The sequence below is a fragment of the Mesoplodon bidens genome (genome assembly GCF_964165515.1).
Source record: "Mesoplodon bidens genome assembly, chromosome: 15".
Lineage (NCBI taxonomy): Eukaryota > Metazoa > Chordata > Mammalia > Artiodactyla > Ziphiidae > Mesoplodon > Mesoplodon bidens.
In genome coordinates this window covers 66,682,536-66,798,190 of record NC_138171.1, presented here as the reverse complement: position 1 = coordinate 66,798,190, position 115,655 = coordinate 66,682,536, and the positions used below count along the sequence as shown (strand labels likewise).

Sequence of the window (115,655 nt, the reverse complement as noted above, 5' to 3'; positions counted from 1 at the left end):
ATCACGGACCTAAATGTAAGAGCTGACCCTGTTAAACTCTTAGGAGAAAACACGGGGGTTAAGTCCTCGTGACCTGGGGCTAGGCAGAGGTTTCTTAAATACGACACCAAGTGCACGAGCGACCAAAGAAGTTAATTGGCCTGAATAGAGTTGCGAACTTTTGTGCTTCAGAGGACAAGACCAACAAAGTTAAAAGAGCGCTCACGAACCGTGAGAAAATGTTTGCAAGTCATATATCTGATGAGGGAATTGTATCCAGAGTATATATTTCTTATTTTATTTTTTATTTATTATTATTATTTTTAATATTTATTTATTTATAGCTGTGTTGGGTCTTCGTTTCCGTGCGAGGGCTTTCTCTAGTTGCGGCAAGCGGGGGCCACTCTTCATCGCGGTGCGCGGGCCTCTCACTATCGTGGCCTCGTTGCGGAGCACATGCTTCAGACACGCAGGCTCAGTAGTTGTCGCTCACGGGCCTAGTTGCTCCACAGCATGTGGGATCTTCCCAGACCAGGGCTCGAACCTGTGTCCCCTGCATCGGCAGGCAAACAGAATATATATATTTTAAACTCTTACAACTCTACAAGAAAAAGACAAGTAGCCAACTGAGAAGTGGGCAAAAGACATGAATAGATATTTCCCCAAGGAATCTAGACAAGTAGCCTGGAAGTACGTGAAAAGATGCTCAAACATCATTCCTCGTTAGAGAAATGCAAATCAAAACCAGAAAGAGAACACATCACACCCACTAGGATGGCTATAATCCAAAAGAAAAATGACAAGTGTTGGTGAAATTGGTATCTTGAGACACTGCTGGTGGGAATGTAAAATGGTGCAGCTACTGTGGAAGACAGCCTAGCAGTTCCTCAAAAGGTTAAACATAGAGTTCCAATATGACCCAGCAATTCCATTCCTTAGTATATACCCAATAAAATGAAAACATACATCCACTCAAAAACTTGTACTGTGTTCATAGCACCACTATTCATAATAGCCAAAAAGTGCAAATAACCCAACTGTCCTCCAACTGATGAATAGGTGAATCCAATAAGGTATAATCTATGCAATGGAATAGTATTCAGTTATAAAAAGGAACAAAGTACCGATACATGAGTGAACCTTGAAAAAATAGATACTGTATGATTCCATTTATATAAATGTCCAGAATAGGCAAATCCTTAGAGACAGAAAGTATATTAGGTTGTCTGGGGCTGGGGTAGTTGGGGTGGGGGGTGACTGCTAATGGGGATGGGGTTTCTTTTGGGTGATGAAAATGTTCTAAAATTGTGGTGATGGTCACATAACTCTCTGAATATACTAAAACCCGCTGAACTGCACACTTTGAATGGGTGGAATGTATGATGTGTGAATTCTATCTCACAATACAGCTGTTTTTAAAAAGTAAAAAAAAAAAATCACCCCACCCACCCCATCCCAGTCTTCCCCCAGAGATTACTGTAGTGAAGAGTCTACTGCAACTGTTTCCAAATCTTTTCAAGCACATCAGATGCATGAGAAAGTAACCAATGGGCTAAGAAATGATATTTTCATTGCCAAAGTAACCTCTTGCACTGAAGATGACACAAACATGTATTTTGCAGGACAGATTCATGGGTTGAATCTGCCAGGATAACGGGTACATGCATTTGAAATGTCTCAGACGTTGCCCACCAACATATTGCCCTGCCCAGGGCTGCATAGCATGGACTTTATTTTTTCCCAAAATTTCAAAAAAAAGGAAATAGTGTCTTATGTTGCATTTTTTTATTACTGAGGAGCAGAACTAACTGTATCACTTGATTATTTGCCAGAGCCTAAGAACTGCTTTCATGTTGCCTTTTGGGTTGTTTGTCCTTCTTTGATGTATTTTTATTTTGTGAGGGTTAGTTACCCTCTGTTACAGATTCTGCAAGCCTTTTTCCCAGTCTAGAATGTATTGATTTTATGTATCATCAAACGTTTCCTGAGTTCTCCCCCAGTTCCCATGAATGTCCCCAGAATGGAAACAAGGGCACAGGAGCAGGATGTGAGGCTGGGAGAGCTGGGTAGATGGGCTAGCTGTGGTAATGGGGGCCTCCCCACAGCGGGGTTGGGAATCTGTGGGTGCCCGGTCATAAGAACCAGGACTCTGACTCAGGCCTCCTTCCTCCGACTTCCCTGGACATGCTGCTGCCCATTGGATGGTCCTATGGCCCCAGAACCTGGCTGTCCTTGGGCTGGGGGAAGGCCCAGACATGGAGAAACCACCATTCCTCAATTACCCCCTCAGGGCCCGCTCCCTGGTAGCAACCTTCACAAAAGCATCCATTGTTTATTTCTCTGGCTGTGTGGCTAATGTCTTTTTATTGTAACAAGCACTGGAATCCATGAATGGTGATGGGAGCTCACCAGGATCCCCACTTCCAGAGGTCCCGGATACAACCCTTCCCAAGGCCCAGGTGCAGGGCTGTCGGAGGGCTGGACTGGAGAAAACCCTGGGGTCCAAATCCCACATCACCTTCACTGGCAGCATCTCAGTCCATGTCTGTCTGTCTGTCTGCCTCACTGGGCTGTTAGGGAAACCAGGGCTCATGGTCACTCCCTGGCCAATCCAGCCTGGTGCCGGCAGCCAGAGGGACCGAGGGTAGGCTGGCCCTACTTTGAGCCTCAGGTTCCCCACCAGTAACAGCAGGGGGAACAAATGGTCTCCTGAACAATGACATGCCCAGGCCCAGCCTCTGCTCACTGCAGGGTATGTCCTCAGACTCTTCCCTGCCAGCACCCCACACCTCTAAGTCCTCATTTTAAATTTAAATAACTCTCTTTAGTAACCTGCTTTTTGGAAGGTAAGTGGATTCTTGGAAACAGAAACTCTTGACCTTTCCTCCCAGCCTGGGTTCTCCCCCCACTCCCCGGGGCAGGGCCAGAAGGCTCCTTGGAGGCCAGGCCTTATCAGTCCTGCCACTTGGTCTGGGCCTGATAGAGCCACCACCGACTGCCAGAGGGCCAGGCGGGGCTCACAGACCCTATTCTCAGACCCACCTTGACATCTCCACCATCTCTGCCCAGAAAGAATCATTCACCTACAATAGGAACAATAATCTTGAATTCATGCTGCTGTGTCCCAAGGTCACATGGCGACAGCTCATCCCTCTTAGAATGTGGTGGAGGCTATTCTAACCCCCACCCAAGGTTAAACCAGGGAAACTGGTGCTCACAAGCTACGTGACCCTGCCCAGGGTCACCCGGGGCTGCTTTCGGGTGAAGGCATGCAGATCCCTCCTCCATCTTCTGCTGAGACCAGGGCCCTCTGAACTCAGCCCCAGCTACAGAAGCTCAGAACAAGCCTGGGGCTTGGAATTCGGCCCAGAGGCCAGCAGGTTTCAGCACCCTGAAGTCCTGCACAGGCTCAGGCCCCTCTTGTTTCAGGTGGGGAATGCAAGGCCCAGAGACAGAAGACCTTGCCCACAACAAACCTTGGTCTCCTCTGCCCAATGGGGCTGGTCCCCCTCCACTGAAGCTGAACGTGTTTCGTAAACTTCCCGAGCCTCTGTTTCCTTATCTTAAAACATGTCATGATAATAAAATAAAACTTCTCTCACAGAGCTGTGAGGGTCAAATACCCAAAATGAAGAGTATCGGTCTATGCCCAGGACTTAGAAAGCACTTGGTAAATGTTAGTTAGGGCCGCACAACAGACCTCACCTCACACCACACAAAATCAGTCCAAGGTGGACTGTTGCCCAGCTCAAAGGACCAAACAGTAAAGTTCTTAGAAATGTAATACAGAAGGTTCACTTCACTGAAGGCTTCAGTCCAACGCTTATTCCACTTTCTTAAAAAATTGAGGTAAAATTTGCACAACGCAAAATTAACCATTTGAAAGTGAACAGTTAATTCAGTGACATTTCGTATATTCGTAATGGATGCAACCATCATCACTAACTAGTTCCAGAATATTTTCATCATTCCCCATGCTCCCCACTGCCCTCCCCCCAGACCCTGGCACCCACTCATCCACTTCCTGTCTCTTTGGATTTGCCTGTTCTGGATGCTTCATATAAGTAGAATCACACAATATGTGGCCTTTCACATCTGGTCTCTTTCACTTAGTATAATGTTCTCAAGGTTCATCCATGTCAGGGTGTGTTGGTGCTTCATTTTTATGGCTGAATAATATCTCATTGTATGGAAATATCATGATTTGTTGATCCATTCCTCCACTGATGGACATTTGGGTTGTTTCCACCTTTTGGCTGTTGTGTATAGAAAGGTACAACATTTTTAAACATTTTTATTGCATTAAAATTATAAACTTCTATTCAAAAACAGTGCTAAGAGAGTGCAGGCAAGGTACAGACCTGGGGGATATAAGTTACATGAAACTGACAAAGAACTTATATCCAGAATATTTTTTAAATTCCTATAAATCAATAAGACTGGCAACACAGTAGAAAAACGGCCATGACTTGGAAACTTCAAAAAAGAGGAAATCCGAAGGACAGCAAATATGTGAACAGGGGCCCAAGCTCATCAGTGTTAGCAAAGTGCAAATTAAGACCACGTGAGAAACTAATACACACCCACCAGAATAGCTAAAATTTGAGACCAGGAGACCTACCACAGCAAACGTTTGTAAGGATGTGGAGAAAGAGGAACTCAACCATCACTAAGGGAATGCAAGGTGGTACAGCTGCTCCAGAAAGTGGTCTGGCATTAACTACTGAAGCCCATGCCCTAGACCCAGCAGCCCCGCTCCTAGGAATATATCTGACAGAATGTTCACTGCAGCATCATTCACAACAACCAAGAACTAAACAACCCAAATGTCCATTCCCCAGTACCCTGCATAACTTTGTGATATATTCCTACAAGGAAATACAACACAGAGATAACAATGAACACCCACAGCATCGCTGGCATGTCACAAAGATGGGTGACAGAAGACACTGTACTGTGTCATGTACCTGAAGGCCAAAATCAGGCAAAACCAACTAAAGTGCCTAAGGACACATATTTGGGTAGTAAAAAGTTATTGAGGGACTTCCCTGGTGGTGCAGTGGTTAAGAATCTGCCTGGGCTTCCCTGTTGGCACAGTGGTTAAGAATCCACCTGCCAATGCAGGGGACACGGGTTCGAGCTCTGGTCCGGGAAGATCCCACATGCCGCGGAGCAACTAAGCCCGTGTGCCACAACTACTGAGCCTGCACTCTTGAGCCCGTGAACCACAACTACTGAAGCCCATGTGCCACAACTACTGAAGCCCGCGTGCCTAGAGCCTGTGCTCCACAACAATAGAAGCCACTGCAATGAAAAACCCTCGCACTGCAACGAAGAGTAGCGCCCGCTCGCTGCAACTAGAGAAAGCCAGGGCACAGCAACGGAAGACCTAACGCAGCCAATAAAATAAATAAATAAATAAGTAAATAAAATAAATCTTAAGAAAAAAAGAAAGTACTTTAAAAAAAAAAAAAAAGAATCTGCCTGCCAATGCAGGGGACCCAGGTTCGAGCCCTGGTCCAGGAAGATCTCACATGTCGCTGAGCAACTAAGCCCATGCGCCACAACTACTGCGCCTGCGCTCTAGAGCCCATGAGCCACAACTACTGAAGCTCGTGAGCCTAGAGTCTGTACTCCTCAATAAGAGAAGCCACCGCAGTGAGAAGCCCACACACTGCAACAAAGACCCAACGCAGCCAAAACTAAATAAATAAGAAAATAAATTTTTTTAAAAGTTATTGAAAAGCAAGAAGGTAAGCCAGGGTAGGGGTCACCTTTGGGGAGGATTGGGGTGCTGAGTATGTGCCTTATAATAATTCATTAGGCTATGACATAATTCATTAGGCTATGATGTAATCTTGTGCTATATTTTACAATGAAAAAAGTAAAAAAAGAAAAGAGCTCCTGCCCACACCTATGCTTTGCAGGGCTTGGTAGTTTCAGAAACAAAGTGGCTTCCTGTGGCTCCCTCTCCTATGGACGCCAAGGATGGGGGGAGGTGCTGCCAGGAGAGAAACAGGAGGCCCTGAGGCCAGAGAGGAGGGGAGGACCGGCCCCATAGTGGGAGGCCTAGAGTCCACACTCATTACCTCCCACACTGGCTCCTGGCCACAGACCCCAGATCCTGCAGCTGGGAGGCTTCTCCCAGACACATCCCTCACTGAGAACCTACTGTGCCTCCCCCTCTGGCAGACTTAATACCTTCGCCTGGCAGGCCAGCTCCAGCCTCACCCAGGACCTCCAGGCTCCCTCCCTCTGCATGACCTTCCACCTGGCGCTCAGCCTCCTCTGTCTCCCTCGCTCAGTCTGTTTTCTCTGCCAGTCTGTCCATCTGTCTCTGTCTGTCTCCCTGCTGACACCTCTCCTTTCTAGGAGCTGAAGCCTCAGGATCAGCCTTACATACCCTTATGGGCCCATATGCTGGTGGTGGCCCTGCAGTTTCCTTCTGAACCAAGCAACAGCCTGGGGTGACTGGGGAGGGCCGGGCTCATCCCATTCTGGAACGAACCCAGAGAGGCAAAGCCACACTCCCTGTGAACACCTGGGGCCCTGGAGTCAGCACTGCCGGGAGAGGTAGCAAAAAGCCTAAGGCCAGTGGAGGGTGGGCACCTCCCTGGGAGAGGGTGACCCTGTTACAGGAGAAGAGGGGGACAGCTGTGAAATGTAAGTAGGGAGAGACCTGGAAGGGGCTTCCATGAAGGCAGACTCGACCTTCAGGCCACAGACAGGCACCAACAGCCCGGGTGAGATCCCCGCCCTGTCTGCTCAGCAGTGGGGAGGTATCCATTGGACTCAGCTCCTGCACTCAAACCTCACACTCCCATCAAGCCCGGCTTGGGCGTAGAAGAGACCAGCATCATGGTACAATAACGTGCCAAGCACAGTGTCTGGCATACAGAAGGTGCTCGATTCTTGCTTATTCTTGTACACATTTTCCAATCAGAGGGCTTGTCTGAGCCTCACAATTTTCTCTAAGAATAGTTCAGCAAAATATCTGTGGTCAGAACTCTCCACGCGAGAAACGTTTACCCATTCTGTAAAAAGTCTAATAGGCTTTTGTGCAGATAACTCTTTGACTAACTCCAAAATTCATATGGAAAGGCAAAGGAACCAGAATCGCCAAAACCATTTTGGAAAAGAATAATGAGGGAGGAATGACATCACCCAGTCTTTTAACACCTTTATCGAGATAAAATTCATATACCATATATTCCACCCATTTAAAGTGTGCAGTTCAGCGGGTTTTAGTATATTCAGAGAGTTATGCAGCCATCAGCACAATTTTAGAACGTTTTCATCACCCCAGAAGGAAACCCATCCACATTAGCAGTCACCCCCCCCAACTACCCTGGCCCCAGACAACCTAATCTGCTTTCTGTCTCTAAGGATTTGCCTGTCCTTGACATATATATAAATGGAATCATACAATATGTATTTTTAATTTTTTTTTTTTGTCTGTGGTGGGTCTTTGTTGCCACATTCAGGCTTTCTCTAGTTGCAGCAAGTAGGGGCTACTTTTTGGGGGGTTTTTTGGGGAGTTTTTTTGGCAGTACACGGGCCTCTCACTGCTGCAGCCTCTCCTGTTGCAGAGCACAGGCTCCGGACGCGCAGGTCCAGCGGCCATGGCTCACGGGCCCAGCCGCTCCGCGGCATGTGGGATCCTCCCAGACCGGGGCATGAACCCGCGTCCCCTGCATTGGCAGGCGGACTCTCAACCACTGTGCCACCAGGGAAGCCCGGGGCTACTGTTTGTTGTGGTGTGCGGGCTTCTCATTGTGGTGGCTTCTCTTGTTGTGGAGCACGGGCTCTAGGCCTGCGGGCTTCAGTAGTTGCAGCACTCAGGCTCAGTAGTTGCAGTCCATGGGCCCTAGAGAACGTGGGCTTCAGTAGTTGTGGCATGTGTGCTCAGCAGTTGTGGCATGTGGGCTTTAGGGTGTGCGGGCTTCAGTAGTTGTGGCTCGTGGGCTCTAGAGCACAGGCTCAAGAGTTGTAGCACATGGGTTTAGCTCCACGGCATGTGGGATCTTCCCAGACCAGGGATCAAACCCGTGTCCCCTGCATTGGCAGGTGGATTCTTAACCACTGTGCCACCAGGGAAGTCCCACAATATGTATTTTTTCAAAGTTCATTCATGTATCAGTACTTTGCTCCTTTTTATGACGGAATACTATTCCATTGCATAGATTATACCATGTTTGATTCACCCATTCATCAGTTGAAGGACATTTGGGTTTTTTGCAGTTTTTGGCTATTATAAATAGTGGTGCTACGAATACAGTACAAGTTTTTGAGTGGATGTATGTTTTCATTTTATTGGGTATATACCAAGGAATGGAATTGCTGGGTCATATGGGAACGCTATGTTTAACCTTTTGAGGAACTGCTAGGCTGTCTTCCACAGTAGCTGCACCATTTTACATTCCCACCAGCAGTGTCTAAAGATTCCAATTTCACCACCTCCTCACCAATACTTGTCATTTGTCTTTTAAATATAGCCATTCTAATAGGTGTAGGTAAGGTTAGGGTTAGAGTTCAGGGTTAGGGGTTTTGATTATAGCCATCTTAGTGAGTGTGCTCTTTTTGGTTTTGACTTGCATTTCCCTAATGAGTAACGATGCTGAGCATCTCTTCATGTGCTTATTGGACATCTGTATGTCTTCTTTAGAGTAATGTCTATTAAAGTCCTTTGCCCAGTTTTCAATTACTTTTTGTCTCTATTTTTTTTTTTTTCCAGTATGTGGGCCTCACACTGTTGTGGTCTCTCCCGTTGCGGAGCACAGGCTCCGGACGCACAGGCTCAGCGGCCATGGCTCACGGGCCCAGCCGCTCCACGGCATGTGGGATCTTCCCAGACCAGGGCACGAACCCATGTCCCCTGCATCGGCAGGTGGACTCTCAACCACTGCGCCACCAGGGAAGCCCTGTTTTTTGTCTCTATTTCTGAGTTGTAAGTTTTTTTATATTGTGGATCAGTCCCTTATCAGATGTATGATTTGCAAATGTTTTCTCCCATTCTTGGGACAGGATCTAATTTTAAGACCGAACATAAAGTTTACAGTAATAAACACAGTATGATTTTGGTGAAGGATAGACACATAAATCAATGGAACAAAATAGAGAGTACAGAAATAGACCTGCAGAAATATGTCGAATTAATCTTTTACAAATGAATTAGAGAAGGCAATTCAATAGAGAAAGTACAGTGTTTTCAACAAAAGGTGTTGGAAAAATTGAACACTCATAGGCGAAGAAAAAAAAACCGGACATAAACCTCACACTTCATACAAAAATTATCTCAAAATGGATCATGGATCTAAGTGTAAAATATAAACTATGAAACATTTAGAAGAAACCATAGATAAAAGTCTCTGTGACCTGGGATTAGGCAAAGAATTCTCAGGCATGACTCTAAAAACATGAATCTTAAGAGAAAAATTTGATAAATTAGACTTCATCAAAAATAAAACTTTGGGGCTTCCCTGGTGGCGCAGTGGTTGAGAGTCCGCCTGCCGATGCAGAGGACATGGGTTCGTGCCCCAGTCCGGGAAGATCCCACATGCCGCGGAGCGGCTGGGCCCATGAGCCATGGCCACTGAGCCTGCGCGTCCGGAGCCTGTGCTCCACAACGGGAGAGGCCACAACAGTGAGAGGCCCGCGTACCGCCAAAATAAATAAATAAATAAATAAATAAATAAATAATAAAACTTTGGCTCCGCAAATGACACTATTAAGAGGATGAAGTGACAAGCTACAAACTAGGAGAAAATGTTTGCAAATTGCATATCTGACAAAGGATTGCATCCAGAATATACACAGAACTCTCAAAATTCAAAAATAAGAAAACAACCCAATTTAAAAATGGTCAAAAGACCAGAAGAGATATTTCACCAAAGAGAATATATGGGACTTCCCTGGTGGTGCATTGGTTAAGAATCCGCCTGCCAATGCAGGGGACACAGGTTCGAGCCCTGGTCCGGGAAGATCCCACATGCAGTGGAGCAACTAAGCCCATGCACCACAACTACTGAGCCTGCGCTCTAGAGCTTGCGAGCCACAACTACTGAAGCCTGCGTGCCTAGAGCCCGTGCTCCACAACAAGAGAAGCCACCGCAATGAGAAGCCCATGCACCGCAATGAAGAGTAGCCTCCGCTCACCACAACTAGAGAAAGCCTGTGCACAGCAGCGAAGACCCAACGCAGCCAAAAATAAATAAGTAAATTAATTAATTAATTAATTAATTAAAAAGAGAATACATGGATGGCAAATAAGCACACGAAAAGACGCTCCACATCACTGGCCATCAGGGAAACGCAAACTGAAGCCACAATGATATATTGTCTCACAACCGTCAGAACGACTAACATGTAAAGATTCTGACAAAGATGCATGGAAACTAGGACCTTCCTTCGTTGCTGAGTGGAATGCAAAACGGTAAAGCCACTCTGGAAAACAGTTTAGTGGTTTCTTACAAAGTTAAACATACACTTAGCGCATGAACCAACAATCCTACTCCTAGATATGGTATCATCCCAGAGAAATAAAAACTTATGTTCACATAAAGACCTACACAAGAATGTTCGTAGCAGCTTTATTTGTAATAGCCCCAAACTGGAAAAAGCCCACTTTTGAGTGGGAGAATGAATGAACATTAGTACCGTGGAGTACTACTCTGCAATAAAAGGAAGCCAACTACTGATACAGGCAATAACATGCACGGATCTCTTTTACTCTAAGTAAAAGAAGCCAGTCCTACAAGATGACATGCCGTATGGTTCCATTTATAGGATATTCTTGAAAAAAGACAGAATTATAGTGGTTGTCAGGGTTTAGGGGACAGAGGAGGGTGAGACTGCAAAGGGGCAGCCTGTGGGAGTTTTGGGGCTGATAGAGCTGTTGTGTGTCCTGACTGTGGTGGGGTTACACAAATCTACACACATGTCAAAATTCACAGAGCAGTACATTAAAAAAATCAACTGTATTGTATGTTGAAATATAATTAGGGCATATTTGCCTCATTATGTTGAAATTATAACACGGTGAGCAACAGAGCAGTCCCCAAAAGCACATGACATTAGGATTCTCTTATTGACCGGCCACCTCCTCCAGCTTTTCAGGAACAGAACCTGTCAGTACCTCCCTCCTCAGGGCCCACTTGGCAAAACCATTGCTTTCTTGGAGGAAACCCAGGGATCCTAGAGCCAGTGTCTGGGGGGGAGGGGGGTGCGGGGGGGATGCTGGCATGTGGGTCCAGCCACAGGACCCACCGAGGAGCAATGCAGGCAGCACGGGCACAGGCCAGCTGAGGAGGGTGTGTGGGCACTGCTCCTCTGGCTTCTCCCATTTTGTGATTCTGAAATGGACAAGGGCAGTGCGGCACTGGGCTGCCTGGGCCCCTATCTCCCCTGGAGTCTGGTCAGGCTGCGGCCAACGCCCCCTCTAAGGCCCAGCAAGGGCAGCCGGAGTGACAGCCCCTCACCCCACCAGGTCCACCGGGCCCTGACTGCCCACTGTCACTGGATCTGATAAGAGACCCACCCCCCCATGGCCCCCTCCCCTCTCCCAGCGATGACCACAGCCTGGCCCCCACCCTGGCTCCACGTATATAAGGGGACCCTGGGGGCTGAGCACCACGGACGCCAGTTCTCAGTACGCCCAGCTCCCACTCAGCCGCCACCATGTCTCTGACCAGGGCTGAGAGGACCATCATCGTGTCCATGTGGGGCAAGATCTCCACACAGGCAGACATCATCGGCACCGAGGCCCTGGAGAGGTGAGCACCAGGTGGGCTGGGATGGAGCCTGGTAGGGGACAGTGTGGGTCAGTGAGGACGGGGGTCAGTAGGAGGGGTCAGTGAGGATAGGTCAGTGAGGAGCGTCAGTGAGGAGGGTCAGTGAGGAGGGGACAGTGAGGAGGGTCAGTGAGGAAGGGTCGGTGAGGAGGGGGCAGTGAGGAGGGGACAGTGAGGAGGGGACAGTGAGGAGGGTCAGTGAGGAAAGGTCGGTGAGGAGGGGACAGTGAGGAGGGTCAGTGAGGAGGGGACAGTGAGGAGGGTCAGTGAGGAGGGGACAGTGAGGAGGGTCAGTGAGGAAAGGTCGGTGAGGAGGGGACAGTGAGGAGGGTCAGTGAGGAGTGGACAGTGAGGAGGAGACAGTGAGGAGGGTCAGTGAGGAGGGGAAACTGAGGAGGGGACAGTGAGGAGGGTCAGTGAGGAGGGGACAGTGAGGAGGGTCAGTGAGGAGGGGACAATGAGGAGGGTCAGTGAGGAGGGTCAGTGAGGAGGGGACAGTGAGGAGGGTCAGTGAGGAGGGGACAATGAGGAGGGTCAGTGAGGAGGGTCAGTGAGGAGGGGACAGTGAGGAGGGGACAGTGAGGAGGGTCAGTGAGGAGGGTCAGTGAGGAGGGGACAGTGAGGAGGGGACAGTGAGGAGGGTCAGTGAGGAGGGGACAGTGAGGAGGGGACAATGAGGAGGGTCAGTGAGGAGGGCCAGTGAGGAGGGTCAGTGAGGAGGGGACAGTGAGGAGGGGAAAGTGAGGAGGGGACATACGCAGGTTCAGTGAGCATGAGCAGCGGTGAGGCGGGTGCTCGGTGGTCAGCGGGCAGGAAGAGGAGGGGCATGGGGAGGGTGACGAGGGTCAGTTGTGTCCCTCCCTTCGCGCCCAGCACCCAGGTCTCTACAATCATTGTTGATTGAATGAGTGAGCGAAGGAAGGAACGAATGACTGGAGGACGGGGCGGTGAGGGTGAGGTGGGCCGGGCTATACTGGAGCCGGGGCAACAGCTGAAGTCCGCAATACCGATCCTGTCCGTCTTTAAAATGTTCATATTGGGGTCAAGTTGCATTTTTTGCCCTAATATTTACGTTTTAACTCCCGCGTGCAAACGTGACGTGTCCCGGCCCGGCCCGCCCCGCCCGCAGGCTATTCTCCAGCTACCCCCAGACCAAGACCTACTTCCCGCACTTCGACCTGCACGCGGGCTCCGCGCAGCTGCGCGCGCACGGCTCCAAGGTGGTGGCCGCCGTGGGCGACGCGGTCAAGAGCATCGACAACGTGGCGGGCGCCCTCTCCAAGCTGAGCGAGCTGCACGCCTACGTGCTGCGCGTAGACCCGGTCAACTTCAAGGTGGGCGCGGGGCGGGGCCCGGGGCGGGGCGGGGGTCCGGGGGCGGGGCGGGGTGCCCGCCGCTCGCGCCGCGCCCGCCCTGAGCCGCCCTGTCGCCCCAGCTGCTGTCCCACTGCCTGCTGGTCACGGTGGCCTCGCACTTCCCCGCCGACTTCACGGCCGACGCGCACGCCGCCTGGGACAAGTTCCTGTCCATCGTGTCCCGCGTCCTGACCGAGAAGTACCGCTGAGGATGCCTCCCGACCCACAGGGCAGGCTTCGAGCCCTCCCCTTCCCCTGCACCCTCTTACGATTCCACCCGGGACCCCCAATAAATGAATGAGGATGGAGGGAGCCTGGTCGTGCGTCTCAGTATTGGGGGAAGCGGAGGAGAATGAAGGGAGGGAATGGGGGCTTCGCAGGAACACGGCCGACCCTAGTGTCACCCCCGGCCTGGAGGTCACTCCAAGGGTGATTTGGGGGCGGTCCTTAGCCCTGAGGACCCCAAAGTCGCGACCGGAGGGAGCAGAACAGCCCAGGACCGCCCACGCCGTTTTCTCGGGTCAGACCTGAGTTTGTGCCTCTGTCCCCCCTCCCAAATCACCCAGTCTGTCGCTTCAGTCAGCGTATTGTGTGTATGTGTAGGGTATGTGTAGGGACTCAGGGGCCTTTCCTCAAAGCCTGTTGTCACAGCTCAGGCACTGAGAGGACCCTTGATACCTCCTGGCCCTCCGCGCTCTTTCTCTCAATCCCTCCATCAGCTCCCTGTGGAATAATTGTAGATCCCCCTAAAGTCTGCAGCCAAGGCACACACACGGCGTGATTCAGTTCCTCTGCGGTGACAGGGACCTGGGTTGGCAACCAGGGTCCCCAGGTTCCCGCCGCGCTCCTGAAGATAAGGGCGGGCAGGGCGCCGGGGGGCAGGGCCGCTATAAGGAGGCCGGGACTGCGGGCGCGCCACCCAGAGCACGCCACGCCAACGCCATGCTCAGCGCCCAAGAGCGCGCCCACGTAGCACAGGTCTGGGACCTGATCGCCGGCCACGAGGCGCCCTTCGGGGCGGAGCTTCTGCTCAGGTGGGTTGGGGCTGGGTCTCCAGAATTGCAGCGAGGCGGAGACTGAGGTGTTGGGCCTGAGTTGGGAGGGGGGCGGGCCTGACCGGGGTTTCGCGGGGTCTGGGCGGCGCAGACGCTGGAGAGACCGCCCTCCCTCCTCACCCTTGCTCCCGCAGGCTCTTCACGGTGTACCCCAGCACCAAGACCTACTTTAAGCACCTGGGCGACCGCCCTGACGAGGTGCAGCTGCTGAGCCACGGACAACGCGTGCTCGAGGCGGTGGGAGTGGCCGTCCGGCACATGGACAACCTGCGCGCGGCCCTGAGCCCTCTTGCCGACCTGCACGCACATGTGCTGCGCGTGGACCCCACCAACTTCCCAGTGAGCCACCCCGGGACGTAGCAGGGTTCGCGCGTGCAGCCGAGGTGGGGAGGCATTCGGCAAGGAATTGGCGAGGACAGAGCTCTTACCGGCCTTTTCTCCCGCAGCTGCTGATCCAGTGTTTCCAGGTGGTGCTGGCCTCCCACCTGCAGGGCGAGTTCACGGTGGAGATGCAGGCGGTGTGGGATAAGTTCCTGACGGGCCTGGCGGTAGTGCTGACAGAGAAGTACCGCTGAGTTCTGTGCCCCGGGTCTAGGTCTGCTCATGTCAATAAACAAGCCTCAAAAGCCTGGACCCCGCGTAGGTGTGGTCTTTGGGGAGCAGGCGGACTGACGTCACAGTTGCCGGGCAGAGAAGCTCCGGGTCCTGAGGGGAGCCTCGCGGAATCTTAGGGCAGGATCCCCAACCTTTGCTGACAATGGAACCAGGGGCACAGGAACGGGACCTTGGGCACTCAACAAACCCTGAATGAGGACAGTTCCCGGTCTGACAGTCTGGGGGTCCAGGCCGGGTGTGTACACCCAGAGGCTTGTACAGAACAGTTGCCTTCCCGGGGCAGGGGAATGTGGTGGGGCCGAGCGCGTGCTCGGATGGAGGAAGGGTCTTCAGCTTCACCTCGCATCTGGCACCCGTGCGGTGCCATACCATTCGCAAAGCACGTCCTCATTCACACACTCATTCATCTCCATCCCTACCTCGCTCCGGGAACTGCAAGCCTCAATCTTCGCCTCTTTAACAGACAGGCGAGGCACCGAGGCCTAGGGGGCAAGTTTCTGGCCTGAGGTCAAACAGACTTCGTGGCCCAGGGCTCCACGGACCCTCATCTCTGTTCTCTCCCATCTTCTCCCCTACTTCCAGCGCTCATTCTGTAGTTGCCTTGCCCTGGTCCAAGTTAGTCCCTTCCTCTGAATCTCCTGGGGCAGGGAGTGGGGGTAGGAAGGAAGACCTCTACGGCCACAACCTGTGTCACGTCAACATGAGGTGCGATACTAGGCTTGTCCCTAAGCGAGCTGAGCCTAATGCATCTGATGGAAAATCCCCAACCTCGCTGGGTCTTTGAAATAATTTAGAAGATCCTAATGCAGGGTGGGTGCCTGGCAGGCCCACGGCCACCCAAACCCCACCCCAGCTCCAGCCGCCCCGCTCAGTCTCTGGGGTCCCTGGGCCATGGCGCCCCACCTTACACACACACACACACACACACGTGCCCTGTCAATCTCTCTTCCCGCTGCAGCACTGGTGCAGGGATCTTATTGCTCCATTTAGAGCCTTTGCGAATGCAGGAGCCTAACCCTGGCAGCTCTCCAAACTCTGAATGAGAATGGTTCCCTGGCTGACAATCTCACATCTGTGCAGGGCTGGGAAGTGGGTGACCAAGTCCAAAACAGGGGGTGGGGAGAGGCTGCTGGATGCTAAGCCCTGACCCTGGCTGAGTGGAATGCCCCCGCGGTCCACGACAACACCTGCTAACCCGCACTGTGCCAGGGCCTGCCCACCATTGTGGGTACGATGCTTAAAGGACTCCCCCCCCGTTACATCCTGCACCCACATTATTTACATAGGCAGTTTACAGCTCTTCATCCTGGGGAAAAGTTTAGTGGAAAGCAGCTTGTATCACTTCGGAAAAGATTGTGCTCCTCTCCAAGACTGGCAAATAGACACCTCGAGGCTACCCCAGCTGGGGACGAACTCGGGTGCCAGTGGGTTTGGGTGGCTCGGAAACGTGTGTGACCTCCCAGACCCACAGGAGCAGGAAAAGAGTGGGACCTAGAGAGCTGGATCTAGGCAGCTGTAGGCAGGACTGGGAGGGGCCCGCTTGGGACTCCAGCACTCCCGCACCCTCTTGAGACCGAGCTTTCCAGGCTGGCACCTCCTGGCCCCGTGCCAGCCAATGAGCACAGCACGATCGGGCGTGCCTCTCGCGCCCCAGGCATAAAGGCTCGCGCAATCCCAGCCCTGCATGTTTCTGGTGCCGACCCAGACTCAGAGAGAACCCACCATGGTGCTGTCTCCCGCCGACAAGACCAACGTCAAAGCCGTCTGGGGCAAGGTTGGCGGCCATGCTGCAGAATTTGGCGCAGAGGCCCTGGAGAGGTGAGCAGCCCACCTGCCCGGCTGGGACTGGGGCCGGTCGCCCCGTCGCATCCTGGTCCTGGGCCAACCGGCCTAAGTCCGGATCTCCCACCTCTTCTCCACTCAGGATGTTCATGAACTTCCCAAGCACCAAGACCTACTTCTCCCACTTCGACCTGGGACACGGCTCCGCCCAGATCAAGGGCCACGGCAAGAAGGTGGCCGACGCGCTGACCAAAGCCGTGGGCCACATGGACACCCTGCCCGATGCCTTGTCTGATCTGAGCGACCTGCACGCCCACAAGCTGCGTGTGGACCCGGTCAACTTCAAGGTGAGCTCGCGGGCCAGACCTGGAGAGATCTGAGCTAGCAAGGCAGAGAGTGTGGTGGGGTTCCAGAGGTGGAGCACGGCGGCGACCCCCAACCCCGCGGCCCCTGACACCTCCTCTCTCCGCAGCTCCTGGGCCACTGCCTGCTGGTGACCCTGGCTGTCCACCTCCCCGGCGACTTCACGCCCTCGGTCCATGCCTCCCTGGACAAGTTCTTGGCCAGTGTGAGCACCGTGCTGACCTCCAAATACCGTTAAGCTGGAGCCTCCGCGATCCCTACCCTGGCCTGGGGCCCTCTGGCGCTCTGGGCACCCTCACTTCCCGATCTTTGAATAAAGTCTGAGTGGGCTGCAGCCTCTGTAGCCTCGGTTCTCTGTGTCCACAAACCGTGCTGGGGTCGGGGTGGTTCCCAGCAGCGAGAAATGGGAGGGCGGAGGAGGGACGGGAGCTAAGGCTGAGGCCTCCCAGAATCTGCTGAACCAAGCTCTGACTTGCTAGGGCTCTCCCCGAGGTGGGGAGTCCTAAAATGGTCACCCTGTTTTGCAGTTTCTCTGCTTCCCCTTAAAGATAGTTAGATCCAAACAAACAAACCACACAAATAGGCTTTTCCTGGTGCAAATGTAGGAGGTGGACAACCTCCCTGAGTTTCCACTTCCTTCCTACCAGAGGGAAGGTGAGTTGGAACAGGGGTCGAAGGCCCAGGCACCCTTCCTGGGTCACAGTAACTCCCTGCGGTGGTGGTGGAGGGAGGCAGGAAGTCAGGGAAGAAGAGGGGCCTTGAGCTGTCTGCGGCCTTGAGCAGAGTTCCTCTCTCCCTTGTCCGTGCAGTCCCAGAGACTGCATCGCTGAATAGCTGACTGTGCACCCAGCCCTGTGATCCCAGCTCGTCATGCACCCCACCCCCAACCTCTAGCCCCAGGCTCCTGGGGTCTCCCGCCAGTTCTGCCTTGGTGCTGTGAGCAACCTTCACAAAGGCCCCCGTCCCACGCGCCAGTGCCCTGGACTCCACACTGGAACCCTGCACACCCCACCCACCCTGTAGCCCTTAGGGACCTTATCAGCACTTCCAGCCCAGCCCCCATCTTCAGGGCAACACCCAGCGCTGGATAAAAGTTTGGGGAGGGTGGTGGGGCCCCTGCTCACCACTTTCTTTCTGGACAAGGACCTCTTCGAACAGCTGGGGAGTGGCTTCCCCCTCTCCACCACGCGCTCTTCCTCTGCCCCACAGCCCAATTCGCTTTCATTTCAATATAGAAAAACGCTGAAGAATTAAGTTAAAATCCACCCATGTTTTTTTTCACACACACGCGCACACCCTTTTTGTGTGATTCAAAGGAGGGAGAGAATCCCTCTGTCCTGTCCACCTAACCCCCGCAGAATGAGCCAAGGCTCACAGTTTGGCACTGACCCCACTGGCTCCTATCCTGCGCTGAGGGGACACAGTTACATCTACAACTGTACTTTTTTTTTTTTGGTCAAAAATACCATTCTACCGTAGGCACGTTTTTCTTCACCTGCTCTTCTCACTGAACTGTGTCTCCTCGACCTGTCTTCTGGCCAATTCATTCACCTCTGTCTCACTTCATATATTTGTTGGTCATTTTGATATTTCCATTAATTTCCTGTTAAAATCCACTGTCAACTGTTCTCATAAGTCATCTGTCTTTTCCTTATATCTTTGTGGGAGGTCTTCCCATATTGTGAATGTAAGACATCAGCTGAGAAATGTTCCTCAAATCTTGCCTGAAAAGGGCCGGGGTGGGGATTTCCCAGGCGGTTCAGTGGTTAAGACGCCACACTTCCAGTGCAGGATGCACGGATTCGATCCCTGGTCGAGGGACTAAGATCCCGCATGCCCCGCGGCTCGCCCCCCCCCCGCGCAAATAGGCTGAGGTGCAGCAACTACCACCCTGGAAGAAGAAACTTGAACCCGGAGCCCCCCAGCCGGAGTGATTCCAGGAGAGATTTGTTGAGGACGTGTGAGCAATGCGCACACGTCTTGTGTGCATCCCTCTCTGGCCTGAACTAGACGCACTGAATCGCCCATTCATTCACTGATTCTGCCCAAATTTAAAATGCCTAGCGTGTGCCAAGCCTAGGTCCAGGGTGGGTGGGACGGGCTGACCTACTCCCTTCTTCCATCTCTCGGGGATTCTAAAGGGTGGAAGGGCGGGCACTACCCCGCTCCACAAACCGGCCCCCGCCAGCTGGGACCAGGATAGCACTTCCGGGGAAGGTGGACGCAGCGGGCGGGAAGCAGCCGGTAGGAGGGAGAACACCCTGGCCAGAGTCTCCAGGTGCCTCCACAAACTGGGAGCGAAGCACCCACCGCCCAGCCAGGCGCAGACATTGCGCCGCGCGCCCCCTGCTGTCCAGGTCCATAGGCGCATCCCGGCCCCGCGCCAGCCAATGAGCGCGGCGCGATCGGGCGTGCCCCTCGCGCCCCAGGCATAAAGGCTCGCGCAATCCCAGCCCTGCACGCTTCTGGTCCCGACCCAGACTCAGAGAGAACCCACCATGGTGCTGTCTCCCGCCGACAAGACCAACGTCAAGGCCATCTGGGGTAAGATTGGCGGCCATGCTGCAGAATATGGCGCAGAGGCCCTGGAGAGGTGAGCAGCCCACCTGCCCGGCTGGGACTGGGGCCGGTCGCCCCGTCGCATCCTGGTCCTGGGCCAACCGGCCTAAGTCCGGATCTCCCACCTCTTCTCCACTCAGGATGTTCATGAACTTCCCAAGCACCAAGACCTACTTCTCCCACTTCGACCTGGGACACGGCTCCGCCCAGATCAAGGGCCACGGCAAGAAGGTGGCCGACGCGCTGACCAAAGCCGTGGGCCACATGGACACCCTGCCCGATGCCTTGTCTGATCTGAGCGACCTGCACGCCCACAAGCTGCGTGTGGACCCGGTCAACTTCAAGGTGAGCTCGTGGGCCAGACCTGGAGAGATCTGAGCTAGCAAGGCAGAGAGTGCGGTGGGGTTCCAGAGGTGGAGCACGGCGGCGACCCCCAACCCCGCGGCCCCTGACACCCCCTCTCTCCGCAGCTCCTGGGCCACTGCCTGCTGGTGACCCTGGCTGTCCACCTCCCCGGCGACTTCACGCCCCCGGTCCATGCCTCCCTGGACAAGTTCTTGGCCAGTGTGAGCACCGTGCTGACCTCCAAATACCGTTAAGCTGGAGCCTCCGCGATCCCTACCCTGGCCTGGGGCCCTCTGGCGCTCTGGGCACCCTCACTTCCCGATCTTTGAATAAAGTCTGAGTGGGCTGCAGCCTCTGTAGCCTCGGTTCTCTGTGTCCACAAACCGTGCTGGGGTCGGGGTGGTTCCCAGCAGCGAGAAATGGGAGGGCGGAGGAGGGACGGGAGCTAAGGCTGAGGCCTCCCAGAATCTGCTGAACCAAGCTCTGACTTGCTAGGGCTCTCCCCGAGGTGGGGAGTCCTAAAATGGTCACCCTGTTTTGCTGTTTCTCTGATCCCCCTTAAAGATACAGTTAGATCCAAACAAGCAAACCACACAAATAGGCTTTTTCTGGGGTCTCCCGGCAGTTCTGCCTTGGTGCTGTGAGCAACCTTCACAAAGGCCCCCGTCCCGCCCTGGACTCCACGCTGGAACCCTGCACACCCCACCCACCCTGTAGCCCTTAGGGACCTTATCAGCACTTCCAGCCCAGCCCCCATCTTCAGGGCAACACCCAGCGCTGGATAAAAGTTTGGGGAGGGTGGTGGGGCCCCTGCTCACCACTTTCTTTCTGGACAAGGACCTCTTCGAACAGCTGGGGAGTGGCTTCCCCCTCTCCACCACGCGCTCTTCCCCTGCCCCACAGCCCAATTCGCTTTCATTTCAATATAGAAAAACGCTGAAGAATTAAGTTAAAATCCACCCATGTTTTTTTTCACACACACGCACACACCCTTTTTGTGTGATTCAAAGGAGGGAGAGAATCCCTCTGTCCTGTCCACCTAACCCCCGCAGAATGAGCCAAGGCTCACAGTTTGGCACTGACCCCACTGGCTCCTATCCTGCGCTGAGGGGACACAGTTACATCTACAACTGTACTTTTTTTTTTTGGTCAAAAATACCATTCTTCCTTAGGCATTTTTTTCTTCAACCTGCTCTTCTCACTGAACTGTGTCTCCTCGACCTGTCTTCTGGCCAATTCATTCACCTCTGTCTCACTTCATATATTTGTTGGTCATTTTGATATTTCCATTAATTTCCTGTTAAAATCCACTGTCAACTGTTCTCATACGTCATTTGCCTTTTCCTTATATCTTTGTGGGAGGTCTTCCCATATTGTGAATGTAAGACATCAGCTGAGAAATGTTCCTCAAATCTTGCCTGAAAAGGGCCGGGGTGGGGATTTCCCGGGCGGTTCAGTGGTTAAGACGCCACACTTCCAGTGCAGGATGCACGGATTCGATCCCTGGTCGAGGGACTAAGATCCCGCATGCCCCGCGGCTCGCCCCCCCCCCGCGCAAATAGGCTGGGGTGCAGCAACTACCACCCTGGAAGAAGAAACTTGAACCCGGAGCCCCCCAGCCGGAGTGATTCCAGGAGAGATTTGTTGAGGACGTGTGAGCAATGCGCACACGTCTTGTGTGCATCCCTCTCTGGCCTGAACTAGACGCACTGAATCGCCCATTCATTCACTGATTCTGCCCAAATTTAAAATGCCTAGCGTGTGCCAAGCCTAGGTCCAGGGTGGGTGGGACGGGCTGACCTACTCCCTTCTTCCATCTCTCGGGGATTCTAAAGGGTGGAAGGGCGGGCATCTACCCCGCTCCACAAACCGGCCCCCGCCAGCTGGGACCAGGATAGCACTTCCGGGGAAGGTGGACGCAGCGGGCGGGAAGCAGCCGGTAGGAGGGAGAACACCCTGGCCAGAGTCTCCAGGTGCCTCCACAAACTGGGAGCGAAGCACCCACCGCCCAGCCAGGCGCAGACATTGCGCCGCGCGCCCCCTGCTGTCCAGGTCCATAGGCGCATCCCGGACCCGCTCCAGCCAATGAGCGCGGCGCGATCGGGCGTGCCCCTCGCGCCCCAGGTATAAAGGCTCGCGCAATCCCAGCCCTGCACGCTTCTGGTCCTGACCCAGACTCAGAGAGAACCCACCATGGTGCTGTCTCCCGCCGACAAGACCAACGTCAAGGCCATCTGGGGTAAGATTGGCAACCATGCTGCAGAATTTGGCGCAGAGGCCCTGGAGAGGTGAGCAGCCCACCTGCCCGGCTGGGACTGGGGCCGGTCGCCCCGTCGCATCCTGGTCCTGGGCCAACCGGCCTAAGTCCGGATCTCCCACCTCTTCTCCACTCAGGATGTTCATGAACTTCCCAAGCACCAAGACCTACTTCTCCCACTTCGACCTGGGACACGGCTCTGCCCAGATCAAGGGCCACGGCAAGAAGGTGGCCGACGCGCTGACCAAAGCCGTGGGCCACATGGACACCCTGCCCGATGCCTTGTCTGATCTGAGCGACCTGCACGCCCACAAGCTGCGTGTGGACCCGGTCAACTTCAAGGTGAGCTCGTGGGCCAGACCTGGAGAGATCTGAGCTAGCAAGGCAGAGAGTGCAGAGGGGTTCCAGAGGTGGATGGAGTACGGCAACGCCCCCCAACCCCGCGGCCTCTGACACCCCCTCTCTCCGCAGCTCCTGGGCCACTGCCTGCTGGTGACCTTGGCTGTCCACCTCCCTGGCGACTTCACGCCCTCGGTCCATGCCTCCCTTGACAAGTTCTTGGCCAGTGTGAGCACCGTGCTGACCTCCAAATACCGTTAAGCTGGAGCCTCCGCGATCCCTACCCTGGCCTGGGGCCCTCTGGCGCTCTGGGCACCCTCACTTCCCGATTTTTGAATAAAGTCTGAGTGGGCTGCAGCCTCTGTAGCCTCGGTTCTCTGTGTCCACGAACCGTGCCAGGGGTCGGGGTGGCTCTTTTTGCCTTGGACAAAGCAACTCTCCGAGGCAGGTGAAGAGAGGGAAGGGGAAAACAGTACAGAAGAGTGGGGTGGAGCCGGTCCCAATGCCACTGCCTGGGATTCTCTGGGCAGCCCTCACCCTCACCCTGGAGTGACTTGCTGAGTACATCTGCCCTTTACCGAATTAATTCCAGAGACTTGCATATTCATCGCGGGTTTGTTCAAATAATGGGTTTGTTTCCTGTCTTTACATTTTATGGCACACACACTTGTGCTGAGAGTTGGTGGACCTCCAGCCTAGGACCTTGGAGCTCTCCCAGGGCTCTTCCCAGAGTTGGGTGGTGGGGAGAACACAGAGATCACACTTCTTCAGAGGCTCACTGAGTACCCCCTCCCCATCAAGTGCTTCCCAAGTACATGCACAGTCTAGAGGAAATTGGGGTGAGCAGTGCCATTGCAGAGCCAGGCAATTTCCTGGATATGCCCCTTTCACCTGGTACACCCCCCAGGACACTCACAGGGTCTAAAGGACTGACTTGGGGGGCCCAGCTCAGGATCCACTGCATCACCCTGAGGTCCACTGACTCCCCCCAGTGCAGCAGTGAAGAGAGCCTGTTGGGGGGCGGGGGGCGGGCGCCTGCACTCCGATGTGCTTCCTTCCCATGGAGAATGCCCCTAGTGCCCCTAGTGTCCAGTCCTGGTAGTCATCCAGCCCTGAGCCCCCGACTGAGAGCAGTGTCCTTTCTTCCCTGGGCCCAAGTGTCATCCTCAGAAAATGTGATGGCAGATTCCTTGACTCAGTGTGTCATGCTTTTAGCACAGCTGGTGGCACAGTATGAGCTCTGTAAGAGGCAGTCTTCCTTATTTTATTATTAGGAAAAATGAGGGCCTGGGCTAAAAGTGGAAACAACCCAGATGTCCATCAACAGATGAGTGGACAAACAAAATGTGATCTATCTATCCATAAAATGGAATGCTATCCATCCATAAAAAGTAACGAAGTGTCAATACATGCTACAACACGGATAAACCTCGGAAACATGTTAAGTGAAAGAAACCAGACACAAAAGACCATATATTGCATGATTCTATTCACATGAAATGTCCAGAAAACGTAAATGCACAGAGACAGAAAGACTGGTAATGGCCAGGGGCTGGAGGGCAGGGGTTATGGACTGACGGCTAATGGGGACAGAGTTTCTATTTGGGACGATGAAAACGTTCTGGAACTGGACAGTGGTGATGGTTGCACACACTCTGAATGTAATTAAAGACACTGAATTGTACACCTTAAAATAGCTAAGACAGTAAATTTTATGTTACATGAATTTCAACGCAATTTTTTTAAAAAAAGGATGTATAGTGATGCCTGGCACAGCATGACTGCTGCATAGGTATTAGCTATTATTTTGGGATATATCCTAGGCACCCAATATAAATGCTCATTGTCAGAAAGAGGCGTCTGTTATGAACCAGGCACAACCTTGGAAAGAAGAAATTGTTACCTTCCTTATATACCATAAATGAGAAAATAGACTCAGAAAGGTGTCATAATAGACTCGGGAGGGAGGCAGAATAAGCTGACGTTCAATGCCAAAATCCATGCTTAAATTCAGGGCAACCTAAAATTAATGATACATACTAAATATTAGTTTCCATAGAGTAAACCTTCAAAAATACGGGCCTCAGGGTCCAGGGCGATTAGGCCCCAGGTCGGAGCAGACGCTCCGTGGAGCGCTCCGGGCCCCTGGAGCCAGATTCTGCGACCAGAGGCGCGGCGAACCCCGGAGGCCAAGGGGACCGCGGGACGATACGCGCAGGCGCAACCCGGGCTTCATCAAGGCGCCGAGCGCGCGGCCGGGCGGGCTCCAAGATGGTGCTGGAGGCGGCGGACCGGGCTGCGGTGCGCGCGCTGTGGCTGAAGCTGGGTAGTAACGTCGGCGTCTACACGACCGAGGCCCTGGAGAGGTGCGCACAGGCCCCGGGCTCCCCGGCCTTCAGCCCGCTCGGGAAAGCGTCCTCCTTCCTCCCCAGCCTGACCCGCCGTTCCTCCCGCAGGACTTTCCTGGCCTTCCCTTCCACCAAGATCTACTTCCTCCACCTGGACCTGAGCCCCGGCTCCGCCCAGGTCAGAGCGCACGGCCAGAAAGTGGCCGACGCGCTGACCCTCGCCGTGGACCACCTGGACGACCTGCCCAGCGCCCTGTCGGCTCTGCGCGAGCTGCATGCGCACAAGCTGCGCGTGGACCCCGTCAAGTTCAAGGTGAGCTCGCCGGCGGGGCCTGACCCCTGTCGCCGGGGGAGGGGGCTCCCGTCAGGGAAGGGGGTTGCACCCGAGTGGGAACGACTCCCTCTCCGCAGCTGCTGGTCCACTGCCTGCTGGTGACCCTCGCCCGGCACTACCCCGGAGACTTCAGCCCCTCCCTGCAGGCCTCGCTCGACAAGTTTCTGAGCCACGTGATCTCGGCGCTGAACCCCAACTGTCACTAAATTGGGAGGGTGGTCGCGTGGGGCTCGTATTTGAGTAAAGTCCGCGGACAAAGCCTCAGGTGAGCGAGTGTTCTCTCTAGGGGAGCGCGCCCTGGGCCTGACAGGGGGCGGGGGCGCCCCTCCTAAATGAAGTAGGGGTCTGAGGAAGCCCGAGTCTCACACTCCCAGTTAGATCCCAGCACGGACGCCCCCCGAACCCCGGCAGCCTGAGGCAAGCCTGGACAGCGGGTCCCAAATCCCAAGTGGTAAGCCCCGACTCGCCATGCCCTTGGGCCCGACCACTTATCGGTGCAGACCCGCGGCTTCGGCCGCTCGGGAAGGGGTGGCAGGTGGCGGTCATGGTCGCAAGCTGGCGAGGTCGGACCCTCCTCCGGGCTGCCCACTTTGGACACCTCAGATCCACCTAGAAGCGCGCAACACAGCCTGGGAGAAAATTAGGGACCGGCGCCCCTGCCGGCGCAGACCAGAACTGCGCCTCCGGAACGTGCTGGGGACTTTGGGTAACCGGTAGGCTTGGGGTCAAAGGCGCCTTTGCAGGCTTCCCTGGTGGCGCAGTGGTTGAGAGTCCGCCTGCCGATACAGGGGACACGGGTTCGTGACCCGGTCCGGGAAGATCCCACATGCCGCGGAGCGGCTGGGCCCGTGAGCCATGGCCGCTGAGTCTGCGTGTCCGGAGCCTGTGCTCCGCAACAGGAGAGGCCACAACAGGGAGAGGCACGCTTACAGGAAAAAAAAAAAAAAAAAAAAAAAAGGCGCCTTTGCCAGACTCTGGACCTGGTGGAAGGAGGTGGCTCCTGCAGTGGACAGGGCGGACCAGGGAGCCGGCAGAGAGCCCTGCCTACATGCCACGCTTCTCAGGAGGCAGACCTCAGAGCGTCTTCCTTTAAAAAATTCGGAGAACTACTCCACCTGCCTGTGTTTCCCAGTGGGCTCAGCACATCCATTATTCCTTCACTCCCCACTTGACACGTGGGGAAACTGTGTGAACAATGGAGGGCATGGGAGTCCCATCCAAGAGTACATGTGTGACATGCACAGACAGAAGTCCCCTCTTATCCTGAGGGATATATTCCAAGACTTCCAGTGGAAGCCTGAAACCTCAGTACCGAACCCGAAGCATGCTGTTTTTTCCCATATGTACACACCTATATAGTAAATTTAATTTATAATTAGGTACAGTAAGAGAGTAACAGCAATAACTAATAAGATGATAACAATGTACTGTAATAAAAGCTATGTGAGTGTGGTCTCTTTCAAAATATCTTGCTGTGCAAATTTGATACCTTTTCCACCTCAATACCAGAGCAGTTACCACACACTGTGGCTGTAACTTTTGCAGTTTGAAGTGCGACAGCAAAACAGCATGAATTCTTTTCCTTCTTCACAATTTCACAGATAGAAGATTCGTTCTTACCATAGATCTTAGCAACCTCAGCATACAATTTTTTTCTTTCCTTATTAAGTCTGGAACTTTTAGCTTTTTTAAAAAAAATTAATTTTTGGCTGTGTTGGCTCTTCGTTGCTGTGTGCGGGCTTTCTCTAGTTGCAGAGAGCGGGGACTACTCTTCGTTGCATTACACAGGCTTCTCATTGCGGTGGCTTCTCTTGTTGTGGAGCACAGGCTCTAGGCATGCGGGCTTCAGTAGTTGTGGCTCGCCGGCTCTAGAGCGCAGGCTCAGTAGTTGTAGCGTGCACAGGCTTAGCTGCTCTGTGGCATGTGGGATCTTCCCCGCCCAGGGCTAGAACCCGAGTCCCCAGCATTGGCAGGCAGATTCTTAACCACTGCGACACCAGGGAAGCCCTAGCTTTTCATTTAAAGGAAGCACTTGAGGTCTTCTCTTTGGCACATCACTCGTCTTGTGCTTTGAGGCCATTATTAAGTAAAATAAGGGTCACTTTGAACACAAGCACTGAGATACTGGGACAGTGCATCTGGTAACACAGACGGCTATTCAGTGACAAATGGGTGGTACACACCGGACAAAGGGATGGTTCACATCCCAGACGAGATGTAGTGCGACGCCCGGAGATTTCATCATAACACTAGAATGCACATTTTAAAACTTATGAATTGTTTATTTCTGGAATTTTCCATTTAACATTTTTGGACTTGGGTGGACTGTGGATAACTGAAAGCATGGAAAGCATGAAAAGTGAAAGCATGGAAAATGAAACAGTGGATAAGAAGGGAATAGAGGGCTTCCCTGGCAGCAAAGTGGTTAAGAATCCACCTGCCAATGCAGGGGACACGGGTTGTTCGAGCCCTGGTCTGGGAAGATCCCACATGCCTCGGAGCAACTAAGCCCGTGCGCCACAACTACTGAGCCTGCGCTCTAGAGCCTGCGAACCACAACTACTGAGTCCATGTGCCACAACTACTGAAGCACTGCAACGAAGAGTAGCCCCTGCTCACTGCAACTAGAGAAAGCCCGTGTGCAGCAACGAAGACCCAACACAGCAAAAAATTAATTAAAAAAATAAAAAGGGAAGACATCACACACACACACACACACACACACACACACACACACAGGTGCAAACACCCACAGGCAGAACAGCCCCACAGAGACATGTGACAAGGTAGCATGTAATGTAAGTCTTCCAGGTCCTTCTAGGCACATTTGCAGAGATCTTCTTTTTTTTCTTTTGGCCGTGCAATGCAGCATGGGGGATCTTAGTTCCCCAACCAGGGATCGAACTCATGCTTCCTGCAGTGGAAGAACAGAGTCTTAACCACTGGACCACCAGGGAAGTTCCTTGGAGAGATTTTCTTAAGAAATGGTATCCTCAAAGTGTCACTGGATAAAATGGACACATTGGATGATATAAAGAGCAAAAACTTGGTATGGGAGGAAAAGACACCATAAACAGAGTTAAAAGAGGAACTGGGAGAAAAATATTTGCCACAAATAGCAAAGGGTTATTATCTTTTTCTTTACAAGATCCAAATTCTCTTTCCCACCCCCTCTACTTTTTTTTTTTTTAAACACCAGTCAACCCAATAGAAAAATAAGCCAAAGGACAAACAGGCAACTCATAGTATACCAATGACCAAGAGACATTTGCAAAGATGCATAAAGACATGCAAATTAAAATGCTCATTAACAAGACACCTGTCATGGAAATATTTAAAAAGGCAAGATCCAATACACTCCTGGTAGAAGTTTTAGTATAACCTTTTGGGAGGGTAATTCAGTTGTATACAGTTGTGGGCTGGTAAATATTTAAATAACTGGCACTCAGGAAGAACGGAATGGGAACTGATTTGTAGCATTTGCCAATTTCCGTGGTGTAACTACTGCCATCATGGTTGATTCAGGCTATCAAACAGGTTATCACTGAATGGGAAATTAGGAAGAGATATATAGGGACTTCCCTGGCGGACCAGTGCTTAAGACTCTGTGCTTCCACTGCAGCGGGGTGCTGGTTCAATCCCTGGTCGAGGAACTAAGATCCCGCGTGCTGCATGGCTCGGCAAAAAAAAAAAAAAGAGTGATTCGGTTTCACCTTTAAAAAAAAAAAAAAAAAAAGGAAGAGATGTATAGTAGCTGCCATTGTGTCGTATTTCCACTGTCCAGATACAAGAGATGTAAGCATAGATGATAGTAAACTGTAGTAACGTAATTAGGAAGTAATTGGCTTTCAGTATTTATTACCTATTTTTCACATGACCTATTTAGTTGTAAATTACTGTAACTTAATTTTTCATAGTGGTTGTGTTTAACAACAAGCTCTCAAAATTCCTACAACTTAACCTGAGCCAATACAAGCAGGTTCCAGCACACCGCTGGCTGTATCCTTTATTTTTTTTAAATATTAAATTGGGCTTCCCTGGTGGCGCAGTGGTTGAGAGTCCGCCTGCCGATACAGGGGACATGGGTTCGAGCCCTGGTCCGGGAAGATCGCACATCCTGCAGAGCAACTAAGCCCATGCGCCACAACTACTGAGCCTCCGCTCTAGAGCCTGCGAGCCATAACTGTTGAACCCATGTGCCGCTACTGAAGGCCATGCGCCTAGAGTTCATGCCCCACAAAAAGAGAAGCCACCACAATGAGAAGCCCGCACGCTGCAACAGAGAGTAGCCCCCACTCACCACAACTAGAGAAAGCCTGCACGCAACAAGGATCCAACACGGCCAAAAATAAAATTAAAAAAAATAATAAATTTATAAAAAATATATATATTAAATTTTTTATTTCTTTACCTAGGAATAATTCTACATCAAATATCAGTATATAGGGACTTCCCTGGTGGTTCAGTGGTAAAGAATCCACCTTCCAATGCAGGGGACGTGGGTTTGATCCCTGGGCGGGGAATTAAGATCCCACATGCCATGGGGCAACTAAGCCCACACGCTGCAACTACCGAGCTCGTGCGCACCTCAATTAGAGAAGAGAAAACCCTCACAGCACTAGAGAGAAGCCTGCGCGGTACAATGAAAGATCCCGCATGCCTCAATGAAGATCCTGTGTGCCGCAACAAAGACCTGACACAGAAAAAAAAAATCAGTATATAATTTATCATTATCACAAAAAGTTATTCTGGAATAAGAGGGAAAGACAATCTCAAAATTCACCCATCATCAGGATGTTCCAATGACTAAATCAACCTCGTGTTCACCTTGTTCATCTACAGAACTCATTAATATAACCAAATTTGCCTCACAACTACATATATATATATATATTTGGTAGGCCCTTCTTGGTTCTCTCTCTATATTTATTTATTTTTGGCTGTACTGGGTTTTTGCTGCTGTGCACAGGCTTTCTCTAGTTGTGGCAAGCAGGGGCTACTCTTCGCTGCGGTGTGCGGGCTTCTCATTGTGGTGGCTTCTCCTGTTGTGGAGCACGGGCTCTAGGTGTGCAGGCTTCAGTATTTGTGGCACTCGGGCTCTGGAGCCCGAGTAGGCTCAGTAGTTGCAGCGCGAGGGCTTAGTTGCTCCATGGCATGTGGGATCTTCCTGGACCAGGGATCAAAGCCGTGTCCCCTGCAATGGCAGGTGGATCCTTTTTTTTTTTTTTTTTAATGTGGACCATTTTTTTTTAGTCTTTATTGAATTTGTTATAATATTGCAGGTTTTATGTTTTGGTTTTTTGGCCACGAGGCATGTGGGATCTTAGCTCCCTGACCAGATATCGAATCTGCACCCCCAGCATCGGAAGGCAAAGTCTTAACCACTGCACCACCAGGGAAGTCCCGGTTATCTATTTTAAATATAGCAGTGTGTACATGTCAATCCCAAACTCCCAATCTATCCCCCCACCACCAACCTTACCACTGGTAACCATGTTCTCTAAGTCTGTGAGTCTGCTTCTGTTTTGTAAGTTTATTTGTATCATTTTTTTTAAAGATTCCGCACATAAGCGATATCATATGACATTTGTCTTTCTCTGTCTGATTTACTTCACTTAGTATGATAATCTCCAGGTCCATCCATGTTGTTGCTAATGGCATTATTTCATTCTTTTTAATGGCTGAGTAATATTCCATTGTATATAGGTACCACATCTTCTTTAACCGTTCATCTTTTGATGGACATTTAGGTTGCTTCCATGTCTTGGCTATTGTGAATTGTGCTGCTATGAACACTGAAGTACATGTATACTTTCGAACCAAGTGTTTCTCCAGATATATGCCCAGGAGTGGGACTGCTGGATCATATGGTAGCTCTATTTTTAGTTTTGCAAGGAACCTCCATAGCGGCTGCACCATCTTACATTCTCACCAACAGTGTAAAGTTCCCTTCTCTCCACACCCTCTCCGGGATTTACTGTTTGTACATTTTTTGGTGATGGCCATTCTGACTGGTATGAAGTGATATCTCATTGTAGTTTTCATTTGCATTTCTACAATAATTAGAGATTTTGAACACCTTTTCATGTGCCTCCTGGCCATCTGTATGGCCAAGAGAAATGTCTATTTAAGTCTTCTGTCCATTTTTTGATTGGGTTGTTTGTTTTTATGGTATTGAACCACATGAGCTGTTTGTAAATTAGAAGACTAATCCTTTGTCGGTCTAATTACTCCCCAACTCATTCTATGAGGCCACCATCATCCTAATATGAAAACCAGACAAAGATACCACAAAAAGAGAAAATTACAGGCCAACACCACTGATGAACATAGACGCAAAAATCCTCAACAAAATATTCGCAATCCAAATCCAACAATACACTGAAAGGATCATACACCACAATCAAGTGGCATTTATCCTAGGGATGCAAGGATTTTTCAGTATCCACAAATCAATCAGTATAATACACCACATCAACAAACTGAAGAATAAAACCCATATGATCATCTCACTAGATGCAGAAAAAGCTTTTGATAAAATTCAACACCCATTTATGAAAAAACTCTCCAGAAAGTGGGCAAAGAAGGAACACACCTCAACATAATAAAGGCCATTTATGACAAACCCACAGCTAACGTCATACTCAACAGTGAAAAGCTGAAAGCATTTCCTCTAAGATCAGGAACAAGACAGGAAGGATGTCCACTCTCACCACTTTTATTCAACATAGTTTTGGAAGTCCTAGCCACAGCACCCAGAGAAGAAAAAGAAATAAAAGGAATCCCAACTGGAAGAGAAGAAGTAAAATTGGTATTGTTTGCAGGCAACATGATACTATACATAGAAAATCCTAAAGATGCCACCAGAAAACTACTAGAGCTCATTGATGAATTCGGTAAAGTGGCAGGACACAAAATTAATACACAGAAATCTGTTGCATTTCTATACACTAACAACAAAAGATCAGAAAGAGAATTAAAGAAACAATCCATTTATCATTGCATCAAAAAGAATAAAATACCTAGGAATAAACCCTACCTAAGGAGACAAGACCTGTACTCTGGAAACTATAGGACACTGATGAAAGAAATCGAAGACTACGCAAACAGATGGAAAGATATATCATGTTCTTGGACTGGAAGAATACTGTCAAAATGAATATACTACCCAAGGTAATCTACTATCAAATTACCAATGGCATTTTTTACAGAACTAGAACAAAGAAATCTTAAAATTTGTATGGAGACACTAAAGACCCCAAATAGCCAAAGCAATCTTGAGAAAGAAAAACAGAGCTGGAGGAATCAGGCTCCCTGACTTTAGACTATCCTACAAAGCTACAGTCATCAAAACAGTATGGTACCAGCACAAAAAGAAATATAGATCAATGGAACAAGACAGAAAGCCCAAGATAAACCCACCCACCTATGGGCACCTAATCTATGAAAAAGGAGGCAAGAATATACAATGGAGAAAAGACAGTCTCTTCAGTCAGTGGTGCTGGGAAAACTGGACAGCTACATGTCAAAGAATGAAGTTAGAACACTCTCTAACACTATATGCAAAAATGAACTCAAAATGGATTAAAGACCTAAACGTAAGGCTAGGTACTACAAAACTATTAGAGAAAAACATAGGCAGGACACTCTGACATAAATTGCAGCAATATCTTTTTCGATCCATCTCCCAGAGTAATGGAAATTAAAACAAAAATAAACAAATGGGACCTAATTAAACTCAAAAGATTTCGCAAAGAAAACCATAAATAAAATGAAAAGACAACCCACGGAATGGGAGAAAATATCTGCAAATGATGGTTGTATCCTTTAAATCCAAAAAGTGCAAATTCTCTAGACCTGCAGTCCTGATTCTGGGATTTATCCTGCAGAAAGCAGGCACACACATGAAGATGTATGCACAGTGACGTTCTTTGCAGATCTGTTTATCAGAGCAGAGAAATAAAAAGAAAATAAGAAAAAAATATGGTGTACAACCAACAAACACATTCATCAATAGGAGAAAAGTTAAAAAATTATGGTAGGGCTTCCCTGGTGGCGCAGTGGTTGAGAGTCTGCCTGCCAATGCAGGGGACATGGGTTCGCGCCCCGGTCCGGGAAGATCCCACATGCCGCGGAGCAGCTAGGCCCGTGAGCCATGGCCGCTGAGCCTGCGCGTCCGGAGCCTGTGTTCCACAACGGGAGATGCCACAACAGTGAGAGGCCCACGTACCGCAAAAAAAAAAAAAAAAAAAAAAAAAAAATTATGGTAGATGAGACCATAAAACTCCTAGAAGAGAACAAAGGCAAAACATTCTCTGACCTAAATCATGTCAATGTTTTCTTAGGTCAGTCCCCCAAGGCAATAGAAATAAAGGGAAAAATAAACAAATGAGACCTAATCAAACTTACAAGCTTTTGTACAGCAAAGGAAACCATAAATAAAACGAAAAGACAACCTACGGACCAGGAAAAAATATTTGCAAATGATGTGACTAACAACAGCTTAATTTCCAAAATGTACAAACAGCTCATACAACTCAATAACAAAAAAACTAACAATCCAATGAAAAAATAGGCAAAAGACCTAAAAAGACATTTCTCCAAAGAAGACATACAGATGGCCAACAGGTACATGAAAAGATACTCAAAATCTCTAATTAGAGAAATGCAAATCAAAACTACAGTGAGGGCCTCCCTGGTGGCGCAGTGGTTGAGAGTCCGCCTGCCGATGCAGGGGATACGGGTTCGTGCCCCGGTCTGGGAGGATCCCATATGCCGCGGAGCGGCTGGGCCCGTGAGCCATGGCCTCTGGGCCTGCGCGTCCGGAGCCTGTGCTCCGCAACGGGAGAGGCCACAACAGTGAGAGGCCCGCATACCGCAAAAAGAAAAAAAAAAAAAAAAAAAAAAAAAAAACTACAGTGAGGAATTACCTCACACCAGTTAGAATGGCCATCATAAAAAAGTCTACAAATAACATGGGAATTCCCTGGCGGTGAGGTGGTTAGTACTCGGTGCGTTCACTGCTGTGGCCCGGGTTCAATCCCTGGTCGGGGATCATCCCAAGAGCGGCGTGGTGCAGAGAAAAAAAAAGAAAAAAACCTATAAATAACAAATGCTGGAGAGGATGTGGAGAAAAGGAAACACTCTTACACTGTTGGTGGGAATGTAAATTGGTGCAGCCACTGTGGAAAACAGTCTAGAGGTTCCTAAAAAAACTAAAAATAGAGTTTCCATATGAACCAGCAATCCCACTCCTGGGCATATATCTGGACAATACTATAATTCAAAAAGATAAATGAACCCCAATGTTCATAGCAGCACTATTTACAACAGCCGAGACACGGAAACAACCTAGATGTCCATCAACAGAGGAATGGATAAAGAAGATGTGGTACATATATACAATGGAATATTATTAGTCAACTATATAAAAAAAAAGAATGAAATAATGCCATTTGCAGCAACCTGGATGGACCTAGAGATTATACTAAGTGAAGTAAGTCAGAAAGAGAAAGACAAATACCATATAATATCACTTACATGTGGATTCAAAAATATGACACAAATAACTTATCTGTGAAAGAAAAACAGATGCACAGACATAGAAAACAAACTTATAGTTACCAAGGGGGAAAGCACGGATGGGGGAGGGATGGATTGGGAGTTTGGGGTTAGTAGATACAGACTATTATATATAGGATGGATAAACAATAAGGACCTACTGCATAACAGAGGGAATTACATTCAATATCCTGTTAAACCATAATGGAAAAGAATATGAAAAAAATGTCTATGTACACATAACTAAGTCACTTTGTCATATAGTAGAAATTAACATGTAAGTCAACTATACTTCAATAAAGTAAAATTTTAAAAAAATTATGGTAGAGGCACACAGGGAAGTCAGCCTCTGGGCACAGACAGTGAACAATGCCAAGACGTTCATGGAACAAAATACACAGCAGGTCACTAGAGAATAAATCCAGGTTCATACTGACATAATCACAAGGAAACTGACACACACACTAAGTGAGGGCAGCAGTTCGTGGGCGCGGGACGAGGGAGGCAGAGAAGACAGCTGTCAGTATACCTGATCTAACCCCAGAAAGGGAAAGTGGTGGTGGTGTGACTGATCATTCATTTATGTGTGTGTTTCACCCTTTCACAATTAATTTGCAGAAAACCTTGCCCTGAGCATTTGTAGCAAAAATTCTATGCACAAACATAATTCTTTCCTTGGGGGATTTTTATAGAAGTGGAATTTCTGGTATGCCCATTGCTATGGCTTTTTGATAAAAGTTCCAAAACCGCCCTCCTGAGTTTCGTGAGCAGGAGGCGAGAGCCTGCACGCCCCCCCACCACAGCCCTCATTTAGCTCATTACTTGTGAAGGTGAACGCTGCTTGCTCCATCCTGACTTCTCTGTAGAATCACCCACTTTCCCAGGGTGGTGTTTGTTCTTTGTCACGTCTGTGGACCTGACACCTTTGCCCACTTTTTTCTGTCTTTCTTGGGGGGAGTCTCTCCTCGAAATATACCCAACCCTTCCTTCAGGCCCCTGGGCCCTGTCATGCTTCAAGGCTTTGCCTGCTCTGTGCTGCCATTTCCAACCTGGCAAGAAAAGAGGCTACAGCTTCATTGATGACAATTCAAAATGCTGGATAAGATGCCTTCCATCTTCTCAATAGCACAAAGGGCAAGCAAGATGATAAGAAATTTTCAGACCAAAAACCAAGTAAATGTGAGAACTCAGAGATGTCACAGCACCTATACCACCTGGGTTCTGATGTACTTGCCGAAACTAGCAAACTTGAGCTGGGATTTTTTTTCCTTACAGGCTCATAGGTTAAAAGGGCCAGTATAAGGTGACGTACCCAAAAGGTGACTCTTCCCCATAAACCTGGGGCCCTAAAAGGATACCCCACTGGGTATCCTTTCCCCAAACACAGGGACTAGGAAAAACGAGCAAAGAAAGAAAAACAAAAACAAAAACAAAAAAACCTTATGTTCAGCAGAAAAGGGAAAACAATTCCCTGATAAATTGAAATCACATGCCAATACCTGTGGCTTTGCAGACCAAGTTCATATTACCAGAAGGGTCCTCCCCTTACCAAAATCTCCAGGCTGTGGATTTTGTGTAAAATAATCCTGGACTCCCTCATAGACCCCTGGCAAATAAATCCTCTCTAGAAGAAATCACTTCATCATAGGCCACAAAGGGCCAGGACTAGCAAACTCACCAGGCACAGGGGGAAAGAAGACACCGTGCGTGAAAGCCAGCAGATACATGAGTCAGCAGAATGGACCCGCCGAAGTGTCAGATTCAATTACAACTTTGCTTGTTCAGAAGATTAAAGACAAGATTTCAAATATCTGCAGGGAGCCATAAAATATAATAAGTCACACAGCATATGTGAAAAAGAACTTTTAGAAATGAAAAATATAACCATCAAAAATAAAAATGGGGCTTCCCTGGTGGCGCAGTGGTTGAGAGTCCGCCTGCCAATGCAGAGGACACGGGTTCGTGCCCCGGTCCAGGAAGATCCCACATGCCGCGGAGCGGCTAGGCCCGTGAGCCATGGCCGCTGAGCCTGCGCGTCCAGAGCCTGTGCTCCGCAACAGGAGAGGCCACAACAGTGAGAGGCCTGCGTACCGCAAAAAAAAAAAAAAAAAAGCAATGGATAACCTTAACAAAACAGTCATAGAATTAGTGAACTTAAAAATTAAGTCAGAATCAATTATCAAGGCTGTAAGACCCTGCACAACACCAAGTAGGGGCTCTTCCTTTTTAAAAATTTTTAATATTTATTTGGCTGAACCGGGTCTTCATTGCAGCATGCAGGCTCTTAGTTGTGGCATGCAGGATCTAGTTCCCTGACCAAGGATAGAACCCATGGCCCCTGCACTAGGAGCTCAGAGTCTTAACCGCTGGACCACCAGGGAAGTAGCTTCCCAGCTCTTCCCTGAATGTCGTGCCCTTGGTGCCTCACTTGCCCCACCCTGTCCTGACTCTACTGAAGGATATATTTCAGAAGTCTGAGCTGTAAGAAGAGTGAACAACAAAAACACTGGTAAATACAAACACTGATTGTATGTAAAGTTAGTCTATGCAGTTAAGAAAACAAAAAAAACACCAAAAAGCCCTACACAGACACGAAACACCCGCTGATACTCAGCAAGAAGGGGTTCAGAGCCCTCAAATCCTCTTAAGTCCTTGTACCATCTGTCATGCAAACAATGTCTTCATTAACTTTAGACTCAGTTTCCTGTTGCTGGTATAACAAAAACTCAGTGACTTAAAACAACGCAAGTTTATTCTCTTACAGTTCTAGAGAGCAGACACCCAAAATCAGTTTCTCTACGCTGAAATCAAGATGTCCACAGGCCACGCCCCTCGGGAAGCTTTAGGGGAAAATCCTCTCATCTTTTCAGCTTCTAGAATTGCATTCCTTGGTTCTTGGACACTTCTTCTAGCTTTAAAGCCGTTCTTTGGTGGCCAAATCTCCGTCTCCCATTTGTAATTGCATTAGGCCCACCTGGATAATCCAGAATCATCTCCACCTCAAAATCTTTCACTTAATCACATCTTCAAAATCCCCTTGCCATATAAAGGAATATTCACAGGACCCAGGGATTAGGACCTCTATATATTTGGAGGCTATCATTCAGCCAACCACAACACATCCAGTATGCGTGTTGTAAATTCTAGGGGAAGAATAGAAATAGAGCATGACTTCCAATCTAAGAGAGTGAAAAACACTGTTAAAATAAAACAATCCCCCCAAAAAGGGGCAAAAATGGGGAGAAAGAGAATGGGTATGACAAATGGAAAGCCCCCCACAAAAGACAGTGTCAACAAAACAAAGAACATTGTTAATTACACCGACTACGTGACTTAACTGATCCAAAGGATAAAGATCCGACACAGGACTTTCAGACAAAAGGCACAAATAGAGTAAAAAGAAGTGTCACTAACAACAACGGTGGGGACAGACTCTAGAGTGGAGCCCGTAACCCCACCTCTTGGTGTTCTCCCCCTGTGTCGTCACCTCCCTTTGAGTGTGGCTTTGCTTTTAGTTTATTTAAGATTTATTTTATTGGAGTATGGTTGATTTACAACGTTGTGTTAGTTTCTGGTGTACAGCAGTGACTCAGTTATACATACATATAATAGTTTGCATTTACTAACCCCAAACTCCCAATCCATCCCTCCCCCAAGCTTTTTCTTTTTAATATGGTGAAATACACATAACATTTACCATTTCAACCATTTTAAAGTGTACAATTCAGTGGTGCTTAGTACATTCACAATGGTGTGCAATCATCACCTCTATCTAGTTCCAGAACTTTCTCATCCTCTGAAAGAAAACCCTGTGTCCATTACCAGTCACCCTCTATGCCTCTCCCCCCTCGGCCCCTGAAAGTCACTCACCTACTGTCTGTCTGTGTGGATTTACTGACCCTGGACTTTTCATGGAAACGGATACAGTACATGGTCTTTTGTGTCCAGCTTGTTACCCAGCATAAGGTTTTCAAGGCTCATTCATGTTAGACAGGCATCAGAATTCCAGTCCCTTTTAGGCCAAGCAATATCTCATTGTAGGAACAGACATTTTGGGTTTTGTTTGCCCCTGTACCTGTTACATTTGGGTTGTTTCCATCTTCTGGCTACTGTGAATACCATAAACACGCTTGTACGAGGATTTCTGAGTCTCTTTCAGCTCTCCCAAGTGTGTCACAAGGAGTGGACCTCTGCTGGGCTCTGTGGTAACTGTTCCCCACACTCTCTCCAGCACTTGCTGTCTCCATGTCTCTCTCGCCCGTGCTCCCCCACCCCCACCCCCCGACCACTTGTCTTGTTTTTAACCCACAGGATTTGGGGCGGGAATGGGAAGGCACCCCCAGGACTGAGGTGCTGCCTGTCTTGCTAGGAGACCCTCTCCCTCACCCGCTGCCCGGAGGCACCCTGTGGAGGGCTTCCTGCCAAGGCTGGAAAGCCATTGACTGCTGCCACGACCAGGTGAGCTGGGGAGGACCCTTCCCCAGTACAGCCTCAGATAAGACCCCTTGACTGCAGCTCCGGGAACCCTGATGCTCAGAAGCGGTGGGACAATAAATGTGTGTTGTTCGTGGTAAGTGATTTTCAAAGAGAGCAGAGACCTCTGACAGGGATTGTGGGGGAAGATGGGGGATCCCAGGAGCTGGAGATGTCCTATCTCTGGACCCGGGTGCACATGCAGGGCCTGCTCCTCGTTCTTTAAACAAAGTGTTTTGTGCTTTCTTCTGTACAGAGCCTGGGCCTGACTGGCCTGGATTCCCAGGCAGGCTGGACTTCGGTGGGGCTCCAAAGGAGGCACCAGCAGCTTCAGAAGGAGGCCCAGGACAATACAATACTGTATTGTAATATATCACATTATTATGTAATTATAAGCATCATACTATATATACAAGGATACTGTGTTATATGTTTGAAGTTGCTGAGTAGAGGTTAAAAGTTCTCACCACAAGAAAAAAATCATGTCGCAATATATACATATATCAAATCATTACACCTGAAACAACATTTGTCAATTACATCTCAATAAAAATTAAAAAATGAAGGTGGCTGGATCCAGGTGGGGGAAGTCCCTTTGGCTGGCCACTCGCGACTTCTCTCCTGGACAGTGACGACAGTGCTCCTCGCACAACCTCCTTGGGAGGGTACCCCCAGCCCCACAGGCACTGGGCAAGGAGGTCAGGCAGGCCAGGCTGCGGGGATGACACGGGGAAGGGAGCCAGCCATGGCGGGTGGGGATCAGGTGCCCCAGGGAGGGAAAGACGGAAGAGCAGAAGAGGCCGGAAAGCGCCAGAGAGCTGGGGGTGCTCAGGACACGCAGGGACCCCAGGGATCCCTCGGGCTTTCCCAGTGGACTCCCAGGTGCCCCGGGGCAGGGGGTGGAGGGTTGCCTCCGACCAGGGATCACTGGCACTTGGTGGCAGACATGTAGGTCCTCAAGCAGCCATCAGCTTTGTTGCCTGTGACCCCGCACCCAGGGCCACGTGGCACCAAAGCCTCCTGTGCTGGAGCGTGCCCAGGGGTGTGGGAGGAGGAGGAAGGGTTGTCTGAGGGTCGGGCTTAGGGCCTGTGCAGTGGACATAAAGGAATACAATGCGCCAGCAACTGTGAACAGGACTCAACCCTCTTTTCCTCAGGTCCAAACAGAACAAGTGTTATCTTCCGCATGTGCCCTGGTGGCAAGAGCTTGAAGCCCTGCTCTAAGAAGTTGGACAGCAGCTCAGTTCACATCCCAGGAGAGATGCCACTGAGGGTTTGCAGCTGGTGGCCCAGCTGTCGGGGACCCCTCCTGCTGCCCCCAGTCCAGCTCTCAGTGTGTTCCGGACTAGCAGCACCAGCAGCCCAAGGAAACTGTTACATTCTTGGTACCAATACAGGCTACAGGGTGGATGAACCCTCCAACACCATGCTCAGTAGTAAGAGGTGCTAGTCATAGGTCACATCGTGTGATTCCAGAGACAGAAAGTAGATTAGTGGTTGTTCAGGGCTGGGGCCAGAGGGAAGAGGGAGTAACTGCTAATGGGTACAGGGTTTGGGGTGATAAAAATGTTCTTCAGCTACACAGTAATAAACTAGATAGCACAACATTGTGAATATACAAAAACCACTATACCATACACTTTAAGTGGTTAAAATGTTGAACTTCATGGCAAGAGAGTTTATCTCAATCAAAAAAATCTACCTGCAAAATAATAAAAGAGGTCTACATTCTTGGACCCCTCCCTAGACCAAGAGAAAGTCTGCTGGCGGGGCGGGGGGGCAAGCCACCTGTTTTAACAAGTCCTCCAGATGACAATGACATGCAATAAAGTCCAAAAACCACTTAGCTGACCCAGTCTCCCCAGAGCAGGACCACGTGTGGGTTCTAAGCCCCACTGTGGCCCCCATCCCATTCCCAGGCAGGGGGCCCACCAGAGGCACTGCTTGTACACACCTCCTCCCCAAATCACACAAACCATGGCTGGACACGGCTCCCCAGCCCCCAGGCCCAACCAAGAGCACCCAGCTACATCCTGGGAGGATATCCCTGTATCCACATGATGCAGCAAGGGCCTGGGAGCTGCCTTGGATGCAATGGGCTCCCACGCAGCAGCAGGGCCAGCACAGATCCTCCAGCCCTCCCTTCCCTAGATTGTAGCTCTGGGCCTGGCTAGAGACCCCCAGAAAGAGAGGGGAGAGCAGCCGAAACACACCTGCCCCCCCGACAGCCTGGGGCCTCTGTGCACTTAGGAGACTCTACAACCTACACAAGGTGCTGCGACCATGCCACACCCCACCCCCGCCAGTAGCCAGAAGCATGGTGTGTGGGGGGAGTCCCTGAGAACCTGGTGACACGGAGGGTCTGAAGGCACCACAGAGCCCTGGGGTTGACCCCAGGGGCCTAGGGCCCACCACCACCATGGGCCCCGGAAGCATCTGCACCTACTGGCTGGGCCGACCCAACTCTCTGCTAGGACTGAAATCGCCTCCCTACCTGCATCCCTGCTCTTCCCTGTTAAATAAGTGATTCCCCACATCAGTATTTTAACAAGGAGTGAGGGGGCTCAGGTAGGTGGCCCCCTCCAGCCCCAATCCCATCCTCTCAGCACCCTCCGGGTCCTCCACCCACCTACCAGGCCCTCTGCTGGGACCCACCCAGGGTGCGCTGTGGCATCCTTAGAGCAGGCCCAGTGTCCTGAGTTGTGCACTGTCCCCACCAGTCTGACCTCTTCCTCTGCCCATCCAGAGCAGAGGGCCACGGCTGGTCTGCTGCACTCCTCCGCCCAGGAGTTGAGCCAACACGGAGAACCCAAGGCTCAGGGGTCGGGGGAACCGGGCTCTCAGGCCCTGTGATGTGCCAGGGGCAGGCGGGTGCCTCCAACACTGAGGCTGGAAAAGCCAGGTAGCAAGGGCTCCCACTGCCTGGTCCTGGACTGACTGGTGAGCGTCCAGGTGTAAGGGGAGCAGAAGCCGCCCTCCAGGCCCTCCTGGGCGTCTTGACCCCAGCGCCACCTGCTTTCTGGCTGGGACCCCAGGCCTCCTAAGTCCAGGGACACCATCTGCCCTCTGCCTCTTCAAAACCACCCTTCTATGGACAGTGGCCACCACAGTGATTGCTACTCAACTGTAGACTCACAAATGGTTACAGTGGTAAATGTATGTGCACTGCACGACAATAAAAACAGGACAAAACCCCAAAACATCCCTTCCGGAGGTGACGAATGGAGGTGTGAGGAGCTGTGCAGCCCTGCCCCTGGCTTCCCGCTCAGTCCAGCCCCCGCCGTCACAGGCCAGGCTGCACCGTTGAGTCGGGAACCCATGACCATAGCCCTCACCCCCTTTGCCTCCCCCCTCCCAGGAGACCTTTACACACACACACACACACCCCCGACCCAGGCTTTCTGCCAACTTGTATCCACTTCCCACCTGGGAGGGCACACCTCCACCCACCTACCAGACAGATACTCACCCCTGGCTTCCCGGTGGTCTCCCACTGTGAGCAGGGTTATGTTCCAGCATGTTCTGGCCCAGCCAGAAGCTCCCTCCAAAAATACCCCCACAAAAGTGAAAACAAGAAAAGAGCTCCCAGTTATACTTTTCCGAAGGGCTCACTTTAGCAATACGTGCAAAAGGGCTGAGGGAGAGTGGCTAACACCACCAGGCCCCCCAAAGGTGAGTCACACCACACCTGACCCCAAAGTCAGCACGCCCTCCTCTGAGGACCTCGTGGCTGTCATGCAGATACTATCCACGGGTCTTTCTTGGCCCTAAGTAACTCCAAGAGGGGTAACTGCAGTTCATCTGAGCTCGAGTGCCAGGCTGAGGCTGCTTACCACAAACCAGACTGCCAGTCCTTGGTAAGAGGGCAACTCAGACTTCAGAAAGACATGTGGAGCCCACAGAGCAGACGGCCGGGCACATCCGGCCCCAGCCAGTCTGGGTGTTGGAGGTGCACAGCACATCATATGCCAAAAGTCAAAGGGGAGTCCAACGGTAAGTCACATTTCTAGGCTCAACTCAGACGACCCCTGGTGTGTCCCCCAACCTGTGGAAGCCACGGCAAAGTCTAGCGCACCGGGGACAGGAGAGACTGCACCACGGCCGTCAGGAGGCAGTCTGTCAGGCTATTTATTCCCACTTGACATAACCCAGAACACAGGAGCAACTCTGTACATCTCGAGAAACTCACAGCTAGCTCCAAAACAATAGAAGTGGTAAACTACAAAAGATGAGTTGTATTCAGCAAATATAAAGGGTAACGTTAGGCTGTGTCAAACACGTATCAGACTATTTACAGCGCCTGGACGTGGGTTCAGATCTCGCCGGCCTCCTTTTCCTCCGACCTCCGTGACGCGGTCTTCCCATTGGTGCTCTCGAGCCTCCAGTCGGTGGCCCCCCGCTCACTCCGCCCGCGCTCCCAGGACTCCTCCCTTGAGGCCCGCTCTCTGGAGAACCTGGGAAACAGGAACCAGAGGCTCAGCAAGGGCTGGCCCCCCCTCCTGGCTGCTCCTCAGGCACTGACACCTTGGACCCTCAGCACCAGGCCAGGTAAGGGTAGGACCCACCACGGGTGGAAGGGCCCTAGTAGACCAGAGGGTGCCAGGCCTGCCATCTCGTGCCCAACCCACTGCCCAGGGAGGGCTGGGTAGCCACTAGAAAGTGACATCTACAAAGGTTTCTAGTAATAGGAAAAGCTTCCACTATAATGTAAACACTGCAAAGGAAAATACAAGAGTCCACACATGGAATACGATCCATTATGTAAAAACACAATGGAAAAAAAGATATTTAAAATCCATCGTACCAAAGCTAACAGTGGTCGTCTCTGAATATGATCATTAGTGGTGTTTTCTGTTGTTGCTGTTTTTCCTTTAAAAAACCACAGCAGAGGTAAGCAGGGCCTAGTCGGGGGCTGTGCGTACCAAAATGACAGTGAGTGTGCAGCCCCTGAGTGTGGCCATGCCCACGTGCGACCACCTCCTCAGCCTCTCAACCGTCCCAGCCCTGAAGCCATCTGCTGCCCTCGGCTTAGGGCTCTCAGTGCCCTGAGCCCCATTCAGGACTCCTCAAGGCCCTAACACTCTGTCCCACAGATGACAGACCCCCAGACCCTGGCACACAAAGAAAGGGTGCACTCCTGGACACAGCTACTGAAGGAGTCAGAGTAGTTACTTGTATTTCGAACTCCGGTCCCTGGATGCCCGGCGGTGGCCCCGGCTGTGGCTCCGGGAACGGCTTCGGTGGCGCCGGTGTCTGTCTCGGGACCGGGACCGGGATGACTTCCGCCGCTCTCTGGAGGTAGATCTTGACCGCCTCCGACGCCGGTCCCGGGAGCGTGACCTGCAGCAGATGTTCTGCTGATGCTTTACTGTTATCTCCCCTCCTCCCACAAACTTACAACTTGGGTTCACAATAATCCCACCAACTCCTCTCTGGTAACTACGGCCAGACCCTTCCCGCTGACGCTTCCTGTACATTGGCCAGGAAAGTCCCGGCTGCCCAGCAGGCCCCAGCAGCACCCTGACTGTCCCTCTCATTGACAGTGGGTCCCCACTCCCACGCTGCACTAAGCCCCAGCCAACGCCAGTTACAAACAGGACTGGAGTCTCACCCACGTCCTGTGCCCTTCATGAGCCAGACCTGACCACCAGATAATAACTGTGAAGCTATAAAGGTTAAGTATTAAGTGCACATAGAAAAGAACATCTCACTGAGAACACATAAATGGAAAACCTACCTCCTGCGATCTCTGGTTCTTGATCCAGACCTAAAATGGAAAAAAAGATGAACAATTTCCCAAAAACAGCTTCATCCCTTACAGCTGAGGGGAGGTGCCTCAAGTTCACTTGGTGAAGGAGGGCCGACTTCCCAGAGGACCTGCTATAAGGCCTGCCTCCAGCCCCAGCTGCTTGGAGGCAGAACGCAGAGACCAGCACCCAGGGGTCCATGCTGCACTGAGCTGAACCAGTGGCTCTGCAAACTCTTCACAGTGGACGCCACCTCAGCTACATAGATAGTCACATGGCAGGTGCAGGGCTGGGCAGGACACCCAAGTTGCAAACACAGGTTCACTGCCAGTGAGTGTCACATGAGCTCCCTGGGAAACATTATACAACCAACAACTAAGAAATGCACTTTACAACGAGGTCTCATTTCACACCGTTCCAAGCAGAAATTTACAAGATCACCACCAACGTGTGCTCAAGGAGGAAGTGACAAAAGATGCTCACACATCATGTGGCTGGAGGGTGATCTGACAAAGCCTCTTGAAAAGCAATTTTTGTAACACCTACCAATATTTATATATTATATTCCTTTATCCCAGGAATTCTAAGGAATTTTATAAACCCTCAAACTCATACAAAGATGGTCACTAGATTACTCGTTCAAAAATAGTTTCATAAAAACTTAATCAAAAAATTTTTTAAAAAAGCAAAGGCTTCTAAAAAAAATAAAATGCAAAGGCAACAAAAGCAAAAGTCAACAAGTGGGACTACATCAGACTAACAAGCTTCTGCACAGTGAAGGGAACCATCAACAAAATGAAAAGGCGACCTACTGAAAAGGAGAAAATATCTGCAAATCATGTATCTGATAATAGGCTAATATCCAAAACACAAAAAGAACTCTAAACAGAAGGGGGAAAAAAAAAAAAAAAGTAAAAACATGGGCAGAGGACCTGAATAGACATTTTGTCAAAGAAGACATACAGATGGCCAACAGGCACATAAAAAATTGCTCGACGTCACTATTCAGCAGGGAAAAGCAAATCAGAACCATAATGAGATACCACCTCACACCTGTCAGAATGGGTGTCATCAAAAAGACAAGAAATACACGTGTTTGTGAGGATGCAGAGAAACGGGAATCTTTGTGCACTGTTGGTGGGAATGTAAATTGGTGCAGCCACTATGGAAAACAGAAAGGAGGTTCCTCAAAAAATTAAAATGGAACTACAATATGATCCAGCAATTCCAATTCCGGGTATTTTTACCTGAAGGAAATGAAATCACAATCTTGAAAAGATAGCTGCACCCCCATGTTCACCGCAGCATTATTTATAGTAGCCTAAACATGGTAACAACCTAAGTGTCCACTGACAGATGAATGGATAAAGATGATATGGTTGTACGTATACAGTGGGATGTTACTCAGCCACAAAAAAGATGGAATCCTGCCATGTGTAACAATATGGATGGACCTTGACAGCATTATGGTAAGTGAAATAAGTCAGACAGAAAAAGATAAATACTGTATGATCTCAGTTAACGTGAAATCGAAAAAAAACCCAAACCCATAGACACAGAGAACAGACTGGTGGTTGCCAGAGGTAGGGAAATGGGGGTGGACAAAAGGGGTGAATGAAGGTGGGAGAATAAAAGGATATAGTTAATTACAGCATCATAGTAGGGACTCTGTGTAGCCTTCAAGAGCACGGCTGCTATGGGAAGGGCTCACATGTGGAGGGTCCCACATATACCCCTGTGCACACAACATGTTCAGCGACTGTCGTCACCTCTGTGTCTTTTTGCTTAATATATTTTCACACTGTTTTGAGTCTATTTATAATCAGAATCTGTTAGATAGTTAAAATAATGAAAAGAAACACAAAAGATACAATAAAGGATTATTTGTCCTGAGTTATTCACTAAGGAAACTGGAAAGCCCAGTTTCTGTGCCCAATATGAGAGCGTGGTTACTCGGCGCTCCAGCCTCTTCCTTGAACTCTGACCAGACCCGCTGTCTCCACCTGCATGTCTCTTAGGCTGAAGGGATGTCTCTTAGGCCCAAATACGGCCACAGCCAAATTCTCCTCCCCACCTCCTCCTCATCCCAACACACCATTCCCAGTCTCCCCACCGCCGTAAGCGGCCACTCCTGGTCAGAAACCCTGAGCCAGCTCCACTCCCCCTTGGCACAACTTGCTCTGTCCACTAGCAAATCCTATCAGCTCCAACCCCCAGAAAACATAATTCCATCCTGGCCCTCACAGGGTTCGAACTGCCACCTCCTTGGCCTGGACCCTCCCAGCTAGCTCACGTTCTCTCTGCTTCCACCCTACCACCCACGAGCCTGGGCCCACACCGGAGCCCGTCCCTGGTGGGTCCTGCCCACAGCAGGCATGGCAGCGTGAGAGCATGTTCCTCTCTGGTGTCCCAGCTCCTGCCTGTCCTGCTGGTCAAGGGCTGCTCCACAGGAGGTGCTGTGACAGGTCCCCCTCCACCCCTGCCAGGGAGTCCACATCTTTCTAGGTAAGAATCAGGTGGCCACAGCTGCTCGAGCAGCTTGGGTGTCCTGTCCACACCGCACAGCTGTGCACACAGGTCCTCCTGGACCAGCCAGAACCTCGCTTGACTGAACATGCTATATGTTTGCTTATTCTTCTTTTAAGAGCCACCCAGGTAACTGGCAGACCTCAACTGTCAAGGGCAGTAAGTCTGCAGTGCTGCCAGGAAGTGGGGCGTCCTCAGGTCGCACGTGCTCACCTCCTGCTCAGGCGTTCTTCCCGCTCCCTCTCCTCTCTCCTCCTCAGCCGATCCTGATTTCTCTTCTCCTGCTTTTCAGCCACAGTTTTCTAAATAAACAAAAAATTGGAAGATGGGGGAGGAGCAAGTCACACACTAGAGTGAACATTATTGAACAAAGCACCTTTACGTGACCTCAATACTGGCAATTTAAGAACCTAAGAGAAACTCAGGGAACAGGAACACATTCTTCATAAAACCTCTTAAACAATGGAAAATACATGGGGGAAAAAAACGCTTTATCGTTTTATAAGTTCAGTGACAAACTATATATTCTAAGTGCTGTACACCTAAATCACAGAAATTTTATCATATTGCTCAAATCAATCCATAAATTTAGTTTTTTTACCCCAAGGAGACTCCACAAACTTCACGTAAAAGAGAAAACATGTATCTGACCGAATCCATCTTGCTGCAGGAGCCAAGCTGCCCTGCCAAGCCCTGCCCTATCCCGGGGTGCTGGCGGGGCTTCCTGGGGACAGCAGGCTCCACACGTCCCATCAGGCTGGGTCATGGTGAGCACAGTGGACAAGGAAGGCCGACAGGCAGGAGGTGGCCTAGCAACTCCCCTGCCAGAGCACCATCCAGTGGCTAGCTCAGAGCACCCCAAAATCAACTCAGAGCCTTTCAATGCCCCCCCTCGTGCTGCCGAGGGGAAGGCCCTGAGGGGGAGGAACTTAGAGCCAGGAGACAAAGGCCCAAGAGGGCATAAAGGGTGACCTTAAATCTCAGTTCAGATGGGAGCCAGGCCCGAGGAAGAGAAGGCGTGGCCAGGACAAGGAGAGGCCGAGAACCAGCCTGTGGGCTGGCATCACCTCCTTCCCAAACCCTCCCCACTCCCTAAAACACTACGTTCTCCCACCTGAGGGAAGTCCTCACTCTTCTCACCCTGCATCCACCTTGGAGCATGGCCCAGGGGGTGCACAGCCCAGGGGGGTGCACACCTCTGGTACCACTGGGAGTGAAGCCATCTCTGATTAGGGCACACAACTCCCACCTTCCTTATCGTTAAGAGGTGCACTTCCAAATACATTTTCTGTTGTTAGTTTAACAGCTATTTATCAAAATCTGTAACTTAGTTGGGTTGTTCTATCAACTATATACTGCTCATAACTGCAATGACAATACATGACTTCTAGATCAGGTGAATACTTAAATTCTAAAGGTTTCAGTGTATTCTGAAGCAAAGGTACATCTTAAGAAAAAAACAAAAGGCTTTCAGATATAAGAAACATTAGGACAAAATTCTGAGGTGTTATGGAATGGGAAGACAATTTAAAGGAAATTCCCTAAGGAGCAGATTTTTAATGGGGATGGTAGTTGACACCAAATTGTTATTTACATTCTACTGACTACACATAAAATATTTTTACATGTTTTATACCCATAAACTTATAAGAAAAAAATTCCAACTTAAAAATGTGTGACAGGGCTTCCGTGGTGGCGCAGTGGTTGAGAGTCCGCCTGCCGATGCAGGGGACATGGGTTCGTGCCCCAGTCTGGGAAGATCCCACATGCCGCGGAGCGGCTGGGCCCGTGAGCCATGGCCACTGAGCCTGCGCGTCCGGAGCCTGTGCTCCGCAATGGGAGAGGCCACAACAGTGAGAGGCCCGCATACCGCAAAAAAAAAAAAAAAAAAAAAAAAAATGTGTGACAAAGAATATCATTTTTCAAAATTCTACTGGGAGCACAGGAGCAAATGCTTCAAGACCAGTGCTGAGACTGCCACCCAGCTCCCTCTCCCAGGGCCGAGCACATCACTTATGGGTGATCGTCCTTGGGTGCAGGGCCCTGACACCCGCTGCTCCTTCCTGGGGGCACACAAGGCCCAAGGCCTTGACTACCATGGTATCCTACAGTCAGGTGCCATGTGTCTGTCCTTCCAATAGATTTCAGGTGTCTGGATAAAAGGCCTGCACATTTCCCAGCATCCCATCATAGGGTCCCAGTACACAATTAGGGAAAGCACCATCCATCTGAAGAAGACAATTCAAAATATCACAAACTTATTTAACCTTCCTCCTTGGCATTCTGTACCCAAGATGTCAAATGTTGTAGTGCTTAACCCAGAACAAGGAGGAGCCCCGAGGAAGGGACACAGGCATCCAGCAGTGGGGCAGGGCTATCAGAAAAAGCCCCATGACCTTCTCATCCTTCTAGTCAGACCACCCTCCATGTGTCCGCCTCTGTCCAAGAAAAAAAACTGCAGACTACTGGCTCTTTCCCATCACCAACAGAAGTGTTTTCACAGGGGTTCGAGAACTCTCTGTACCGTGGGACTGAATTCTGCCATTTTCCTCTGTAAACAAGGGGTAGCAGACTAAATAAATATCCCAGGCTCTGCTGGATTCTGAGATCTTAGATCTCTTGTGGGAACATATGGATGAAATCTGAGTAGTTCACTGTAAAACTCAAGTATAAAACCAAGGCATGATCTTAGGATCAGAACAGAAGGTTTTCAGTACCTCCACCAACCCCCCCCAAAAAACAAAACAAAAACAAAAACAAACAAAAAAGAACACAAGGTTTTCTAAAAGCAAAGAGATGTGAAGAAGATCACAAAACTTCTCAGGTTTCTTCAGAAACACAACACATTTACATACCCTTAACTGATCGAGCTTCTCACGGATCTGAATGAACCCCAAGTGTAACTTGCCCCCGAAGTGGTCTGCAAGACGACGGTCATTGTCATGGAGACCAAGGTAGGCTGAACAGACTTCACAAACACGCAGCTTCTGCTGCTGAAAACTGGATGCAGGCATGGAATTCCTGTATTCTTCCTGGAGAATGGGAAGAGAGTGAGAGTCAAATGTCACTGTCTACTCAGCCCCTAAAATGGAAGTATGTGAAGGGACTACAGAGATGACTTTTTTTTTTTGGCTACATGGCATGTGGCATTGAACCCGGGGGTCCTGGCAGTGAAAGTTCCAAGTACTAAGTACTGGACCACCAGGGAATTCCCTAGAGATGACTTCTATTTTTAAAAAATTTTTTAATGTTTTATTTTTTTTTTGGCTGCGCTGGGTCTTCGTTGCTGCGCGGGCTTTCTCTAGTTGTGGCGAGCGGGGGCTACTCTTCGTTGCAGTGCATGGGCTTCTCATTGCGGTGGCTTCTCTTGTTGCGGAGCACAGGCTCTAGGCATGAGGACTTCATTAGTTGTGGCATGCGGGCTCAGTAGTTGTGGTGCATGGGCTTAGTTGCTCCACGGCATGTGGGATCTTCCCGGACCAGGGCTCAAACCCGTGTCCCCTGCACTGGCAGGTGGATTCTTAACCACTGCACCACCAGGGAAGTCCGAGATGATTTTCAAATACATAAAAACTGAATCGTTTACAAAGCTTCAGATTCTTGTAACCAACCCAATTTTAATTATTTAAGAAATGAACTACCAGTCATGATTTCAAAGCAACAAAGGGTATTCAGAACACTCAGACACACAGGATGCTGTGTGTGTTAAAAGGCCAGCAGGGAAGGTAAGTCCCTGCTATGGTGGAGAGCTCTGCAAAGACCAAAGAAACAAGACGGAAGAATCTTCAACAGGGGTCTTAAAAAAACAAACAAAAAACCTAAACCAAACAGACGAGCAAAACCCACAGGAGTATCTATGGAGATTGTCCCAATGTTCAGGAAACTGTATCCCAACACAGCCCAAAAGCTAAAACTTGGAAGGACAAATACATTAGACACTGTCTTCAAAGGAGGAAGTGTGCCAAATGGAACAAAGCACACTCCCTCCTGCAGCCAGTGCAGTCTGAGTCTAATCGTTAAGAAGTCACTAGGGACTTCCCTCGTGGCGCAGTGGTTAAGAATCTGCCTGCCAATGCAGTGGACATGGGTTCGAGCCCTGGTCCGGGAAGATCCCACATGCCGCAGATCAACTAAGCCCATGCGCCACAACTACTGAGCCTGCGCTCTAGAGCCTGTGAGCCACAACTACTGAGCCCGTGCTCCACAACAAGAGAAGCCACTGCAATGAGAGGCCCACGCACTGCAATGAAGAGCAGCCCCCACTCACTGTAACTAGAGAAAGGCTACATGCAGCAATGAAGACCCAATGCAGCCAAAAATAAATTTAAAAAATTAAAAAAAAAAAGTCACTCGGCCTCAAAGCAAAATACACGAAACACAAAAGAAAATGAACCAGAACATGGTTACTGCTGCTTGTGCTCAAATTAAAACATTCCTTCAAAATCTAGGTTTAAGAAATGCATTTCAATAATCATTTGCCCTTAAAGGGAAGACTGAATGTAGTAATCTTCCATTAATTCACACATTCAAAATGTTCCCTAGGAAATGCAAATCAAAATAAGACATCACATCACTCACTAAACCGGCAAAGATACAGAAAGGCACTCTGGTGCCCAGGACCCCCACTGTCCTTACTCCGGCCACTGTCCCCATCCTCATCACCTGAGTGGCCCCCATAGGCCTTCCTCAGAACTACAGGACAGAACAGGATGGGGAAGGGTGCCCTTCCTCCCCTTAGCAGGAGGCAAGGCTGTCTGGTCATCCTAAGAAATGATACAGAGAGGTGCTGCGTACTCTTTACCCAGTTTCCCCCAATGGTTCTATCTTTAAAAACTACAGCACAACATCACAGAAAGGACACTGAGTGATACAGTCAAGGTTCAGAACATCCATCACCACAAAGGTCCTGCCTGCTGCCCTTTCACAGCCACACCCACTTCTCTGACTCCTGGTGACCACCAATCTGCTCTCCATTCTTATGGTCATTTTAAGAATGTTATATAACAGATCCACATAGTATTTAACCCTTTGGGATTGACTTTTTTCACTCAGAATTACAATTGATTTTGAAAGAGATTATAGAGGAAGGCATTCAAAGTCTTACAGCTACAGAGAGGAGCAGAATAATATCACAAATAACTAACGTACCCACCATATTCAGCACTTCTGCTTAAGGTTTTAGTTTTTCTTTTAATGAAAGATGTAGAACATTAGGATGGAAATTCAGTTCCTGATGTTTCCCTCTCTAGTGCCAGTTCTCTCCCTCCCCAGAGGCATTTGTGTGCGTTCAGCATAATCTTCAGTGCTGCCTCTGTACTTCACTGCACATGTGGATCCACAAACCGTGTGTGCACCTGGGGCATTTATAAGTCCCACGTCAGCGCTACAGGTCTTTCTCCCACCTGTGTTGCTGGAGAGCTCTCTCCAGGATGTTGCAGGCAGATGTGTTCAGTTCGTTCACTGCTGCAGGACTCCATTTCAGGGGCACATGGCTGTTTGTCCATGGGTGGTTTTCCAGGTTACCGACGGTTGCTCATTTTACCAGTTCTGCTGTGAGCGTCCTTGCACCTGTCTTCTAGCAAGGATGCTTGGAGTCCTGGGCACAAGTTACCATGGGTCCCCTATCCTGCTGCCCTCTTGGCTGTCTGCAGACATCCAAGTGGAGAACCCCACATCTACAATTATTCAGCCTATGCATAAATCTCGGAGCCATCTCACCGGTTTCTGGTGTCTGCTGTGCTCTTCAAAGCAGGAAGGCCTGGCCTCAGGACTCGCTAAGAGGCCGCAGAGCTTCCTTCCTGACCCTCTGGCCTTTCTGCTGGAGCTGTCAGCAACCGAGGGAGCCTGACTTTTTTTTTTACATGTAAACACAAATTTCCCATTTAAGTACACAGCGGTTTAGTATACAGCTGGTGTAGGATTTCTACGCAGGACTTGCGACCCTTCATGCACACGTCATTGCCTCAGTGGGCCTCGCTCGAACACCCACAGGCAGTCAGCAGGATTCGTGTATTCAGCTGAGAATCGTTGTGTCATCGCTGAGCTGCTACTATGTATCAGGCACCATGACAAGCCGGGGGTGCAGCAACAACCAAAACCAGCCCTGCACTGGGGCACCGCCCACTCTGCCATCTCACCTCTACCCACCATTCTGAGAACCTTCTCATCTGGTCTCAGCTAAGGGCCTTCCAGGGTCCCTCTGTCCTACCTGGACACGCCCTGCACCCCGCAAGTGCACCCGTCTTCATCAGAATTAATCTTATCCGCTGCTCACATTCCTTTCTGCCTGACCCCCCTCCCCACAGCAGTATCATCTCCAACAGGAGAGGGAGTCTTCCGGCTTGCTCACAACTAGAGAAGTGCCTGGCCCATAGCTGGAGTTTGACAAACACTTACTAAAGGAACACACCCACCCCGTCTTCCTCTGACTACCATTCCCACCGTTCTCGAAGCCTACCCAAGCCATCTCCGATTCCAGCAGTGAGATTTGAGAACCAGGGAGTATGCAACAGAGGAAATAATCTAGGAGGAAAACGGCTGTCACAGAAACAGACATTGAGTCCCTGACTCAGCTTCTCCACCACACAGCAGTGTGTCCTGGCCTGGCAGCCTAGCGGACACCACCTCGGTACCACCCGCAACCTGCACGGGTCTCTCTACTGAGGACACAGTGTCACCAAGCACCAGGCCTCACTGTACATAGCGTCTGCAAAGCAAGTCTGGCCCAATTACACCAGCTGAACACCCACCACGCTGCCCCCTCCCTGGGAGCCAGACGGACAGACGGCAGGTGCTCACTAACACTCCTCCGCTGACTGTTATACTCAGGACGCACTCTACACGTGAGGATAATGCGCAGAGCTGGCAAGTGCCTAGTGTGAGGCCACACGGGGTCACAGGCGCAGAGTGAAGACACAAACTCCAGTGTGTGCTGACTCTAAACCATACAATCCTGACAATATACCACCCTATTTCCAACTCCTTCCCAATATGTATACAAAAAAAGAAGGCATGGCTTAATCTTAGCCCAAAAGGTCAACTCCGGAGTTACTACTTCCTCTCTAAGACATTTTTCTCACCAACCTCAGCTTCTTTTTTCTTTGCACGGACTTTCTCCACTTCCATAAGAATCTTCTGGGATTCATCCACATTCCCTTCGGCTCCTAGCTGTTCAGCTTTAGCAAGAAGCTTCCCTATTTCTTCGTTCAACTCATGTACTTTTTCTGCCTAGGAGAGAGAAACAATCAGGTAAGGAGACATCTAGAAACAACAGGTTTTTTAATGCAAAGAAAACGAGTGTTTCTCTTGCTGCATTTCTGGTCTGTTCCACTGAAAATATTAGAACAGCTGGAAACCCTCACTGATGACATGCGAATTCAAACAATTATGACATCCTTAACGCCACCACTGAGACTGATCATAACTAGACCTGTGCACCGCGTTCCAATAAAAGCAGTGGCACTGCTGTTACTGCCAACAGGTTGCAAGGACCATCATGTGAGTCAGCTTCTAGGCCATCTCTTTTTATGCCTTCTATTACAGTTCAATCTTCTGGGTAAGGGTAAAAAGATGCATGGGTCTAAATGCATACACTTATACTGTAAGCAAAATGCCTAATTATTGGAATTTGCTTTCAGAAATAAAACCGCACCGTTGATCCAGTTTGCAACTGTCTATTTCCTAAGAAATGCTTTTATAAAACTGAAAGGAAAAAAGATACTGAAGAGAGTTCCGCTGAAGAGGAGACAAGGGTCATCCAGATGACACACAGGCCAATTCCACACAGATCTACTTTCTTCTTCCATGATATGGATGCATCATAGTTTAACCATTTCCCTGCTAACTTTTCTCATTTCCTGTTTTATGTCGGGATGTTAAAAAAAAAAAGGAAACTTTAAAACACACACACGCGTGCACACACACACACACAAAAACAAAACAAAACAAACAAACAAAAAAAACCCACATGCACAATGCGGGGAGGGGCTAAGAGCCCAGCGATGGCCTTCCCTCCTCACTGGGAACAGCCAAGGCAGTGGGTACCATCCACCCCAAAGAGGCACACTAAGCAGTGACCGTGACTGCTAGCCCCGTGGCAGCCCAGTTCTTACGACAACCATGTGAGGCGAAGGCCTCCCCAGCATACCTTTGCGGAAACTTCTGCACTGATCTCCTCCTGTGTCTCTGCCAGCCGCTTCTTGGCAAGCTCAGTTCTCCGATCACACTCAGCGATAAAGGACTCCAAGTGATCCATCGCCTAGCTCAGGAGAGGTAGAGAGCTACAGTCAGTGACATGCCTACGACCTCAGAACTCACGTGTTCGATAGGAAATAACAGTCCTGGGTTGGTTCTTAAAGCCTGTAGGTTCAGTGGGAAGATCTGAAGCTACACTACAGCTAACATGTCCACAATCACATTCAATCAAGGGGCTCTATTAAACCAAATGACCACTCAAAAGCATGGTCTTCTCATCTGATTTATTTCCAAAATTTGTAAAAGAACCCCCATCCCTCAACAACGTTTCCAAGAAATTTCTGAGGAAAATTAAAACACCTGGCCGTAACTAACAGTGGTCTCTGAGGGTCAGAAAAGGCTGGACTGAGCTAATGTCAGAGGCCCTCTCCTGGTGAGTCGTGGGAGATGCAGATGATGTACTCACTGGTCTTTGTGAGCCACGTAAATATTATTCCCTCATGTTCTGAGGGTAGAGTTCCCCCTTCCACCTCAAAACAAAACAATAGAACAAATGTTACTGAGAGCTGTGAACACGTTTAGTTATTGCCCACCGTCTAAAGTAGCGGGAAAACTGGTTACTACTTACCCAAAAAGGTAAAGGAAAAGACACTCTGAAAAGAGTTGGTGGGAATCAATAAAATACTAATTAATAAGCAGTCACATATGCTAAGCACTTAATTTGCCGTAATTAGTCAAAGGCCCCAACGTAACTTCAGATAAACATACAAACAGGACGTCACTTTCCCAACTGTCAGGCTAGGACCAGTGATAAGTAGCACCTCCCAAGTTGCTGAAGTCAGCATCATGTTACATTGACAGCAAGTGAGGTTAGCAGTGGATGACGGGGTTAGACAGGGTGAATGATCCACCACTGAAAAATAGAGAAAGGAAAGTTCTGGGTGGAAATGATAAGAAGTCAGGTGAAAGTTAGGCCAACGGACCAAGGAGTGATAATCTATGTCTCTTCCTCCAAATATGGTCAGGAGAGAGCACTCCACAAGGATTGGTGTGACACTGGAATGGACAGTAGGAACGCTGGAGAGGATTACAGTCCTCTCTTTTCAAATGAATGCATACTTGGGAGTAGGTCAAGACAGGGAAAAGGCTCGTGATGGTGCCAAGCCCCACTGCCCACAAGGCCAACTCCCAGATTTCACTCCACACACTTGGAACTCAGGACCTCTTTCCTGTCATTGGTCCCCAAATATTCTCAATAAACATTTCACTATGTTCAAATCAAACAAGCAGGAAAGCCAATGACTGGCATTTGTTTGCATGCATGCACTGCATTTCCTGGAAGTATGTCCAGCTGACCAGCTCTGCTGACAAGGTGGGGGGACTCGTCAGGATCAGAGCGCCAGCGAGCTGACTCGGGTCATGTACCACCTGTGCTCACCTGGAACAACAGCTCCTAACAGACCAGCCTGAGAGGTGCGAGGGTCATGCATGCACACGTGCTGAGACTTCGATGCAGAGTTCCTCTACTGTCTACCCAAAAAGAGGGATCTCACACCGGACACAGCCAGGGATCCGCTCAACAGGGGTTGAGTGGGGAATACACATTGACAGTTCTGCCAGTGCCTTTACCAACCAAGGCAACCAGATGCATCTAAGCAAAATATAAACTGACTCGGCCATCAGATAAGCTAAAAATTAAATGGTAAACTTCACAACACAGACTAGACGTACTGCAGAGACGTCTCTTAACTGCCATGTTCTTTAAAAGATGGCTCTGTCCTACTGCTCCTCCCTCTCTTCAATGTGCTTCTCAATTCCAGATTGGTTCCTAAATCAAAAAGCAGGTTTAGCATTTCCCTGGTGGTGCAGTGGTTAAGAATCCGTCTGCTAATGCAGGGGACACAGGTTTAAGCCCTGGCCCAGGAAGATCCCACATGCCGCGGAGCAACTAAGCCCGTGCACAACTACCGAGCCTGAGAGCCACAACTACTGAAGCCCACGCCCCTAGAGCCCGTGCTCTGCAACAAGAGAAGCCACCGCATGAGAAGCCCGTGCACCGCTACGAAAAGTAGCCCCCTCACGCCACAACTAGAGAAAGCCTGCACGCAGCAATGAAGACCCAACGCAGCCAAAAAAAAAAAAAAGGTTTAAATGATTAAAAAAAAAAAGGTACTCGAATCTAAAAATTAAGTCCTAATCACAAGGTACCACTTACTAGGAAGTTATCCACCTTTGTAACTCAGGGGTGGTGTGATGAACCATGAACTACTCAGGGGGCCTGGGCACACCGCTGGCACAGGGGGCACACAGGTCTCACTGTAGCTGGAGGCTGTCCATCCACACACAGGACCATGAGGTGCTCTCCCTGACCCTGCCTGCCTAGCAGCATCAGTGAGCCTAAGAGGAGCCCATGCTGTCAGCAGAACAGTCACAGCAAACGTGTGCCTCAATACAGCCACGCAGGGGCTCTCAAGGTACGCAATTTTCAGATGAAGAAATGGAGGCACAGTCTCCAAACTCCTGAGCGAAGGCATCAGGATGCAAAGCCCCTTGTGGTTTGACTCCAAAGTACCTACACTTAGTCCTCACAGCTCTGAGGCAGTTATCACCAGCCCAGTTTATAGAAAATAGAAAAGGGCAAAATAACTTGCCCAGGATCACACAGGGACTCTCACCCAGGACCTGACTGGGAAAGCGTGACTGTCACACTGCACACCTGTACGACAGAGACCAGGTGTAAGCAGAACTGGTCCCATTAGTTGATATGGTGTGTTGCTCTGGAAACCTGTCAAATAAAACATCACAAAGCAAGACAATGTGGGGGAAAAGTGAACCATATTTTCACCGAATTAGAGAGAAGCAAATCTTTACATTTTTCACATGTGAACACTGAAGAAACGGGCTGCCCTGTAACCTTAATGTTCTGTGTGTCTGTGTTCAAGTTGAAAAACTTGAGATGTATTTATAGAGACGACCAATTCCCTCTCCTAGGGAATTCCTGGATATAACACTCTCAAGAAATCAAGGCCTGGCCCTGGTGCAGTCAGAATGAGGCTGTACTGGGCTAGAAGGAGCCAATGGTGAGGCACTTTCTCCCAGATAACCTGAATTTGGGGTGGAAAAGTGCCAGAGGTCCCAGCCATCAGCCCAAGCTGAGGGTCTAGGCAGTGAACACCTACACAAAGAAACACCTTTTTTCTTTTTTTTCTTTTTTTTTTTTTTTGTGGTACGTGGGCCTCTCGCTGTTGTGGCCTCTCCCGTCGCGGAGCACGGGCTCCGGACGCGCAGGCTCAGCGGCCATAGCTCACGGGCCCAGCCGCTCCGCGGCACGTGGGATCCTCCCGGACCGGGGCATGAACCTGTGTCCCCTGCATCAGCAGGCGGACTCTCAACAACTGCGCCACCAGGGAAGCCCAAGAAACACCTTTATGACAACCCTGTCAGGCCCACAAGGAAATACCTTTTTCACACCTTTCTGATTGGCAAAAACTGAAAGTTTGGTAACTCGCTGCTCTGTTAGTGAAGATGTGAAAATGGGAACTCTCACACATCACTGGTGGGATCATTCACCCCTGTGGAGAATTCCGTGACACTAACTACCAAAACGACAAAAGCACATCCTTTCTGGGCCAACAGTCCCGCTTCTAGGGATCTTTCCTAGATACACTCACAATGTGCCAATGTGCAATGCAGCACTATGACCATCAACAGGGGATGGTCCTATAAAACAGACACACATCCTGTGGAATACTACGTAGACACAAAAGGATTAAGTACACTATATGATAGGAAATAATCTCAAAGATATGCTGACAAACCAAAAAAAAAGGGAAAGGGGGGGGCAGATATAGAGCATGTGTGCAGCAGACTACTATTTGTGTTGAAAAAAAAATAGAGGGTTTCCCTGGTGGCGCAGTGGTTAAGAATCCGCCTGCCAATGCAGGGGACACAGGTTTGAGCCCTGGTCCGGGAAAATCCCACATGCCGCGGAGCAACTAAGCCCATGCGCCACAACTACTGATCCTGCACTCTGGCGCCCACAAGCCACAACTACTGAGCCCACATGCCACAACTACTGAAGCCTGCGCGCCTAGAGCCTGTGCTCCACAACGAGAAGCCACTGCAATGAGAAGCCCACACACTGCAATGAAGGGTAGCCTCCGCTCGCCACAACTAGAGAAAGCCCGTGCACAGCAACGAAGACCCAACACAGCCATAAATAAATAAATAAATAAAATTTATAAAAATAAAATAAAAGAAAAAGATACATGTCCCTCAGGTATCCACATAATCTCTAAAGGAAAGAGAAGAAACCGAACAACTAACTGGTTACCTCTGGGGCCAACCAGGGGGCTGAAGAACAGAGAAGGAGGCAGGCTTCACAACATACCTCTCATATCTCAAACTCTTAATCACGTGAGTGTTTTACGTGTTTTTAAGTTACTGACAGGACTTCCCTGGTGGTCCAGTGGTAAGAGTCTGCCTTCCAATGCAGGTGATGCAGGTTCAATCCCTGGTCAGGGAACTAAGATCCCATATGCTGTGGGGAAACTAAGCCTGCATGCCACAACTAGAGAGCCTGCGCTCTGCAACTATTGAGGCTGTGTGCTGAAACTACTGAGCCCATGCAGCACAACAAAGAGCCCGTGAGCCGCAAAGAAAGATCCCGTGTGCTGCAACTAAGACCCAATAAATAAATAAATGAACAACTGACAAGCAGTAACCCTAGTGACATAACTGATCTAGGCAATAATCCTCAACTGCTACTTAAAGCATGAGGCCAAAGGCTGATGGGGGCCTGTGCAACCAGGTCAGGCTGCCTGTGCCACCCAATTCCACTGACGTTTTGCCACCCGAGGTGATGCACCAGCCAGTGCCCGGCCCGGCCCAGCCCCTGCACTATTCTGTCAAACGAGAACCTGATTCTGACCGTCAAGCTTCCAGATCTAACTCCCAGGTTACAGGAAATTTCAAAGATAAAGGAAAACACGTTAAAAAGACTGCATTATAAGGATGCAATCAGCAAAATCCAGGATATGAGAAACTTAAAAATTAATTTCTTCAAACAGATCTCAAAAGACTTACAATACATCCTACTGTGTGGCTCTTATTTTGAATTCTGAGTCAAACAAATGATCGTAAAAAAAATATTTTTTGAGGGCCTCCCTGGTGGCGCAGTGGTTGAGAGTCCGCCTGCCGATGCAGGGGATACGGGTTCGTGCCCCGGTCTGGGAGGATCCCATATGCCGCGGAGCGGCTGGGCCCGTGAGCCATGGCCGCTGGGCCTGCGCATCCGGAGCCTGTGCTCCGCAACGGGAGAGGCCACAACAGTGAGAGGCCCGCATACCACAAAAAAAAAAAAAAAATATTTTTTGAGATAGTCTGGGAAATTTGAGGACTTAGATAATGTTAAAAAATTATTTCTTAAATTACCAATACTTTAAATAAAATTATCTTCTAGATGTACTATTTGCAGTACTTATAGATAAAATTCTATGTCTAGGACCTACTGTAAAATAATCCAGTGTGGAAAGACAAGAATAAAGATGAAATAAGAGTCTTCACGTCAACAATCATTGAAAACTGGGAGATAAAAACCCAGAGATCTCATTATATTATTCTGTTTACTTCTGCATGTTTAAATTTTTCCTCAACGTATTTTTAGAAACAATGCTAATAAGATACAAACTTCTATATACAAAATAGACAAACAAGGTCCTACTGTACAGCACAGGGAACTATATTCAGTATTTTCTAATAAACTATAATGGAAAATAATCTGAAAAAGAATATATATATATGTATAACTGAATCGCTTTGCTGTACACAAAAAACTAATGCAACATTGTAAATCAACTATACTTCAGTTAAAAAAAAAACAAAACAAAACAACATGCTAGTAAGGAGATTCTGTCACAACCAAATATAATACCAGATCTTTGTATGTAGAGTAAAGAGAACTTCAAAAGCCAATGGCAACGCTGAAATATTTACAGATGAAATGACAGGATGTGTGAGGTTTGTTTTGAGATTTGTGAGAAGTGGGTACAAAGATGAAACACAGTTGGTCCTGAGCTGATCATTCCTGAGGCTGAGTGATGGGTACGTGGAGATTCATTATACTGTTACATCTCCTTTTGATGTATGAGATTCTCCAGGTAAGACAAACAAACAAACAAACAAACAAACAAACAAAAAAACCCCAACCATCCAAGGTCAGCCTGTGGCACTTGAGCAGCAAGCTGTTGCTTCCTTCCACCTTAAAGCTGTGGTAAGGGACTGCCTCCAGGGAGCGGGAGGGGCACAGGGAAAGGGGGCTTTGGGCGTTTTCCATGACAATCAATGAATTCTGATTCAGCCACACGCTTCCAATGAGAGCACACAGAAATCTTCAGTATACACAATTTTATCTTTGTCTTTCTCATGATTTCCTAAGGAATTTTAAGTCATTGAACAGGTCTCACAAAGTTTCAAGGGCACAGTCTACCATTTGAGTGCATCATGATTTGCTCATTCATCATTGAGCCTTTTTTGTTACATCCAACTTTTTAATCTTATAAACAATGCTAGCTACCACAAACATCTTTGTGTACCAGTGTTTGCTTGTGTTTTCAATCACAGTTGACCCTTGAACAATGAGGGGGTTAGCGATGGATCGTGTAGTACTGTAGTATGTATTTATTGAAAAAAATCCATATGTAAGTGGACCCACACAGTTCAAACCTGTGTTGTTTAAGAGGCCACTGTACTTCCTTAAGATAAGAGATTTGTAGAAGTAAGTTACAAGGTAGAAATAACTTTAAATTTTCATTTCTGCCTACTATTTTAGTAACCTGACCAGACCTAATAACTTTTCACGATTTAGCATAATTAGGAATTCCCCGGCGGTCCAGTGGTTAGGACTCCGTGGTTCCACTACAGGGTGCATGGGTTCGACCCCTAGCTGGGGAACTAAGATCCTGAAAGCCATGAGTCAAAAAAAGAAAAAAAGAAAAAGAAAGCGTAATTTTTTCTCCTCCCCTAAGAAATAATCACTTAAGAGCTTGGCATATACCTTTTAAAACTGTATTACAACGCATATAAAAGCAAACAATTTTTACTCCATTTAGGAGTTTTTCAAGATTTTTTCATTTTTCACATCAATACACGCATCTTCTATATCTATAGCTGTGTTTCACTGTATTTTAACACAACTATAACCATTCCACAATGAATACACATTTGCATTTTTTCACTTTTCACTAATCCAAAACGATGCAATAAACATCTTAAGTCTTCTCATACATAGGCAAATATTCTTCTAGGACAATTTCTTACAAATTGCTTAGACGGGACTCAAAGTCTATAAATATTTGAAAGTTGTATAAAGGGCTGATGAGCTCTTATAAAAGATTTACCAAGGGACTTCCCTGGTGACGCAATGGTTAAGAATCCACCTGCCAATGCAGGGGACACAGGTTCAAGCCCTGGCCCGGAAAGATCCCACATGCCGTGGAGAAACTAAGCCTGTGCGCCGCAACTACTGAGCCTGCGAGCCACAACTACTGAAGCCCACGCACCTAGAGCCTGTGCTCCGCAACAAGAGAAGCCACTGCATGAGAAGTCCACACACCACAACGAACAGTAGCCACTGCTCACTGCAACTAGAGAAAGCCCACATGCAGCAACGAAGACCCAACGCAGTCAAAAATAAATAAATTTAAAAAAAAACCCTGTATGATAAACATGGCTTAAAATATAATTCAAATGCCTGTTACATTAATAATATATTTAATATTTTCAATATGAAGACAAAATAAATACTGTACTTTTTTTGTCAGCTGTCTCTCTAATACAACCTAGATAAAAATAACTCCTAAATATCCCTGACTGATCTGCTAAACGGAATGATTCCTCTCCCAGCATCATTTGATGCTGCTTGCATTAATTCTGGCATCAGTCTTATTATACTTTCAGAGACTTTGGAGATAAATATTTGGCCCACCTCACAGATTCATTGTCAACAGTGAAGATATTCTATCAAAACACTTGGTGAGATACATAAATATAAGTTATTAAGAAAAATCAGAACAAGTCATGATTTAGCGATGGTTCACAATTTGTGAAAACAAAACCTGTGTCCATCTTCCAATAGTGATGACTACACTGTAGTCCCTCCAGAAACCAACCTCAACATGGGAGCTGCTGGTCCCACGCCTGGGAACTGAACAGTCCATGGGCTACGTACGTGGCAGGCTAGGAGCCTAGCACCAACAGCAGGTCATCAGGAGGCAGCAACAGTCAGTGATAGCAACAAGAGTCAGCCCACTGGCCACATCTGGCCGAAAAGCTTCTGTGGTGTTCTGATTTATCAAAATTGCAATTTTGACAAGAAAAATCACAACTAGCCTTTCTGACATATACATATATACATATATATACCTATATACATATATATATATATGTGTATATATATATATATCTGTTCATCCTGAATGGCCTATCTTTGAAAGATACAAGTGACCTCTGAAGACAGGTACTGGATGGCTAGTCACACGGAAAGGGAAGACTTTTCACCTGGAATCTGTAACAGTTATGTTACCTACCGAAGAGATTTAAAAACTGGATTTTTATCGAATTCTTTTAACAAATCTATATTCTGGAAAAGCACTTTATTTTTTCCTTCAAAGTTTATTCTGCATAACTAAGGGGGAAAAAAGTTATTTTAGTTTGGTATTTTAAAGTCAGGCCACATTTACCTCTATTAAAGTAACCCATTCCGTGCACCACAACGAAGAGTAGCCCCCGCTCGCCACAACTAAAGAAAGCCCTCACGCAGCAATGAAGACCCAATGCAGCCAAAAATAAATAAATAAACAAACCCATGCACACCTAAACACTACTGATACATATATATTAAAAACTTTAAGGCAGGGTAAATCTTATGGCTTGTGAATTATACCTTAAAGCCATTATTTAAAAAACCTTTTTATGGTAAACTCCCTAACACCCAGAGGTACCTGCTTAGCGCTGCACAAAGCACCACTCACCGTGTGGAAGGACCACACCTTATGCAAGTAGCCCCCACTAATAAACAGTTCCAGTACATCCTCCTCTTTTCACTTCAGTCTTTTACTTTCACAAAAAAAGCTGCAATGGGCACCTTTTCTGTGTACCCATTAACACATATCACTAAGATACAGTCCCAGCAGAGTTCTGGAACAAGTGTATACAGGCATTTGACATGCTGAGCCACCTGACAAGACTGCCCTCCCACAAACACAGCTGCTCCAAGTCACCCTTCGTTCTTCAGGACAGGAGGCCTCCTCTGTAGGTTTAACAGCACTAGCCATCAAACGTTTCAACATGAGCCATCTGTAAGGTCAAATATGATTTTTAAGGAGTTGAAAGGACAGGTGGCTACCTCTTTAACAGGAAAAGGTATTCCCGCAAATGGTAAATTTTCACAATGCAAAAAGGTCTCGTGGGGCCTCCCTGGTGGCGCAGTGGTTGAGAGTCCGCCTGCTGATGCAGGGGATACGGGTTCGTGCCCCGGTCTGGGAGGATCCCATATGCCGCGGAGCGGCTGGGCCCGTGAGCCATGGCCGCTGGGCCTGCGCATCCGGAGCCTGTGCTCCGCAACGGGAGAGGCCACAACAGTGAGAGGCCCACATACCGCAAAAAGAAAAAAAAAAAAAAAAAAAGGTCTCGTGACCCACTCGAGCCCTCCAACTAAGACCAGAATGTTCATAATCTCTCGGCTTCTTCTAAAACTACTCTGTACATCTAGGCACGTCAATGGGTATAAATGTCCTTCCTTTTTAAAAATCACACTACAGAAGCCATCATATCACGCTTGCTTTTCCTCTTTATCTCGAAGATAATTTCACAACAACATACACTGAACTACACTGAACTCAATCCTCTTTCCATAGCTATACGTCATTCCGTTGTAAAGAAGAGCAATGACTTAGCCAAGCCCTCACTGAAGAAGCCTACAGGGTTCTGGCTTTCCGCAGCTCTAATGCTGCAGGAATATTCTGGAGCAAATGTACCTTTGTACATACGCAAACGCTATCGGTCAGATATACTCTCAGAACTAGCACTCCTGGGATGCGCTTTCACATCTGCAGATGCTCAATTATCCAGGAGGTGTGTCCATCTCCTCAGCTCTCAGTGAGGGTGAGCATCTGCCATAGGATTAGATGCCTACCAGAAAGTGTCCTTTTCTACCCTTTGCCCATTTTCTATTCAGCTATTGTTATGGCTCTTCTCAATTATCATGAATTCTATATACAGAGAATACTTGTCCTTCGTCATACATGCTGCAAATATTTTGCCCCAGTTAAATTGTCTTATTTTACGTATAGGAATTTTTGATATGCTAATATTTTAAGTCGCTACTCAGAAAAATGTATCCATCTTTCCCTTATAGCTTCTAGGCTTTATAACATGTCAAGATGGCAGAACAAAATTCTCTTTTGGGGGATCCAACCTGGTTTTTCCCCCAACTAGCTAATCCATAGTTCCTAATAGTGTTCATTGAAAAACTCATCTCCACAGTGGCTGAACACATGCCTTTCATAAAATACTAAATTACCATGTATGTTTCAGTCTTTCTGTAGTCTAAATTTCTTCTATTCATCTATTCTTCAGCATAAGTTCATCAGGGCATTTAAAAAGTACACTGACATTCTCATGTAGCAGAAATGCTTCGATTTGTGATCCAAAAAAATTATGTTACTAAAATTGAAAATTTAACCTATACATCTGTGTATCTATCTGTTTCTGATATCCCAAGGTAATGGTCTCTTTACATAAGCGTTTTTCACGTACTGAAGAATTTAAACTCACAATAAAGAAAACTTTCATCTCCAAGCCCCATCTATTAGTTGAGCTGTTTGTTGCTAAAGGCATTTTTAGTTAATTCAAAGATTCAACGCTGATGTTGAAGACTGTACTTGAAAAAGAAATGATAATTTTAATCACTTTTTAAGTTTACTGATTTAAGCAGAATTGACTCTAGCTATCATATACCCTCTAAAATGTCCATTGGCAGAAAAAAAAAGTCTTTCCTTGGTTTTGCTTTTCTCTGACTTCCTTCCACCAAGCTCAGTGCCTTCCCAGGCTTCACTGAGGAACCTGAAATGGCATCAAACCCCTCACTGATCTCTGGTCACACCAGGGATGGAGGACTTGGAAAAAGAAAAAACTAACAGAGTGACTCCATGGGAATTCCCTGGCAGTCCAGTGGTTAGGACTCGGCGATTCCACTGCAGGGGACCTGGGTTCAATCACTGGTCGGGGAACTAAGATCCCACAAGCGCGGCCCAAAACTAAATAAATAAATAGATAGATAGATAGATAGAATGGAGTGACAATCATGCATTCTCAATGGGGACAGGGATGAAAACTTGTCATGAAGAGTGAAAAAAATCTCAGATATTACAATGGTTTGTGGCCTGGCAAGGATCACATAAACTGATATGCTGGGTATCTGTGGTATCAAAATTTCATGGCGGGGAAGTAGACAAATTACAGGAAAAGGTCTAAAAAGGGCTCCTTTGGGAGGCAAAAATAACAATAAAGTTATGAAATGCCATTTTATAACCACTAAATTGCAAAAATTTAATGGTCTGACAATACCAAATATTAGTGAGGATGTGTACACTGCTATTAGGGCTGTGAACTGATACACTTTCTCAAACAACAGGGAGAAAAAAGAAAAAGACAACATTACAGATCTTGCAAGAATAAACATGCCTCTCCTACAATCCAGCAATTCCTCTCCTAGGAATATACCCTAGATAAACCCCTGTACATGTGCACCAAGAAGATATTCAAGAACATTTATAACACTGTTCATAATAGTTTAAGAATAAAAAAAAAAAAGGAAGCTAGTATCAACCCAATTGTCTATGAATACAAAATGGATAGTTTGGGGAATACTCAAGCAGCAATGAAAACAAACAAACCATACTCAACAAAATATGTAAGCTGGAACATAACATTGAAGGAAAAAAGTTATTAAAGATTACCTATGCTATGAAACCATTTTTATAAGACTCAAAAAGAAGAATAAACACAATGTCCAAGGAATCATAAAATATGTAATAAGAAACATTTTTAAAGAAAATGATACATACAAAACATAGAACAGAATAGGGATGATAGACACACAGACACAAATCGGTACTGGCCACGTTCTAGCTCCCAGCTAGAGAGCGGTGGAATGACATCTATTTCATTATTCTGCTTCATAACTTACATAGGTTACATTATTCTTGTTAGTGCAGTATTTGGCTCTTCACAGTAGGGAATAATTAACACAAAATAAAACTTACATCCAATTCAAAAAAGAGGTCCCTTTCTTTACTTGCAATCTCATAATCTGCTCGGAGGGCCAAATCGTGGATTTTGGTACATTCTCCTAAATCCATGCGCTGTGAGAAAGAAACAAAAATTTACACATGAACATCTACCCATTTGTAGGAAGCACGTGACCTGGTGTTTTAGCTGTCACCAAAATAAACAATACTTTTTTGGATATTAACTATGATAAGAAAATTTAAAAATAATATGGCTAAGAAGCCTTATTTTCCTTTTATTGATATCGTCATGACTATAAGACACTCAGAACAGGTGCATTTAAGTGTAATGATTTATATCTCTTATACAACCAGAAATAGACTAGTAATCTTTTCATTATTTAGCTTTTGCCAGTTTTATTATTGCATTAGTCACATAAGAAATGTTTATTCAGTGAATAGCAGCGTGAGGGGTGAGAGGGTGGCAAGGAAGAGGCCAGGAAACAAAAGTATCACTGATAGCAAGTTTCCATGCATTCCTTCTTGCAGCCTTGACTACTCAAGATGCTACAGAGACAGAAAGAGGAAAAGGAAAGAACAGAGAGAAACCAGGTTTTGGAAATTACAACATAACCTAACACCTGGCTTTGTATAGCTCTTTGTATACCAAAGGAAATAAAGCAGAACAGGCTGATTCAGAGCCAAAGCAATTCTCCAAACATTCTCCTAACCTGCTAAATGGCTCTGGACACGTAACTGGGAACACAGACTGGACCATTCACTTGCCCCATTTGAAAAACAAAACGCTCTTTTAACAAAACAAATTATTTGTGTTACCAGTAAGATTCGCCTGATGTGCTATTACATGTTATGAGCATGTACAGTACAATTAGCAGTGCGTATTTCTTATCTAAATCCTAAGTAGAGGACCCTGTACAGGGACACCCCCACTCCCACCCCTGCCTCTGATCATCTAAACAGCAACAGGGATGTTTGGATGCTGAGCGTCAGGCTAATAAGTCAGAGAATGCAAGTTAACAAAACCCAACAGCCCAGTGAGGAGACACCTCGGGAACCCAAGCTGTTGGTTGCAAGTACGACTAGCAAACAAAGAATGATGGAGTTCAGGAACTCCTTTAAGCTCAAACTACAAGCGTGTTCAAAACGAGATTTAAAAAATCTTCATGGGTTACAAAACCCTCAACATTTTAGTTTTTAGGCACATGAGAGAGGCTCACAGTGCCTGACTCCTGGGTCCAAATCTCAGAAAGTGTGGCCACGCTCTTAACAAAATTTCCTTCAGTATCCCAGTGACAGAGCCATGAGGGGACTGCCTAGGGTGGAGTTTATCTTCATTTTTACTGAAGGCTACATGCCAAAAGCTCTTTTCTCCTTCATTATGCTTACTCCGAAGTCATGTGTAGTTTATGCATGTTGGTTATGTGGGGAATGCAGAGGTAGGGAAACAAGTTCCAAAAGCCAAAGTTGAAGCTAAAAGTGCTATCGCTGTAAAGCTGACAACTTTTACTTCCTTCACTCTTTTAAATAGCAAGTATAATTCTTTAAAAATATATAGCTTCCACAAACAAAACTAAGTGCAACAGCTGAAAAATTAGAGATAGCTATCAGAAATTATTTAAAAGCTAACAAAATTCTGTTACTCAAAGAAAAACCACCTCCAGATGAAGCAAGCACCAAAACCGTTGAGTACTATAATTTTAACTGCAAATCAATTTCCATTCTAAAAACTTCAACTGTCAAGAAAATTTCGACATTAGGGAACCACACATAAAGCAAAATTCACCACTATCTTCCTTCAGGTGGGAGCTCTCAAGCAGCCACTGCTAAAGCAAGTGGAAGACAGGCCTGGGGTTCCATGGTTACTCTGGACGTAGCTTTTCAGCTTTGCCAAGGAGGCAAGGAAGTACTGGCCAATTCCCCTGGCAGCCAAACACCAAGCAGAGCTGAAATACCACACTCATAAACTTCTTCCAAAATATTCCAAATGGCTGTCAAATCCAGCATGTCAGGACGCCCCCCCTTTTTTTTTTACTGAACAAACATCTGTGTTCTCTACCCTCCAGTGGTGTCACACTGCAGACAGGGAAGGGCAAATAAAGGCTCCTTCTAGAACCTTCAGGAAACCAAAGTTCTTCCACCGAGACAAGTTACACTCCCTTCCCTCCAGCTATCCCTCCGCTCTTACTAATCAATACATTTTCCCATCAAGCCTCAATAAAATGATTGCTTCCATTCCTCCGTTGTCTTACCCCTACTGACAGGAGACGGTTTTGAGCAAAAATTTGGGTGTGGAGCAGCCCTTGGCAAGCTGAGGGTTATAACCATTTTCATCTTGCAGCTGTGTTCTAAAGAATTATATTCATTCCAATTTAACACAACACAAACTCTACCTCTCCCTTGCCACCTCCACGTAGCCCACACCAGTTAAGGCTCAACCTTTACAACACCATCCAAGTTCCCAACCCTCATCTCAACTGACCTCACGACCCCACACACTTGTTTACGGCACCCTCACATGAACATGGGTCTCCTGGGCTCCCTCCTCCTCAGTCTTGAGCTGCCCTGTAACCCACGCGGGACAGAGTGATGCTGAGCAGCCCTTGGGCTCTCATCACTGCTCTGGTTCCACAGCCTCTGTCTCCCTCCCCCTGAAGCACACCAGCCCAGAGGCACCTGAGGCACCCCTGCTTCCCTCTGCTCCAGCATCCACCTGGAGCGTTAATCCCCCAAACGCACACATGTGTTTTTTCTCACCATTCAGGTCTCTGCTCCCATGTTCCTGAGAGGCCTCTCCTTATCACCCTATCCAACAGTCCAGAACCTACTCATTATTTACTGTCTGTCCTGTTCCTCCATTAGATGAGAGTAAAGATTTTGTCTTATTGGTACCACATCCCCAGTGCCTGGCACAGAGTATGTGTCCAAGAAATATCTGGCAAATGAACCTATACCTAACACAATAAACATCTGTAGGAAATGCCCTCATTCATTAGCATTCTGAAACAATGCTACATAGGGATCCAATCAAGGAAAATACGGTTGAACTGCTTCACTCTGGTGCATGTCCCTCTACTCCCTTTGACTTCTTCTACTAAGACCTACCAGCAGTTCCAGGTTATGATGCCTCCTACAGGAGTATCCTACCGCTGACTGCTTATGACCAGTGGAAGCCAGTAGTCTACAGTGATGGCACCCACAACAATCCGGAGCACACAGTAGTCATGCTGTTTTCCTATACCAGGTCAACCGCAGGCAAAACCCCAGCTAACAAAGGCACAAGGCTTGGCTTTCATTTCCTATTTGCTGTCAGAAGAGCCAGCTTGAGAAGGTTCAATACACCTGAGCAGTTTGCCAGACACTGCTCCCCCAAAATGGTAATAATAAAAGCAACAATTAATTATGAAGAAAACGTTCCCCAGCACATGCACATGTGACCCTTAAAATGAGTAGACAATTCCAGGAGGGAGCTGTGAAATCTTAAAATGGTGATGGTGTTTACAGGACTAATTTTCTGTAAGTGGCTGAATCACCGCAGATAATCCACAGTCTTTAGTCTTCTTAAATCCTACCTAATTTTGAATAAATACACATTCTGCAAAACTAGCATTTATCTGTTTGGTTCATCTGAAGTGAACTTAAAGTTTCACTTAGAATTTTACACTTCACTTAGAATTAGAAAGGTCTATACTTATTGGATCATGTATTGATTTCTTGAAAGGGTGGCATAACACAAAATTGCAAATCGATGTCAGTCCTGATTTTTCAAAAACCTAAAAATCTGGGAAAGAAACATACCTCGTTAGATCAAAAGTCTAACGTGTGTTTAACTTGAAAACAAACCAACCCAGAATCTTAGAGCTACAGGCTGACCTGAAGTACTCTTTTTGCTAAAGCCAATGGAGACTAGTATTTGCACTACTTAGCTGTGAATACCTCAGTACAAATGACTCTACAAAAACCTGATAACTTTACAAAGAGAACTTTATAGAAGTGAAATATGTCATTATATAAAATTCCACCACACTAACAGAACCTATCACTCGAAGGGCAGTAGGTAATTTCTGCCTGGTAAACAGAATTCAACCTGAAAAACCTTCAGTGCCCACACAGCATCCATGTCTGAGTGTCCTATGACATCCCCCCCCAAATGTACCTACCGTCCCAGCCAGAATGTCGTGGGGGCAGCAGTCCAGAAGGTGACTCTTGCAGACACGGTCATCTGTAAACTTGACCCTCTGTCTGGTTTCATCTCCTGAAATTCATGTGTGGTTTTAAATAAGACAATATTATCACATTAAGCACAAAAGCATATCTGGTACAATTCACCTGGATGATTTGCAGACTACCAAATACACTGAAAAGCTGATCTAGAGGTATTTACAACTGGAACGAAATACAGATGATTTTTGATGCTAAATATATCATGAAGAATCACACTTAGAGATCTGACTCCGTCATTGTGTCAAGGAAGTCAAGGAGTCAGAAGGAAAATGCTGAGCACCAAACGGCCATTAGCCCCACACATACACGTGGGCAATGAGATACCAAAACCCATGCTAATCAGAGGGCGATGAATCACCATGTATGACTTAAAGCTGGTAGTTTCCAACAAAAGCTATTTATTAATCTAATCATTTTGCTATAGACCAACGTATAGGCAGTATTTTGCCCAAAATTATATGAAGAAAGCTTTCTTTCTCTACTACTGACTGATAAATAATCTGAACCTAGTCTACCTATCGCCCTTTAACCCCCACCCTTAAAAAAGACAGTTGGCACCTGAGAGTCACTTTTAACAAGACAATACCAAGAAGAAAAAAAAAAGGCAAAAAAGGAACTAGGTTAGTCAATACACACTGTGAGTTCCAACACATACTGTACCCATCTGCATTCTTCAAGACCTCAGCTGCAGAATTTTATGCCCGCTGTTGAAAAGTTTTAAAGGAAAAGTTTTCTTGCCCAACCTGCAGTAAGGAAGTCAGGGGAATGATACATAAAAGTAAAGGCAAAGTGGAATGTGACAAATTTTAAAGCTAATCTGTGTATATGACACAGAGCTGTGTAATACTAAAGGAGGAATATATTTTAGGATTTGCAAGCATCCAGGATTAATGTAGTGTCTTTTTATTGAAAATGTTTTCTTTCTAAACTACACTTTTAAAGTTACTTGTGAAAAAAAGCAAACACTTTTTTGTTATAACAGCTTAGAAATTGGTTGTGACTCACGGCTCGATGAACATGAGGCTTTTCTGCAACTCCCTTGCAGATTGATGTAGGCAGGCAAAGATACACTGAACCTTTATAAATAAAATAGAGGGGCCACAATTGTTCAGTTTGTATGAAATAAAAATATGGGAAGCAATTCAAAAGCAACTCAATATACAAAGAAAGCTAAAAAGCACTTATTCGCCTATGAAATAAAGTGCAAACAATCTGCACAGCCCTGCGAATGTGCCAGTGTGAACTTACAACTTCATTACTTCGGTAGAAAAGAAAACACAAACCACAGCAGGTATATAGTTTTGCAAAGATGCAACCGCTTTCTCCTTAGACAACCATCATGATCTTGCGCTCCTCCCTACAGTACAACCTACCTAACGACTGCCAAGCGCTGGCTAAACAGAGGCTCTCCTGTGTGGCTAGAGGAAAAGGGGGCTGGAAAAGCACGCGGCAGGAACCCACGTTAGAAAAGCTCAATTTACGGCTCCCCTTGCAACGGTACAGAACAAGAACGGCCGGGGTTTCCAGGCCATCCGGCTCCCTTGCGCGGAGGAGCTCCGCCAGCCCGCTGCCAGCGCCCAGAGCCCACGCTGGCTGCAGCCCTTCGCCGACTCCCGGTTCGAGGGGCGGCGGGGGCCGCGGGGGTGGAGGGGGGGCGGAGAAATCGCAGGAAGGTCAACGGGGAGGGGGCTGGCGCCCCACCGACGACGCGGGCTCCGAGGGAGGAGCCCGCCGGGGACCCAGCCTGCGGGAAGAGCTCAAACAAAGGCCCGGCGCCCCCGGTCGGCGCGCGGGGGAGGGGAAGACGCCCGCGCAGGCGCAGACGGTCGCAGCCCCCCGCCTCAGGCCGCCCGGCGGCCTCGCCTCGCTCCCGCCCCAGCCCCCGCCTGGCCGGCCGCCCCTACTCACCGTCCCGGGCCGTGCCCATGAGCTGGTCCAGCAGGGCCCGCATCTGCGCCTGGGCGGACATGGTGGCCGGCGAGAGCGGCAGGAGCGGCCGCGATGGCTTCTCTCAGACAGCGGCAGCGGCGGCGGCGGGGGCGGCGGCGGCAGCGCGGCGGCGGCAGCGCGGCGGCAACGAAGAAGGGTCGCGGCGGCAACGAAGAAGGGTCGCGTCGGCCTCGAACCCGCTCGGCTTCTTCCCGCCGCGGGGCACGCCGGGAGGAATTGCGTAGGCACCGGCGCGTGGCCTGCTGGGAAATGTAGTTTGGGGGCGGAGCCAGAGTCTCTGATGAACAAGCGAGCTGTGCAAGGTGCGGGGCCAAAGTCCCAACCCTGATTTTAGTGTGGAACCCAAAACTTACGTGCTCCGCTGAGGCTAAGCCGCAATAAAGTGAAATAAATGTAGACAATACAAAACAAGAAAATAGGGCTTCCCTGGTGGCGCAGTGGTTGAGAGTCCGCCTCCGCCTGCCGATGCAGGGGACACAGGTTCGTGCCCCGGCCCGGGAAGATCCCACATGCCGCGGTGCGGCTGGGCCCGTGAGCCATGGCCGCTGAGCCTGCGCGTCCGGAGCCTGTGCTCCGCCACGGGAGAGGCCACAACAGTGAGAGGCCCGCGTACCGCAAAAAAAACAAAACAAAACAAGAAAATAAATCCCGTGTTTTCTTTCTAGCCGTGAAACTGGGAACGTATCCTTTAGCTACTCTCAGACTGTTTTTTTACACCTGTCAAAATGGTGCCTGCCACATGACTTGTGAAAGTTAAATGAAGCATGGACTTCCTGTTAGGTTCTGTGACTACTACTTGGTGGTGGTCCCTGAGTTCACAGTCTTCCATCCACCAAGACTGCTCTGGCCCTGGCCACTTCCAGGACTGACAATGAGCCTCTGACACATGTGTACAGCGGACAGTAGGGGACCGTGATTCATACCATTGGAACTGTCCACATATCCAGATGTGTATTTGCTTGTTCCGACTGCAGTGCCCTCACACCTAAAGGCCTGCAGGATGCCTGATTTACTGACATGGAATCCTGCACAACTTTGCCTCATATAAAGAAATCCATTTTCTGGTAAAGCAGGTCAATTATTTATTTCTGTATAGCAAGCCGCTTCAAAACTCAGTGGTGTAAAACAAAAATGATTTATTATTTCTCATTATTCTGTGGAGTTCAGGCAGGGCTCAGCTGGGCCCTGGGCTCTTTGCTCTAGGTGATTTGGCTTGGTTCACAAAACTGCTTGTATGAAACTGGGCTGAGCAAAGATCCAAGAAGGCCACACTGATGGTCTGGCCCCTCTGTGGTTCTCCATGTGGCTTCTGTCTCTGTACCTGACATCATAACATTCTGAAGTCTAGCCCAGCTTACTACATAGTATGGCAGCTGGCTGCCCCAGGGGAAGGAGTGGAAGCTGTCAGCCCTTTTAAGGCCTAGGCTGAGACCCCAAGAACTCTCCTTCTACCATTACCTATTAGTCAAAGCAAGTCAAAAGGTGGGACTGCCCTGGTAGTCCAGTGGGTAAGACTCCACACTTCCAATGCAGGGGACACGGGTTTGATCCCTGGTCAGGGAACTAAGATATTATATGCCATGCGGCATGGCACACACACAAAAAAGTCTGTGATTTAGTTAATAACAATGTACTAATGTTAATTTCTTAGTTTTGACAAATGTTTCATAGTTATGTAAGATATGAACCCAAGGAGAAACTTGGGGAAGGGTATATGGGAATGTTTGTACTATTTTTGCAATTTTTCTGTAAATCTAAAATCCTTCCAAAATTAAAATTTATTTAAAAAATAGTATGTAGAAACAAATTCAAACAAGTTATTATCACAATAATATAAAGAGATTAAATTTATTAGTTAAAAGAGAAAATCAAATAGGATTTCATGAAAATCCATTTTTATGCTATTTAGAAGCAATACACTTGAAATACAAAGACATGTAAAGGTTGAAAGTAAAAGTGTGGGAAAATATGTAGGCTAACACCAACATAAACAAAGCTGATATAGTTACAGTATAAGGTTTAAGGGAAAAAATATTAAGGATGGAGAAGTCATTGTATTGAAAAGGGTTTTGTTCACAGTAAGTTTCAACTATTTTAATCTTGCATGCACCTAATCAAATAGCCTCAAAATATGCAAACCAAAAGATGACAGACCTGCAGGAAAAACAAATACACCATCACAAAAGTAGATTTCAATATACACCTTTTAAAGTGTTTTGACTAACACAACATTGTAAATCAACTATACTTCCATTTTTTTTTTAATGTAGGGGGCTTCGCTGGTGGCGCAGTGGTTAAGAATCTGCTGCCAACACAGGGGACACGGGTTCGAGCCCTGGTCCAGGAAAATGCCACATGCTGCAGAGCAACTAAGCCCGTGCGCCACAACTACTGAGCCTGCACTCTAGAGCCCGTGAGCCACAACTACTGAGCCCATGCACCACAACTACTGAAGCCTGCGTGCCTAGAGTCCATGCTTCACAACAAGAGAAGCCACCGCAATGAGAAGCCCGCGCACCGCAACGAAGAGTAGCCCCCACTAGCTGCAACTAGAGAAAGCCTGCGTGCAGCAATGAGGCCCAATGCAGTCAAAAATAAATAAATGTATTTTTTTTAAAAAAGAAGGAAATGTAGGGAATTCCCTGGCAGTCCAGTGGAGGTACATTCACTGTAGGGGCCCAGGGTTCAATCCCTGGTCAAGGTACTAAGATCCTGCAAGCTGCGTGGTATGGCACCACCCCCCCAAAAAAATAAAAAGTAAATGTATAGTCTTAAATGCTTAAAATATTTTTTAAAGGCAGTAATTTCATGACCTAACAAGCATTCAACTTGAGTTAGAAAAGGAAAAACACAACATGACTGAATAAAGCAGAAAGGAGATTACAAAAAGAAGAAAGAAATCAACATAAAAGAAAATAAACATACAATAGAAAGGATCAACTGGGCCAAAAGGTGGTGTTTTGTTTTTCTGAGGTTTTTTTTTCGGCTGCATTGGGTCTTCGTTGCTGCGCGCAGGCTTTCTCTACTTGAAGCGAGTGGGGGCTACTCTTTGTTACGGTCCACAGGCTTCTCATTGTGGTGGCTTCTCTTGTTGCGGAGCACGGGCTCTAGGGCTCTAGGCGCACAGGCTTCAGTAGTTGTGGCGTGCCAGCTCAGTAGTTGTGGCTCACAGGCTTAGTTGCTCCGCGGCATGTGGGATCTTCCCGGACCAGGGATCGAACCGTGTCCCCTGCATTGGCGGGCGGATTCTGAACCACCACGCCACCAGGGAAATCCCAAAAGGTGGGGGTTTTTTTGTGTTTGTTTTTTTTGCGGTACGCAGGCCTCTCACTGTTGTGGCCTCTCCCATTGAGGAGCACAGGCTCCAGAAGCGCAGGCTCAGCAACCATGGCTCACGGGCCCAGCCTCCCGGGCCTAGCCGCTCCACGGTATGTGAGATCTTCCCGGACCGGGGCATGAACCCGTGTCCCCCGCATTGGCAGGCAGATTCTCAACCTCTGTGCCACTAAGGAAGGCCCAAAAGGTGGTTTCTTGAAGAGACTAACAACATAGACAAACTTCTGGTGAAACTGATGGAAAAAAAAAAAAGATAGCACAAAGTAAAGAATAAAATGGGAGTGTAACCACAGAGAGAGAAGAAATTAAAAACTAAGAGAACACTATGAATTTTATGCCACTATATTTGAAATCTTTTATTAAATGGAAAATTCCTGGAAAAATATAATATTAAAATGGACACAATAATAACAATAAAGTCAGAACTGTCATGTAATTGTTAAATAAACTAAAAGAGTAATTTAAAATCTTCCTCAGGCCCCTTGCAGCAGTTTGTGTGATGGCTGAAAAAGCATCTGAACTGCAGGAAGAGAATGATGATGGCCAGCAGGTTCATGTGATGCCTAGGAGAGACCTCGACAGTCCACAGGAGCAGGTAGGCAGAGGCAGCCAGCGTTGGTCCAACCGTCTCACAGTGGGGTCTTGCTGCAGCTCTAGGAAGAGGGGAAAGAAGGCCCCCAGAGAGGAGGAGACTGCTGACCATGGAAAAAACAAAACACTAAGATACACTTAATAAAATTAAGCTCTAACTCTAAATATTACAATGTATGTGAAAGTACAAAGGAAAAAAACACACACTTGTATACTAGGGAAAATTCTATTTTGCTTTCTCTAAATTTTAATTTTTCTCAAGAGTCAAAAGGCTGTAATTGTGCTTCATTTTAAGAACAGCAAGTCAGAAATGTCAAAAATTTAAAGTGTCATCCGTCTTGGGGCAAAAACCAGACTTATGCTATCAGTCTTTAAAAGTCTTAAGCCTGGGATTTCCCCGGTGGCTCAGTGGATAAGACTAAGAAGCCCGCATGCCACAACTGAAAAAAAAAAGAAAAAGAAAAAGAAAAAAAGGATCCCGCATGTCGCAACTAAGACCTGGCACAGCCAAAATTTAAAAAAATAATAAAATAAATGTTGCTCTCCATCTGGCTCTACAATGATTAGGTGACCAGCCACTGCAGTCGCTAACCTTCAACACAACCTGAAAGAAGTTCAGGGCCAAGATCAGGAATGAGGCCCTCTGTGCTCTGGGAAAACTGGCAGAACAGGCCTTCAGATAGGTAGGTAATCTCATTACAAAACTTTATGAACCCAATTTCTTGCATCTTTTCATACCTAGAAAAGCAGTAAAATAATTAACAGAGACATCTGCCCCTCATGACTAGCAGCAACCTGTACCAAGATGTATGCTTGATTGCACATTACTCCCCTCACCAAAAGCATATACATAATATATACTGACCCCGCCCCCCCCGCCCCTCCCCGTTCCAAAGTTCAGAGCGCACTGACCGGCTGTCTCTCCCGCCACAGTCCTCAGTAAGCCGCAAATAAACCTGAACTCTCGGGCGCTTCCCTGGTGGTGCAGTGGTTGAGAGTCCACCTGCCGATGCAGGGAACACGGGTTCATGCCCCAATCCGGGAAGATCCCATATGCCGCGAAGCGGCTAGATGGCCGCTAAGCCTGCGCGTCCAGAGCGAGGTCACAACAGTGAGAGGCCCGCGTATTGCAAAAAACAAACAAACAAAAAACTGAACTCACAGCGCTCATGTTGTGTGTGGTTTGTTGTTTTTTTCAGTTGACGTTACCCAGAGCGTCACCTCAGTATCTGAAGTTTCCCTCTGTCCCCTCCTCCTCTAATAAGTTGGGGTTTTATGCACCAGCATCAAGGTATTAATAAATCTTATATTAAAATTTTTCCTCAAAGAATGCATCAGGCCCACCTAGTTTTATTGGTAAAAGACTGGTTTTCTACCCAACTTTTTAAAGGAACAGACCACTCCGATCCACAACCCTTTCTGAAAAATATAAAATGATTAAATATTCCCCAATTCATTTTATGAGGCCAATATAATCTTGATAGCAAAACTAGACAAGGATAGTAAAATAAAGTGCAGTATAATCCAACCTCACTCATAAACATAGAGCCAAACATTCTAAACAATATCAGCAAATGAAATCCAGCAACATGTAAAAGGATAATAGGCCATGAGCAACTTGGTTTAATCTAGGCATACAAGGATCAGTTATCTTTAGAAAGTTAATAGCATTTACCACATTAAACGACTAAAGGAGAAAAAAAAAAAGATTAAAGGAGAAAAACTGCATAATCATCACAAGAGATGCAGAAAAAACTTAATAAAATTCAATGCACATTGATGATGTAGATGAAAAATTAATCAATCGACCTGAGAAAAAAATGAAAATTTTTATTCGAGCCAAATTTGAGAACTATAACCCAGGAAGAGCAACTCAGAAAGCTCTGAGAACTGTTCTGCCCATTAGAAGTCAAGGAACAGTGCTGTAAGTTTTTTGAGACAGAGGGCTGTACATCAAATGACACATTATTGACAGTTTACATGATCCAGATCTAAGTGTCATCGTGGTAGGTCATGTAGTCCCGTACAAGATCAAGAAAGAATGTTATCTTTTAAGGAGTCCTCTTGTGGGTGCTGGGAGAACGCTGCTGTTTATGGTTGAGCAGGTATTTCTACAGATGGGGAGGTTTGGTCGACACATAATGCAGATATACAATGCACAGTGGTGGGGAGAGGGGAGGCAAAGGGCAGAGAAGAATTTTTTATGATTAAATTTTTCTTGTCTTGCTCTAAAATATGAATTTTATTTCACAATAATAAATAAAACTCTTAGGGAATTAGGAATAGAAGGAAACATTTCTAACCTGTTAAAGAGTATCTACAAAAAAAAAAAACCTACAGCAAATGGTCAACTATTGTAAATATTCTCTTTAAAATCAGGAACAGGACAAAGATGCACACTACTGCTTCTATTTATCAGCTCAGAATGGCAAGAAAAATAAAGACATAAGGATTGAGGGGGAAGAAACAAAATTGTCTTTATTCAGATTATATGATTATATTCTGAGAAAGTTCAAAAGAATCCACCAACAAAGTATTAAAAATATTCTTAGAATGGTTGCTGGTTAAAAAAATATGGAAATCTTTGCACTATTTCAATATGCCAACAATGGAAAATGTAATATTTTTTAAAGACACTTTTTTTTTCGACTGCACCTCACGGCTTGTGGGATCTTAGTTCCCCAACAAGGGATCGAACCCATGCCCCCTGCAATGGAAGCACAGAGTCCTAACCACTGGACCACCAGGGAATGCCCAAGAAAATATTATCAATAGCATTGAAAACCGCAAAATGCCATCTAATAAAAAGAAATAAAAATCTTACTGTAAGACATCACAGAAGGCCTAAATTAAGTGCAGAGAGAGTCTGAGCCCATGTTCTTTTTTATTTATTTATTTACGGCTGCACTGGGTCTTTGCTGCTGCGCAAAGGCTTTCTCTAGCTGTGGTGAGCAGGGTTTACTCCTCGTTGTGCTTCGTTGCGGTGTGTGGGCTCAGGGAAATCCTGAGCCCGCGTTCTATGTAAGAAGATAAATCACGTCAGTTCTCCAGTGTGATTTACAGATTGGGGACCATTCTACTGAAAAGCCCTACAGGGTTCTTTTGTGGAACTTGGCCTGATTGTGATTTTGACCGAAGAATGAATGGCTGAAGCTTTCCAGAAGAAAAATAAGGTGGAGGGACCTGTCCAACCAGGTATCACAAGTTACTATAAGGGTATTGTAATTGAGATTGTGTGGCACCTGCACACCAGAAGAGAATATGTAATGATCCCAGGAAGAAGCTGTGGGCATTTAAGACTTCCCTCCATCTCCCACTGCTCCAGTAAAAAGCCCTAGTCCCCTGAGACTCTTCAGATACTTAGGAGAATGAAGTCTGTAGTAATTTGTCTAGTTAATTGCTGTGATTCAAAAGCATAATAACTTGCCTTATCTTTCTGAGAGGGTCAAGTAGTTTCAGCCTGGCTTAGGTGCCCAGGTACCCTGGGGCTGCTTGGGCCTGGAGAGATTCATCTAAATATCAAAATACTTGAGTCCAGAGGGGATCCTTTCAGGAGATGAGGAGGACAGATGTCTCTTTCCCTTTATGAACAGATGGAAGTCATTTCTCTGAATCCCTCACCTAGGGATGCTGTGTCAGTCCACTCACAAAGGAAAAATTTCCATCAGTTCTCAATGGGTTGGGTCGGGGGAGGCCTGTGGGAGGTGTGAGGGATGTTTCATACTTACTATTACTGTGGGGTAATTAACAAGAAACCTGATTTGATGCAGAACACCTTGTGTGAGCATTAGGACAAAGTTATCAATAATAAAGCTGAGGACTTCCCTGGTGGCGCAGTGGTTAAGAATCGCCTGCCAATGCAGGGGACACACGGGTTCGAGCCCTGGTCCGGGAAGATCCCACGTGCCGCGGAGCAACTAAGCCCGTGCGCCACAACTACTGAGCCTGCGTTCTAGAGCCTGCGAGCCACAACTACTGAAGCCCGCGTGCCTAGAGCCCGTGCTCCGCAACAAGAAAAGCCACCGCAATGAGAAGCCTGCGCACCACAACGAAGAGTAGCCCCCACTCAACACAACTAGAGAAAGCCCGCGTACAGCAATGCAGACAAAAATAAATAAATTTATTAAAAAAATAATAATAGAGCTGAGTTTTAAAAACCCAACAGAAACTCATGCATATACAGAGTTTTCTTAAAAATATGCCAGATCGTTGGGGGAAAGAGGGACTAACTCAATAAACGGCATTAGGACTCCTGGTTATCCAAATGGAAAAAAAAAAAATGAAGTTACCTTCTTACCCCATATTAAAGCTACTCCAAGCTGAATTAAGGACTTAAATGTTAAAATCAAAACTTTAAAAAACCATTAGGAAAATACGTGGGAGAGTAAGGGGGTAGGAAAGGATTCCTTAAACAAAACACAGAAAGTACTACCCATAAAATATTGGCACTTTTTTTATATTAAAGTGAAAAGACGAGACGCAAACCGAGATATTTACAACACGCCACCGACAAAAACTTAATATCCAATACATGGCGCCACGAAACAACACGAAAAGACAAGCCTTTCAGCAGAAACCTGGACCAATGACCAGAACAGGCACTTCCGGAAGAGGAAACGTCGAGCCAACGCAAGCAAAACCAACTAAAGATGCCCGAACGCGCTAACAACCGCGGAACCGGAGCAGACCGGCAGCACCCCCAAGGCAATCCGCAGGGCTGGCACTACCGTTGCTCAGCAACCGAGCCGGCCGTGGGGCAGGGCCTGAGCGCGCTTCCGCCCCGCCCGAGCGGAAGTGACGCCGGGGCGGGGCCGAGCAGCCTGGTGGCGGCGCGGGCAGCATCTCTGGCAACCTCGGGAGGGCGCGGCGGCGGGTGAGTGGCGCGTCCTCTTCCTTCTCGCGCGTGCGCTCCGCGGCCTCGCGCGGGTCCACCTCTTCCCTCCCGGGCCGTGTCTCTCCGCGTCGGCGCGGGGCCCCGGGAGACCCCCAGTCCCAAGAGCCCGCCCGTGCTCTCGCCCACCGCCCAGCGTTGGAGTCCGCGCGTGTCCGCGCCGCGCTGTGGGTGGAGGAGCTCCGCGGGAGCCGGGCAGCGCAGCGGGTTGGCAGGACCGACTGCCGCAGCCTGGGTTTCCGTGGCTCTCAGTTCAGTCCCTCTTTCCCCCAAAGACAGGATTTAACTCCCATTAGGAACCTTCCCACCCGCGTTGGCTGCATAGGAGGCAAGCTAGCCATCGCTGCACGGGTTGCCTGGAAGTAATTAAAAATATACTAATACTAAAACAGTATGTCCATGAGCTGCCTCTCGCCAGGCTCAGATATGCATGTCCTCTTTCTAGGACGGCGTCTGTTTGACGACTGGCTCAGTAACCCAAAGCTCAGCTGACGGTTACTCATCTATAGAGGTGATTGCTCCCTACAGCCTGTCTTACTGAGCAAAAGCAAAGCAGAGTTTAAAAGCGGGGAAGAACGCTGTCAGTCTGTGAGAGTTCTCACCTCCCCCATGACTTGATTGCCTGGGAGCTGACTGATAGGTTATCAGGGTATAGAGAACTGCAAATACTTGCAACCCCGTGATTTCAGCTGAGGAGCTTGTGTGATGTGCTCACCTACCCCCAGGCTGCTAATGTTCTTCTGAGCCTCAACCAGATGGCTCCATTGCTCTCTTTGCACTTTCCCTGTGAGCCTGAAGTTACAGCAGCTTAGATGAACTCAGCAAGTACTGAGTGTCTGCTGGGTGCCAGGCATATAGCACTCATCAAGACGGAATTCCTGTCCTCAAGGAGCTTCAATTCTACGGGAGGATACAGATAATAAGTAAGATAAATAAGCAAAATATGGAGCATGCTAAAGAGAGAATACGGATCAGGAAAGAGTGAAATGGAAATGACCCTGTTATCAATGAAGTGGACATTTATTTGGGCATTTTACCAGCTCTCTGAGTCCTTGTTGCACGGATTGGAGTGCTTTTGGCTTCAGGTGTCAAGCGTCCATTAAAACTAGTTCAACCTCTGGAGGCATTCCACCGACTTTCACTTAGGAAAGTCCAGGGGACCAGAAATAGATGGGGCCAGGGGCTTAAATGAGATCATCAGGATTTAGTGATGGAGTGTGGGGGTCTTACTACCATCCTCTCACACACTTTCTCTTTGACCTGTTTCTCTCTATGTTACCTTCCTTCTTCTCAGGTTCCTGCCTCTGCTCTGCCTGCTTGTATTAGTTATCTGCTGCTCTGTAACAAATCAACATCAATGGTATTTTAATGGATTAAAACATCAAACATTTATTACCAGTTTCTGTGGGTCAGGAATTCAGGAGTGACTTAGGTGATTATAGTTCAAGGACTCTCATGGGATTCTTTTTTTTTTTTTTTTTTGCCACTGCACGCAACATACAAAATCTTAGTTCCCCGACCAGGGATCGAACCCATGTCCCCTGCATTGGGAGCGTGGAGTCTTAACCACTGGACCGCCAGGGAAGTCCCAAAGGACTCTGTGGGGTTACAACCAAGATATTGGCTGGGGACGCAGTCATTTAAAGTCTTGATTGGGACCGGAGGGTCTGACTTCAAGACAGTCCACTCACTCAAGGCCTCAGTTCCTTGCTGGCTGGCTGTTGGCTGGAATCTTTATTTCCTAGCCACAGGGCCCACGTCCTCACATGTCGTTGTCTTCCCTCGGAGCAAGCGATAAGAGAGGAGAGAGAGGATGGTGGAAGTCACCATGGTTTTTATGATCTAGTTTTGGAATTTTGCTGCTGCTCCTGCCACATTCTGTTTGCTGGCATCACTAGGTACTAAAGACTTCATCTTTGAAGGGAGGCACATCAAAGAGCTTGTGAACATATTTTAAAACCACTCCTGTGGGAAAAGAGTGCCTATTCCTGTAATTCCAGTTGCAGTTCCGGATCTAGTATTTAGTTGGGTCCTAATCATGTGAATCTGATTAGTTAGCTAGCCCTGGGTAAGGAGCCCTCCCCAAAGTTACCAGAACCACACTAAGCTTGTGGGAAAGTGGATTTACCCAAAGAAAATCCAGGTACTGTTACAGAGAGGAGTGGATGTCAGGTAGTCAAATTGACCCCTATGTCTGATACATGCTATCTATTTCAAATCAGTTAGAAAAGTTTACAAGCAGAGCATAGCAAGAATTGGACATTTATTCAGACAGGTGAATGTGTATGTTTATTTTATGCTGTGCACTATGCTTTGTCCTGGGAAGACGAAGGCAATAAACGAGTGATGCCCTCCGAAGTTCTTCACCACCTGGGGGTAGGTCTCACCAGTGGCTCAGTGGGTATGGAGCAGTGGTGGGCGGTGGGTGGGTGGGGGTCTGGTTTGAGTGGGCTATGAAGGCCCAGTAGGAGTTACTGGTAGGTCAGCCTTGTGACGGGGTAACAGACGTTGGGTGTAGGGTTTGGGAAGACATGATACTAGAGGTAGGCGATAGCCAGGTCGTGGAAAGACCTGCAGGCAAACTCAGGTGGCTGAGCTTTGTTCTAAAGTTGTGAAGCGGGCCTCCCTGGTGGCACAGTGGTTGAGAGTCCGCCTGCGGATGCAGGGGATACGGGTTCGTGCCCCGGTCTGGGAGGATCCCATATGCCGCGGAGCGGCTGGGCCCGTGAGCCATGGCCGCTGGGCCTGCGCGTCCGGAGCCTGTGCTCCGCAACGGGAGAGGCCGCAGCAGTGAGAGGCCCGCATACCGCAAAAAGAAAAAAAAAAATAAAAATAAAGTTGTGAAGCATCAGTCAAGAGTTTCAAGCAGGGGAATGACATGATCAGGAGATAATAGAAAGATGTCTCTTGCAACATCAAGGAAGGTTTGAGAGGGCTACAGAAATCCAGGTGAGAAGTTATAAAAATACGATCTAAAGTAGCGGCCGTTGAAAGGAGGGGTTCAACTGAAGAGATACGTCAGAATCTACAGAGTTTTTGGTTGTTTCAAAATTTACTACGTACCTCACCCGAAATCAGTCTTTAGAAAACCCACAAACTTAGTGAGTTTTGTTCCCACTCTGACTTTGTAAAATCCTTCATGGAGCTTAGGTTGTCTGGATGTGGTGTCCAAAAAGAAGAAGAATGCTGATTCCTAAATGAATAACCAGGAAGCAGATATTGAGAGATCAAGTAGCATATCTCTAACTTTTTAAAAATTGGAGCAAATTTTTTAAGAAATTGGAGGTGGGGCATGGGAGAGAAGTGTGGTCTGTAGATGGAAAAGGTTGGCTCTGTATTGGTAATTGTTGAAGCTGGGTCGTGGATGAATGGGGCTGGTGGTCTCTACTTTCATGAATATTTAAACATTTATGTGACAACAGGTTTTTAAAAAATAAAGGTAAATAAGTAAATTGAAGTTAAGACCTATTTATAGGGTTGATCAAAAGTGATCAAGTAAGAATTATACTTTATCTTCTTAAGAGCTTCTGCTGTCCTTAATGTAAGGACAAGAAGAAACACTGATTTGTGGGGGAATCAAAGAAAATTAAATCTTCCTTAGAACTCAGGAAAAAAGCTTACTCCATGTTATTTTACAGACAAACCTACAAAACTTGTTCTGTGTAACAGTTGCTTGTCTGAAATTCTGATAGCCATTCCTCCATAACTCCCTTTTAGGTGGTATGCAGGCCGCCCTCAATTACTCTGAAAGTGTTGCATCTCGTGAAGGAGAGGAACTGTGTGCTGAGGTTCAGGCCCTAAGCACTGACCTGCCTGTGAAACACTTGCTTTTATCCGGGAACCATGTATGACCTTAAAATTTGTTCTCATTTGAAAGATGATTAAGGGCCTATTGTCTGTCTTGAGATTATTTTTTGGTGAAGAGAAGAAGTAGTTGTTCGGCTGTAAACAGCTGAACACTGTAGCCGTCATTGTCTGACTTCTGCTTTGCTCAGCCAAAAACCCAGTCTGCCCAGTTGGGTTCTGTGGGCGTCTGTCACATGCCTCTGGTTGAAGTGTTGTCAGAACACTCGGGCCACTGGGCCGGGACACAGGCCTGCTAATGTATAAGACATTCCTAAACTGTTGGTATATGTCACAGCTGGCTTTGGGGGTGAGCATTTGAGCACTCACACTAGAAGATCGGTTTTTGATTACAGGTCATGAGGTCTGTGCATCCAGACAAGCCCCTGAATGAAGAACGTGATGGGCCTTATCCCACCTTCTTGTCAAGGAATGGCTTCCGAAAGCTCTCTCCCCCGCTTCACTGACACTTAGTTTAACTGACACCTACCAAGCGTCTGTCGTTTGTTTGGCACCAGGGAAGTCCTGCTGCCCTAAAATAGCTCTCGGTCAGAGGCTGTGGGAGGAGTATTATGGGTGCTTTGAAAGAAAAAGTTCGAGTTCTCAGGTGGAAGGTGGCCTTCCTGATCCGTGGTGCTCACATAGGCTTGATGCTAGTCCAGCCGAGGCTCGGAGCACTGAGAGGGCCTCCTGGCAGGAGGACCGGCCCGAGGGAAGACTTGAAAATCCGGATCCCTGGGAGTTCCCTGGTGGTACAGAGGTTAGGACTCTGCGCTTTCACTGCTGAGGGTGCAAGTTCAGTCCCTGGTCGGGGAACTAAGATGCCATAAGCCGCCTGGCACAGACCAAAAAAAAAAAGAAAAGAAAAGAAAACCAGGATCCCTTACTGGTCAAATCACAGCAAGGCCAAGTGGACAAAGGCGATTTGCAGATAAAACAGACGCCCAGTGGATACATGACAAGATGCAGTATGTTTTGTCCAATGTAATTTCTGTCCTTTACAAAAGTAACCCCGCTGAGTGTGAACTAGGGGTGAGAGCTCCCCAGTGGAAAGAAAGAAATCTGCTCCACTCTCAGCTGCACCTTCAGAGTCACCCTGGACCGTATCAGCACGCAGTCCGAGAGTGGTAAGCTGATCTTTTCGTGGTTTAATCCAGTGACAAAATCCTTTCACTTTCTATTACTAACTGGTGAAGCTAGATGGTAAAGTTAATCTATAATCACTCTTTTCCTAAATATTCCTTACATGTTTTCTCCATTTAAAAAGCTCATCTGCACAACAATATAAATCAACTACACTCCAATAAAAATTTAAAAAAAAATAATAAAAAAATTAAAAAGCTCATCTGCTGTTTCCTCCAAGCCTCTCCTCTGCCTATCTAAATGTATTTTCTCTCTGTGTGTTTTCTAATTTGCAGGTACCTTTGATTAAAATAATGTCTACTTTGTGAAATTGTCACCCTAGTGAGGTCAAGTAATACGAGAAGTAGCTACTCCTGTGTGAGTGGAGGAAGGTGTTCTGTGTCTGGGCAAATAGAAGTGGGCTACTCCTTCTGTATTCTGTCACAGAGCTGACTGTAGTACCAAGTTCTCAAAATTCTCAACTAAAACCGGAGTTAAGATTTTAAGGTATCCAGTTTAAACTGAACAAAAAGTTTACTTAGTTTAAACCAATTTTTAAAATATGCAAACTACCTTTCCAGTGGAAGTGCTTCATTTTCAAAGTCTGATCTCTTTGATTCATTGTCCGAAAAGAATTCTGTAAAATTGAAAATTTAAAAATTGGGGGGGGGGTGCATCTCTTGTTAAAGTCCCCTGAAGTGATCTTTTCTCCTCAAAAAAAAAAGTTACCAAATTTTAGTTTAAAAAGGTTAAACCCCCTACTTTCATAATAGATGTAGAATTGTCAGTTATTTGTTGGGGCAGTTTTCCCTTTTCCCTCTGCCCTTGTTAGAATCTTTTTTTTTTTAAGATTTAATTTTATTTATTTTTAGCTGCATTGCATCTTCGTTGCTGCATGCGGGCTTTCTCTAGTTGTGGCGAGCGGCGGCTACTCTTTGTTGTGGTTCCTGGGCTTTTCAATGTGGTGGCTTCCCTTGTTGTGGAGCATGGGCTCTAGGTGCGTGGATTTCAGTAGTTGCAGCATGCAGACTCAGTATTTGTGGCTCACGGGCTCTAGAGCGCAGGCTCAGTAGTTGTGGCACACGGGGTTAGTTGCTCCGCGGCATGTGGGATTTTCCCGGACCAGGGATCGAACCCACGTGCCCTGCATTGGCGGGCAGATTCTTATGCACTGAGACACCAGCAAAGTCCCTGCCCTTGTTAGAATCTTTTTTTTTTTAACAGCATCATTGCTTATTTATTCTCAGTGTCTCACCTGTTAGAATCTTTATGCTTTCTTTATCCATCAAAAAAAGTTAGAGTGAGACATTTTTATTTTTGAATTTTCTGTTCCCTCTGTCTCAGTAAACTGTTCTCAGAGAAAGAACTCTTGGAGAAAAAGGAGTTATTTCCTTTATGCAAATACTGCGTATTCCTGCCCCTCCAAATGTTAATTGTTACTGAGCTTTACTGTCCTTCCGCACCAGGCAGGAGGGCAGGTTTGGCCTTGAGCAGGCACACCCGCAGGTGTGTGGCCCTTTGAAAAGCTGTACACAGGGATTGCATGTTTATCTCAAGCAGGTTATTCTTAGATTCATACCTTTTACCCTAATATGTATCATATTGATACATTTTCTTTCTCATCTCTCACATTTTTCTTCATTTCTTTTTTGTTTCGTTTTACTTGACATTTAAGTCAAAAAGTGCGCTGCATAGTCATCATTTCAGAAGCTCAGAAGTGGCAGGAGAAAATCCCAGTCAGTCACTGTCTGGAAATCCTGTGAACCAATTTCTGATCTCTGTCCTTAAGACCACAAGCTGGTTAGAAATGACAGAAAAGGACATTAGATGCAAATGAGGTAAAGATACAAGTCTCTTAACCTCAGAGTCTTTCCCTTTATTATCTTTTCTTCATTTGTTGTGTCCTAACAGCTTTTGTTTTAAGTGAAAACTTCTTCATTCCTTTTCAGTATCTGGGAAGTGTTCCTTTAATTTTCTGTATATGTGTACAAATGTGCATTGTGTTTCCCTTAAGATCTGCTGCCCTGATGTTCCCCAGGACCCCTGTTCTCCAGACTTCTCACGTTGAGTTTAGCTAACACAGAAATATGCGTTTTTATGCCCAGGTTGGACTAACAGAAGCCTGTCTTTCCAGTGGGCCTGTTACTTAGAGCCCGTAGGCCGGTGGCTATGGGTCTTTTCTGTGCTGGCCGACGAGAAACTAGTAAACACACCTGATTTCAGGGATGCGCTTTATTCTAGGTTATGGTTACAGCTGCTTCATTGCTGTATTAGAGGCAAAAGACTTTTTAAGTTTCTCTTCTTTATGTGGAATTTAACAACAGCAGCTTCGATTTGAAACAAAAAGGAAAAAAGCCTGGAGTTCACAGACTTAGTGATTCGGCTTAGGGATAACCCTTTGCGTCTGCTGCGGTCAGGTTGGCACCTTGAGCTGCCTTTGTGCCTTTGGTGTGAGACTTCTGCCACAACACCTGGGCTCAGGATCAGGTGTGTCCTCAGTGTTGGCGGCACTGGGGCCCCGCCGTTGCCACAAGCGCTCCCCTGCTGCCCAGGCGGCCCTGCTCCCAGGCCCTCCGTGACCTTGGGCACCTGCGCGGTACTGTACATGTTCCCTGGCGTCACTGTACACGAGCAGCAAGGAACCACACGGACCTTTTCCCCACGGTGGTAAGGGAAGTGATTGCCGTGGGGGGTTTGCAGAAAGGCAGTTATTATTTTGAAATAGTGGCAGGTTGGGGGTTGGCTGTTCTTTTGGATGTCCTCATAGAACTGCACTGTGGTTGATGTTCTGCGAAGAACAAGCAGAACAAAACAGAAACAGTTCCCACCTCTGGAGCAGAAGCTTCATGATCAGGCGGCTCTGAGGTGTCGCCGGGCCCTGGGGAAGCTCTGAGCCCCCTCCCTTGCTCAAAGTTGTTTTTTGTTTTTTGGGTTGTTTTTTTTTTTTTTTTTTTTTTTTTTTTTTTTTTTTGCTTTTGCTTTTGAGAGTAGTGGGCACCAACCATCGGAGTGGGTTTTTTTTTTTTTTTTAATATTTATTTATTTGGCTGCGCTGGGCCTTAGCTGCCGCATGGTAACGTAGGATCTTTAGCTGGCATGCGGGCTCTTTTAGTTGTGGCATGCGGGATCTAGTTCCCTGACCAGGAATCGAACCCACGCCCCCTGCATTGGGAGGGCGGAGTCTTAACCACTCGACCACCAGGGAAGTCCCTTGGGTTGTTTTTTTTTTTTGCGGTACACGGGCCTCTCACTTTTGTGGCCTCTCCCATTGCGGAGCACAGGCTCCGGATGCGCAGGCTCAGCAGCCATGGCTCACGGACCCAGCCGCTCCGCGGTATGTGGGATCTTCCCGGACCAGGGCACGAGCCCATGTCCCCTGCATCGGCAGGCGGACTCTCAACCACTGCACCACCAGGGAAGCCCTCAAAGTTTGTTTTTTTTAATTATTTTAAGTTAATTTTTTAAATTTATTTATTTATTATTTATTTACTTTTGGCTGCGTTGGGTCTTCGTTGCTGCGCGCGGGCTTTCTCTAGTTGCGGCGAGCAGGAGCTACTCTTTGTTGTGGTGTGCGGGCTTCTCGTTGCAGTGGCTTCTCTTGTTGCGGAGCACATGGGCTCAGTAGTTGTGGCTCGTGGGCTCTAGAGCACAGGCTCAGTAGTTGTGGTGCACGGGCTTAGTTGCTCCGTGGCATGTGGAATCTTCCCAGACCAGGGCTCGAACCCATGTCCCCTGCATTGTCAGGTGGATTCTCAACGACTGTGCCACCAGGGAAGCCCCTCAAGGGTTTTTAAAATTTTTTTTTTAACTGTTTATTTGGAACTAATTATAGACTCACAAGATATTACAAAAAGCTTGAAGTGCTTTCCCCCCGGGCCCAGTGGTGACATCCCTGGGGCCAGAGCATTATCAGAGGTGGGAGCTAGATGTTGGCACAGTGCTGATCACTGCTCCTCAGACCTGCCCCATTCCTGTTTCGCCAGTTTTCACACGGGCTCCCTTGTCTGTGTGTCTGATGATATGAGAGTCTATCACACGTGGACGTTTGTGCAGCCAGCAGCACAGTTGGCACGTGGACCGACCCACCTGACACGGGACCAGCCTCACTGCCCCGCCCCACCTGGCACTGCGGTCCCACCGCCTGCCCTTAGGGAGCCGGCTGAGGGGGAGGATTCTCGAGGAGTCGAATAGAAAGGTTATCATCTCTCTCTCTGTCCAACTCAGTTTGCTTTTAGGTGAATAAAGTTTTGTTACTTGAGTTGGTTATGCTGGGTATGCCCTCCCTACCCAGCTTTCTCTCCTGAAGAATAGAAACCTTCCCTGGAGAAGGATCACAGTATCTTTGACCTATCTGTTATGAAGTATCTTTAACTTGGAACTCTGTTAATGATTAAAAGGAAAAAAAAGAAATTATTCAGAGTAATGCAGGTGAGCCAGTGATTTCTGATTTCTGTGGGAACAGTGAGTGAAGTCCTTGCTCTTAGAGGGATGACAGGAAGCAGAGCTTAGGACCAGTTCTGCTTCAACCTCCAGTCGGAAAACACCAGAGCTGGAGCGTCCCGAGCCGTCCCTGTGCTGGGACCCTCCGTCTGGGGGGCATTGTTGCCTCGCAGGAGCTGAAATGGCTGCTGTGGCTTCTGCCCTTTGGCCCTCGTCTTGCTGCCACTCTTCTGCATGAAGCCCGTCAAATATTCAAAGACGTTACAAAGCAGAATTCAGTATTTCACTTTTCGGAATTTTTTATTACTGACCCCAGTATAAAAATAACGCTGTGAGGTCAGGCTTTGCCCGAGGTGAGGGCTGTGGCCATTGGTGTTGCTCACAGTGCAGTGTCCTGAGGCCTGGGGTCTGCATGGCTCAACCCGCAGGACTGGGAAAGCCCAGGTGTGACGTTTCCCCACTGCTTCTCTACGTTTGAGAGCTGTGTTTCTTTGGGGCCAGTATGTGCTTGGTGTTGTCTCCAGACTTCTCCAGGGAGCTGGTGAGAGCGTGTAGGGGAGAAAAAGGGTCCCAGCCAAGGGGGCTGGGTTGCCCAGCCTGTCCTCGGAGGGTCTCCCTGAGAGAGCCTGGGGGCAGTAGGGCCTGGTGCCAGCGGCTGTGTCTGAACCAGACTGCCCCCACGGCCATGGGCCCGACGGAGCCTCAGCCACCTCGCATCCCTGGCGTCCACCCGTTTTCTGAGTTTGACTCTCTGGTCTCCCCATCCATTCTGGGCACTGTCTAATCTCTTTCCAACAAATTCTCTTTCTGCCTACACTAGCTAAAGTGTTTTTAGCAAACAGGAACCTTGACTGGTATAGAGAGGTTGGGTAGATGCCCGGGTGCCTCGGATGGGAGGGGGTCTCCAGTCCCAGCCCCTGCTCTAGACTACACTGCCACCTGTGGTGACTTAGATTAGATAGGGAATCATTCCTAAATTCTGACCTCCCTTTTAAACAAGTATCCCCACTGCCAAGAAAAAAAAAAAGCCAAACTGGCTTTGGGTCACATTTGGTTAGAAGAACCAGAAAAATCTTCATAAATAGGATGGCATTTTCCATGGGCCTTGAGGGGTGGGTGGGGTTTGAAGGGGAAGGATGTTTTAGGTGGACTTAGACCAAGGGAAGTGTTAGGATTAGGCTTTTCAGGGACACCGGAGGGTCTACAACCCGTCATGGGGGCCACAGCTGTGGGGGTAGCAGGTGACAACCTCCCGAACACAGTTTTTTCATTTATGCTCTTTAGACACTTGAAGGGCTTACATGTAGGTAAAGGGATTACATATTATTCCAAAGCACAGAATCTGGATCAGGGGATGGTTACAGGAGAGCAGATTTTAGTTCAGAATATGGCAAATTCCTAGTAACCAGGACTGTGCAGCGTGTAGGGCTTGGCTCCATATTCCAGGAGTGGAGGTGTCCCCAGCAGGGACAGGAAAAGGCCAAGAAAGCAGTGTTCCCACTTCATTCATGTGCCACTCAGGATTGTGCCATACTCGCCGCATAACTACACAGTTATTTTTATTTAGTACTTTTCTTTAATCAACTCACTTTTTCTAGTTAAATACACTTTAAGAGAAACACCAGAGAGGCCGGGGGCACAGAGCTGGAGGAGGGAGCCATGTCCAGAGTCCCCATGGCCTGGGCTGAAGCTCTCCCACCCTGGATTCTCACAGCTATGCTGCTGCCCCAGAAACCAAAATAATGGCTGAAAATACCCATCACTTGGCAAAACATGTAAACCTACAGGTTCCGGAAGCTGAGCAAACCTTCAGCAGGATAAACCCAAAGAAACCCATGCCAAGACACATTGTAATTAAACTTCTGAAAACTAAAGACAAAAAAATTTGGAAGCAGCAAGAGAAATTGACATCTGAGTTACGGGGAAAAACAATTCAAAGGACAGCAGACTTCTCACTGGAAACCGGGAAGGCCAGAAGGAAGTGGCATCATGTTTTTCAAGGGCTGAAAGAAAAGAACCTATCAAATGTCAAGCACTGAATTCTATATCTGGGGAATTATTCATCAGGAATGATGGAGAAATAAAGACATTATCATGTGAAGGAAAATGAATTGGTTGCCATCAAACCTGCTCTAAGAGAATGACTGAAGGAGGTTCTTGAAACGTAAAGGAAATGTTAAGAAAAGGATTCTTGGAACATTAGGAAGAAATAAAGAGCAACAGAAAAAGCAAAAATATGAGTAAATATAATAGACTTTCATTCTCTTAAGTTTTCTAAATTATGTTTGATGAATGAAGCAAAAATATAACACTGATGTGTAGATGCATGTAGAGGAGATATTTAACACAATTCTATTACACACAGACTGGTAAAGGCTTAAAGCAGGGACGTTAGGTCTCTACACTTCACTTGAACCAGGAAAATGCTGACAGCAGGAGACTGTGATAAGTTAGGTGTGTCTAATAATGTCCAGATCAGCCACTAAAAATCTGCAGCAAAACACGCTAAAGCACCTAGATAAATAAAACTGGAATTGCAAATAATGTTTCCCTTATTCATAAAGTAATCCACAGGAAGTCAGGAAGAACAAAAGTGAGAAACAAAAAACAGAACAAACAACAAAAGACAGAATAAAGGCCTAATATATGGATAATTTCCTTAAAAGTAAGTGGTCTGAAAATACAGATTTGCGGAGTGGATTTGAAAAAAAAAAAAACATGATCCAGGGACTTGCCTGTCAGTCCAGTGGTTAGGACTCAGTGCTTTCAGTGCTGTGGCCCAGGTTCGATCCCTGGTCAGGGAACTAAGATCCTGCAAGCCGTGTGGCACTGCCAAAAGAAAAAAAAAAATGATCCCTGTGCTGTCCAAAAAAAACCTACTTCAAATATATGATATAGGTAGATTGAAAATAAAAGGATGGAAAAAGATATACCATGCAAACGTTAAGATAAGAAGAACTATTAATTTCAGATAGACTTTAGAGCGAGAATTACTTAGGGACGGGGGGTCATTGTGCAATGATAAAAAGGCTGAGCCACACAGAAAATACAGCAATCCTACATATGTGAGCTACAAACTACAAAGCTGCCATTTCTTTAAAAACTGAGTTGGCTGTCTATATCCCCTTTTCCCCATCCGTGAATTCATCCAGCTGCAGATTGAAAGTATTCCAGGCGGAAAAATCCAGAAAGTTCCAAAAAGTGAAATGAGTTCAATGCACACTGGCAACTGTTTACATAGCATTTACAGTGTACTGGGTATTATAGGTTATCTAGAGATGATTTAAGGTGTACAGCGAGGGATGTGTGTGTAGGGTTATGTGCATCCCATTTGATGTAAGGGACTTGAGCATCTGTGGATACTGAGGGACGACTACTCAGCAATACAGGGAATCAACTGTATTCATACAGCAGCAACACAGAGGGACCTCAAGGGCATTGTGTTGAGTGAAAAAAGCCAATTTCAAAGTTCACATACTATGTTATTCCATTTCCATAACATTCCCCAAATGACAAAATTTTAGAAATGAAGAACAGGTTGGTTGTTGCCAGGGGAGACGGATGGTGGGTGTGGCTCTTTGTGGTGATGGAATATAGTTCTGTATCTTGATATACATGAATCTACACAGGGAACGCCATGGCATAGAACTGTGACGTCGCTCTCCTGGTTTTGATACGGTTCTGCAGTTGTGCTGTAACCGCTGGGGAAGGCTGAGACGGGGCCTCTCGGTATGATCTTCGCAACTTACTATAAAGCAGTAACTTCAAAATAAACAGTTAAGGAAAGAACTTTTGTCAGTTACCGGAAGTCTAAGACCACTGTCACCATAAACGGAAAGACATCCGTGAAAAAATACAGAGATAACTAGAAATAAAAATGTTCACCTGGCACCACCTAAATTGTCTTGTGTTCTGCCAGTGGTGTAGGACCCAGGCTTCGTGAAGCCCCCTTACGGAGGGGTGGGAGGTCATGGGACTTCACTGGAGGACTTGGGACCCTTCAGTGCAAAGAGACTGTTCCTTAGTGAAGTTCCGGTTCTCAGGATCTCAAATATAGACCCTCAACTCCTTGAGCAGCTCCAGCCTTGAAACACTTCGTTTAACAGGAAAAGAGGGCGCTGGTGAGATGCCTGAGGTCTCTGTGTCTGGAGAAGAGAAGGAGCAGCACAGGGAGAGGGTGGTGACAACGATGGAGGGAGTCGCCCCCTGAGCCCCCGCCGCACACTGAGCCTCCAGCTTTACATGCACTACCCGAACCTTCCCAACAACCTAATAGGAAAAAGAAACTGAGGAAAGCCACAATCCAGAGGCAGAGCTCACTACCAAACTCAGCTTCAAAATCTGCTCTTTCTCGCCATCCTGTCTCGCCATCCTGTGCCTTACGTACGTGCATTTAGGCTTCTTTTATTTTGGTGCTAAGCTCTCTCTCTCTTTTTTTTTTTTGCGGTACGCGGGCCTCTCACTGCTGTGGCCTCTCCCGTTGTGGAGCACAGGCTCTGGATGCACAGGCTCAGCGGCCATGGCTCATGGGCCCAGCCGCTCCGCGGCATGTGGGATCTTCCCGGACCGGGGCACGAACACGTGTCCCCTGCATCGGCAGGCGGACTCTCAACCACTGCGCCACCAGGGAAGCCCTCTTTCTCTTTTTTAACCACCAAAGCATTTTTATTTTTATCACTGACAACGTACACAGCAGTGTAAGTGTACTATTACTTTGCTTGACTTCCTTAAATATTACTTAAGTATGCATGTACGTTTAAGAAAAGTAATACCTTGAAGAAGTATTCTGTAAACATAACCCCCTCAATATGTTTTCCTGCTTTGTTTCATACATAAATAGCATTTTACAAAGTTATGAATAAAACTGTGAACTCTTATGGCCTAAAAGTATGTGTAGATTCTGGAGCTTGACAAGATGTTCTCTTTATGATTTTATAGCTAACATACACTACTTTTAAAAATTGGGGCTTCCCTGGTGGCTCACTGGTTGAGAGTCCGCCTGCCGATGCAGGGAACACAGGTTCGTGCCCCGGTCCGGGAAGGTCCCACATGCCGCGGAGCGGCTGGGCCCGTGAGCCGTGGCCGCTGAGCCTGCGTGTCTGGAGCCTGCGCGTCTGGAGCCTGTGCTCCGCAACGGGAGAGGCCACAGTAGTGAGAGACCCGCGTACCGCAAAAAAAAAAAAAAAAAAAGGGCTTCCCTGGCGGTGCAGTGGTTAAGAATCCGCCTGCCAATGCAGGGGACATGGGTTCGAGCCCTGGTCTGGGAGGATCCCACATGCCGTGGAGCACCTGGGTCAGTGTGTCACAACTCCTGAGCCTGCTCTCTGGAGCCCGCGAGCCACAACTACTGAGCCCACGCCCCTGGAGCCCGTGCTCTGCAACAAGAGAAGCTGCCGCAACTAGAGACAGCCCACACGCAGCAACGAAGACCAACACAGCCAAAAATTTAAAAAAAAAAAAAAAAAAAAATTAAAAAAATTGAAGTATAGTTGATTTATAATGTGTTAATTTCTGCTGTACAGCAAAGTGATTCAGTTATACATATATATATATATATATACCTTTTTAAATATTATTTTCCGTTATGGTTTATTATAAGATATTGACTATAGTTCTGTGTGCTATAACGTGAGACTTTGTTGTTTATCCAGTCTATATATAAAAGCTTACAGGTGCTGACCCCAAACTCCCAATCCATCCCTCCTCCAACCCCCTCCCCCTTGACAATCACCAGTCTTCCTCTGTGATTCTGTTTCTGTTTCATAGATAGGTTCATTTGCATCATATTTTAGATTCCACATATAAGTGTTATCATATGGTATTTGTCTTTCTCTTTCTGACTTACTTCACTTAGTATGATAATCTCTAGTTGCATCCATGTTGCTGCATATGGCATCATTTCATTCTTTTTTATGGCTGAGTGGTATTCCATTATATATATGTACTGCATTTTCTTTATCCATTCATCTGTCAGTGGACATTTAGGTTGTTTCCATGTCTTGGCTATTGTAAATAGCATCACTGTGAACATTGGGGTGCATGTATCTTTTTTTTTTTCTTTTTTTGGCCTCACCGCACAGCTGGCAGGATCTTAGTTCCCCAACCAGGGATTGAACCCAGGCCACTGCAGTGAAAGCGCTGAGTCCTAACCACTCAGGGAATTCCATCAGGGAATTCCCTGTATCTTTTTTTTTTAAATATATTTTATTTATTTTATTTTTGGCTGCCATGGGTCTTCGTTGCTGCACATGGGCCTTCTCTAGTTGTGGCGAGTGGGGGCTACTCTTCGTTGCGGTGTGCCGGCTTCTCATTGCGGTGGCTTCTCTTGTTGCAGAGCCTGGGCTATAGGCGCACGGGCTTCAGTAGTTGTGGCCTTTGGGCTCAGTAGTTGTGGCTCGTGGGCTCTAGAGTGCAGGCTCAGTCGTTGTGGCACACGGGCTTAGTTGCTCCACGGCATGTGGGATCTTCTCGGACCAGGACTCGAACCCGTGTCCCCTGCATTGACAGGTGGATTCTTAACCACTGTGCCACCAGGGAAGCCCCATTCCCTGTATCTTTTTGAATTATAGTTTTGTCTGGGTATATACCCAGGAGTGGGGTTGCTGGATCATATGGTAATTCTATTTTAGTCTTCTGAGGAACCTCCACACTGTTTTCCACAGTGGCTGTAATGTGCGCTATTTGCAGTGTTTATCATGGGTCAAATGACTTATCGTCACAAGTTACTGCACGAGTTCTGCCAACGACAGACCTTCCAGTTCACTTAGTAAAGATGCCATGTGTTAAAAAGTCAAAATGGGGGGGCTTCCCTGGTGGCGCAGTGGTTGAGAGTCTGCCTGCTGATGCAGGGGACACGGGTTCGTGCCCCGGTCCGGGAAGATCCCACATGCCACGGAGCGGCTGGACCTGTGAGCCATGGCCGCTGAGCCTGCGCGTCCGGAGCCTGTGCTCCACAATGGGAGAGGCCACAACAGTGAGAGGCCCGCATACCGCAAAAAAAAAAAAAAAAAAAAAAAAAGTCAAAATGGGGACTTCCTTGGTGGTGCAGTGGTTAAGACTCCGTGCTCCCAATGCAGGGGGCGCAGGTTCAATCCTTGGTCAGGGAACTAGATCCCGCATGCCGCAATTAAAAGATTCCCGCATGCCACAGCTAAAGATCCTGCATGCCGCAATGAAGAGCCTGCGCAGACAAATAAATAAATAAATAGATAAATATATATTTTTTAAAAAGTCAAACTGGCCAAGAGACATCATTATTGTTTATTTTATTTATTTATTTTTGTGGCTGCACCACCTTCCCCGACCAGGGATCGAACCCAGGCCCCCTGCATTGGGAGCGTGGAGTCTTACCCACTGGACCACCAGGGAAGTCCTCCCATGAAATTCTGTTACAGGAACACAATCAATACGCTCCTAAATTTTCCAAATTGTATTTTGAACCACCACTTTGATTAGTTAAAACTTCCAGAATAAAAATAATGACACACAAAAATGATCTTAGAAAGGCACACGTACAATTCCTGGCACAGAACATTTGATTTTTAGTTTTTGAATGACTGGAAATCATTATTCCTTAAGAAAATATTAACGTATTTGTTGAAAGTGATTTATTAGGTAAGTGAAAATGAATCTTGCACATTGGCTGTTTCATTTTATATAATGAGTAATTTTTTAGGTCTTCACTTATAGGGTGTAAAACTTAGAAAAACATTCTCAAACTAATATGCTCATGAGAATTAAATGATTCAAGCTACAGATAAATACTAAGCTAAGATTGAGGTGGGGATCCCATTGGCGATTTTATTTTATTAGTTTTGTAAATTTATTTATTTATTTATGGCTACGTTGGGTCTTTGTTGCTGCGCGCAGGCTTTCTCTAGTTGCAGCGAGCTGGGGCTACTCTTCGTTGCAGTGTGTGGACTTCTCATTGCGGTGGCTTCTCTTGTTGTGGAGCACAGGCTCTAGGCGCATGGGCTTCAGTAGTTGTGGCACACGGGCTCAGTAGTTGCGGCTCGTGGGCTCTAGAACACAGCCTCAGTAGTCGTGATACATGGGCTTACTTGCTCTGTGGCATGTGGGATCTTCCCAGACCAGGGCTCAAACCTGTGTCCCCTGCATTGGCAGGCAGATTCTTAACCGCTGCACCACCAGGGAAGTCCCCTCATTGGCGATTTTAAATGAGCTTCTCACAAATTCTTTTTTTATCTCAGATCAGTTTATGACCTCAACAGATGTCTTAGTGGCTCATTCACAGTTTTAGAAGCCAACGTCTGCTGGTTTAAAAGGTGGTTTCTGCAGGGATGTTTATCGCAACATGGCCCTGGACCAGGTCAGCCCACGGGGTGCTGGTCTCGCAGGGCTGCCTTGGCCCCGGCAGAGGGGGCTGGGCTCCTGAAGCCTCTGTCCGTCCTCCATCAGGTCTGTGACGGGTCTTATTTTGTCCTCCCCTGCATGCGGGCTTGGCCAGACCGTAGGTGCTGACCTGACTCCCCAGCTGTGTTGCTAAGGACCGTTTGGAGAGTTTCCCTTTCTGCTTCTACATCCAGATGGGTGGCAGCGTGGGGAGGGGGTTCTCTCCGCCCTCACTGGGGGACCAACAGCATTCCTTGTGTTCCTCCATGATGCACCATTGGTCTGACTTAACAAGGAAACCTGTGTAGCAGGGACTAGAGAATAGTTTGGGCTCATATTTCCTTTAATTTTCAGAGGTCAGGTTTATAACTCGATTATTCTACTCACATTTTAAAACACACTTTATGGTTTTCAGTGCACAGAATATTTCTGGAGGGAGCCGTAAGAAACTAGTACCACACTTCTCCTCTTGAGCCTGGGGGCTACAAGAGGAAGGGGAGTTATGCTTTTATATCTTTCACACGTTGTATCACATAAATTTATTGCTGACTTAAAAAAAAAAAAAACCAAACGACATCAGTAACTGTTTTGCACTGTCCTTGTTTCTTAGCTTAGGGAGTGAAAGACTGACTAGGAAAAGGAGTGGTTTAACTTACTAGCTTGGGGTCAGCATTGGGGTTTACTTTACTAAGCTTGCTGAGAACTCCAGGGACAAGAACCCCCAGGCAGCTGGATGGAGGGAAGGGGCTCTTCCTCCCTTTGCTTTGCTTTCCTCCAGGCTGGCAATGGGGAGGTGGCGTCTCCATGGCAGGGCAGGAGGCAGGAAGAATCTAGCCATGTGATGGTGAGAGTGGGGTGACCACAGCAAAAGGACAGACTCTTGGGCCAGCGCTTTTTCCCAGGTGGCTGGACCTGGGAGTCGCCCCCTGCCCGGCCCCACCCAGACAGGCTGATTTGATCAGGTGGTGAATGTGCCCAAGGTGAGGATCATGGCTCGGGAGGGGCCTCTGTGCTCACCCCACTGCGTTCACAGACTGCCTGGTTGCGTTTCACCAGCGCTTTGCAATCCCCACATGCGCCTGCATTTGTGAAAATGGATTCCCTGTGCAGACCTGGTCTCCAGGTGTGCCAGCCGCGAACGAGGTCTGGGAAACAGGGTTGTAGGTGGGATGTGAGTGGTTGTCATTTTGAGCAGGTGCCCTCGTGCTTGCACAGCCGTGGTTCAGAGAGCTTGAGTTTCTGGCCCAACGTTCTAAAGCTCTTACAAAAGAGAACTTTATAGATAGAGCTTTTAAAATCAGTAATTTTAGCCTTCTGGTCTCTCATTCAGTTTTCTTTCCTTTGCTAAAAGAATCTACGCATGTTAAATATTTCACACACCCCTCGCTGGGACCACAGAGGCTGGATGCGCCAGGTAGATCCAGGCTCTGCTGCCGGCTCTTTCCCATCCCTCCCAGACGGGCCCCCACCTCCCGCCCCACGGGTAAGATGCTTGGCTTGAGGAGGCCCCTGGTCATGAGTCCTTGTTTGATTTCCTGTGTCCAGCTCATCGCCTTGACAGGCTCACCTTTTCTGACTGCAGGATGTTAAAACTCATGTCTCAGCACTAGGGGGAGGCACAGAGATTTGTTTGGTTTTCTTTTTAAATTGTGCTAACATACACTCAATATGAACTTTACCATTACTGACATTTAGTACACGCGTTGTGTTTTGCAGCCATTGTTACCATCCCAGAAGGAAGGCTCACCTTTTAGCACTCCCCCCAGCCCCCTCCCCCAGCCCCTGCCTCCAGGGATCTGCCTGTTCTGGACATTTCGTATAAATGGAGTTGTACGATACGTGACCTTCTGTGTCTGTATAATCTCACCAAGCATCATGTTTTTGAGGTTCGTCAATGCTATCGCCTGTGTCAGAGCTTCACTCCTTTTCATGGCTGTGTAATAGTCCACAGTGTAGGCAGACCCCATTCTGTTTATCCATCACCTGTTGATGGATAGTGGGGTTATTCGGAACAATGAAGCGTTTGTGTAAGTCCCTGTTCTCAGGTCTCCTGGAAAGACACCTAGGAGTGGAGCTGCTGGGTCGGACAGTTGCTCCGTGTTTGATCGTCTGAGGAACCGCCAGGCCATTTCCACAGCGGCTGCCGTGTTTCCTTCTCGCCACTGTGCACGACTGTGTTTCCCAGGGTCTCTACCTCCTCACCCACCCCTGCCATTTTACATTTTATTACCAAAGCTGCTCTAGTGGCTGTGTACACAGGCTTTTAAATGAATTATTTTTATTAAATAATAGAGAAAAACAGTTAAAGTCAGAAGGTAAAACGTTTACAGAGAAAACCAGCATTCTGTTGTCTCTTCCCGCCTCCCTAACCCACCCCTTCCCAGAGGGAGCCCTTCCCGCTGTCCTGGTTTTAACCACTGGCACAGCCTCCCTCTCGTGTAGATGAGGCTTATAACCCACTCAGACGCTTTGATCCCTTGCAGCCTCTCAATATAATTTGTGTTAGTTAGGACACTGGTTTGGCTGTTTAAGAAGGACCAAAATAACAAAAACTTCTGCCTGGCATAAGGCAAGATATGTTTCTTTCTCGCACGATGAAGAGCACAAAGCTTGGTGATGGAGGTTTCCAGCTGTCAGGCCCACTCTGTGGTTCAACTTCAGAAGTGTTTTCCGTCTTATTTTCCGAGGTTTCCTTATTTCCTGCCCCAGGTTTCCTCCCCAGCACGCCCGGTGCCCCCAGCAGGAGGGGCAGGAAGGAGGGAGGTCGTCCCCCATCCCCCCGACCCCCCGCGTGACTTTATCTTGTTACCAATAATAATTAGCTTGAGTGCTCACTGTCAGATACTGTTATAAGTGCTTCTGTGCATTTACTGCTTTAACCCTCAGAGTCTTGTAAACGCTGTTGTTTTCCTTTCACAGGGAAGGACACAGGTGCGGTCAGACCTCAAAGCTCGCTTGGGTCACCCGGTGAGTAAGTGGCAGCCCCCTCCCTGGGGGGCTGACCCCGACTTGGGGCGGGAGGCCGGTCAGAGGTGCCTCAGTTAATAGTTAATGTTTAATGCGTGCTCTGCCGTAGTCTAGCCCGGCTGGCCTGCCCGGGTCAGCAGGCAGGAGCTGCAGAGCGTAGAGGGAAACCCGTCCTGTGTGCTGCCTCTGTGCGCCCACTGCCCTTCTGAGTTAGAGGCCTTCTCCGGTGGAGTCTGTGACACCCTTTCTTGGGCTGATGGGCCACGGTCACAGCCGCCCCTGGGGCTCCTGACCACCTCTCCTGTGTCGCCACCACAGTGGCCAAGAGGTGAGCTTGGGGGTGTGCACACGATGACGGACAGCAAGGACTTAGAAGCCGAGATCCACCCCCTGAAGAACGAGAACAGGAAGGTGCAGGAACATCTGGGAAACCCAGCGGGAAAGGAAACCAGCGTGAAGCCGCCCCCGCAGTCCCGCCTCTCCCGGTGCCGGACGGTGGCCTTTTTTCTTTCGCTGTTCGTCTGCCTTTTCGTGGTGTTCGTGGTTTCCTTCATCATCCCATGTCCAGACCGGCCGGCGTCACAGGGGGTGTGGAGGATCGATTACAAGGCAGCAGGTGCGGGCGGCTTGTGGGGCAGGGGCGCCAAGTGTCCCCGGGTCCCCTGGAGTCTGGGTGCCGGGGGCCGCCTCTCAGGGAAACAGGAGCGTCCTCAGGAAGGACGGGAGGGGGGTCAGGAAAGGAAAGTGGCCCATTTGGTTACTTTTCTGAATTAAAAAAACATTAGTAAAACAGAGCAACTGGCAGAATAGATGTAGCGAAGGCCATTCGAAATGTGAAAACCAGGCAGCAGATTTGTGGCTGGGTCTCCCTGACGTGCTCCAGCCGAGTTTCCAGTCCGCCCCACCGCAGTCGAGCACACTTGATTTCTCTCTCGTAAAATCTTGGCCTTTATGGGAGCTGCTGAGTCAGCTTTCCTCTGGGCACTTCCCTGCCTGTTGGGAGTTATCCCCGTATCAGCGGGCGTGGGTGCTGACAGCCTCGCAATGTTTCTTTGCACAGACTTGAAGCCCTCTCTGGTGGAATAAGGGGAATTTCTTGTTTAAGCCCCACTGACGGTCAATTTTGTTCAGAATTTGGTGCCTAATTATCAGAGGGTGAAGTAATACATGTTTGTGTTTATTTTTGGCAGCTTAATTGAGGTATAATTTATTATAATATTCACTTGCTTTGAGTATACGATTCGATGATTCTTAGTCAGTTTAAGAGTTGGGCACTGGGACTTCCCTGGTGGTCCAGTGGTAAAGAATCTGCCCTACAATGCAGGGGACGCGGGTTCAATCCCTGGTCAGGGAACTAAGATCCCACATGCCGCGGGACAACTAAGCCCACGAGCCACAGCTACTGAGCTTGCGCACCTCACCTAGAGAGCCCACGTGCTGCAACTAAGACCCGACACAGCCAAAAATAAATAAATAAATTAATTAATTAAAGAACTATTATTAAAAATAATAATAAACTTGTTTAAAAAAAAAAAAACACTTGAGCACCTGTACAGCTGTCTCCACAATCCAGTGTTTAGCACATCCATCATCTCTACACGATTCTTTGCCCGCAGGCCCCAGCCCTGACTCCAGCCCCGGAGCTGCCAGTGGGCTTCCCATCTCTATACACTTGCTGTTCCTGGACGTTTCATGTAAATGAAATCATGTAAGATGCATCTTTGGCCTCTCTCACTTACATGAGTTCATCCGTGTGGTAGCGTGTTCCTTTGTGTGGACAGACCAGATCCATTGACCAGTTGGTGAACATTTGCATCGTTTTCAGTTTTTGACTGTTATGAGTAACACTGCTGTGAATATTTGTGTACAAATCTTTGTGTGGACATATGTCTTATTTCTCTTGGGTAGGTTGCCAGGAGCAGAACTCTTGAACCTCGTGGTAAGTTTGTGTTTGACTCCTGTCACTGCCAGGCCTTCCCCAGCAGCTGCACCATTCCATGTCCCCACTGGCTGTGTGGGAGAGGATTCTGGCTCTTCTACATCCTAGCAGCCAACACTTGTCTTTTTTTTTTAATTAATTAATTAGTTTGTTTGTTTGTTTTTGGCTGCATTGGGTCTTTGTTGCTGCACAAGGGCTTTCTCTAGTTGCAGTGAGTGAGGGCCACTCCTCGCCGCAGCGTGCAGGCTTCTCACTGCGGTGGCTTCTCTTGTTGTAGAGCATGGGCTCCAGGCGTGCAGGTTTCAGTAGTTGTGGTGCACGGGCCCAGTTGCTCCGCAGCATGTGGGATCCTCCCGGACCAGGGCTTGAACCCATGTCCCCTGCATTGGCAGGTGGATTCTTAACCACTGCACCACCAGGGAAATCTCTTGTCTTTTTTAGTGTAGCCTTCCTAGTGGGTGTGAAGTGGTACCTAATTGTGTTTATAGTTTGCGTTTCCCTGGTGACTAATGATGTTCACGTGGGTTATTAGCCATTCTTACATCATCTTTGGTGAATGTCTATTCAAATCTTCCGCTCACTTAAAAATATGATTGTTTTATTATTGAGTTATAAAAGTTATTTTAACACAACATTGTAAATCAGCTGTATGTCAATAAAAAATTTTTAAGTTCTTTATATGTTCCAGGTGCAAGTCTTTCATCACATATGTGATTTGTGAATATTTGTGACCTATCTGGGGCTTGTCTTTTTATTTTCTGTAGTGTGTCTGTCTGCTGAAGCACAAAAGTTTCAAATTTTGATGAAGTCAAACGTATCATTTTTTTAGCATGGGTTGTGTTTTTGGTGTCTAAGAACTCTTTGCCTAATGTAAGGTCATGAAGATTTTCTCCTGTTTTTTCTTCGAGAAGGTTGAGAGTTCTCACTGCTGTTTAGGTCTGTGATCCATTTTGAGGTTGTTTTTGTGTAGAGTGTTTGGTGGAAGCAAGTGGCAGGATTTCTAGAAACGGTCACACATGCCTCCCTCCCAGCAGGACCGTCTCAGAGGCACAGGGGCACTGATGCTGCAGAGCTCCCGTGAGTCTGGGGGTGGGAGGCGTACATGTCGACAGTGTCGGGAACGTGATCCTTCCCTCACTGAGTGGCCTGGCGCCTTTGCTGAAACGCATTCAACCATCAGTTGTGTTCTGTCTTTCTGCGTCCTTACACCAGTGCCGCATCGACTTGATTTCCACAGCTCCACAGACGGAAGTCTTCCAACTCTATTCCTTTATTTCTCCTCAACATTGTTTTGGCTCTTTGGGTCCTTGGCATTTTTATAAAATTTTAGGAGCAGCTTGTCAATTTCTGTAAAAAAGCCTTCTTGGGTTTTAACAGAAATTGTGTAGAATCTATAAATTAGTTTGGGTAGAGTTGCATCGTAACAGTATCCAACCTTGCAGTCCCCGTATAGGAGGTATGTCTCCATTTGTTTAGATCTTTAATTTCTCTGAACAATGTTTTACAGTGTTCAGTGGGCAAGTCCTGCACTTCTTTTGTTAAATTTATTCCAAAATGTTCTTTTTTTTATGAGTACTTTTATCTAAGCATATTTTTTAATTTTATTGAAGTATAGTTGATTTACAATGTTGTGTTAATCTCTGCTTTACAGCAAAATGAGTCAGTTGTACATATATACATTCTTTTTCATATTCTTTCCATTATGGTTTATCCCAGGATATTGAATACAGTTCCCTGTGCTATGCAGTAGGACCTTGTTGTTTATCCATCCTATACATAATAGTTTGTGTCTGCTAACCCCAAACTCCCAAACCACCCCTCCCCAACCACTGAATGTTCTCTTTGATGCTCTTGTGATAGGAATTGTGTGAATTTAATTTTCAAGTTCCCTTTGGTAGTTTATAGAAACACTGCTGGTTATTATATGGACCTTTTAAATTGTGGCCTTGAACTCATTAACTAGACTAGTAGGGGTGTATGTGTGTATTTAGAATTTCCTACCTACAGAGTCATAGAATATGCAAAAAAAAAAAGAGAGAGAGACGGTTTTACTTCTTCCTTCCCTTTTATTTCTTTTTCTTGCCTGATTTCATTGCTCGAATCTCCAGTACAATGTCGAACAGATGAAGTGAGAGCAGGTACCTTCCTCCCAAGGTATCTTCCTCCCAATCTTGGGAATAAAACATTACATGTTTCAGCAGTAGGTGTGCTAATAGCTGTAGGCTTTTTGTAGATGCCCTTTATCTGTTTGGGTTTTTATCATGAAAAGGTGTTAGGTTTTGTCAAATATTTTTTCTCTGTCTGTGAGACAACTGTGTGGTTTTTGTCCTTTATTCTGTGAACCTGGCATATCACCTTGATTTTCAGATGTTAAATCAACCTTGCATTCCTGAGGTAGAACCCACTAGATCATGTTGTACAATCACTTCTTCAGGTTGCTGGGTCCAGTTTGCTGGTTTGTGTCTGTATTAGTGAGGGATATTGAACATAGCTTTCCCTCCCTCCCTTTCTTCCCTTTCTTTCTTTCCTTCTTTCCTTCTTTCTTTTTTCAGATTATTAGCCCCATTTTATTTTATTTTTTTGGCCATGCCACACGGCTTGCGGGATCTTAGTTCCCTGACCAGGGATCGAACCCATGCCCCCTGCAGTGGAAGCATGGGCTTCTAACCTCTGGGCCTTCAGTGAATTCCCAAACTCAGCTTTCTTTTCTGGTGATGACTTTGTCCTCATAGATGTGGAGAGAGCAAGGGCCCTCTCTCGTCTCTCCTGATGGTGGGTGGAGCCTTCAGACTACCCGGAATATGTGGGGTCTTATCAGAACCAACTAGGGTGTCTCACTTTCTGGCCCATCTCCCTATGTGTATCTCACCCTGGAGCTGGCTCCCAAGTTGGCCTCCCCTTGGTCTGCCCCGGAGATCACTCCTGTTTTCAGCCCCCCTGGCAGGAAGCTGCTGCTTTCTAATCTCACCCAGTGTGGTACCTGGCTGATGGAGGGTGAGCATGGGAGCAGCCCAAGGTGAAAGGCCCCAGACGTCCTCTGTTCTAACCCACGGCTCAATAGTGTTTCTTAAGTCTGTGCCTCTCAATTCAAGGTGTGCCTTCAGTCTGGTTCCAGCATCCTGAAATGGGTGCTTTTGACAACTTGGCCTCATTTTACTGTTATTTTTGGAGGAGAGGATTTATTTGCCTTCACGCCATGATTCTGGAAGTCTTGTGTCTGGTATTCAGTTTTATTTTTAATTATGGTAAAATACACATCACCCAAAAATCGCCATTTTAAAGTGAACAAATAAGTGGCATTCAAACATTCACAATGCTGCATTGACCATCATCACTATTTTCAAAACCTTTATCATCTCAAACAGATATTCTGTGCCCAGCACACGGCAACTTCCATCCTGCCCTCCTGTCCACCCTCTGGTAACCTCTGTTCCACTTTAGTCTCTAGAATATGCCTGTTCTAAGTACCTCCTATAACTGGAATTGTCTGTTTGTCTTTTTGTGACTAGCTAATTTCACTGAGCGTAATGTCCTCGAGGTTCATCCATGTTGTAGCGTGTTGCAGAACCTCATTTCTTTTTATGGGTGGATAATACCCCATTGTATGGATGGATCACATTTTGTTTATCCATTCTTCTATCCATGGACACTTGGGTTATTTTCACCTTTTGGCTGTTGTAAATAATGCTGCTTTGAACATTCATGTACAAGTAACTGTCTGAGTCCCTGCTTTCATAATTTTATTTTTATTTTTGGCTGTGTTGGGTCTTCGTTGCCGTGCACTGGCTTTCTCTAGTTGCTGTGAGTGGTGGCTGCTTTTCGTTGCGGTGCGTGGGCTTCTCATTGCGGTGGCTTCTCTTGCTGTGGAGCACCAGTTCTAGGGGCACGGGCTTCAGTAGTTGCAGCACATGGGCTCAGTAATTGCAGCACGCAGGCCCCAGAGCATTTGGGCTTCGGTAGTTGCATCACGTGGGCTTAGTACGTGTGGCGCACAGGCTGTAGGGCACACGGGCTCAGTAGTTGTGGCTCGCAGGCTCTAGGTGCACGGGCTCAGTAGTTGTGGCACACAGGCTTAGTTGCTCCGAGGCATGTGGGATCTTCCCGGACCAGGGATCGGACTCACGTCCCCTGCATTGGCATGTGGATTCTTAACCACTGCGCCACCAGGGAGGTCCCCTCATGGTTTTGATCTGCATTTCCCTTATTACTAGTGATGTTAAGCATCTTTTCATGTGTTTATGGACTATTTGTATATCTTCTTAAGAGAAACATCTATTCAAGTCTTTTGCTCATTTTTGAATTGGGTTGTTTGTTTTTGTTGTTGGGTTGTAGGAGTTCTTTGTATATTCTGGATATTAATCCCTTATCAGAGGTATGGTTTGCAAATATTCTCTCCCCTTCTGTGGTCTGTCTTTTCACTCCCTCGATGGTGTCCTTTGATGAAGTACAATTTACTTATTTTTTTCTTTTCCTGCCTGTGCTTTTGGTGTCGTATCCAAGAAATCATTGCCAAAACCAATGTCATGAAGATTTAGCCCCTGTGTTTTCTTCTAAGAGTTTTACTGTCAGCTGTTAAGTTTAGGTCTTTGATCCATTTTGAATTCATTTTTGTATATGGAGTGAGGTAAGGGCCTCATTTTGTTCCTTTGGTGTTTGATTTTAAAGCATGTAGTTTATCATTTGGGTCCTTGAATGAAGGAGGGGGTAGCCCCTGTGAGTGTGGACATGTGGACTCCAGACCCCAGTCTGATTAGGGAGGGACTCGGCCCTGAGCAGAAGGTGCAGAACGTCCATTTGTGATGCCCAGGTGTCCTTAACAACTGACACCCGAGTGATGAAGAATTGCTGCTGCTCTGAAGGGGTGTGGGGCTGCCAGCCCACGAGGAAGCAGCGCTTCCCTGTGGTAGCTCCGCGGGCAGCTGCACCTGGCACTCAGCCCCACGGCGCCCAGAGTGGGGCGCGTCAGGCCTGGCCTGGGAAAGTAGCCGGTGGTTTCCTTTTCAGTCGCCTATGACTTTCTGGCCACAGAAGACGTGAACAAGGACAGGATCCAGGATGTTCTCTTTCTTTATAAAAACACCAACAGCAGCAGAAGCAATTTCAGCCTCTCCTGTGCTGATGAAGGTAATTTTGTTTTGACCCAAAAAATGAGGAGCTCCCTGCAGGAGGAGGAATCCCCTCACCCTCTCGGTTTTGGGGGAAGCAGTTGGTGGAATTTCTGGGAACTTTCATGTCACTCTCCTTTCCCGCTGGGCTGCTGACCCCATGGGGTCAACACCAGGGATCCAGGGACAGAGCCCAGGGCAGGGCCACAGCACGAGGCCGGCATGCTCAGCCCTGCAGACCTGGGTCTCTCCCTCCAGGCTTTTCCTCCCCCTGCACCTTTGTGGCCGCTGTGTCGGGGGCCAACGGCACCGTCCTCTGGGAGAGGCCCGTGGCCCAGAACAGGGCCCTCGTGGAGTGCGGTGTCCCCCAGCCGAGGGGCAGTGGGGCGCCTTCTGCCTGTATCATCCTCGGCATACCTGGCCCTTTCATTGCGGTAGACTCGGTCACAGGTAGGCTGCTTCCCGTGGGTCCCCCAGGCCTCCGCACACGGGTCCGATGCCAGGATGCTCTGGGGAGGGTCAGCCCGGGCGCTTATGGGCAGTGTAGCTGGATAGGAAGGAAGGCACGGGTGGGAGGGGGACGCCCCATGAGGAGTCACACTTCACTGTTGTCCCCACCTGAGTCCCGCCTGTGCCTGCGGCACGGCACCTGGAGGGGGTGGGGGCATTGCTGACCAGGCCCCAGGGATGGGGTGTGTGGGCCTGGCTAGCTCGAGCCCTGAGACCTGCCTTAAGGCGACAGGCCCTTTTCCAAAGCCCTAAGGAATTCTGTGCCTTGATGCTAGGTTTGGGGCTAGCAGCACTTCCTTTGTAAGCTGTGGTTTTAAGAGTAGGGAGGAAAATAAAGAGCAAGCTGGAACTATTTTAAGAAGAGAAGAATCCAGCTAAAAACGGGTGTGCGGGCAGATTGTACTTGGGTCAGCTGTCAGGTCAGGACCTCCAGTCCCCGGGTCCGTCCACAAGGCTGCACTTGCGTTCTCGTGTGACCCCAGTGGGCGGCAGGGAGGCCGGGCCCTGCCCATCTGAGGGGGGGAGGATCTGCGTCAGCCAAACACTGGAAACAGGACGAGAAGAAAGGAGGGGGCCGTGCTGCCCCAAAGTGATGCTGCTGACACGTGCCTATGGGCGCCAGGCGGCTACACACGCACGTCTGTTTCCATGGCAGCACAAGGGCCCTGTGCTTGGTTTTAGGGGAGACCCTGTGGAGCCGTCCCAGCAGCTTCGGGGGGAACGTGTCCGTGCTGAGCCCTCTGCTCCGGGTGCCCGACGTCGATGCTGACGGGGTCCCAGACCTGCTGGTCCTCACCCAGGAGGAGAACCAGGTACAGCCCTCGTTCCAGCCACGTGGCCTCCCCCGCTGCCCCGAGCTCGGGTGCCTGCAGACCCAGCGGGCACTTCTGGGCCCCCCAAGAGTGGCAGAGAGTGCGCTCTCCCACCGGTGCCATGGGCGCAGCTCTGAGGATGGTGCGGGCGGCCCCACGTCTCCCGGCATCAGACACTGTAGGTTCGACCCAGCGGGTGGGCCTGCTCCCCTTCTCCGTGTGCTGCAGGTCAACGGCTACGTCTATTCAGGCGGCACCGGGCAGCAAGTCGGCCCCCCGGGCAGCCTGGGTGTGGATGGGACCAGCGGCTCCATCCTCTATGTCACCAGTGCAGGTGCCTACTACGTCCTCATCCCCTGCGGTACGTGGCATCCGCTGCCCCAGGGCAGCCTCCCTCGTGGGCCTGCTGGCACCTGGGAGGAAGCAGGTGTGGGGCTAGTGGCTCCCGCTCTTGTTCCAGGGACTCGAAGTCATCGCCCGCTGACAGGTGACACAAGGCTCTTCTTTGTTCACAGGCACCTCCCTCTGCAGCCACTCAGTGAAGGGCCTGTATGAGAAGGCCACCGGGAGGGACAGCTCGCTCAAGAGCGACCCCCTCTGGGAGGGCAGGCTCAACGCCACCTCCCACAGGCTGCAGGAGCACAGGTCGGGGGTGTGGGGGCCTGTGCGCGGGGCCCTGGGCACAAGGAGGAGCCGTAGGGCAGGCACAGGGCCCTTACTTTGTGTCAGGTGTCTGAGGTCGTCCTGGGCTCAGACTCAGTAAACCGGCAAACAGAAGACGAATAAAAACGGGGGAGAAGATGCCCTCCCTGCCCCCGGGCTCACTGGTCCCTGCATCCAGTGAGGGCCTTCCTTTTAGTTTGAAACTGGAGAAGTAAGAAAGATGAGGCTGAGCCCTGGGAGCCTGAGGGAAACAACCCGGCAGGCAGCGCTGGGGAGGGTCCCGTCCCCAACCCTACCCGGGGCCCTATCCCGTCCCTCCTGCCCGTGTAGCTCAGGAGCTGTCCGCTACCTGATGAACGTTCCGGGGAAGGTGGGTGAGGACCTGCTTCTCGTGAGTTCCGAGGCCTGCGTGCTGCTGGACGGGCAGGAGCTGGTGCCCAGGTGGACCCTCGGTGCAGCCCAGGTCCTGAGGTATGGGGTCCTTCTCCAGGGAACTGGGTACCCCAGTGTGTCCCCCCCCACCCCCACCCCTGGCGGCCCTGGGGACAAGGCCTGTATGCTTCTGCCAGAGGCCACTGCCTGTCACCTGGTGCCACCCTGCCCTGGGGGGGAGTGAGACCCCTGGCGTCAAAGCTCCGGCCCGTGCAGGTGCAGCCGCAGCCTATCCCAGGTATCTCCTTCAGAGGCCCTCCTCCCCTCTCCTTCCAGAAAACCCATCCTCGGCTACTACAAACCCGACATCCCGGCCATGGTCATTGAGAACGGGACCGGCTCCGAGAGACAGGTTGCGGCACTTGCTCCTGGGTCCCACCTTTGCCCGTAGCTGAGGGAAGCTGGTCTGAGCCGTAGGCCGAGCGGGGACCAGAGGCTTCGGTGAGCCGCCCTCTGGGACACAACCCTGTGCTGCCCCTCCCTCTGCAGATCCTGCTCCTGGACCTCAGCTCCGGGGCTGTCCTGTGGAGCCACGCTCTCCCAGGCCTCCCCAGGGACCCGCAGTCCGCCAGCCTTCCCACCGCAGACCACCGCTCCGCCTTCTTCTTCTGGGGCCTCCACGAGCTGGCTGGTGCCAACCAGACGGTACAGTCTTGGGTCCTGGTTTGTGGCATGGGGTGGAGCCGGGTGGCTGGGTGAGTGCAGATAGATAGAAGCCACGGAGGGGAGGGTGGGCAGGGCAAGGGGGTCCGGGCTTTCTGGGAGGAAGTGGGTGCAAGGGGCGGCAGCTGGAAGACAACCGAGAAGGGTCAGGGTCAGGTGGGGAAGGGGGGCGGGAGGTGGGTGTTTCGTGGGACGCCGGCGGCCACAGCTCTGGGTGTGGCCACAGCTCTGGGTGTGGTCCCAGTCAGGAGCGTCCGGGAGGGTCAGCCTCATGCCCCTGCTGCACTCTCTGCAGGAGCCCAGAGCTGCCGGGCACCGCCTGTACATGTTCCACCCCACACAGCCCAGAGTCCTGCTGGAACTGGCCAACATCTCCACCCCCATTGTCACCTTCCAGGGTGAGTGCGCCCCGCATGGGCCCGGGCCGCCAGCCATGGGAGGCCTGTACTGGCCGGTCCCGGGACCTGATGGCCATGTCCCCACAGTGGTTCTGCTTGAGCCGAGCCGCCACGCTGCCTACATTCTCCTGACGGGCCCGGCCAGCCCGGATCCACCCGGCCTGGTCTCCGTGGCCAAACACAAGGTGCGGGACCTCATCCCGAGCAGCAAGGTAGTCCGTCTGGCTGAGGGTGGCCCCGACAGTGACCAGGCCGTCAGGGACTGGTTCTTTCGCCTACGGTACCGGAACGAGGCCTAGACGTGGTTTGGCCAGAGCCCGAAGCAGAGGCGGCTGCTGAAGTTTCACATCCTGGGAAATCAGCCCTTCACTGGCTCGGTCTGCACGCCGACGCCTGACCTGGTGACCTGGCAACGCTCTCCACTGGGCCCGTTACCCCAGGGGCGTGCCGGGGCCTCTCCCCTCTCCCGCCAGCATGCCAGGTCCTCACTCAGGTCCCCACTCCGAGCCCCCCACCCAGGTCTCCCTGGGCAGAGCCCGTGCTGGCAGCAGCTCACCCTCACTCCATGCCTGGCCAGAGCCTCGGCTGCAGAATCCCCTCCCTCTTTCCGTCTGAGCCTTGCCTTCTCTGTATTGTCTCCCTGGGGTCGTGGAGCTCAGAGGGTGGTGGGCCCTGGGGTGGCTTGAGGCAGGCCCACACCCCAGTGTGGTTGGTGGTAACTCGCCCTGGAGAGCCCATGACAGGGCCCATGAGGAATGGGTCCTGGGAGGATGTGACGGATGGGCTGCCTGGAGTTGTGAGTGTCCCTAGGACCTGGCCCCAGGATGCGCCCTGGGGTCAGCGTGCACCCCTGGGTACACACTGGAGCTCCTTGTCCCTCAGGGATCCCTGCACCCCTGGGTGTGGCCAGCGGCCCCTCCTTCCTGGTGCTTGGACACCCCCCCATAGTCGGTGTCACCTGATGCAAGACTCACCTCTGTGCCTTGGTCACCCCAGACCCGCCTGGTGCTGTGGGACTCAGCCGTGCCCGGACAAAAGCAAGCAGCCTGATGACCCTGGGTACCTCGGGAAGAAATCAGAATAAACACTGGTTTTGCACTGTCTGGAAAGCCCTGTGTGTGCCTGTGTTTGTCTGCTGGATCAGTGGGAAAGGCTGCTGGGGAGGTGAGGCCAGCACCCACACCACCCAATCAGAGACTGGGAGCGTCCAGCACGGCCTCCAAGTGCATCTCAGGTCTGTGGTTCCCGCCCTGCTCACCCACAGCAGGCTAGGAACCCAGCCTGTGGGCATTCTCCCACCCGGGACAGGCAGGGGGTCCCCCAGCACCTGTGTCCTCTAGGGCTGAGCTCTGGTAGCTGCCCAGGCAGGAGGAGCCCAGGCAGGGGGCTTCAGTGAGACGAAGGTTTGGGTTACCAAAGTGATGGGGGCTGTTGTGGAGAATCCTGCAGGAATTTCCTGAAGGCGCTTACGTGTGACAAGCCTGCTTCCAGA

The 115,655-nt window shown here is 48.4% G+C and overlaps 8 protein-coding genes across 19 annotated transcripts; 7 read left to right on the top strand and 1 right to left on the bottom strand.

The window, feature by feature from the left end:
* Positions 1 to 11,655: 11,655 nt before the first annotated feature.
* Positions 11,656 to 13,421, top strand: HBZ (hemoglobin subunit zeta; the record flags this gene model as incomplete). Its single annotated transcript, XM_081256044.1, has 3 exons — positions 11,656 to 11,750; positions 12,898 to 13,102; positions 13,204 to 13,421. The coding sequence occupies 3 exons, from the start codon at positions 11,656 to 11,658 to the stop codon at positions 13,330 to 13,332; spliced, it is 429 nt and encodes a 142-aa protein (XP_081112170.1). The 3' UTR covers positions 13,333 to 13,421.
* A 609-nt stretch (positions 13,422 to 14,030) lies between these two features.
* HBM (hemoglobin subunit mu) lies at positions 14,031 to 14,807 on the top strand. Its single transcript, XM_081256017.1, has 3 exons — positions 14,031 to 14,157; positions 14,313 to 14,517; positions 14,625 to 14,807. The coding sequence occupies exons 1-3, from the start codon at positions 14,066 to 14,068 to the stop codon at positions 14,751 to 14,753; spliced, it is 426 nt and encodes a 141-aa protein (XP_081112143.1). The 5' UTR covers positions 14,031 to 14,065; the 3' UTR covers positions 14,754 to 14,807.
* A 1,670-nt stretch (positions 14,808 to 16,477) lies between these two features.
* On the top strand, positions 16,478 to 17,272 carry LOC308628750 (hemoglobin subunit alpha-like; the record flags this gene model as incomplete). Its single annotated transcript, XM_081256016.1, has 3 exons — positions 16,478 to 16,611; positions 16,718 to 16,922; positions 17,048 to 17,272. The coding sequence occupies 3 exons, from the start codon at positions 16,478 to 16,480 to the stop codon at positions 17,174 to 17,176; spliced, it is 468 nt and encodes a 155-aa protein (XP_081112142.1). The 3' UTR covers positions 17,177 to 17,272.
* A 2,116-nt stretch (positions 17,273 to 19,388) lies between these two features.
* LOC308628621 (hemoglobin subunit alpha-like) lies at positions 19,389 to 20,192 on the top strand. The gene is made up of 3 exons (XM_081255745.1): positions 19,389 to 19,531; positions 19,638 to 19,842; positions 19,968 to 20,192. Exons 1-3 carry the CDS (start codon positions 19,437 to 19,439, stop codon positions 20,094 to 20,096), a joined length of 429 nt encoding a protein of 142 aa, XP_081111871.1. The 5' UTR covers positions 19,389 to 19,436; the 3' UTR covers positions 20,097 to 20,192.
* Positions 20,193 to 22,012: 1,820 nt separating this feature from the next.
* On the top strand, positions 22,013 to 22,793 carry LOC308629791 (hemoglobin subunit alpha). The gene is made up of 3 exons (XM_081258029.1): positions 22,013 to 22,130; positions 22,237 to 22,441; positions 22,571 to 22,793. The coding sequence occupies exons 1-3, from the start codon at positions 22,036 to 22,038 to the stop codon at positions 22,697 to 22,699; spliced, it is 429 nt and encodes a 142-aa protein (XP_081114155.1). The 5' UTR covers positions 22,013 to 22,035; the 3' UTR covers positions 22,700 to 22,793.
* A 1,868-nt stretch (positions 22,794 to 24,661) lies between these two features.
* On the top strand, positions 24,662 to 42,479 carry HBQ1 (hemoglobin subunit theta 1). Of its 4 annotated transcripts, none has more exons than XR_014017561.1 (4): positions 24,662 to 24,804; positions 24,895 to 25,099; positions 38,993 to 39,251; positions 39,411 to 39,534. XR_014017561.1 is itself a non-coding variant. In XM_081255849.1 (4 exons), the coding sequence occupies exons 1-4, from the start codon at positions 24,710 to 24,712 to the stop codon at positions 39,609 to 39,611; spliced, it is 648 nt and encodes a 215-aa protein (XP_081111975.1). In that variant the 5' UTR covers positions 24,662 to 24,709; the 3' UTR covers positions 39,612 to 42,479. The 4 variants fall into 4 exon arrangements, 3 of the variants coding, with proteins under 3 accessions (XP_081111975.1, XP_081111976.1, XP_081111977.1); XM_081255849.1 differs by having other exon boundaries at positions 38,993 to 39,139; positions 39,411 to 42,479; XM_081255850.1 differs by having other exon boundaries at positions 38,993 to 39,546.
* A 785-nt stretch (positions 42,480 to 43,264) lies between these two features.
* On the bottom strand, positions 43,265 to 74,294 carry LUC7L (LUC7 like). 5 transcript variants are annotated; one of them, XM_081257313.1, is made up of 12 exons: positions 74,247 to 74,257; positions 74,058 to 74,210; positions 73,155 to 73,225; positions 72,086 to 72,180; positions 67,944 to 68,042; positions 55,574 to 55,684; positions 54,511 to 54,654; positions 50,283 to 50,459; positions 47,641 to 47,729; positions 44,892 to 44,921; positions 44,327 to 44,494; positions 43,265 to 43,608 (listed from the first exon to the last, which is right to left on the bottom strand). In XM_081257313.1, exons 5-12 carry the CDS (start codon positions 68,037 to 68,039, stop codon positions 43,467 to 43,469), a joined length of 957 nt encoding a protein of 318 aa, XP_081113439.1. In that variant the 5' UTR covers positions 68,040 to 68,042; positions 72,086 to 72,180; positions 73,155 to 73,225; positions 74,058 to 74,210; positions 74,247 to 74,257; the 3' UTR covers positions 43,265 to 43,466. The 5 variants fall into 5 exon arrangements, with proteins under 5 accessions (XP_081113439.1, XP_081113438.1, XP_081113437.1 ...); XM_081257312.1 differs by having other exon boundaries at positions 74,058 to 74,294; XM_081257311.1 differs by lacking the exon at positions 73,155 to 73,225 and having other exon boundaries at positions 74,247 to 74,263.
* Positions 74,295 to 82,812: 8,518 nt separating this feature from the next.
* Positions 82,813 to 115,272, top strand: FAM234A (family with sequence similarity 234 member A). Of its 5 annotated transcripts, none has more exons than XM_081256658.1 (13): positions 82,813 to 82,899; positions 103,594 to 103,641; positions 103,960 to 104,257; positions 110,585 to 110,704; positions 110,944 to 111,135; positions 111,877 to 112,007; positions 112,236 to 112,368; positions 112,523 to 112,652; positions 113,001 to 113,141; positions 113,379 to 113,454; positions 113,592 to 113,747; positions 114,061 to 114,163; positions 114,251 to 115,272. In XM_081256658.1, exons 3-13 carry the CDS (start codon positions 103,993 to 103,995, stop codon positions 114,460 to 114,462), a joined length of 1,659 nt encoding a protein of 552 aa, XP_081112784.1. In that variant the 5' UTR covers positions 82,813 to 82,899; positions 103,594 to 103,641; positions 103,960 to 103,992; the 3' UTR covers positions 114,463 to 115,272. The 5 variants fall into 5 exon arrangements, with proteins under 5 accessions (XP_081112784.1, XP_081112785.1, XP_081112786.1 ...); XM_081256659.1 differs by having other exon boundaries at positions 103,594 to 103,645; XM_081256660.1 differs by lacking the exon at positions 82,813 to 82,899 and adding an exon at positions 87,748 to 87,887.
* Positions 115,273 to 115,655: the final 383 nt, after the last annotated feature.

Excerpts from the sequence above, each read along its gene's own strand:
- HBM (XM_081256017.1), top strand. The coding sequence starts at position 14,066 with ATGCTCAGCGCCCAAGAGCGCGCCCACGTAGCACAGGTCTGGGACCTG. Across the intron at positions 14,158-14,312 it reads GGGGCGGAGCTTCTGCTCAG|GCTCTTCACGGTGTACCCCA; the intron begins GTGGGTTGGGGC and ends TTGCTCCCGCAG. Across the intron at positions 14,518-14,624 it reads TGGACCCCACCAACTTCCCA|CTGCTGATCCAGTGTTTCCA; the intron begins GTGAGCCACCCC and ends TTTCTCCCGCAG.
- LOC308628621 (XM_081255745.1), top strand. The coding sequence starts at position 19,437 with ATGGTGCTGTCTCCCGCCGACAAGACCAACGTCAAGGCCATCTGGGGT. Across the intron at positions 19,532-19,637 it reads GGCGCAGAGGCCCTGGAGAG|GATGTTCATGAACTTCCCAA; the intron begins GTGAGCAGCCCA and ends TTCTCCACTCAG. Across the intron at positions 19,843-19,967 it reads TGGACCCGGTCAACTTCAAG|CTCCTGGGCCACTGCCTGCT; the intron begins GTGAGCTCGTGG and ends CTCTCTCCGCAG.
- LOC308629791 (XM_081258029.1), top strand. The coding sequence starts at position 22,036 with ATGGTGCTGTCTCCCGCCGACAAGACCAACGTCAAGGCCATCTGGGGT. Across the intron at positions 22,131-22,236 it reads GGCGCAGAGGCCCTGGAGAG|GATGTTCATGAACTTCCCAA; the intron begins GTGAGCAGCCCA and ends TTCTCCACTCAG. Across the intron at positions 22,442-22,570 it reads TGGACCCGGTCAACTTCAAG|CTCCTGGGCCACTGCCTGCT; the intron begins GTGAGCTCGTGG and ends CTCTCTCCGCAG.
- HBQ1 (XM_081255849.1), top strand. The coding sequence starts at position 24,710 with ATGGTGCTGGAGGCGGCGGACCGGGCTGCGGTGCGCGCGCTGTGGCTG. Across the intron at positions 25,100-38,992 it reads TGGACCCCGTCAAGTTCAAG|GATTTGGGGCGGGAATGGGA; the intron begins GTGAGCTCGCCG and ends TTTAACCCACAG. Across the intron at positions 39,140-39,410 it reads TTGACTGCTGCCACGACCAG|AGCCTGGGCCTGACTGGCCT; the intron begins GTGAGCTGGGGA and ends TCTTCTGTACAG.
- LUC7L (XM_081257310.1), bottom strand. The coding sequence starts at position 74,118 with ATGTCCGCCCAGGCGCAGATGCGGGCCCTGCTGGACCAGCTCATGGGC. Across the intron at positions 44,922-47,640 it reads GAAGAACGCCTGAGCAGGAG|GTCTGGATCAAGAACCAGAG; the intron begins GTGAGCACGTGC and ends TTTCCATTTTAG. Across the intron at positions 43,609-44,326 it reads GACCGGAGTTCGAAATACAA|GTTCTCCAGAGAGCGGGCCT; the intron begins GTAACTACTCTG and ends CCTGTTTCCCAG.
- FAM234A (XM_081256656.1), top strand. The coding sequence starts at position 102,080 with ATGCGCCAGGTAGATCCAGGCTCTGCTGCCGGCTCTTTCCCATCCCTC. Across the intron at positions 102,158-103,593 it reads CCCCACCTCCCGCCCCACGG|GGAAGGACACAGGTGCGGTC; the intron begins GTAAGATGCTTG and ends TTCCTTTCACAG. Across the intron at positions 114,164-114,250 it reads CCCCATTGTCACCTTCCAGG|TGGTTCTGCTTGAGCCGAGC; the intron begins GTGAGTGCGCCC and ends ATGTCCCCACAG.